Source organism: Oncorhynchus mykiss, chromosome 18 (assembly GCF_013265735.2).
Source record: "Oncorhynchus mykiss isolate Arlee chromosome 18, USDA_OmykA_1.1, whole genome shotgun sequence".
Classification (NCBI taxonomy): Eukaryota; Metazoa; Chordata; class Actinopteri; order Salmoniformes; family Salmonidae; genus Oncorhynchus; species Oncorhynchus mykiss.
The window spans coordinates 13,874,891-14,019,069 of record NC_048582.1 but is presented as its reverse complement, the minus strand read 5'-3'; the positions used below and the strand labels follow the sequence as shown (position 1 = coordinate 14,019,069).

Below are 144,179 nucleotides of genomic sequence, written 5' to 3'. Positions count from 1 at the left end.
CCTTTACTTAGATTTGTGTGTATTAGGTAGTTGTTGTGGAATTGTTAGGTTACATGTTAGATATTGTTGCACTGTCGAAACTAGAAGCACAATCATTTCGCTACCCTCACAATAACATCTGCTAACCATATGTACGTGACCAATTAAATTAGATTTTGATTTGATTTGATTTAGCTACACCGCTACATGGTTAAACAGTAGTGTGTAGTTCCAGCAGTTAGCTACACCACAACATGGTAAATTAGTAGTGTGTAGTTCCAGTAGTTAGTTACACTGCAACATGGTAAAACAGTAGTGTGCAGTTCTAGTAGTTAGCTACACTGCTACATGGTAAAACAGTAGTGTGTAGTTCTAGTAGTTAGCTACACTGCTACATGGTAAAACAGTAGTGTGTAGTTCCAGTAGTTAGCTACACTGCTACATGGTAAATTAGTAGTGTGTAGTTCCAGTAGTTAGTAACACCACTACACATGGCTAAAAGGTTCTTAATTATTGAAAACACTACAAATATTTACATTTAGTTTAACTACCACGAAGCTACTGTAAAATGTGGGACTACATATAGTTCACGACTCCCCAACACTGTTAACGCTAAGTTAGCACTTAATGACTACCAACCATCCATGCTTTTTGTATAGTTTGTTGTTAGCCTTCGAAGCCAAATTCGCTGCAGTATGTATCTACATTGAGTATATGCAGTTCACTATATGCTATGATTATATGGCTGGAAAATCCTTGAAAAGTGGTTGGTCATGCTGGGAGCAGAGTCACAGCCAGGTGTTACCTCTTCACACATGTTTAGTGACAAGCCTCCTGGTGTAACCTGCTGTTTCCCACACTCACCCCCAATCCCTCCCCCCTCGTTTTCTCCCTCTCCCCCCTATCTCTCACACTCTTTCTGAATTATGTGTTGGACAAGAAGCTGTTAGTAAGAGGAGATCTTATAGTGAGTCAGACTCTTAAAGTGGCAATCTGCAGTTGCGACATCCATTTTTGGACTTACACCAATTGATCCTTGAAGAATAACTTAGAAATGCCTCATGAGTTTAGTGCAACTGGCACACCCCTAAAAAATAAGCTTGTTTTGCTCCAATGTTTGTAAACATTCTAAATGTAAACAAACACTGTATAGCCTCAAAACAGGGTTAAAACTATAATGCTGATATTATGGATGGGGAGTCTTTGCATCCATAGGTATGTCTATGAATTTAAGAGTGGTTACATTTCTCTAGCCCCATCCCTATTCTTTTTTTTTTTTTTTACCAAAACAGAGGCGAGGTGCACACTTTGTTATTGTTTCAACTGTGGATTGGCCTTTTAAGTTTCAAATAAAATGTTCTACTGATGGTTTCCAATTACAGTGTAACTCCCGGAGTTTAGGGCCACTTCAATTGTTTCCTTTGATTGTTCTTGAGCTGAAAGGTCAAGTCTAATGCTTCAGCTATTCTTTGACAGATCCTGGAATCCTCAGGGTGGAAAATACGCTGTGGCACACATTAAAGAGAGATGTAGTTGGCAGCTGGGATAGCAACACATTAAAGAGAGATGTAGTTGGCAGCTGGGATAGCAACACATTAAAGAGATGTAGTTGGCAGCTGGGATAGCAACACATTAAAGAGAGATGTAGTTGGCAGCTGGGATAGCAACACATTAAAGAGAGATGTAGTTGGCAGCTGGGATAGCAACACATTAAAGAGAGATGTAGTTGGCAGCTGGGATAGCAACACATTAAAAAGAGATGTAGTAGGCAGCTGGGATAGCAACACATTAAAGAGAGATGTAGTTGTCAGCTGGGATAGCAACACATTAAAGAGAGATGTAGTTGGCAGCTGGGATAGCAACACATTAAAGAGAGATGTAGTTGGCAGCTGGGATAGCAACACATTAAAGAGAGATGTAGTTGGCAGCTGGGATAGCAACACATTAAAGAGAGATGTAGTTGGCAGCTGGGATACTAACACATTAAAGAGAGATGTAGTTGGCAGCTGGGATAGCAACACATTAAAGAGAGATGTAGTTGGCAGCTGGGATAGCAACACATTAAAGAGAGATGTAGTTGGCAGCTGGGATAGCAACACATTAAAGAGAGATGTAGTTGGCAGCTGGGATACTAACACATTAAAGAGAGATGTAGTTGGCAGCTGGGATAGCAACACATTAAAGAGAGATGTAGTTGGCAGCTGGGATAACAACACATTAAAGAGAGATGCAGTTGGCAGCTGGGATAGCAACACATTAAAGAGAGATGTAGTTGGCAGCTGGGATAACAACACATTAAAGAGAGATGCAGTTGGCAGCTGGGATAGCAACACATTAAAGAGAGATGTAGTTGGCAGCTGGGATAGCAACACATTAAAGAGAGATGTAGTTGGCAGCTGGGATAGCAACACATTAAAGAGAGATGTAGTTGGCAGCTGGGATTGCAACACATTAAAGAGAGATGTGATTGGCAGCTGGGATAGCAACACATTAAAGAGAGATGTGATTGTCAGCTGGGATAACAACACATTAAAGAGAGATGTAGTTGGCAGCTGGGATAGCAACACATTAAAGAGAGATGTGATTGGCAGCTGGGATAGCAACACATTAAAGAGAGATGTAGTTGGCAGCTGGGATAGCAACACATTAAAGAGAGATGTGATTGGCAGCTGGGATAACAACACATTAAAGAGAGATGTAGTTGGCAGCTGGGATAGCAACACATTAAAGAGAGATGTAGTTGTCAGCTGGGATAGCAACACATTAAAGAGAGATGTAGTTGGCAGCTGGGATACTAACACATTAAAGAGAGATGTAGTTGGCAGCTGGGATAGCAACACATTAAAGAGAGATGTAGTTGGCAGCTGGGATAGCAACACATTAAAGAGAGATGTGATTGGCAGCTGGGATTGCAACACATTAAAGAGAGATGTAGTTGGCAGCTGGGATACTAACACATTAAAGAGAGATGTAGTTGTCAGCTGGGATAGCAACACATTAAAGAGAGATGTAGTTGGCAGCTGGGATACTAACACAATAAATAGAGATGTAGTTGGCAGCTGGGATAGCAACACATTAAAGAGAGATGTAGTTGGCAGCTGGGATTGCAACACATTAAAGAGAGATGTAGTTGGCAGCTGGGATAGCAACACATTAAATAGAGATGTAGTTGGCAGCTGGGATTGCAACACATTAAAGAGAGATGTAGTTGGCAGCTGGGATAGCAACACATTAAATAGAGATGTAGTTGGCAGCTGGGATTGCAACACATTAAAGAGAGATGTAGTTGGCAGCTGGGATACTAACACATTAAAGAGAGATGTAGTTGGCAGCTGGGATAGCAACACATTAAAGAGATGTAGTTGGCAGCTGGGATAGCAACACATTAAAGAGAGATGTAGTTGGCAGCTGGGATAGCAACACATTAAAGAGAGATGTAGTTGGCAGCTGGGATAGCAACACATTAAAGAGAGATGTAGTTGGCAGCTGGGATAGCAACACATTAAAAAGAGATGTAGTAGGCAGCTGGGATAGCAACACATTAAAGAGAGATGTAGTTGTCAGCTGGGATAGCAACACATTAAAGAGAGATGTAGTTGGCAGCTGGGATAGCAACACATTAAAGAGAGATGTAGTTGGCAGCTGGGATAGCAACACATTAAAGAGAGATGTAGTTGGCAGCTGGGATAGCAACACATTAAAGAGAGATGTAGTTGGCAGCTGGGATAGCAACACATTAAAGAGAGATGCAGTTGGCAGCTGGGATAGCAACACATTAAAGAGAGATGTAGTTGGCAGCTGGGATAGCAACACATTAAAGAGAGGTGTAGTTGGCAGCTGGGATTGCAACACAATAAATAGAGATGTAGTTGGCAGCTGGGATACTAACACATTAAAGAGAGATGTAGTTGGCAGCTGGGATAGCAACACATTAAAGAGAGATGTAGTTGGCAGCTGGGATAGCAACACATTAAAGAGAGATGTAGTTGGCAGCTGGGATAGCAACACATTAAAGAGAGATGTAGTTGGCAGCTGGGATTGCAACACATTAAAGAGAGATGTGATTGGCAGCTGGGATAGCAACACATTAAAGAGAGATGTAGTTGGCAGCTGGGATAGCAACACATTAAAGAGAGATGTAGTTGGCAGCTGGGATAGCAACACATTAAAGAGAGATGTAGTTGGCAGCTGGGATAGCAACACATTAAAGAGAGATGTAGTTGACAGCTGGGATAGCAACACATTAAAGAGAGATGTAGTTGTCAGCTGGGATAGCAACACATTAAATAGAGATGTAGTTGGCAGCTGGGATACTAACACATTAAAGAGAGATGTAGTTGTCAGCTGGGATAGCAACACATTAAATAGAGATGTAGTTGGCAGCTGGGATACTAACACATTAAAGAGAGATGTAGTTGTCAGCTGGGATAGCAACACATTAAAGAGAGATGTAGTTGGCAGCTGGGATAGCAACACATTAAAGAGAGATGTAGTTGGCAGCTGGGATAGCAACACATTAAAGAGAGATGTAGTTGGCAGCTGGGATAGCAACACATTAAAGAGAGATGCAGTTGGCAGCTGGGATAGCAACACATTAAAGAGAGATGTAGTTGTCAGCTGGGATAGAAACACATTAAAGAGAGATGTAGTTGGCAGCTGGGATAGCAACACATTAAAGAGATGTAGTTGGCAGCTGGGATAGCAACACATTAAAGAGAGATGTAGTTGTCAGCTGGGATAGCAACACATTAAAGAGAGATGTAGTTGGCAGCTGGGATACTAACACATTAAAGAGAGATGTAGTTGGCAGCTGGGATAGCAACACATTAAAGAGATGTAGTTGGCAGCTGGGATAGCAACACATTAAAGAGATGTAGTTGGCAGCTGGGATAGCAACACATTAAAGAGAGATGTAGTTGACAGCTGGGATAGCAACACATTAAAGAGAGATGTAGTTGTCAGCTGGGATAGCAACACATTAAAGAGAGATGTAGTTGGCAGCTGGGATAGCAACACATTAAAGAGAGATGTAGTTGGCAGCTGGGATAGCAACACATTAAAGAGAGATGTAGTTGGCAGCTGGGATAGCAACACATTAAAGAGAGATGCAGTTGGCAGCTGGGATAGCAACACATTAAAGAGAGATGTAGTTGGCAGCTGGGATAGAAACACATTAAAGAGAGATGTAGTTGGCAGCTGGGATAGCAACACATTAAAGAGATGTAGTTGGCAGCTGGGATAGCAACACATTAAAGAGAGATGTAGTTGTCAGCTGGGATAGCAACACATTAAAGAGAGATGTAGTTGGCAGCTGGGATACTAACACATTAAAGAGAGATGTAGTTGGCAGCTGGGATAGCAACACATTAAAGAGAGATGTAGTTGGCAGCTGGGATAGCAACACATTAAAGAGAGATGTAGTTGGCAGCTGGGATACTAACACATTAAAGAGAGATGTAGTTGTCAGCTGGGATAGCAACACATTAAATAGAGATGTAGTTGGCAGCTGGGATACTAACACATTAAAGAGAGATGTAGTTGTCAGCTGGGATAGCAACACATTAAATAGAGATGTAGTTGGCAGCTGGGATAGCAACACATTAAAGAGAGATGTGATTGGCAGCTGGGATAACAACACATTAAAGAGAGATGTGATTGGCAGCTGGGATAGCAACAGAGTTCAAGGAGATTTTCAGACTCTCTGCCGCATCAGAGGCTTTCTTTCCGCATTTAATATCTGTCTTAAATAAAGAGGGAATAATCACAAGCCCTCTCAGATGTAATGTGTTTATAAAATGTTTATATTATTAAATAGCTGATGGTACGAGTTGATGGCGCATAGATCATGAGTTAATTCAACATACTTTGATCCCCCACAGCATTGCAGGTAGAGATAGGTACTTCAAAAGGAATTTTGAAATATTCAGCCATATTCATCCTTTTCAAATATCCACTTTAGAACAAGATGGTTCATTTTAAGCTTGATTTCATGTATCATACCTCTATTCACAGATCGCTTTCATCCCAAACAAAAAGCTCCAAATAGAAACATTGATGTATGATCCATAAAAGTGCATTCGAAAAAGATTCACAAACAAATTCACAAACAAAAGACGAAGAGGGGGGCAGGAAACAACATCTATTCTTACCAGCGAGGGGCTCAGGGTAATAGCTTGTTGTCAGTTTCTAATGCCATCCTTCCTCCCGCTTCCAGCTGTGGAGTTTGTCCCCATATCCTGTTCCACATCAATGAGGGTTGTGTAATTAGACCAAAGTTATCCAAACTATTATTACTGTGGCCTCTTCTGTGGGTGGGGGGTAATTACGAGGCCTGAGCGGTACACTGGAGAGCAACAATCAAAGACATGCAAATGAGCCGGAGCGAATGCATTAGCTAGTTTCCTACATCAAGACTGGATGGTTGGATCGGATCTGCTGACATCGACTCAATGGGTAAGAGTGTTGCCATGACACCCGAAATGTTGTTTTATTTTTTGTATCTGTCTAGTGGCGACTCTAAATCTGATAAAATCATGTTCTAATGAGACAAAGCATAAATAACAATAATGCTCACAAGAAAACACTTGTCAAATAGGCTTGTCATCTCAGATCAGATTCACATAGCTATATTTGACACTAGCAACATTCTCATAATCCAATAACATTCTTCCATATTGCGCTCCTCCAACATACTGTACACCCATTGTGTTAATATTCGTTGTATTGGTTCAGTCGGATCAGTCCACAGACTCTACTCTCTATTACTCTAGAGCAGTGTTGTTAGAATGCTCCACTGGTGCTAAATCAACATCAGTCTGGGGTCATCAAACTGTAAAGGATGGCCATTGATTTATTCACTAAGCTTGTGAAATACGGGGCCTTTAATTAAAGTTCCCAACCGGTCCAGAGCAGATACATGGAGGGACAGAGTGGGATGAGGGATGAGGGAGGGGATAGAGAGAGAGGAAGAAGAGAGAGAGCGAGGAAAGAGAGAGGAAGGAGTGAGAGAGATACTAATTTTATTATGAATGCCTTATTGCTGTTGGTCCCACCATTTTTAGTTAGATGTATACCTTGACAATTTAAGTAACTTAACTTGCCATGTTAATAAAGTCTACTGAATTGAATTTTAGAGGGGAGAAGAGAGAGAGAGAGGAAGGAGAGAGAGAGAGAAAGAGAGAGAGAGAGAGAGAGAGAGAGAGAGAGAGAGAGAGAGGTGACTAGCTAGTTAGGGAAAACAGGGAATAGAGGCAGGTTTGGCTAATATTGCGTTAGCAGGATTATAAATGGTTCGACATCCATTATTGAATATTAGAGAGCGATCTTTTCATGAGTCTGCACTGCACAGGAATTAAATGAATACTGTACTGTCTAAACAAATGGTTGAGGGATTGTCCTTCAGAGGAGGATGTTTATGTGGAGAATAAGACAATTACCCACCACTTACTGCAGGCCAATACAGAGTTGACAGTATGTATACTGGTTGCTTCAATAATCAGTTGTGTAAAGCACTTAAGTAAAAATACTTTGAAGTAGAGGTATCTGTACTTTACTTTACAATTTATATTTTTACTTTTACTTATACTTCACTACATTCCTAAAGAAAATAAATGTACTTTTTACTCCATATATTTTCCCTGAAACCCAGAAGTACATTTCGAATGCATAGAAGGACAGGAAAATAGTCCAACTCACACACTTATCAAGGGAACATCCCTGGTCATCCCTACTGCCTCTGATCTGGCGGACTCACTAAACACAAATGCTTTATTTGTAAATGATGTGTTGGAGTACCCTGGCTATCCTTACATTTTTAAAACAAAAAAAATCATGCTGTCTGGTTTGCTAAATATAAGAAACGTGTAATGATTTATACTTTTACTTTTGATACTTAAGTATATTTAAAACGAAATACTTTTAGACTTTTAATCAAGTAGTATTTCACTGGGTGATGACAATTGGGTTCTATTTCCACCACTTTCAATAATACACACTATCACACCAATGTGAAATGGATACTTATCTCAGTAGAAATACTTCCTATTTTGTTTGAAATAGATCAGAATGGTATGCATAGAGGGGCTCAAAGAAAACTAGTTGTGGAAAACTGACATTTACAATACAAATAGCTGAATATAATAAAACAAAAGATGATGTGAGGCAACAAGTTCGGGAGTGCGTACAGAGAGAGATCACAGATGCTGAGGTAATTGGTGAGCATTGATGGCGGTGGTTAACAGTGGCACGGAGATAATGACTGTAATCTATACAGACTGGTGTGTGCCCGGACACAACCCTCATTGGTAGAGCAAGCCATTGCTAAATCACTGTCATTCAAAAATGACACAGAAAAAAAACGGATGTTATCTCACGATGCTCTCAAAATCATACGTAATAGACATTGAAAATGGTCAACTGCTGTCTGACACAGTGTTCAGGTTTAGTTAGTGAGGTAGCCCTTGATTCAGATAACGCTAGGCCTCCTACTTAGTGTATCAAGCAAATACTTGGTTTTATTTTAGTCCCTGACCGCAGAACAGCTCATTGTGACAGTGTTGCAGGACAGAACATTCACTTTACCACCAGAAGAACATGAGTGGGTGGCTCTCTTACAATGAGAAAACTCTTACATTTCCACTTTGTCAAAATGGGTATAATGTAACTGTTGCATTTGACTCGTCACATAACCCGCCTTGGGCACACAGGATTGATTTCAGCGAGGAAGGAAGGGAGTGTGTAGGCAGGGCTGGATTCACCTCCACCAAGGGAAGTTAGCCAGAGCATTGAAATAGAAAGCGAAACACATTCATTTCTCGAGGATGTTTTGGCAGAGCTCACTTGCGTCTGTTTCGTGGGGGATATTAATATATTAGGAGCATGTGGTCCATGGTAACAGACTAGACGTGATGGAATGTGATTGCTGCTGTTTAGGATCTTCTTTACGGCTTACAGTATGTACTCAGTGGAGGCTGCTGAGGGGAGGACAGCTCATAATAATGTCTGGAACGGAGCACATGGAATGGCATCAAACACCTGGAAACCATGGAAACCATGTGTTTAATGTATTTGATACCATTCCACTGATACCACTCCAGCCATTAACATGAGCCTGTGCTCGCCAAATAAGCTGGCATCAACCTCCTGTGATGTACATCTTCCTCATTTAACTGGGACATGTCTTCTGTAGACAGGTACAGGTAACTGCCAAAATAAAGGAAACACCAACATAAAGTGTGTTAATAGGGCGTCGGGCCATTATGAGCCAGAACAGCTTGAATGCACCTTGGCATAGATCCTACAAATCTATTGGAGGAATGCGGCACCATTCTTCCACGAGAAATTCCATCATTTGGTGTTTTGTTGACACACTTATCCAGAGCCACTAACAATATTGAGTGCATACATCAGATACAGGTGTGCACACATGGAGGTGGAGGAAAACGCTGTCTCAGGTGCCACTCCAGAATGTCAGATAAGTGTTTAATTGGGTTGAGATATGGTGACTGAGATGGCCATGGCATACATCACTTTCATGGACATCAAACCATTCAGTGACCTCTCGTGCCCTGTGGATGGGGGCATTGTCATCCTATGGGGGCATAGCCATGGTAACCAAAACAATGGTTTTCTACATGACCCTAAGCATGATGGGATGTTAATTGCTTAATTAACTCAGGAACCACACCTGTGTGGAACACAGTAGGTTGGTGGCACCTTACTTGGGGAGGACTGGCTCGTGGTCATGACTGGATCAGAACGAGTGGAATGGTAGCAAATACATCAAACACGTGGTTTCCATGGTTTCCGTGTGTTTGTCGCCATTCCATTCACTCTGTTCCACCCATTATTATGAGCCGTCCTCCCCTCAGCAGCCTCCACTGGTGTGGAAGCACCTGCTTTCAATATACTTTGCATCCCTCATTTACTCAAGTGTATCCTTTATTTTGGTAGCTACTTGTACGTTTAGTGTCATCCACCTACACTACACTCACACAGGAGCATTATGGATAATGTTGACTCCCCTGACCTAGTGGAAACCTTTTGGCCTGCTTCAAGAATCTATCCAGCTGTGACTCATAATCATTAAACTATACCAGCAGAATCGTTTAGCGCATTAAAGAACAAGATCTGTGCGCAAGTACCTCATGTTGGTCAAATGTCAACACAGAACTACTTGAAAAGCCTACACACCCCCTCACATTGTTTTTCCAGAGCCTTCAGAAAGTATTCATACTCCTGGACTTATTCCACATGTTGTTGTGTTACAGCCTGAATTCAACATGGATTTCTCTCCCATCTACAAACAATACCCCATCATTTCAAAGAGAAAACATGTTGTAGTTTATGTTTGCAAATTTATTGAGAATGAAATACAGAAATATAGTATTCAGACCCCTGAGTGAATGTATGTTAAAATCAACTTTGACAGATTACAGCTGTGAGTTTTTCTGGGTAAGTCTCTAAGAGCTTTGCACACCTGGATTGTACAATATTTGCCCATTATTCTTTAACAATTCTTCAAGCTTTGTCAAATTGGTTGTGGCTCATTGCTAGACAACACTTTTCAAGTCTTGCCATAGATTTTCAAGGAGATTTAAGTCAAAACTGTAACTCGGCCACTCAGGAACATTCAATGTCTTCTTGGTAAGCAACTCCAGTGTAGATTTAACATTGTGTTTTAGATTGTCCTGCTGAAAGGTGAATTCATCTCCCAGTGTCTGATGGAAGGCAGACTGAACCAGGTTTTTCTCTGAGATTTTGCTTATGCTTAGCTCCATTGCCTTTCTTTTTTATCTTGAATAACTCCCCAGTCCTTAATGATTACAAGCATACCCATAACATGATGCAGCCACCACTGTGCTTGAAAATATGGAGTTGACTGTTGTATTTTACTTGCCCCAAACATAGCACAAAAAAATGAATTGCTTTGCCACATTTCTTGTAACATTACTTTAGTGTATTGTTGTGATGCATGTTTTGGAATATTTTTTATTCTTTACAGGCTTTCTTCTTTTCACTCTGGCAATTAGGTTAGTATTGTGGAGTAACTACAATAATGTTTTCTCCTATCACAACCATTAAATTCTGTAACTGTCTTAAAGTCCCCATTGGTTTCATGGTGAAATCCCTGAGCGGTTTCCTCAATCTCTGACAACTGAGTCAGGAAGGACGCCTGTATCTTTGTAATGACTGGGTGTATTGATGCACCATCCTAAGTGTAATTAATAACTTCACCATGCTCAAAGGGATATTCAATGCTTACTTTTTACATTTTTAACAATCTACTACTAGGTGCCCGCCTTTGTGAGATATTGGAAAACCTCCCTTGTCTTCGTGGTTGTTGTATTTTTTTATTTAACCTTTGTTTAACTAGGCAAGTCAGTTAAGAACAAATTCTTATTTACAATGACCAAAAGGCAAAAAGCCTCCTGCGGGGACAGGGGCCTGCGATTACAAATAAAAATAAATACTATATAAATATGTGACAAAACACATATCACAACAAGAGAGACAACACAACACTACATCAAGAGAGACCTAAACGACAACATAGCAAGGCAGCAACACATGACAACACAGCATGTTAGCAACACAACATAACAACAACATGGTAGCAACACAACATGGTAGCAGCACAAAACATGGTACAAACATTATTGGGCACAGACAACAGCACAAAGGGCAAGAAGGTAGAGACAACAATATATCACACAAAGCAGCCAAAACTTTCAGTAAGAATGTCCATGAATGACTGAGGGACTGAGGGACCTTACAGATAATTGTATGTGTGGGGTACAGCGATGAGGTAGTCCTAACTGTCATGACTGAGGGACCTTACAGATAATTGTATGTGTGGGGTACAGTGATGAGGTAGTCCTAACTGTCATGACTGAGGGACCTTACAGATAATTGTATGTGTGGGGTACAGCGACGAGGTAGTCCTAACTGTCATGACTGAGGGACCTTACAGATAATTGTATGTGTGGGGTACAGCGATGAGGTAGTCATAAAACAATCCAGTTAAACACTATTAATGTACACAGAATCCATGCAACTTTTACTCCTGAACTTATTTAGGCTTGCCATAGCAAAGGGGCTGAATACTTATTGACTCAAGACATTTCAGCTTTTCATTTTATATTAATTTGTTAATATTTCTAAAAAGATAATTCCACTTTGACATTATGGGGTGTTGTGTGTAGGCCAGTAACAAACAAAAAACTAAATTTAATACATTTTCAATTCAGGTTGTAACACAACAAAATGTGGAAAAAGTCGAGGGGTGTGAATACTTTCTGCAGGCACTGTATCTACTCATCAGTCAGTAAACCACCAGGCACTAGGGGAGATAGAACTGACCTAGTGTAGATTATAACAGTTCAATGATTTATGACACTCATCAGTCAATGTCTTCCTGAAGGACATAACTAACTACAAATGCTCCAGAGCATGATTGTATATGAACAGAACCCAAAGATGGTGGAATTATCTTTTTAGAAATATTAACAAATTAATAGAAAATGAAAAGGACATTGCAGGTTCTCTTATTTATCAGAGCAGTAACCAACTACAACAGATCTTTATCAATTGAGAACACATTCTCATTTACAGCAACAACCTGGGGAATAGTTACATGGGAGAGGGAGGATGAATAAGCCAATTGGATGCTGGGGATGATTAGGTGGCCATGATGATACGAGGTCCAGATTGGGAATTTAGCCAGGATTTAGCTACTCTGAGTTCTGTATTCTCAAAAACACATATGTACAAAAAGGTTAGCTGTCGGACTGATGTGTTATACAAGACAGATATCTTCTAAATACTGTAATATTGAGAGCCTTGAGGCGTACTATTATTAAGTAGTGTATCTATGTTTGAAGTGACATTGAGGTATTCTCAGTGTTCAACACTCAGATGACATGTCAATCAACATACATAATAATGTCTGTTCATGCATTAAACATTCACATTAACTCACGTATTTGAAACAGTTTCCAACAATCAGCTGTTACAAAGAGCATTGACAGCATGGTGCCTGACTTCGGGTAATGAGGGGAAGAAAGAGAGTGCGTAAAATCACGAATCATTATTTTTTACAAATGTAACCTTTGGAGGAAATTGGGACATGTGAAGCCTAAAAAGGGAATCACACATCAAGACAAATGGTCTCTATCTTAAAGGGACTGTTCGCTCATGTTACAAATGTGTGACTGAGTTGCTCTAATTCCTCAACGGCACAGCTGGCAGAGCTCAAAAAAGCACCGTATAGTTGAAAATTCTTCTTGGAGTCACAAGTGCATTGAAATGACTTAGGAACTCTGCATACTTTGGAGAGGTGTGGACACCTGCAGACACCAGTTAGTCCTTTCATTCAAACCTTTGTCATTTGTGTGTCTTATGTTGCAACTACCCCACATTTTCCAGGAATATTCTTATCATGTTACTGAATGTATCTAGAATATTTTCAGAAGCAGCAAAAAGTACAGAAAATGTCAAATGCACATAAAATCAACAGTGTAACGTTTGGATTCAGTCTTGCAGGTGAACTGTTGTATTCTCACCTTTGGTTTAATAACACTTTCATAACCTCCCAACTGTTCCCTTAAAATTGCTACCATGGTTTTGCATATGCTTTTCATATTTCTTCTGTTAGAAACATTTCAATTTAGCCCTATCCATATGGACCTATTCCCACGAATGTGAGAGGTTAAACATTCACATTAACTCATGTATTTGAAACAGTTTCCTAGAATCAGCTGTTGCAAAGAGCATTGACCGCACGGTGTGTGGCTTTGGGTAATGAGGGGAAGAAAGAGAGTGTGTAAAATTGCTGCTTTATTTCTTATTATTTTAAGCGTTCACGTTAACTAATGTATTTGAAACAGTTTCCTACAATCAGCTGTTGCAAAGAGCATTGACCGCATGGTGTGTGGCTTTGGGTAATGAGGGGAAGAAAGAGAGTGTGTAAAATTGCTGCTTTATTTCATATTCTTTTAACCTTTGGGAAAATGTAGATATTTGAAGCCTTAAAGGGGAATCACACAATACTTATTTTCTCTATCTTAAAGGGGCTGTTCACCCAGATTACAAATGCGCGACTGAGTTGATGTAGGCACACAACTGTACTCGGCACGCTATTTTATTTGTGACATGCTACCACTCCCATTGGTTTGCGCGCAACAATGTTAATACTAACTAGAGTAAGCAAACTATCCTGCATGGAGAGTATAAAACATTAGGAACACCTTCCTAATATTGAGTTGCACCCCCTTTTGCCCTCAGAACAGCCTCAAATCATCGAGACATGGACTCTACAAGGTGTCAAACGTTTCACAGGGATGCTGGCCCATGTTGACTCCAATGCTTCCAATATTTGTGTCAAGTTGGCTGGATGTCCTTTGGGTGGTGGACCATTCTTGATAGACACAGGAAACTGTTGAATGTGACAAACCCACCAGCATTGCAGCTCTTGACACAAACCGATGCACCTAGTACCATACCCCATTCAAATGCACTTTTGTCTTGCCCATTCACCCTCTGAATGGCAAACATACACAATCCATGTCTCAATTGTCTCAAGGCTTAAAAATCATTCTTTAACTGTCTCTTTCCCATCATTTACACGGATTGAAGTGGATTTAACAAGTTACATCAATAAAGGATAATCGCTTTCCCCTGGTTAGATCATGTCATGGAAAGAGCAGGTGTTCCTAATGTTTTGTACACTCAGTGTATATTGTTCGTCACTGACTGACTTACCATAGAGCTACACATTTCTCTGGATACATTTGTAATGTTTCATTCAATCAAAAGCCATACTGCCTATACCCTTCCTCAACTATGACCCACACCTGCTCAACTCCCAAGGAAATCACATCCTGTTCAGACAGAGGGCGAACCAGCCAAAGCAAGTGGACAGGGTGTTGTATGGGTTTGACAAAATGGTCTAGTAGTCCAGAAACACCTTTCCCCCTTCCCTCCAGATGGCCAGAGGAGACTGCCAGGGCAGGGCTGGCCTGCCTGCACAACCATGACCTCCAGCTCTGGATCAATTAGCCCAACATTAATGTTGTTAGTCTGCTATCCATACAGAGATGCCATCTCTCATGAAAATCAGCTGAGAGGAATTCTCCGTACAAGTCTGTAAACATGGTTAAAGTTGGAATCTGCATTAGGGGAAACAGCGCCACAGCGCCACTGTTTGTCCCAGAGCCTTTGTTATTGTTTTGTGGATGAGAATGGAGGAGAGAAGCGTCCGACAGCGTGGTAATAACAATTCTGTTGTTCTATCGCGTGTGTGATGATGTCAGAGGGAAAGTTAAAACAGTGTTTGTTGTTTGCAGTAACTTCTTAGTGGTTGTAATATCCAAATGGACTTGGCAGTTTCACCAATTAAGGATCCTAGCTTTCAATTATGGGGGAAAGCACTAACTATATTTTTGCAACAATATTATCATTCTGGAACAACAGAGGGTCCCTTTAAAGATGGCATCCGCAGTATGGGAAACAGCTCCACTGGCAGCCCCACTACGTTGTTATTGTTGTTAGCTGCAGAGCTGAGGAGCGTCAGGCAGCATGGTAACAAAATCAGCGCAGTACATATTGTGCTCTTCTGTCACACGTGCGATGATGTCAGAGGGGAAAAAACTGTGTTCATTGTTTGCAGTTACCTCTTTGTCGTTGTAAGATCCCAAACGGACATGGCTGTTTCACCAACTAAGGATTACAGCTTTAAGAGATTGTATGTGTCATTTTGACATGAAAATAAATTACAGAAAATACGAGGAATGGGATATTCCTAAAATGACACCATTCCCAAGATCTTGGTTTTCCTTCATTGGGAGTATGTCAGCTCCACACCCCAGATCTATTAACAGATGGGAAAGTGTGCCTTGCTTCCTCCTCTCCTCTTATATGGAGGCAGGAGACCCATGTAGGCTACACTGCTCCGGGGACCATATGTTACTCCTTCCTTCATGGAAGAGATGGAGGCATGGAGACTTGCCAAATCACATTGGCTAGACCCCAGGGTCTTTCTCTATTGTGTCAGGGAGAGCTTTGATGGACTTCCTCCAACAATATGGACCATTTCAATTGACCCTCCAATAAACCACCTCTTCTGGTACACCCCAAAGACCAAGAGACCCAAGCATCCATTGAGACAGTGAGTAACTGAAGTAGTCAGGGTCTGTGTGTCACACCCTGATCTGTTTCACCTGTCCTTGTGCTTGTCTCCACCCCCTCCAGGTGTCGCTCATCATCTCCAGTGTTTTTTTACGTGTGTTTTCTGTCTCTCTGTGTCAGTACGTCTTGTTTGTCAAGTCAACCAGCGTTTATCTCCTAGCTCCTATTTTTCCCAGTCTCTGTTTTTCCTAGTCCTCCTGGTTTTGACCCTTGCCTGTCCTGACACCGAACCCGCCGGCCTGACCATTCTTACTGCCCTGACCTCGAGCATGCCTAATGCCTTGTACTGTTTTGGACTCGGACCTGGTTACTGAACCCCTACCTTTCCTGACCTCGAGCCTGTCTAAAGCCCTGTACTGTTTGGACTCTGACCTGGTTACTGAACCCCTGCCTGTCCTGACCTCGAGCCTGTCTAAAGCCCTGTACTGTTTGGACTCTGACCTGGTTACTGAACCCCTACCTATCCTGACCTCGAGCATCCCTAACACCTTGTAGTCTTTTGGACTCTGACCTGGTTACTTAACCCCTACCTATCCTGACCTCGAGCCTGTCTAAAGCCCTGTACTGTTTGGACTCTGACCTGGTTTATGAACTCTCACCTGTACCCAACCTGCCTTTTGCCTACCCCTTGTGTTATAATAAATATCAGAGCTCAACCATCTGCCTCCTGTCTGCATATGGGTCTCGCCTTGTGCCCTTATACTGTTATTTCAAAACAGAGGTTATATTGTGCTGGGCATGACACAAGCACTATCAGTTTTCTACCCAGAATACCTATGGTGATGTCTGGTTAACACCGTTATCTCCCTGAAGGAGACACATCAACAATCAGCATCATTAGTGTCTACTGGGTCTATATGAATGACCTACTGTATGTTGGGCTATACACTCACAAGAATCAATACGAATAATCCAAATGGAGTTGACATAACAGAGTATGGATAGCAGGCGTTCCCTATCTCCAATCTATTTCCAGCAGTAAATCATTCACCCACCGAGGCTACAAGAAACATTTACCACTTTGTAACAACATGGAAGGATAATGAAATAGAACATATAAATGTAGTTACACTGCATGGATGGGAGGGAGATATCCATATCTCAGACCCTCCTGGTTGGTTTCTGCAGGAACACTCTCCTGTTTTCTATGGCTGGGAGTGAGGAGGTAGGTTCTCTATCTCTGCAATCATAATCAACATTGATTCGACTACAATACATGCACGCCAGCATAGATTCATCTGAAGGGAGACTACCTATGTTTTCATCTTTTCTTATTTGGCATCTACCTGCAAAATGCAGACAGGATACGTGTGATCACAGATTCATATTATTCAGGAATATTTACAGTGTAGTAATCTACAACTTTCTTCAGGCTTGCAGTGACCTGTATCTACTTATTTGTGGTTGGTGGAAAAGGATTAGTGATAAGAAAACACATTAAAATGGTATAGGGTTACATCCTGCAGCTCAGGTGAAGAATAGAAAACTCCACAAAATACCCCAAGACTAATGTAGGTTTCTGAGTTTCCTGGAAGCCATAACTGAGATATACAACATGCCGCCAATGACCGTTCTCAGCTTGTAGTTGTCTCTAACTTACTCGTTTTACACCTCCAGTGTTAATTGTCACCTATTTTAGATTTAGTTTTAGGCTTAGTCTTTATGACTAAAACACTTTCTGATCTTAGTCGCATTTTAGTCATTTCATCCTTCTTAGTTTAAGTTATGATGGGTCGTCAAAAACTCTGGACAATTTTTGTCTAGTTTTAGTCAGTCATTTTAGTACTATTTTAGTCATTGTAGCGTTCTTCTGTTTTGATAAATAGTTCATACAAACCTCTAAGTTAACTTCCACTCCCTTAGTCACAGCCATTTCAGTCACACAATAGTCAGTGCAATATTTTCTATGAAATAATTAGGCTAATATTTAAGCTACCTGTATGTGCACATTCAGGTGGCCTTGTCCAACTAGGCCTACGATCCCCTTGTATACTTTAACTGGCAACATTGATATTGTGGCAGATTGTAACCAATGCCAGCCATAATTAACCATATAACACTCCCCATCGTAACCATCAAGGGGGTAAATAACTGGTTTTCTGAGAAAAGGGGAGAATTGAAGCTTCACAGAAATGGCAGAAATATTACTTGCACTCCTAATATTCAACAAATACCATTTGATTTTCCCAGAGGAAAAAAGCAACGTCAACCCGCATTTACGGACTGCAAGAGACCGCATCAATGAACAACAGCGCACATGGGAAAAGAGAGCTTCTGATGAGATCAAAGCAAAAATAGCCTACATGAAAGTAAGAGGGAGTGTAATCATTATTGTTTCTAGTTCAGGTTAGTTACTCGTGAAGTGTCCTTGCTTTGCATCAGTTCAAAAGATTGACGAGTGACTGAAGAGACCGCCTGGGAGCTGTGTGGGAGAACCGCGTAGATCAGCTCAATCAGACCGCGCAACTGAAAGATCTTAATTAATGAGAGGATTGCATTACATTCTGCATGCTTGCTTATGATTCGACAAAACAGATGAAAAGGAGCATGTCCATTAGGAATTATCGTCTAGTCACATTTTCGACAACTAAAATGAAAAGTAATTTGTATTAGTTATCGTTTTTTTCCAGGGTCTCCTCTCATTATCATAATAGTTTTGGTCAGGAAAAAGAGGTGATTGACAAGTATTTTTTGTCGTAGTTCTTGTCGACGAAATTATATCAAACTGTATCCAACTGACCGACTAAAGGTTACAAATACTTTAATTTACACAACAAACCCCCAGCAAGCTTAGTATTTAAAGCAGTGCAGTTGACAAAGCCCCTATGGTGGAGCTGAGGTAATTCTCACTGAGGTGGGATAGCTGATAAACACCTTAAAAGCCCAAACATAAAGCCTTTATTTATCTACAGCTCTCACCATGAGAGAAGGTACAGACCCATATGCTGTGGCCCAGTGAGTTCTAGGTATGGAACCATAGGGCAGAGCCTTCTCTCTAGCAGATGTACAGAGTGTAATTACTGTTCACAAAGGGGGTTCTAGCAGCACGCTATGGGCCTCAGGTCCTGTCCTACACAGCCTTTCTCTAGGAAGAGCCCTCTGGGAAAGAGCCCTGATGGGGTGGGTTGAGTCCCTGTGCCCCCTGTCACCCCCTGCCTCATGCTGTCAGATATGTAGATGACCTTTGACCCCCAAAACGGTCCCTAGATGGAAACAGGGCATATGTGCCACTACCATCATGTTCAGTAGCAGGGCCATGTTTTGTAACCGTATGCTGGATAACGTGGAAAGGCAGCAGAGGCAGTCAAGAGAGGCGATTTACAAGGTAATTGGGGTGCAATTTTAGGAGAACATGACAGATTTGTGAGTTTAATGAGCATAGAATGTTTAGCATTTTAGTCTGTCATCTGATTTGAAATGGTTAGACATTATGTCCAAATTATTACAAGGCAATTGATTTAATGAGAAGCTGCAGAGCCAAAAGTCTGGTTTCTGACTACCAATGCATGGTGGTTGAAGCTGGTTTCACCATACATTTATTTTTTACTTCAACATAGCCTACGTAACCATGAGTTATAGTCTATGGAACTACACACAACTTGGAGGCAGTTGAAGTAAAGACACATTTTAACTGTATCCTTTCAGTTTCTCTACTAGTATAACTTCCATTTTCATTAGGCACTTTTATGGCCCTGTTCCCAGGTGAAAACCCCAGTAAGGTATGGCTGTTTCCTCCCCTAGTTATTAATCAAACAACAATCCTTCTAAAAGAACCCATAGGGCGGAATGCTCTATTCCCCCGACTACGACACTCCACTGACCAATTTCCCATCAGGCACAGTGACTCACCCCCATGTTCGTAGAAGCTGCAGCGAGACTTTATTACCTCAGCACAGGCAGACAGGGAGTCATAAAGCTGACAGGTGTGATAACTCGTCCCCACATTGTCAGGGTGGAGCGAGGGATAGGACAAAGGTGTGATGGGGAAGGGCAGGAAGTGATCATCTTTGGAGGTGCTGAATGGTGCTGAATGGTCCAGCGACACGCCGCTGCCATGCGCCAGCCAGGGTCTGACAGAGTGAGAGAGCCGTGGACAGTGATGGGTGACTGAAGGGGAAGCGTGACAGATCAGATCCGGCTGCTAACGGGAACGTTCCAAATGGCACCCTATTCATTCTCTATATAGTGCACTACCATGGGCCCTGGACAAAAGTAGTGCACTAAATAGGGAAAAGGGAGCCATTTGGGATGCAAACCTATATCTCCCGTTGTTCCTCCTCCGTAGAGTACAACCGTCCTCTGGGTTGGCACTGGGGAAGCACACTCACAGGCCCTGTGCCAGGTTTTACCCATTCTACCCTCTGCCAAACCCCCATCTACAGTCTCAATGAAACTGTACAGCCACTGTGGGTTTGGCTACAGTTTTAAAAGGTCAAATCAGCCTAACATTTTGTCATCAATCTACTTCAACAATAACAAATGGATTGGTCATGTAGAAGCTTTGTGACTGTCTTCTTATAACTAACTAATGACGACCTTGAAAAGATAATCAACTAAAACCTTAAAGATGCACTATGAAGAAATTGTTCCGCCATTTCCTGGTTTCTACAATTCGAATATTCGCCTAATTTCAGTTTATGTGACAAAACACGCAAGTATAGTGTAGAGAATGATTGTACCATCTAAACCGCTGTGAAATATATTTTCAATAAACAAAAATATTGTATTTTCAGCTGTTTGAAGCTGGTGTACAAAACTGAAAGTAAAAGACGCAAAAACGAAACTAAAGAACGAGAAGCATGGAACTAGTGCACATAGAAAAGATCTACAGCTTCTTAGACTTGCTTTCAATAAGAATGACTGATCTATAACACACTTTTCTATGTGAATTTGGTCAGGTTACATATTGCAGCTTCGACAACAGTCTTGGGGGCCGAGGTGGGTGGAAAAAAAGGGTGGATGACTTTGATAATCTCTTACATCTAGCCTACATACTTAACAAGCTATGCAACAAAGCAAAATGTCAAGTATATATTTTGATCTCTATCAGTTTATATTTATAAAACATTAATAGAAGTGCAAGGATTTACGGCAAGTGAACGTTTTTGATTTAAAGGTCATTCTACTGCCAAATGTCAAAATGGCCAATCGTTCCTGGGAGGCCATCATATCGTATTCATGGATCTCTGTATAACTTTGTGGCTGGGAGGCAGTACTGTCAACCAGAGCACAGACAATAACGTATTGCTGATGTAGATCACAGCCAGCCAGCACACAGCCACTGCCCTCTACATGAATATTTTATCTCATACATACAGTGGGGCAAAAAAGTATTTAGTCAGCCACCAATTGTGCAAGTTCTCCCATTTAAAAAGATGAGAGAGGCCTGTAATTTAAATCATAGGTACACTTCAACTATGACAGACAAAATTAGGAAAAAAAATCCAGAAAATCACATTGTAGGATTTTCAATCAATTTATTTGCAAATTACGGTGGAAAATAAGTATTTGGTCAATAACAAAAGTTTATCTCAATACTTTGTTATATACCCTTTGTTGGCAATGACAGAGGTCAAACTTTTCTGTAAGTCTTCACAAGGTTTTCACACAGGTTTTCACACTGTTACTGGTATTTTGGCCCATTCTTCCATGCATATCTCCTCTAGAGCAGTGATGTTTTGGGGCTGTTGCTGGGCAACACGGACTTTCAACTCCCTCCAAAGATTTTCTATGGGGTTGAGATCTGGAGACTGGCTAGGCCACTCCAGGACCTTGAAATGTTTCTTACGAAGCCACTCCTTCGTTGCCCGGGCAGTGTGTTTGGGATCATCGTCATGCTGAAAGACCCAGCCATGTTTCATCTTCAATGCCCTTGCTGATGGAAGGAGGTTTTCACTCAAAATCTCACGATACATGGCCCCATTCATTCTTTCCTTTACACGGATCAGTCGCCCTGGTCCCTTTTCAGAAAAACAGCCCCAAAGCATGATGTTTCCACCCCCATGCTTCACAGTAGGTATGGTGTTCTTTGGATGCAACTCAGCATTCTTTGTCCTCCAAACACGACGAGTTGAGTTTTACCAAAAAGTTCTATTTTGGTTTCATTTGACCGTATGACATTCTCCCAATCTTCTTCTGGATCATCCAAATGCTCTCTAGCAAACTTCAGACGGGCCTGGACATGTACTGGCTTAAGCAGGGGGACACGTCTGGCACTGCAGGATTTGAGTCCCTGGCGGCGTAGTGTGTTACTGATGGTAGGCTTTGTTACTTTGGTCCCAGCTCTCTGCAGGTCATTCACTAGGTCCCCCCGTGTGGTTCTGGGATTTTTGCTCACCGTTCTTGTGATCATTTTGACCCCACGGGGTGAGATCTTGCGTGGAGCCCCAGATCGAGGAAGATTATCAGTGGTCTTGTATGTCTTCCATTTCCTAATAATTGCTCCCACAGTTGATTTCTTCAAACCAAGCTGGTTACCTATTGCAGATTCTGTCTTCCCAGCCTGGTGCAGGTCTACAATTTTGTTTCTGGTGTCCTTTGACCGCTCTTTGGTCTTGGCGTTGTGGAGTTTGGAGTGTGACTGTTTGAGGTTGTGGACAGGTGTCTTTTATACTGATAACAAGTTCAAACAGGTGCCATTAATACAGGTAACGAGTAGAGGACAGAGGAGCCTCTTAAAGAAGAAGTTACAGGTCTGTGAGAGACAGAAATCTTGCTTGTTTGTAGGTGACCAAATACTTATTTTCCACCATAATTTGTAAATAAATTCATTAAAAATGTGATTTTCTGGATTTTTTTCCCTCATTTTGTCTGTCATAGTTGAAGTGTACCTATGATGAAAATTACAGGCCTCTCTCATCTTTTTAAGTGGGAGAACTTGCACAATTGGTGGCTGACTAAATACTTTTCTGCCCCACTGTATATGCCACAGTGCCCTCAAACACATGATCTTCTTTCCTCTTGCCCTAGCAGTAACATATGAATTATGCCTCTGTCAGGAGATTTGGCTTAAGACCATATTTTTACCCACCAAGCACATACACTTACACGTAATAGCATACTATCATAATATCCAAACGCATGCAGGCTATATAGCCTTTATGTACAGTGTAACTCTCAGGGGGCACAGATAACTGCCTGCTTGTATCAGCACGAACGCCCCTAGCTCCGAGGCAGAGACAGATGACACACCTCCAGACCCACCGTCAGTTCATTTACCTCCAGAATAAAGATTCAGTACTCTATTTTGTTTCTGTGGTGTTTGCCAGAGGTCCTCTGTTTTGCTCAGGGTTAAATGAATTAAATGGGCGTATCGCCAAACCACTGTAGCTCCAAACCATAAGATATTTGCAGCCCCTTCCCTCCCAAGGCCTGGAGAAAGAGAGATATCGGGTTGTGTGAGTGTGTTTATCGCTTTGGCTGTCGGTGGCTCTGTGGGAAAAGTTTATCATGCCAAAAGAAGAGTAGTCTGCAAGGGCTTTCTTTGGATACTAAGAGTGTCAGTCTGCAAGGGCTTTCTTTGGATACTAAGAGGGTCAGTCTGCAAGGGCTTTCTTTGAATACTAAGAGGGTCAGTATGCAAGGGCTTTCTTTGGATACTAAGAGGTTCAGTCTGCAAGGGCTTTCTTTGGATACTAAGAGGGTCAGTCTGCAAGGGCTTTCTTTGGATACTATTCTGTATGAACGGAGAAATAATATTAAGCAAGAAGCTATGTTTTTCTGATGAAACATGAAATAGTCTCTCATTAGAATCGTTCTAGCATAGAATAGTACATGATAGTACTATGCCTTAGTTATCGTTCCTCAGACATTTCCCTAAAGACATCATGGAGTTGAGATCAACATCCATGTAAAGAAGAAAAGCAATGTTAACATCAATGTAAACAAGTCAGTTGACTAAAGTGTGTTCCAAATACACTGAGTCTACAAAACATTCTGAACAGGATGTGATTTCCTTGTGAGTTAAGCAGGTGTGGGTCATAGTTGAGGAAGGGTATAGGCAGTATGGCTTTTGATTGAATGAAACATTACAAATGTATCCAGAGAAATGTGTCAAACAGTGACTAACAATATACACTAGGGACACCTGCTCTTCCCATGACAAAGACTGACCATTTGAATCTTGGTGAAAGTGATGATCCCTTATTGATGTCACTTGTTAATTTCACTTCAATCAGAGTAGATGAAGGGGAGGAGACGGGTTAAATAATGATTTTTAAGCCTTGAGACAATTGAGACATGGATTGTGTCTGTGTGCTATTCAGAGGGTGAATGGGCAAGACAAAACATTTAAGTGCCTTTGAACAGGGTATGGTAGTAGGTGCCAGGAGCACCGGTTAATGTGAAAAAATACAGACCTGCTGTATTTTTCATGCTCAACAGTTTACCGTGTGTATCAAGAATCGTCCACCACCCAAAGGACATCCAGCCAACTTGACACAACTGTGGGAAGCATTGGAGTCAACATGGGCCAGCGTCCCTGTGGAATGCTTTCGACACCTTGTAGAGTCCATGCCCCAATTCAATGTTCGTAATGTTTTGTACACTCAGTGTGTGGTTTTTCTACATTCAGTAACCTAACTACAAACTATTTATTTAATTGAAGAAATTCCATCAGAGCGCCTCATTCATAAATGTAGCAAACGTCCCTGTAAGTCATCAGACAGCAGCCAGTACAGTCAGTACCAGTGTGTCCATGAGCTGCATGACTGCCTCCGTCATGGGTGGCATACGGAGGCACTGCGTCCACCAGGTGGCCCACACATCTGGCTCATTACCTCTCAGCTACCACCATGACTCTCCACCGCTCTGACAGCCTGTTGGAATAATCTCATCAGGACCAGGGAGGCAGGGAGGGAGTCACACACTGTCATCGTAACATGCTGCTGTCTGAAATGTGCTGGAGCAGGACAGCGAAGGCAGCCATGTGCAGACCGTGCAGTGGGAATGAGTTTACATTCTTGTGACGTAAGAACGAGATGGACCTTAATCGTACTTTTTCAGATAAGTGATACAATTAAGAAATAGCCATAATATGACTGATTTAATATGGCTTCCGACAGTCGTGGACTCAGAGCTCTAAAAGACAGGAGAAGAGGACGTTAGGCGTTAATTGCTGTTGTCTGGCTGACTGTCACTGTCAGTACTATCAGGTACTATCTGATGATGATCTTCTGGAACAGGGATGGGCAACTTTGATATGTTTGGGGCCCACAAAAAATCTGAACTTGCGCTGCACACACACACACACACACACACACACACACACACACACACACACACACACACACACACACACACATCTCTGCTCTAGAAGGACTGTTACCAGGACTCCAGTCTATATATAACGTGATGATCCTCTAGAAGGACTGTCACCAGGACTCCAGTCCATATATAACATGATGATCCTCTAGGACTGTCACCAGGACTCCAGTCTATATATAACGTGATGATCCTCTAGAAGGACTGTCACCAGGACTCCAGTCTATATATAACATGATGATCCTCTAGGACTGTCACCAGGACTCCAGTCTATATATAACGTGATGATCCTCTAGAAGGACTGTCACCAGGACTCCAGTCTATATATAACATGATGATCCTCTAGGACTGTCACCAGGACTCCAGTCTATATATAACATGATGATCCTCTAGGACTGTCACCAGGACTCCAGTCTATATATAACATGATGATCCTCTAGGACTGTCACCAGGACTCCAGTCTATATATAACATGATGATCCTCTAGGACTGTCACCAGGACTCCAGTCTATATATAACGTGATGATCCTCTAGAATGACTCCAGTCTATATACAGCATAAGGTGATAATCCTCTAGGACTGTCACCAGGACTCCAGTCTATCTATAACGTGATAATCCTCTAGGACTGTCACCAGGACTCCAGTCTATCTATAACGTGATAATCCTCTAGGACTGTCACCAGGACTCCAGTCTATCTATAACGTGATAATCCTCTAGGACTGTCACCAGGACTCCAGTCTATCTATAACGTGATGATCCTCTAGAAGGACTGTCACCAGGACTCCAGTCTATCTATAACGTGATAATCCTCTAGGACTGTCACCAGGACTCCAGTCTATATATAACGTGATAATCCTCTAGGACTGTCACCAGGACTCCAGTCTATATATACCACGATGTGCTTCTGACCGAGGTCAGCCTTGTTAGCTTATTAGCTTTAAGCACTAACCTCATTAAGGACAGAGTCCTCTGCCTTTACCTTCCAGCACCCTCTGCTGACTCTCCGGTCGCCCTAAGGGGCGATGGCATCTCAAAGGTGTGCCACTTGGCCCCGAGGGCCCCAAGTGCCGCCAATCCAACCTGCGTGTTCTATCCACCATAGTTACAGCGTTGAGGCAAAACTGCTGTCACGGCAGATTTTTCATGCATACAATATTACGTCTACAGCCACTGCCTTTAATCCCAGAGAGAACGAGAGAGGGCAAGAGGAGCTCTGATGATGGATTACCACTTCCTGTCATATACTGTAGTACTAACTAGACCCTGGCTATAAGCACAAGCAACAATTTCAAACAAAGGCACTCAGTGAATACAGAATACAGCATACAAGATGAATGTGACTGGAATATCTGGAATACACTCCTACTACTACTACAGATCCCTGCCGGTTTCCTGAAATAGCCTGGTTTATTTCAATGTCAACAGAGTTATGCCTCCCTATGAAGATTGACACTGTCGACTCCAAAATTTCACACCCCTGATATATTTAACACAACTTCTACATCCTTTGAAATCAATAAAACACTTTAATTAACTGAAAATCTAATATTGACTTCCCATACAAGCCATAATTCAGAAATTATGAGGACCGTATTCCAGCATGCATGCTTTTCCTTCTCTGTAAGCACAGAAAGCTAAACCTGGAACATCAAACATTCAGCATATCAACACGGTATGTGGCGACTGCACCTCATTCCTGTGTATACCCTCATTTAGGGCCGTAATTCGATGTTTAATAAATTGCATAATCCTATCAGAACACAGCAGGACGGGCTAGTACAGCGGGGCGAATGTGACGACAACAATGGTGTCAAGCGCCGGTACAATGACAGATCCTCTATTTATCACAGAGATAGAAAGAGAGAGATGAGGTGAAATGGGAATGTTGTTGTTCCGTCCCTGGCTGTCTCCCCAGCCCCAGCTTCACTCCCCTTGCTTCAGCCTCTGTGTCTGTCCATGCCCTCCTGGCTCCTGTTTAAACTGGACTGCTTTTGTCCTTAAATGACAGGAGCTGCTGATGAAGCTGCTCCTAAATAAAGAACGACTAGTGTAATGAATGCTGGGCCTCCTCCTGCCAAAAACTGCATTACAGGCTCTAATGCGCTCCCTTGTCTGAATCAGTCTATCAGCTAACCTGTTCTCAGAGAGTGAATTAAAGATCCAGAGAAGAATTAAAGATGATATTGGAGGAGAAGGGGTTAGTCGGAATGAGGGAGGGAAGAAAAGCCAATGAGAGAAGCATCGAGACTCACCCAGGGCAGGTACACGACCCACGACCCCGGCCATGACCTTTTAAAGACTTGAGAGGCGAACAGCACTCCCTCTATGTTGAATGGTTCATTTCTCTGTCAGCAGGATAAATCAGCAAGATGGTGATAGTCAGAGAGATCCCTGCTTCCACAGACTCCAAAACAATCTTGAATGTTCTCAACTTATTTATTAATTAATTTATTTGCCAGGGACCATGTACAACATGTCATTGCACCAGATTTAACTTGATAGCTCATTTTCATCTGTAATCCCTGGGCAGAAAACAATCAACATCAATACATCATTACAATGCTACAATACACTGAGTGTACAAAACATTAAGAACACCTGCTCTTTCCATTACATGGACTGAACAGGTGAATCCAGGTGAAATCTATGATCCCTTATTGATGTCACTTGTTAAATCCACTTCAATCAGTGTAGACGAAGGGGAAGAGACAGGTTAAATAAGGATTTTTAAGCCTTGAGACAATTGTGATGGATTGTGTATGTGTGCCATTCACAGAGTGAATGAGCAAGACAAAACTGCAAGTGCCTTTGAATGGAACGGGGTATGCTAGTGGGTGCCAGGCGCACCGGTTTGTGTCAAGAACTGCAACGCTGCAGGGTTTTTCACACTCTGTATCAAGAATGGTCCACCACCCAAAGGACATCCAGCCAATTTGACACAACTGTAAGAAGCATTGGAGTCAACATGGGCCAGCATCCCTGTTGAAAGCTTTCAACAATTTGTAGAGTCCATGCCCTGACGAATTGAGGCTGTTCTGAGGGCAAAATGGGGGGATGCAACTCAATATTAGGAAGGTGTTCCTAATGTTTGATATAGTCAATGTATATATATCTAAATATATAAGAATAGCAATACCTAGGGAAGACAATTTAGTGTGAATGCAATGATACTTTTGTTAAAATATATGATTCATCTCGTCTGAAACCATGCATTTTTTACTCCGACTAGGCCGGAGATATTTTTGTGAAAATAGATTATTCATCTCGCCTGAAAACATGTATTTTGGGTACTCAGACTAGGCTGTAGACATACCATAAATCTTTCACAGACTCCAAAACAATTTCTACACAATGTTCTCAGCTTAGTGACGCCTGATGAAGACAATTGGGACAAAATGTGGACCAGAACTAGTATCTCTTGTTGTTGATATAACTCAAGACAGTTTTATTGGGTCCTTCAGACACCAACTAAAGTACTGTTTTCAAACCAGGTCATCTTGCAATGAGAAAACAGGCCTATAATAGGAAAATGAGCAATGGTGAATTGTTAATTCATTATCCCAATGAATTAGTGATTTAGAGAGGGTGAGATACATGAGGCACATGAAGAAGAGGGGCTGCAGATGCTCCCTAGTGCTCAGGGGGCTCAGAGCAAAACAAACACACGCGGTTCTCACACACACACACAACCCATGTCACAAAACCAACCTCTCCCACTCCATTTCAGAACACTTTTCTTTGTGTAGGGCACCAGGTTACTAGATGTCTTTCACCAACACATGTGTAAGCCCAGTGATATAACTCTGGATGCATCACACAAATAACCATATGCATATTAAATCCCTTCTTCTATCCATATGACGTTTGTACTCTTACCAAGATATTGTCAGTTTCAAGTTTAATCTTTGAATTTCAACTTGAATATATCAACTTCCTTCCATCTCTGCAGGGCAAACATACAAGCAGGAGCCGGGAGAATACTGTACATTTAGAAAATAAAAATGTATTCTGGGAAGTGTGTTTTCTCCCCCTCAAGGAACGAAGCAGAAGTCTTTAAAAAGACATCCCAGGATTATCTGGACAGGCCACAAAGAAATGTCTCTGGAGTGAGAATATTGGGCATCCTGTCTTCTGACACACAATACTGCCAAGGGAAGGAAAGGAGTCTGACAGTGGCAATAAGAGCGCATCTCCTCCTTCTGCTATCAATATGTACAGCTGGTAAAAAAAAAAAAACGTGTTTATGCTTTGACAATAACACTAGGATTGGAAACCGCAGAGCATTTTGTAAAAAAAAAATGTATGGAGTAAAGAGTACATTATTTTCTTTAGGAATGTAGTGGAGTAAAAGTAAAAGCTGTCAAAAATAGAAATAATACAGTACAGATACCCAAAAAACGAATTAAGTAGGACTTTAAAGTATTTTTACTTTATGTACTTTACACCACTGTCAAGCAGTGCATTAGCCAATAACAGCTGTCAATTGGGGCTGCATGATTATGTGGAATTAAGGAGGAATTTTACCTCCGTCGCTAAGCACGTCCATTCACCAGCTGACTCAGGCCTTGTTTGGTTTGCTATTAGTTGAAAATCTTCCTTAACTCAGCACAGGTTGTGTGGAGCATACCGAAGAGACTGCCTCCATCTGTGAATAACAGTACTGGACACACAAAGGCTGGTACGTACGTTCACATAGTACAGTAATAATTGGATATTAAACTGATTATGGCAGAAGGCCGAGTATGGCAATAGTCACCTTACTCTGCTTTTCTTAATCGTCGTATGGTCAAAATCGAAGTAAGCATACGACGACTAAAATACCTGGTTTTCTGATCAATTTTTCAAATTATTAGGACAAATAAACACTAATCGGCGTTCCAGCGGTTTGATCTGCGCATATGCTAGAATCAGACAAGCGCTCTCTAGGGCGAATGAAGTGAGTTCGGAACAACTGAATGTATGAGTCTTAGAAGTAGTTTTCACATACACGCTATATATGTCCGAACTCAGAATCAAATATGCTTCCCAAAAATAGCATGGTCGCTGTGGTAAAACGTTTATTTTGATATGGCGATTTTCTGCATTTATCAGTGCCATCATTTAGCCTGATTTCAGATGTGTCCATTTAAACCAGATTATTAGGGATTTTTTTTCTTGCAAGCATGTAAACGTTTTAATCGAACTATTTATTATATGAATCTGACTATCCACAATAATTGCATTATTGTGTGCATGTTACCGTACTCGGTAAATCCTCCTCGTATATATGTAACAAGTATCCCTTTTGGTAATATCTTGTGGACAGACTACGCAAACATAAATGGTGCCGTAGATATGTCATGATACAACGGGATGCGCGCAATAAAGAGCAGCATTAGTTCCGATCCTTAGATTTTCGTCACTGGTTATTTGGAGAAATCCCGATTTCGCAGGCATTAGCATCTTTTGAATTAAGGAAAGGGTTCCGATTTTCTTTCTCTCTCTTCTCTTAACACGTATGGACCCAGAATTTAATCGAGCATCGGACCAATTACGCAATACTTTCGTTCTAGGTTCATTTAGGCAACATGCACTTCTTCCTCAACTAGATGGGATGGCTGGAGGAGACGCGTGTTATTCTGCGGTAGTTTGGTACCACAGATGGGACCGATCTGTCCTAATCAGATGCCTGAGCTGGATTGACTGTACATCTCTGGTGTTTGTTGTTAACATGCGGCACAGGCCTGCACGAGCACGCTTGCACACAAAACACAGCCTGCAGTACGGGAGGCAGTGCACGTGCACACTCAATGTGACGTTCTCACAAATCTACCAATGTGGATGAGAAGAAAAAATAACGGAAAAAGCATTTCTAAAGGGTATTCTTCTGAATCCAACCAGCCTTTATAGATTAATGATATAAAATGTGCCATACTCTTGACATCAGACAGCAATCTATGTCAAGTCTAATTAATCCCAGTCTATAATTATACTGCATGTTATATTCAGAAAGCCAAAACACAGAAACCAAAGTCTTGAAATAAAATTTAAATCAAGGCGAACAAATACAATCTCATGCAATTCCTTGTAAACTTCTCAATATATCTAAGAGTACCCTCTTATCCACAGCAAATCATCAGTGCATTCAGTACAAGTTCTTCACAGCATTAACAATAGTGCACTAGCAGTGCAGAAGTTCTTCATGTTAAATACCTAAAGTCATAACTTAAATTGTTATTTTATCTTTCTTTTTTGATAGACATTTCCTAATTTCCGCAGTTGACATGAATTAGCATGCTATCTAATATCCTCGTCATCACATTAAGCTGTCTGAGCTTGATTTGTTGAAAAATGACACACTCATGTCAGATCAGTGTCACAGATGAGCAGCTAGCGTTGCCTTACTCCCCACGGTAGAGCAGAGCCAAGTAACAAAACATACTTGTGTGTTAAGAGTAAACCCATGGAAGAAAGACTGACTGCCAGACATCACTGATTGTTTGGCTTGTATTCATGTTATCCTCCTGATGGCACCGACACGGATAGAGAATCAGCTGCCAGCCCCCTCTCTCTCTCTCTCCCTCTTCCTCTCTTCTGAGGAGTAGGCACTGATCTGCCAGAGGACCCTGTACCTCTCTCCGTTTATCTGACAGTTGATCCTCTTCCTCTGGGCACTGCCGCCAGTGCCTTCCATCTGTGGAGGCCACCGTCAGGACAGGACAGACATGTCACTGTGGCATGGCGACTGGGGAGGTCCCGTGCAGAGCTGCTTGTGATTTAGAAACTTGGCCTTGCCAGAAACCCTCCTCCTCACATTAATTTGTCATGCACAAGTTCACCACTCAATGCACACACACATACACCCCCCCCCCCCCCCCGCCAAAAAAAGGAGATCTCAAGAAATGATCAGCAAAATGGAGAAATACAGGAAGCACAAATGATTGCCCAACAGGGAGAGAACGATAATCCTAATCAATATACTACTCTCCTCCACCCACCCAAATCACTAAGCTATAATCGTCACACTTGCCCGTATCATTCAGCCAGCACTGGATGGTGATATGATGTAATATCACCAAGGGATATTCAGATTCTTCCCTGATTCTTTTGTCGGTTCTGATAGGAGGCTACGTCAGGGAGAGAGGACTTCCATGTAGACGGAGAGTAAACAAAACCTTACGACTGAAACACAGTGACTCTGTCTGTCGGTCTGTCTCCAGGGCTTTGGTCACAGTCACTTTTCTCATTTCTAACTTGTCAGACTCGACTTCATCTTTTTTTATCGTCATTGAAATCCCCATTCGCACCACGAGGCGCTGGAGCAACTTGACAGTGCAAATATGACAGTAACACATTTGGACCGAAGAGCAAAGAGAATGTATACAGACACCACCACCAAGGCCTACTGAGACTGTAGACACTGGAGCCTACTACAGCACATCTTTAATAGACACTATATCAGTGTTCTATATCTATGCTGTCTGTTACTACATATAAGCTTCAAGAAGTGAGAAAGTAATCCACCTATGCCATGTTGTATAGAGGCTAAATCACAATCTCCATCTTGGCCCATGGGGCAGTAATATAGAATGAGGGTTTATTTCTGTGTCACTGCGGTCGGGTGAGACTGAGTAAGTACACCTTTCTTTCTTCCGTGCAGGTGAGTGTGTGATAATAGTTTGTGCAATCCAAGGCTGCTGGAGATAATGCCTGCAGGACCCTGGTTAATTTGCTGTTGCCAGTGATGTGTTAAATGGCCATCTGTGAAAAGGTGAGAGCCTCAGTAATGACTTCCTGTATGGAGGAGAAGGAACGGTGGAGTTTGGGGGGGGGGGTATCACACTTGATGTTCCTGGTAAACTGGTATCATACTCACTGTATAGGGCAAGTTGAAACTGCATGCATTTGTGCCACTGGCGCTACACAACCAGAACTGTCAGTCAGACTTACTTCCATTGATATGGCTTCATGGGGAATTTGAGAGTGAGTTTTCTGTGTTTTCTGTGTTTTCTGGTTCACTAGCCACATTCTTTAATGATGGTTAGTTAATACAAATATATGCAGTATATCTATTTATGATTTAGAGCTCAGCAAAATTTCAGCAAGTAATTTAACCATTTCCAAAATCCCAGAACTAGATCAAATGCATAGTGAGGAGTTATTACTGCACATGTTTTACTGGCCTTACCTCACCAAGTATAGTATAGATTGAAAGGGCCACATCAGCCATACTCAGGCACTGCAGTTCAACTCCAGCCCTGTATTTAAGGGTATTATGCTGGTCACCTCTGAAATAGAGTTCTCCCACCTTAGAGAACATTCACCAGTGGATAATTATCCCTAATCATCGCCTCAACAAGCCTACTGTGTAATTTTACAGTAGTTACTTTGGACAGCTACAGCTAGCTAGCCTTCTGCTTTCAGTTTGATCAGCAATTCTCTGTGCAGGTTTGGTCACAGCAAGGTCACACCAGATCAGCTTCAGTATTCGACGTTTGTCCAAGTCCCCAGGACGTTGGGAGATGCCTTTAATGCATCCACTAGGGGCAACGTGAGCGCCTATTACCATCTGGTACAATGGTTGCCAACTCCAGTCCTCATGTACCCCCAACAGTACACATTTCTATTGTAGCTCCGGACAAGCACACCTGATTCAACTAGTCAACAGGCCCTCATTTAATATATATATATATTTTTTAATTAAAACCTATTGTTTTTATTTCATCTTTGGTCATGCTGCTGCTCCCCCTATGATCATTCCACTCCACCTCCTCAACAGTCGTCACTCTGCCTCCACACCACTGGTCAATTCTTTGCCACAGTTATTATTATGTACATAGTGCTATTTCTATTGTGTGTTATGACCATTTCCATGATTTTATTTAACTTACAATCCCTGCATGTTGGAGCTCGACATTTAAGATGTTCACTCTACCCTGCAACCCTGTACATGTGACTATTCAATCATCTGAATCAATGAGTTGTCTGGGGGCTACAACAAAAATGTGTGCAGTTGGAGATACTGGAGTTGGGAACCACTGGTCTAGTAGTCTCAGACGATTGCAGGTTCAATCCCAGGGCTGGAGTTGAGACCCACTGGTCTAGTCGTCTCAGAGGATTGCAGGTTCAATCCCAGGGCTGGAGTTGAGAACCACTGGTCTAGACGTCTGAGGATTGCAGGTTCAATCCCAGGGCTGGAGTTGAGAACCACTGGTCTAGTAGTCTAAGAGGATTGCAGGTTCAATCCCAGGGCTGGAGTTGAGAACCACTGATCTAGTAGTCTCAGAGGATTGCAGGTTCAATCCCAGGGCTGGAGTTGAGAACCACTGATCTAGTAGTCTCAGAGGATTGCAGGTTCAATCCCAGGGCTAGAGTTGAGAACCACTGATCTAGTAGTCTCAGAGGAATGCAGGTTCAATCCCAGGGCTGGAGTTGAGAACCACTGATCTAGTAGTCTCAGGGGATTGCAGGTTCAATCCCAGGACTGGAGTTGAGAACCACTGATCTAGTAGTCTCAGGGGATTGCAGGTTCAATCCCAGGGCTGGAGTTGAGAACCACTGGTCTAGTAGTCTCAGAGGATTGCAGGTTCAATCCCAGGGCTAGAGTTGAGAACCACTGGTCTAGTCGTCTGAGGATTGCAGGTTCAATCCCAGGGCTGGAGTTGAGAACCACTGGTCTAGTAGTCTTAAGAGGATTGCAGGTTCAATCCCAGGGCTGGAGTTGAGAACCACTGATCTAGTAGTCTCAGAGGATTGCAGGTTCAATCCCAGGGCTGGAGTTGAGAACCACTGATCTAGTAGTCTCAGAGGATTGCAGGTTCAATCCCAGGGCTAGAGTTGAGAACCACTGATCTAGTAGTCTCAGAGGATTGCAGGTTCAATCCCAGGGCTGGAGTTGAGAACCACTGATCTAGTAGTCTCAGGGGATTGCAGGTTCAATCCCAGGACTGGAGTTGAGAACCACTGATCTAGTAGTCTCAGGGGATTGCAGGTTCAATCCCAGGGCTGGAGTTGAGAACCACTGGTCTAGTAGTCTCAGAGGATTGCAGGTTCAATCCCAGGGCTAGAGTTGAGAACCACTGGTCTAGTCGTCTGAGGATTGCAGGTTCAATCCCAGGGCTGGAGTTGAGAACCACTGGTCTAGTAGTCTAAGAGGATTGCAGGTTCAATCCCAGGGCTGGAGTTGAGAACCACTGATCTAGTAGTCTCAGAGGATTGCAGGTTCAATCCCAGGGCTGGAGTTGAGAACCACTGATCTAGTAGTCTCAGATGATTGCAGGTTCAATCCCAGGGCTAGAGTTGAGAACCACTGATCTAGTAGTCTCAGAGGATTGCAGGTTCAATCCCAGGGCTGGAGTTGAGAACCACTGGTCTAGTAGTCTCAGAGGATTGCAGGTTCAATCCCAGGGCTAGAGTTGAGAACCACTGATCTAGTAGTCTCAGGGGATTGCAGGTTCAATCCCAGGGCTGGAGTTGAGAACCACTGATCTAGTAGTCTCAGGGGATTGCAGGTTCAATCCCAGGACTGGAGTTGGGAACCACTGGTCTAGTTGTCTGAGGATTGCAGGTTCAATCCCAGGGCTAGAGTTGGGAACCACTGATCTAGTAGTCTCAGGGGATTGCAGGTTCAATCCCAGGACTGGAGTTGGGAACCACTGGTCTAGTTGTCTGAGGATTGCAGGTTCAATCCCAGGGCTAGAGTTGGGAACCACTGGTCTCAGAGAATCACAGGTTCAATCCCAGGGCAGGGCACTCGTTTTCATTTTTTCTGTTTCTACCCTATCCCAAACCTTAATCAGTCGGAATGAATGTCTAAACTTAACCCCCAGACAAACGTTGAATACTGAAGTGAGATCTTATTGATCATTTACCTTCCACTCAACCAAATCCTTCATGTGATGTGCCTGATATAAATTTAAATGGAAAATGGCACTTGCTGATTTATTGAGAATACAAAGTGTGTTTGACTGATTGGGTTTCTACCTTGTTCCGTTTGATGGTGCGATTTCATTGAAACTAAATTGATAATTGAAAAGTTGGACTGTAAGAAGCAAACAAAATATGGTATGGGGATCCTGCTTATCTGCCTCAATTGTTCAATACAGACCATGACCTCTGAATCAGAATCTAGCATGGGAGTGTTTGAGTCAGAGTAATGACATTGTAGTCCCAGGGGGGAAATTCTGGGTTGATGCATGAACTAATTACATGCTTATAACACTATTTTACAAGGGAAATATTTTACTGCACCTGATTGCAAAGTGAATAACGAATAACATTTTTTCAAAACAGTCCAAAAATCTGTGAAAAGGCTTTAACATGCAAGTGTTGATTTCTAGATCATTCTACACAAATCTTTCTAAGGAGCGTTGTCACTCAGCTCTTGAGTGTGTGTGAGAGAGAGAAGGGGACTGCTGCCCGTACTGTGTTTTGTTCGATGGACCACTCTCCTGGAGAGAGGCAAAGTGAGGACACACTTGCCAAAAGCGTTGTCCCCAGTCAGCCATGAAAACAGCATCAGTGTTCCTGCTGCTAAGCTGCCAGCGCTGAAATGAGACTGTCTAATGACACAATGCCCTAGGAAGGCTCAGGTCAGCAGCCCTGCCTAGGCCCTCACAAAGGGCAGCCTGTCGTGTCACTTCAGCTGGCCAGCCCTCCCTCCACACAGGGACAAATGTGAAAGGACTGAGAATGTCCCCATAATCATCTCTACCTCTCAGAGTGGGTGTTATTACTCAACAGGGACCAGTTTCTGTTTCTGAAAAGAACTGCATGGGCAGGTAATGATCAAATGTCTTCATTATTTTTTTACCAATATAAGACAAAGTAACAACATATCATGAAGGCAATGGTCTGAGCTCTAAACCCAACCGTCAAGCTCCAAAACATTCCAAAATAGTTTTTGATGTTTAACATGCAGTCTAACTTTGTTTGCTCCCCAGGTCAAATAAGCCAGGTGCTCATTAATATAGAAGGAATTAAAGATGCGAGAAGTTATTATTTACAAGTTGGAGATTTTTAACAAGGTTATTCTTTCGTTTTGCTTTCCAGTCAGAAACACGGCTGTCAGATCGTCTCCTGTTCTCTCTCCCCAGGTGGCCCTGAGGGCTGGATACTCAGACAGCAACAACAGCCCTCACAATTCATCCAAATGCAACAGTCAGCCATGGTTCTCAAAAAGGAAGGTTGGTACGGGACTGTACATGGTTCATAAACACAGGTCAATGTTGAATGTGAAAAGGGCAGAACGATAATGAAATGGAAACTGCACTTTAAAAAAAATCTACTCATTGTTCCATTTTACTTACTGACAGGAGTAAACAAATGATGTAGCAAGATTACATTTTCCAGTAGATGGCCAGTTAGAATCAAACTCCCAGACAGGAAATGTACATTTTTCTGTATCACCAGTGTGCATTGAAGAGCGCTCTCTCTATCCCCCCATCCCAGCTTCATACAACCAGCGCATGGCTGTCTCATTGGGAACACCAATTAGAGTTAAACTGAAATGTTCTGTTAGGAGGGTATTGTGATCAAGGCTGCAAACAATGGATAAATAGCCATCTCCACATGATTGGCTGTCAAACTGATTTATAAGGAATTCGTAAAGAAAATCCCCCCCATGCTCATCCCGATGTCATTATTTACTTCTTAAACCTTTAATTAATTAATTAACTTATTTCTTGGTTAAAAAAATGCTCCTCTAGACTTTACCACAGAGATATACTATGAGATGGATATAATGGAATTACATTGTGAAGGAATACATAGAAGTGAAATAGCAGCAATGCTGCAGAGTACTTGGGTTGTCTGAAAACACAAGACACCAAATCCTTGCTTCCTCCGTCTTTACCTCAATATACTTCTCAAAGCAAATGAGGGGGCGCTCCTGCTCCTCCCCAGAGCTTGGAGGAAACAAGGATTTAGGACAGCTAGGAACATTTTCAGACACTATTATGGATGCTGAGGAAACGAGTGTTCTGATAATTGAGCAGTTGCCAAGGACACTGATAACACACTGCAGAGATGGCAACACCCTCCTGTGTCCTGCGATGTACACTAATCAGTGTTTGAAAGTGTGAACACAAGACTTCATCTGCTGCAGGATAGAATCATCTTCCTTCAGATTGCGCTTCCAAAAAGCAATGAATGTTACTGCTAGAACTGGATGTACTGCCACACATCTGGTGATGAAGCTTTTCATGTAAGAGTGTAAACGAATTAGCGGGCAAGGCTAGATTTCATTCTCCTCATTTGTTCAGCATTAACCATTGGGTATTTCTGAATGCCAGTGTACTGTGCTGGGTTTAAACAAGAGGTTGGTGCTCAGGATAAATCATGTAACATGGGCTCCACACAGTGGTGGCACAGGGAACAGGAAAATCAGACAGTCACTGAGTAAAGGGCAACCAACTATCTCGCAGTGCTCAGCAGAAAACATTGAGGAACATTCTGATGGAAATATATGAAGTCAATTAGAACAAGGTCCCAGTGGCGTGCAGACTGAGGAATCATGAATAGAACTGACGTGTCGCTGTCCCACTTCTATTGCGAGGAAGTATCGCTAATGTTGATGAGATGTAGCCGTCAGTCAAAACAAGAAGAAAATGTTATTCTCCTCACATGCTTGCACTGAACTTCTGTCCTCTGAATGAGACAAAATGCAAGGGGAGAACCAGCTAATTAATTCAGTGACAAAGCAGGTCTTCAATGTCTCAAAACGGTAAATCAGTGTCATGTGTTTTACAGGAGACAAAACCAGAAATTCACAACAGAATGTTGAAAAAGTAGAATTTTATTAAATTAGATTCTATTATCAAAATGTCAAGTTTCCAGGATGAAGAAAACAGTGCAAAACAGTTACTTTAGACAAATATTTACAAAACAGGTAGCATTCAGCCAAGTTGAAATAAGGCAGCTGTTTCATGTATCTTGCCATTTTTCAACACATCCACAAAAACATCCCCCACATATAAAACATCTTGGTGAAAAGGACAGTTCATAATTTCTCTGACAGCCTTTCACATTTTAAAGGCCATTTCATCATTTCCTTGTGATAACATTCAATATTTCAATGGCAATAAACACATTTTACAAAACAACTTAATACAAAAAGCTTAAATTCATATTTTAAAAAACAGCTTACCAAAATGCATCAAAGCTTTCTTATATCTACTGTAGGGAATACTGTAGGCAAGGCAAGGGGGAATAGCGCAACACAAGGCAAGGATACCAAACATAGATGAATGGCAACCACTGATATACGCTGTTCAATAGTGCAACCCCCTAGACTTGGAAGCCGTGCTGATTGTTGTCAGCTGATCTTAGTGTTGGCCATTTCAGTGGGTGTTCATGGAACAAACCTGTGCTTCGCCGAGGCTTCTCTCCAGCTCCTGAATACAAGGAGAGATCAACTGACTGTGCAGCTGTGCCATTTTAAACCTGAAGGAAAGAGTTATAGAAAAGAAGAGTTGAAAGGAGCAGTATTCCCACTGATCTCTCTTCACAGTTGGCAAGAAAAAGTATACGAACCCTTTGGAATTGGTCATCAAATTTGATTTAATCTTCATCTAAGTCACAACAATAGACAGTGTGCTTAGACAAGAAATACAATGTGTATATTAGTTTATATTGAATACATCATTTAAACATTCACAGTGTAGGTTAGAAACAGTATGTGAACCCCTATGCTAATGACTTCTCCAAAAGCAAATTGTTGTCAGGAGTTGGCTAACCTGGAGTCCGATCAATGAGACGATTGGAGATGTTGGTTAGAGCTGCCTTGCCCTATAAAAACACACAATTTGAGTTTGCTATTCACAAGAAGCATTGCCTGACGTGAACCATGCCTCAAACAAAAGAGATATCAGAATACCTAAGATTAAGGATTGTTGACTTGCATAAAGGTGGAAAGGGTTACAAAAGTATCTCTAAAAGCCTTGATGTTCATCAGTCCACGGGAACACAAATTGTCTATAAATGAAGTGCAGTACTGTTGCTACTCTCACTTGGAGTGGCCGTCCTGCAATTATGACTGCAAGAGCACAGTGCAGAATGCTCAGTGAGGTTAAGAAGAATCAGCTAGACTTACAGAAATCTCTGGAACATGCTAATATCTCATCTGTTGATTTGTCTACAATACGTAAAACAAGAATGGTGTTCATGGGAGGACGAAGCTACCGCTGTCCCAAAAAAAGGTTTGAGGTTTGCAAAAGTGCACCTGGATGTTCCACAGCGCTACTGGCAAAATATTCTGTGGACAGATGAAGCTACAGTTGAGTTGTTTGGAAGGATCACACAACACTATGTGTGGGGGGGGGGGACTCATCCCAACTGTAAAGTATGGTGGAGGGAGCGCCATAGTTTGGGGCTGCATAGCTGCTTCAGGGACTGGAAAACTCCCAAGTTTTATCAAGACATTTTGCAGGAGAATGTTAGGCTCTGTCCACCAATTGAAGCTCAACAGAAGTTGGGTGATGCAATAGGACAATGACCCAAAACACAGAAGTAAATCAACAACAGAATGGCTTCAACAGTAGAAAATACAGCTTTTGGAGAGTCCTCACCTCAACCCGATTGAGATGCTGTGGCATGACCTCAAGAGAGCACTTCACACCAGACATCAAGAATATTGCTGAACTGAAACAGTTTTGTAAAGAGGAATGGTCCAAAATTCCTCCTGACCGTTGTGCAGGTCTGATCCGCAACTACAGAAAACATTTGGTTGAGGTTATTGCTGCCAAAGGGTCAACCAGTTAATAAATTCAAGGGTTCACATACTTTTCCCACCCTGCACTGTGAATGTTTACAAAGTGTGTTAAATACAGACATGAAAACATAATTGTTTGTGTGTGATTAGTTTTAGCAGAGTGTTTGTCTATTGTTGTGACCGAGATGAACATTTTATGACCAATTTATGCAGAAATCCAGGTATTTCCAAAGGGTTCACATACTTTTTCTTGCCACTGTAGGTGTATTTTACTCCCGGTGTTTCCATTAGGAAAAAGTTGTGCTGGTCAAATGTCCAAACATATTTCAATTTGCCAGACTGACACCAATGTGCAGTTTCTCTAGAGAAAAATCCGATCAAGCACAGGCTGGGCGATGTAGTAGGAGGTTGTAATTTCCAACAGGCCAAATTCTACATAGTTCTGCGCAGAAAACGTGGTGATTAACTACAATGAGCATAATCCATTTGTCTGGTCTGCGTTTTTACACGAGGTAATAAAACTAGAATCCACAATGTTTCTAGTTAGAATTCCAGGCCGCACAGCAGAATATTTAGGGGCATATGTGAGTAAAATGGTCACACTGTGGAGCCTTGAGCCAGTATCAGGTAATACAGTGTTGCAAGTTTGCTATAGCAAGAGGTCAAGAGGTAACAGGCAGAGTTGACAGACTAGAGATACGATAAAATAAAAAAAAAACAGAACCAACCTCCATGCATAGCCAAAGTGATTTTATAGAGCATATTTATTTTTCAAAATGTTTTTATTTATCTGGTTTTATGCATTTTTACCATCCAAATGCTGCCAATTCTCAGTCAACAGAAACACCAGTTTAAACTCAATACAGTGTTAACAATTCAAGCATGACCTGTGAAAAGGTTCCAAAGAAAGGAGGACTCTTACCTCCTGTGCAGCTCTATGGCTTTGCTGAGGTCTGGGCAGTAGTGCTGTAGAGCTGTGATGCAGTGGGCTGCCAGCATGCTGTAACACTGTTCCCTCACCAAATTGTGGCTGCTGGTGTCCCACTGTGGCAGCTCACTGGTGTACCTCCACGCCACTAGGGCGTGCTCCAGAGCAGACTCCCACTCCTCGTTCTGCAGCAGCAGCTGACCCCACTCCTGGCAGGAAACCTGGGAGGAAAAATACAAGGTTTGTTAAAACACATAGCAGGTGATGCAGGTAGTACCAATCACCATGACAACCCAGAATTTCTAGCTATTAAACCATCTTAGAAGCACTTTAGTCAAACAATCAGCTTGAATAAGAGTGTAAATCTTAAACAAAGTATATTATTTACTGCAAGGGGATTCAACATCAGGTCAATTAACTGAGTTACATTCACATAAGGGCAACTTAAAGAGCATAAAACAAAAATGTTGATACTCACTTTAAACACCACCAGGTGTGGATATGCCTTTCTGTAACAGTGCGCGTCTCTGTTGGACCCCAGGCGTGAGTAGGGTATAGATCTGTAGACATTGGTCTTTTTCAAGTGCAAGTCCTCCTGTAACGGCTTCAGGTCTGTAGTGAGGGCTCTGGGCTCCTGCCTCTGCCCCTGTTCTACTAGGATGAAAGATCTTATGAGCTGCACAAGCTGCTGGTTGGACAGGGGTGTCTGGTTGTCTTCCATTCTCTCACTTTGGGCCTCACTCCGACTACTCCCTGTTCTGTATATGGCTGGGTCCACTGCAAAACATACACCACCGTATTGGTCACAGGCCAACTAATATAAGACTAGAAACTGAACGACATGATCCATTTAATTTGCTTACTAACATGAATGCCCACGTTTTGAGTTGCTGGTCAGGTTTCTGCCTCTAGAAGTGGTTGAGAATGGAGCTATGCGTGAACTTAGAACCTCCAGGTAGGACCTTCTCATTCGAGCTGCAAAAAAACATTTGGCATTTGTGTCTACTAACGTTACAGGATCATAGTTAACCCAGTTACAATATTATTCTAGTTGTACTAGAAAGGAAGGCAGATTCAATGTTTTGGTACTTGCATAAAACAAAACTGGTAATGTCTTGCTGAATTAATAACTACAAACAGCTCACCCACAATCTTTATTACTTAGCTAAATGTCCAATATCAGCTCGTTAACGAGTTATAACTAGGTAAAGTTGTTGGCAAAGGCTAACAATGGGTACCATGTTGTGTCAATGCAATTGCTAACTCAAAGCTGGCTAACTAGCTAGTTGCCCACACAAGTTAAAATTAACTTATTTCCAATATTAGCAAATTGACACAATTGGTTTGTTCAGACTGTGTTTTATTGGATCTTACTGGCTGACTTCATTGTTATGATTTAACATATTTAGAAAATAAGGTAGCCGCTACTTAGGCACATTTTTTCCTGGCGCGCGCTTACTTTACCAAGGACAGCTGTTGTGATGCTGCAGTGGAGGGAAATGTAGCTGGCTAGCCAGCTAACGCTAAAGTTGTTGAAGTCAGACGTACCTGCAATTTTCGGCTGTGGAGCTGGGATTTCCATCAGGGCACGTCTTGAGTGACACATAGTTGCCATATTAGATACTTTGGGTCAAAACGACAGACCTCTTGCAAAAAGTTTGCCAGTTATGTTGTTAGCTGTCTAGCTAGCTAGGGAACTGTCTAGTAGTGTGCAGCCAACAAACTGTGAAGGTTGTACTAATAACACGCAGCTACCGCATGCCAAGTACCTAAAATAAATGCCATAAAATTAAATAGCTGCTGACAAAACTTTGCAAGGCTGTTCTCCCGCGAATGTATGACAAAATACTGCCGCAAGAATTTAGCGCGCGGACGTGGTTCATTACCCATCAACCTGATTGGTCAATGTAGAAACAGGCGCGTGCATTTTTATTGGCGAATGGGATCTTGAATTGCGCTGTGTTGAAATACCAAAAATAATAACTGCTTGAATACAGTAGGCCGACACATGTACTGTTGTGAAATAGGACTTACGTATCCTTTTGTGAAGTGGTTGAAGTCTGACATTTCGGCAATTTTTGGCTGGAGGATAGTTAGCTAGCTACTTTATAGCAAAAAGACATAGACCTTGCAAACATTTGACCAGTTCTGTTGTGGGCGACCATTGATGCACTTTCTTTTAATAACAAGTAGAAAACAAATGACAAATGTATTACGGTAATAGTCATTGCTATGAATTTAAAACATATTCTGTTGGGTTTATCGGAGGTTGGCATCCAACGTTATGAAGCATTACCGCCACCTACTGTACTGGCCTCTTACGAAAAAAGATTGCAGTAAGAGTGCAGTATAAACTGGGTGGTTCGAGCCCTGAATGCTGATTGGCTGACAGCCATGGTATATCAGACCGTATAACAGGCTTATGAAAAAAACATGTATTCTACTGCTCTAATTAAGTTGGTATCTAGTTTATAATAGCAATAAGGCACCTCGGGGGTTTGTGATATATGGCCAATATACCAGAGGTGTGGACTCGAGTCACATTTATTTATTTTTATTTGACCTTTATTTAACCAGGTAGGCAAGTTGAGAACAAGTTCATAACTTGGACTCGAGTCAGACTCGAGTCACAAATATGATTACTTGCAACTCAACTTTGACTTTAACACATTACTCGTGACTTAACTTGGACTTGATACCCTCCCCAAGCCCAAATATGAAAAATGATGCTATTAAAAAAGGTGTGCAGCGCATCAACTCTTCATTTAACAGATTACAGTTTGAATCAGACAGCAGCCAATTAAGTTGTGCCAGCTGAGAATAAGTTGAGCGTGGCAGTGCAGAGGAACGTCGGCGGGTGAATTCAGACGGAGCCCTTGGAAAGATGATATCCAAAATTATTATTTTCAGATATAAAGACTACGCTGTAGTCATCAAAATGGATTGTAACTTGCAAAACATGCAGGAAGAAAATTACAGACAGAGGCAACAATTTCCAACTTTGTTTGACATTTGAAGCAGCACAAAGAACGGTAAGTCGTGGCTAATATAGCCGACAGCTATATATAACTTTACTAGTGTAGCATGTAGGCTAACGTAACGTTAAATCATTGAGCCTCCACACAGTCAGTCAGTGCGGGGAACGTGATCATTGCACCCACGATTGAGCTAAACTGGCCAGGCAGTTGGTAGCCTAAAGCCTGCCTGATGTTACTGCTCTTCCTAAAACCATTGACATACGTTAGCCTACTGTAACCACACACAGAGAGGGTGTGTGTGTGTGTGTGTTAAGGTTGGGCGATTGAGCCTCCCGGGTGGCGCAGTGGTTAAGGGCGCTGTACTGCAGCGCCAGCTGCGCCACCAGAGACTCTGCGTTCGTGCCCAGGCTCTGTCATAACCGGCCGCGACCGGGAGGTCCGTGGGGCGACACACAATTGGCCTAGTGTCGTCCGGGTTAGGGAGGGTTTGGCCGGTAGAGAAATCCTTGTCTCATCACGCACCAGCGACTCCTGTGGCGGGCCGGGCGCAGTGCGCGCTAACCAAGGTTGCCAGGTGCACGGTGTTTCCTCCGACACATTGGTGCGGCTGGCTTCCTGGTTGGATGGCGCTGTGTTAAGAAGCAGTGCGGCTTGGTTGGGTTGTGTACCGGAGGACGCATGACTTTCAACCTTGGTCTCTCCCGAGCCCGTACGGGAGTTGTAGCGATGAGATTAGAGTGCAGTATAACGGCAGTATGCAGCAAATACTGCATTCAAAAGAACAATATTTTTATACTGCAGTCATTTTGCTGTGGAACTGCAGTTAGAGTGCAGTATAACTGCAGTTCAACTGCAGATCACTGCATTTATTCTGCAATTGCCGCATCCAAAATACCACAGTCGACTGCAGTTACTGCACTTTTACTGCAGTTTCATAAATTCAATCTTTATTTGTAAGGGGCCTGTGGGCCAGAGGAACTAAATCCTACCTGCCAGGCCCTTTTCTCTTAAAAAAGATAACAAAATATTGGAGACTGTATATCTGCCCCGCTGATCCTCAACACGGGGGCCCCTCATGGGTGTATGCTCAGATCCCTCCTGTACTCCCCATTCACCCATGACTGCATGGCCAAGCACGACTCCAACACCATCATTAAGTTTGCAGACGACACAACAGTGGTAGGTCTGATCACCGACAACGATGAGACAGGATCGATGTAAGAGACCTGGCAGTGTGATGCCAGGATAACAAACCCTCCCTCAACGTGATTAAGACAAAGGAGATGATTGTGGACTACAGAAAAAGAAGGACTGAGCACCCCCACCCCCAGAATGGGGGCCCCAACCCCCATTCTCATCAACAGGGCTGTAGTGGAGCAGGTTGAGAGCTTGAAGTTCATTGGTGTCCACATCACGTACAAACAATTTACATTTTTTTTTATTTCACCTTTTTTTAACCAGGTAGGCCAGTTGAGAACAAGTTCTCGTTTACAACTGCGACCTGGCCAAGATAAAGCAAAGCAGTTCGACACATACAACGACACAGAGTTACACATGGAGTAAAACAAACATACAGTCAATAATACAGTAGAACAATTATATTTACAGTGTGTGAAAATGAGGTAAGATAAGGGAGTTAAGGCAATAAATAGGCCAAAGTGGCGAAGTAATTACAATATAGCAATTAAAGTTGGATGGACTATTTACAGATGGGCTATGTACAGGTGAAGTGATCTGTGAGCTGCTCTTACAGCTGGTGCTTAAAGTTAGTGAGAGAGATATGAGTCTCCAGCTTCAGTGATTTTTGCAGTTCGTTACAGTCATTGGCAGCAGAGAAGTGGAAGGAAAGGCGGCTAATGTAGGATTTGGCTTTGGGGGTAACCAGCGAAATATACCTGCTGGAGCGTGTGCTACGGGTGGGTGCTGCTATGGTGACCAGTGAGCTGAGATAAGGCGGTGCTTTACCTAGCAAAGACTTGTAGATGACCTGGAGCCAGTGGGTTTGGCGACGAGTATGAAGCGAGGGCCAGCCAACGAGAGCATACAGGCCGCAGTTTTGGATAGTATATGGGGCTTTGGTGACAAAACGGATGGCACTGTGATAGACTGCATCCAATTTGTTAAGTAGAGTGCTGGAGGCTATTTTGTAAATGACATCGCCGAAGTCGAGGATCGGTAGGGTTTACGGGGGTATGTTTGGCAGCATGAGTGAAGGATGCTTTGTTGCAAAATTGGAAAGCCAATTCTAGATTTAATTTTGGATTGTAGATGCTTGATGTGAGTCTGGAAGGAGAGTTTACAGTCTAACCAGACACCTAGGTATTTGTAGTTGTCCACATATTCTAAGTCAGAATCGTCCAGTAGTGATAGTGATGCTGGACGGGCGGGCAGAGATCGGTTGAAGGGCATGCATTTAGTTTTACTTGCGTTTAAGAGCAGTTGGAGGCCACGGAAGGAGAGTTGTATGGCATTGAAGCTCGTCTGGAGGTTAGTTAACACAGTGTCCAAAGAAGGGCCAGAAGTATACAGAATGGTATCGTCTGCGTAGAGGTGGATCAGAGAATCACCAGCAGCAAGAGCGACATCATTGATGTATACAGAAAAGAGAGTCGGCCCGAGAATTGAACCGGGTTGCACGCCCATAGAGACTGCCAAAGGTCCGGACAATTATAGTTCAAACACACTAAGACAGTCATGAAGAGGGCACGACAACACCTATTCCCCCTTGGGAGACTGAAAAGATTTGGCATGGGTCCTCAGATCCTCAAAAAGTTCTACAGCTGCACCATCGATAGCATCCTGACTGGTTGCATCACCGCCTGGTATGGCAACTGCTCGGCCTCTGACCGCAAGGCTACAGAGGGTAGTGCATACGGACCAGTACATCACTGGGGCCAAGCTTCCTGCCATCCAGGACCTCTATACCAGGCGGTATCAGAGGAAGACCCCATAAATTGCCAAGGACTCCAGCCACCCTAGTCATAGAATGATCTCTTTGCTACCGCATTGCAAGCGGTACCGGAGCGCCAAGTCTAGGTCTAAACGGCTTCTTAACAGCTTCTACCTCCAAGCCATAAGACTCATGAACAGTTAATCAAATGGCTACCCGGACTATTTGCATTGTCCCCACCCCACCCCCCATTTTTACGCTGCTGCTCCCCTGTGTTTATTATCCATGCATAGTCATTTTACCTCTACCGGAAACACCTGTATATAGCCTTGCTACTGTTATTTTATTGTTGCTCCATAATTATTTGTTATATTTCTATATTTCTTTCTTAAAACGGCATTGTTGGTTAAGGGCTTGTAAGTAAGCATTTCACTGTAAGATCTACCTACACCTGTTGTATTCGGCACATGTAATAAATACAATTTGATTTGATTTTGTTTCTAATGATGTTCTACTCAGTATGCTCTTTAAACTCAATTCCTCTACCCCCTTCTCCCTCACACTGGATCTCTATTTCCCTCTCATACTGCCCACACTATCAGTACATGCTCCACTATCTCTGTTTCCTGGCAGTAATCACACCTTCCTGTGGTTGGTGACTAGAGGGAGCAGGTTAGCAGAGCATTTGAGCTAAACCTAACCCTTTTCCTAACCTTAATCTAAGTCTTCCAACCTGCCACGTTAATTATCCTAACCTGCTGCGTAAACTATCCTAACCTGCTACGTTAATTATCCTAACCTCCTGGGTAAATTATCCTAACCTGCTACGTTAATTATCCTAACCTCCTGGGTAAATTATCCTAACCTGCTACGTTAATTATCCTAACCTGCTGGGTAAATTATCCTAACATGCCACATTAATTATCCTAACCTGCTGGGTAAATTATCCTAACCTGCTACGTTAATTATCCTAACCTCCTGGGTAAATTATCCTAACCTGCTACGTTAATTATCCTAACCTGCTGGGTAAATTATCCTAACCTGCTACATTAATTATCCTAACCTCCTGGGTAAATTATCCTAACCTGCTATGTTAATTATCCTAACCTGCTGGGTAAATTATCCTAACCTGCTACGTTAATTGTCCTAACCTGCTGGGTAAATTATCCTAACCTGCTGGGTAAATTGTCCTAACCTGCCGGGTAAATTGTCCTAACTTGCCGGGTAAACCCATTCCCCTTCCTATCACATTTAATGTCTTATTCAACCTGCAGTGTCCCACCCTTAGCCCTGTAAAGATGTCCTCCTCTCTTCTCTCTTCTTGCCGTCCTCCCCTCCCCAACTTTCCTTTGTACTTGGAATAGATGCCTGCCCTTAGTGTTGCTGTTCCACTGCTCCTGCCATCTCTGCACCACGACTGTCCTTATTACTCCCTTAAACCTCTTCCTTGCTAATCGGCATCTCCACATCCACCTCCTCTCTCCTAAGGGCCTGTTTAGCCAGCACATCTACTTCCTCATTCCCTTCCACCACCACACGGGCTGGGAACAAATCCAAACCTATCTGGATACCCATCTGTCTCACCCGGGCATGAATTTGGAGTACCTCATATAACAGGTTGGAGGCTACTTATAAGAAAACTTCACAGATAATATGCATCTCCCGCAAAGAATGAACCATGCAGGTGTGGTTTTCTGATCACCTGACTGACCCATCAAAATGATTTGTCATTGTCGAAACAGGTGTGTGCTTTGCAATTGGAGGATCATTTACACAGTGGTGAAATTCTGTGATGGAATACTGTGAGAATTACCCATTTTTAAAAAACTATTATTAGCTTGCACAATTCATATTCCCACCAGATTGGGAGTTTTTTTTACGTCCCATATTTCAGGCAGAGCAAGCTGGGTTTCTTATAGATAACATAAAATGTAAATGTGTATATATATATATATATATATATATATATATGTAGGTATAAAAACAATATTTATTGATAACCAATTAATAGTCTGATCATTACATTTCAGTCTTCAGCATTCAACATAAAATACCAATAATACACATGTACATTATTGAAACTGTTAATAGCATTCCTTTTTTTTGCCACTCACAGAATTAGACTAATTAAGTAGTGGATGTATATTAGATAGGTCTACCACATTAAAATAGCAATACAGTTCATGTTTCAAGGGGATAATACACATTCATATTTTAATGGTATTAGTAAGAACAGTAGCCTAATATCCCATATATATATATATATATATCATAATTGATAAATTATTGCAATTACTGCTCACCAGGGGTGCAACTTTAGTTTTAGAGGTGGGGGGACATGATATATATATTTTATTTTTTATTTTTCCTACCCAACCACTCCGAGGTGTCCACATGGTCCTAAAGTACACCATTGCCTCGTTTTGTATCACATTCCAATTATAAAACTGGGGATATGTCCCCCCCCCGTCCCCAGGAAAATGTGCGCCCCTGCTGCTTACACAGACAGATCAGTGAATTTTTCTTTGTGAAACACATATGCTAGTTAACCTTGTCCTACTCATCTTCCTATTTTGGTGTTTTCATTATCAATACCGAGGCACACAAAAGCAGAAGTCTTTGTAGCAACAGGACTACATCATAATTGAGATCATAATGTGATGATACATCCAAGTGTGTGATGTTATATTCTAGTGGGGCGGTTGACCACATTTAGGTTGTTGGCTGCACTCTGAGTACCCTGCAGCGTCTTCTCTGAGGAGAGAGCTGTCTGGGGCTGTCCTTTATTGCTCTGCCCTGGATTGACCGCACTGTTTGTTCCTTTTGTACCGTAGGCTTTAGGTTTGGGGATCCTGGTTGGACCTGGGCGTCGGAATGCTTCCAAGGGGATCTGAGAATAGACAGAGAGAAAAAAGGGATCAATATCCTTACGATATATAACTGTAGGTTGTTTATCAAACTGACCACAAGATGGTGCCAAATTATGTTTTTTTGGCATACAGTAGCAAATATCTAGCAATTTTTGACAAAACACATTACAAAATAAATCATGACATGCTTATTAAGACATGTACAGGCTCATGTATGCGTGCAGAATAACAAGTAGACTAATAAAACAGTACTCTTTAAGTAAAGCTTTTTTCAACACAACCGACCTCTGTAAAGAATGGAACTAAAGAAATCCATGATTCCCTTTCTGAAACCATCTTTGGAGTTTATAGAGTTATTCAGACACAAGTAATTGTTTTGCTCCCAAAGAAGGCTTATAAGAGAGAGTGGGGAGGGAAAATGTTTGGAGACAGGTATTGGATGTGTTTTAGCACCAACTGCCAAAACAGTCACAGAAAATGTCTCCCATGGGGTTTGCATCACTGCATTGTTTACTGCACAATCAGCTTAAACTGTCAGCTAATGCTCCTAGCGCTCCGTCTCAGCTCTGCCAGAAGGTGATGTCACCATAGGAGCTCTTCATGTTTGTCATCGCTTTGCGTTTAGTTTAAACACCTCTCTGCTCAGTCTAAACCCCTCTCTGCTCAGTCTAAACCCCAACCTCTCTCTTTGCTCAGTTTAAACCCCAGTTATTGCCCAGTTTAAACCCCTCTCTTTCTGTCCAGTTTAAACTCCTCTCTCTCTCTGCTTAGTTTAACCCCCTCTCTCTCTCTCTCTGCTCAGTTTAACCCCCCCCCCCTCTCTCTCTCTCTCTCTCTCTCTCTCTCTCTCTGCCTAGCTTAAACCCCACTCTCTCTCTGCTCAGTTTAAAAACCACTCTCTCTCGGCTCAGTTTAAGCCCTACTCTCTCTTTCTACTCAGTTTAAATCCCTCTCCCCCCTCTCTCTGCTCAGTTTAAACCCCCTCTCTCTCTGCTCAGTTTAAATCCCTCTCTACCTCTCTCATTCTCTTTCTCTGTGCTCAGTTTAAACCCCCCCTCTCTGCTCAGTTTACCCCCCCCCCTCTCTCTCTGCTCAGTTTAAACCTCTCTCTCTCTCTGCTCAGTTTCTCCTCTGGCTTTAATGTAACTGCATGTGAGACTAGAGGGATGATGATGAGGGCGCCTAGAGCAAAGAAAGACAAGAAGGGGAATAGATGATGATGAATTCGTCCCAAATGGCACCCTATTCCTATGGGCCCTGGTCAAAAGTAGTGTGCTACATAGGGAATAGGGTGTCATTGGGGAGGCGGATCATCATGCACATTAAGGCATTCTCCCAGACCTGTTGCGCAACATAGGTTATTATACTGTAGTTTTAAACGTTGCAGCTTATTTCATCACTCTTTCTTTCTCTGAGGGAGAGCTCTTGTGAGACACTCCAGTTACATGCCGAAAGCTATTGAGTGAATCTACCCAGTCCAAGGAGTGAGTGGTTAAACGCTGTTAAAGGCCAACTGTAAGTGAGTGTTTAAGTGTTTTATGGTTTTGAAAATTAATTCTGAAACGTGCAATGAACCATGTCCTTAAATCCATGCAGGACATAAATTTGAAATGTGTTTTGAAAATGAGGTTAATGGACCAGAAAATCTGTGTGGGTCATGTCAGGGGGCCATGTTGATTTTACACGGAATGACCTTTAATTATAAGCCTCCTCCCTTTTGAGGCATGCAACAGGAGTACTAGAGTAAGCACTTCCTCTGCCACGGACAGACCAGCCTGCAGTTCACTAGCCCGGCCTGCGTTCTGCAATACTGGCAAAGATGCACAGTTGTCTCCATGGCAACAAAACACAGGATTTGTTTGGTGCTTGGATTGTGGTGCGAGACACTATTTCACAGCACACTACTGAGCCTCAGTATCCTCTTTAGTTCACAATATGAGGCCTTTGTTTGAAATGGGCCCTGCCCTGTCCGTTTATTTTCCTCTCCTTGTTCATTGGGCCTATCGGTCAAGGTGTTTGGATACCATTGTGATGATGACCGTTATTGTAAACTACACGTGAATCCCATCAACTCCTAAACTAGCCTGGGATTAGCCAATGCAGGGTCGCCAGAAACCGCTTACATCTGGTTTTCAGGGATACAATATTTTCAACCTAACTTCTGTTTCCCCTGAATAGCGGATGTGGGAACTCCGCTCAGGCGTCTTTTTACGCCTGCTACATTAGATTAGCCTGTGATGTACACTGACGATTAGTCTCACCTCTAATTGGCTACTGTACTTTCTGTATTGAAAAACAGCACAGTGGATGATGGTGCTGTGTGATTGTATAGCTTACATAGACCTTAGATTTATCTGACATGCCAAAGGTCATGCGTCAAGTGAGATATGAAAAGGGAAAGGGTGTGTCAGACTATGAAGCCATCATCCATACTACTTGCACTTTGCTCTCATTCGATATGGACTGTGATGTTATTTTTACATCAGAACATATGATCTGCCTGGCTCAAACAATGACCTCACTAGATGTGAATAAGTACGATCAGATAGATAATGACATGGAGGATATTTAAGGACACAGCTGCTCTGATCCCTTGAATGAATAGCATCTTGTTTAGCCTTCAAATTATTCTTGGGCATTGAGAGATTGGGATCCTGTTTCCAAATGTCAATGCTCCCAGCCTGAATCGATTTAAAGCTTGACATAGACACCTCTTTATAGTGATACAGAGGGTATTTGGATTGGGTGTGCATTTTCACATGTGTGAATGGATCTGACACATTTATGCTTCATTCAGGTGAGCTTTATATGCAGAGAGTTGCAGCAAAGAAACATCCACTTGGAGAAGACCCTCAACAGTTAAAGCACCTCTCGTTCGTCCAAGCTGACTTACATGGACTTTCCATGGTATCATTAAAGAGGAACTTCAAATTCACTCATGCTAGTCTTTACTCTTGGTAACTGGGTTTTTGTGTTTGGGATAGAAGGAGAAGCTATGACATCACCAGCCTATGAATTTAACTCAGCCAAGAAAACACATGTCAGAATTCCCTGGCCTTTTTTTCATTTTCTAATAAATTCTGGACGTTCACACAAGAGTTCTTCTGAGATTCCTGCTAGTAAAAAACATAAATGAAGTGTCTCTAAAATGTCCTATTCATTGTATGTGTGTGTCTTGATGGTTTAAGGACAATGGACTGCTATCAGTAGTTGTATTGACTGAATACTATTTCAAATGGTTAAGGTAGCACTTGAGCAGTGGAAATTAGATCACAATGAACAAATAAAATATAAAAACTAGAAGTTAGAAAACATGCATAAATAAAAAACATTTAAATATATATTTGAACCTTGAAATATATTCCTCATTTTCATCATTCAGCATGCAGGGTTTACCACTTCTGAATGAGTAAATGAAATATGCAAGCATGGATGACAAACTAAAACAGAACTTTTGCACACTTTAATATTTAGAAAATAAATCAGCTTAAACAAAATGCAAGTTGTGTAATATGAAGTTTAAACACAATTGAAACGGTCCATCAGTGAATAGTCTTAGTACATGGTATATTTACCGAATAGCATATACAGTAAAGTTATCCCGTTTCTTACTACAAGTGCCTTCAAAGGGTTATTGTTCTGTTTTGTATTTGAATGACAATTCATGCATGCAAACATCTTTCCAAACAGAACCGAACAAACAAACAAACCCCAAACACAAACAGAGAAGTGGTTAGGTAGGGCATCTCTTCATACAGATCAAGTAAAATGGAGGTGGATGGATCAAGATCGGATGACTAGGGACTGAGGAGGTTGGGTTGGGATAGGTGGTACTAATGGGAGACGGACAAACTAGGGTTTACTAATGGGGTGAGGTCTCTTGGGATGGGGAATCAGTCAATCATAGGCATTACTTACTGTAATTTGTGAAGGCTTTTTGATTGGGGTGGATGTTGGCTTTATAGTGATGCTACTTGTGATTTTGCTGTTGCCTTTGACAGGGGTACCATTGGATAATACAGGAGATCTCTGCTCCTGCCCAGGTGAGTAGCATGGGCTCACAGGCTGGGGTGTAGTGTTTAAGCTCTGAATGAAGGGGCTCCCTAAGTGAATGTGGATTTTGTTGTCCTCCGTGGTGATGACGTTGGGGCCGGAGCTGTTGGACCTTTGAACCTGCCAGCTGCTCTGCCTCTCTGGTGTCACCCTGAAGACTGCATGACCTCCCATGACCTCTACTGGCTCCGTGGACAGGGACCGGTCAGGAGTGCCTGTTGTGACCGACACGATCTGGATGGGTGACATAGCCCTGTCTGGTGTGACCGACCCAGAGGAGTCTGGGGTCATCGCTCTAGAGTAGGTGGTCATGGTGAAGGGAGATATGGCTCGATCAGGAGTGCAGGGGGAACCATCTGACGAGGGGGACCTTTGAGCTTTGTTTCTGGTAGTCGGGGAGATGGATGCGTTCTGAATTATGGTGATTCTTTGTTTGGGTGGACCTCCGCTTGTGGGGATGACTGCAGTGCTGGTGTATGACTGGGTGTTTTCTGCGGTGGGGCTGGTGATTTCTAGCATGGCCATGTTATGCCCGTGGTCTGGGGTTACCTTGATGTGCAGTGGTTGCCCGGGGCTGTGTGTCAGAAACACGTCTCCTTGCTGCACATGGTTCCCATTCTGTCTGGGAACCTGCACTTTCCCATTGACTTGGTTGTGGCTTTCTTTGGTTTTGAGAAAGGGGACTCTCCTGATGTTGTTGTTGAGGTTGTTGACATTGTTGAAGAGGGAGGGGTTACATTGGGCGAGGGGCAGCTCATTGTTGTAGTTTGGATCGTCCTCAGAGTCACTCTCTTCGTACAGTTTTCCGTTCACCACGGCCCGCTCCAGTGGGGCGATGCTCTTGTAGTTGGGTCGAAGGTGGTCTGCTAGATCTGTCTGTACCTCCTTGGTGCACACCTGTAAGTCTGAGAAACGTCTGCCATTCATGCCTGGGCGGAGACTTTTGCTGAAGCGACGGTATCGCTCCAGCTCCCGATTGAGGGTCTCCATCTCTCTGGCCAGTTCTTTATTTTTCACCTCTTGCAGAGTCAGTTTTCTTTGCAAGGTGGAGTGATCGTTTTTCATGCGACAGATGTTTTCCTCTGTGCCCATATATTCATGGATCTTCTCTTTTAGGGCCGCCACCTCTCGGGTCAGATGACTGGACTTGGCCTCTTCCTCTTTCAGACGCCTGTAGAGGATGTGCTCCTGGTTGGACTCTTGCTTCTCTGCCAGTTGGTACTTTAAAAGCTCATTTCTGGATATTTCCAACTCCTCCATCAAGGCCTTTGCTCGCTCTTGTTCCCTGGAGTATCTCTTCTCCATGGACTCAAACTCATCCTCAGTCTTCAACAAGTCGTCTTCGACAACCTTCATATCTTTAAGTTTTCGCCTCAGGCGCTCAACTTCCTGCGTAAGGTCTTTGACTTTGTAGTCCTCTTGTTGGGAGCGGTTGGCGATGGGCTCCTTGATGTTTTCCTCTTTGGCTTTGTTCCTCAGGAATTCCCTCTCTGCAGCTTCCAGTGAATGCAACCTCTTCTTCATCATGGTAACTTTGGACTGCAGGTCGTTGCTCTTTTCCTCCTCGGCTTGGAGCTTGGCCTTGAGTTCATCCCTGTCCTTGGTGGCGCCACACATTTTCTCCTCAAGCTCAGCATTCGACCTTAGGGCTTTCTTGCTCTCCTCGATAAGCTTCTCTGTTACTGTTGTGACTTTGTCCTGCTCAGCATGCAGTTTGCCAGTGCTGTTATGGTCCTTGTCCTCCATCGCTTTCAGTTTCTCCGCCATGGTCTTCCTTTCATCCACCAGCATGACCGTCAGCGTCTTCAGCTTGGTGAGGTCTTCCTTTAGTGTAAGCTCTGTCTTCTCCAGCTGAACCTCCACTGCCTCCAGTTCTTTGACCCTTGCTTTCAGGATGTCCATCTCCCTGGACAGAACATTTGACACTGTCCTCTCTTTGTCCAGATTGCATTTTAGCGCGTTGCACTCCTGTTTGCTCTTGCCGAACGCATCCTCTAGTTTCTCCAGCTCCATGATCCTGTGGTTCAGCTTGTCCACATCAGCCTTCAGGCTACGGCTTTGGCTGGCTTCCTTCTCCAGCTTCTTGTTGAGGTCCCTGCACTGGTCCTCCATTCTGACCAGCTCCTCGTCCTTCCCCTCCATCTCCAGAACCCTTTTCCGTAACTCCTCCACCTCATCCATGAGGCTGGAGTTGCCACATTCCCCGCGGCTGATCTTGTCCCTCAGCTCCTGGAGCTCGTCCTCGGCCCTCCGGAGGGTCTTGTTGGTCTCCTCCAGTTCATCCAGCTGCCGGCTGAGTGTGGACAGTTTCTGCTTGAGCTGCCGGTTCTGGGCATCCTCGCTGGTCAGTTTGGCTGTCATGGTCTCCTGTTCCTGGTGAAAGCGACTGGATTGGTCGCCTAGCTCTGTCTCCAAGCGAAAAACTTTCTCCTCCCCCTCTTGCACCTTTGCATTAGCAGAGCTCAGCTCTTCCTGGGTGTGGGAGGCGTTGGCAGTCAGTTCCTGGACCTTAGCAGTCTGTTGGGTCAATTGCTCTGTGAGGCGCTGCTGCTCGTCCACGACCATCAACGCAAACGACTTCAGCTTGGTCAGCTCCTCCTTTAGGCTGCTGACCTTCTTGTTGTTCTCCTCCTCTTTCCTTTCCTGATAGGCCTTTTCCTGGTCAATGAGCAACTTCAGTCTGAAAGAAAAACACAAGAAGAAGAGAAAAAGTTTGAATAAAAAAGAATGTTGAACTTTTCACTGATACACACATTGGTCAACTGACACATGGGTGGAGAAGGTGATGGATGACACAGGGAGCAACATAACACGACATCAATAATTTAACATAAACAATATACAGTGTATCAGCTTGGTAGAAAATTGTCATTCGTTGTTTGCTTGTGAAGTGTCAAATGTGTCTAATTCTTATTCCCAAAGTGCCATCGGGCCTATTATTAGTAGGAATGCAGACACACCATAAACACTCATGGGTGTCACATTTGTCTGACCATACTGAATGGATTTCTGAAGGGGTTTGACATTTTATGTAATGGAAACTTTAACAAATCATAAATATAACTGTGCTAACTTTCCCAAGTCGGTAGCCTGACATACACTTGCAGTGTGTTCCTTTTAAGGTCCCCCGATAGCAGTTAACTCTCATATGGGTTGGAAACTCTACACGCCATAGTAAAAGTCCAAAATAGTACTTCTTACAGTCCATTTGTATAGGAATGACTATCTAGATTACCCTTATTAGGATTTGCATGACTGATTACTGATGTCCTGTATTGTTTATCTACTGTTACTTGAAAGAAGAAAAATAATAGAGAATGGACTAAATGCAGTGTTTGTACTGTGTGAGGATGTTCCCTCCAAATGCACTCTGATCTTTGGCTGTGGTGGCTAGACTTTTCTAGAATGCTGAATGTTTACCCTGACCCCTATCTGACAAGAATACTCCCATCAGTCCCCATCAAACTGTAGACTAAACCCGTATTCAACCACACTGCTGTTTTTGAAATGTCCCAGTGAATACAGCCCTCTTTCATACCTGTTAGAACCACCAACCCTGCTTAAAGAATCAACTAAGCTTATATTGCAGTTATTTTAACATCTAGAGTGATATTGAGTTCATAGTGTGTACTTGCGAGCATGTGTGTAGGTGTATGCCCAGTGTAAATGTACAGTCTACTGTATATACAGCATATGTAACAGAATCACGGGGGAAGCTGGGGTCACGGTAGCTGGCAGGGCATGCATCACACCGGGCCAGTGTGCCTCCGCTCCAGGCAGCGTCGGAGGGGATGTTATGACTGCTGAATGTGCAGCTGCCAGCGTGCTAGCACAGATGTCGCATTGGCATGGAACAATCCCCTAATTAAGGGGTTCCTCTACTACCCCCTGCCTCCATCTCTCTCTGGTTATATATTTAAAGGAATCCCCCCTGCTTCCAGAGGCAATTACAGCCTGGCTGGATAAACAGAGGGCCTCTCTCAGGGATCACTAATTACACCTAGTCTCCTGTAGAGGAACATGATGTCAGCATGGTCGCTGGTAGAACTGGGGCTAAGGCAGGTCCATGGTAGGGCTGGGGCTGTCCTATGCCCTATGATGTTAATCCCATGATGTTCCACATGCTCCACTGTGCCAGAGATCTGATGATCAAAGCTGATCAGCTTGAAGTTGATGTACAGTAGGAAAGCATCAGATGGGGAGGAGTTTGTAAAGGCCTCTAGTGTCCCACTGAGAAAGTTCACAATGGGAATGTGTGGTAGTCAGTTCTACAATATTCTAAGACATGTCTTTCTGGCAGAAACGATCATTTAGAAAAAATCATCTAAATCATGATATTCTATTAACATTGCTGAGACGTCAGGGCAGAGCAGAGGAGTGGCAGCCATATAAAGGCCTGCAAATGTAGCTAGAATGTAGCTAGAGCTAGACTGCTTTATTTGTATCCTTGTTTACTCTAGCAGTTATCTGCGCTAGCCAGTTATGCTCCGTTTTCCCAGTGATGTAATCAAACCAGAACAGAATGTGAGCCGAGGTCCTGCACTTTAGACTCTGCTAGTTAGCACAAGTCATCCTGGTTTCCCCATTTTTAATCACAGAGGGTTACATTGTGAAGATACATTATGGAAACAGAAGATACATTCAGGGAAACTTCCATGTATTATTAATCAGGTGCTTGAGATCAGCCAAGACATAGTAGGCTATATGATGTCTCTGGAGAGGAATTACATGTGTTCCCTAGGATCCTAATCGCTTGACATGAGAATACTGTGTCCCTCCTAAGGGACAGTCATTGGATTCTGTTTCCCATGGACTCAGAATTCTGCTGGACTAGTGGGACTTGACAATCGAATAACACAACTTGGGAGAGCAGAAGTTGAACTGCCAGTGAGTCAACTGTGACGATATGGTTGAAAGGGGAATACGAGGGGCTTGAAGGCTACCACTTGAAATTCTCACCGATTGCCAATGAATGATGTACTAGTTTACCCAGTTCATCCTTATACGGCTTTACCATCAAACTTGGTTATACAAGATGTCAGCTGCAGAGAACAGCGACTTTTGACTCTGACTTTGATTACAAGGTACGGTAAAGGCCACACTTGATTGGACAATTTATTTTATCACTGCCAATTTTCCAAATAGAGTCAGTCTGTCTAAAACGGTACATTCCCATAAGGAGTTTCTATGTCATGGAAAATAGAGTGATGCCTTCTGCATGGTAAGCAGTTAAGAAATGGGTGTGGGTGCAGATGGCTATTAACCCAAAACCAACCATTCACCTACTGACCTCTTCTGAGCAACATCAGCATGCAGAGGGGAAAACACACACACACAGCCGGCAGCAGGATGTCACCATGCCCACCATTATGGCGAAGGCCACAGAGGGCTTTTCCTCACATTTAAATAAGCAGCTGTGGCCAGTGTCCTCAGAGCTGGAAACTATGGCTCAGACTCTGTAAACAGTGCTGCTGCTGAGATGATACAGGACATGCCAGTATTCTGTGTGTATGTTTTAGAAGTCAATGTCCAAGACAATGCCCTTGTTATAGGTCAATATCCTGCCCTTTCCCTTAAAACACCAGATTTGATTTGACATTTATATTAACAGGGAGTCTCATTGAGACCAAGGTTCTAGGCCTCTTTCACACAGGAGCATACACATAATTTACAAAAGACATTATAAAACAATGATCTGTTCATGTTAGTGTAAATAGATAGAAGCAGTCAGTTTGTTAGGAGGATTATTCCTGGAATGCTTTATGAAAGAGACATAGGAAGCTGGCCAGCATACGTCCAGCAGAGGGCAATCAGTAAGCAGTATGGGCTCATAAAATTATAGGCAATATTTGTATGCCTTCAGTTGAATGACTGTGCTAGTTAAATATTTTATTTTTAATAGTTACATTTTAGGGGTTTAGCTGGCTATGCTGTATGTTACACAATCAATAGCTCATCAAAAAATATATATATATTTTTCAGGTTTTTGAATTCATTATAATATCTGAGTTTATATTCAAACTTAACTTGTTGGATCATAAATGTATCACTCAGAAGTGATTCATTTTTCACAGGAGAGCAGGTTCAAATAACAATGACCATCTTTTTGATTTCACCATGCACATTTCCCCCGGATTCTCACAGACATTAGAGTGTCGTGTGAGTGTTGAGTGGCCCGTTCAACTACACTTAGGAAATGAACCACTGAATTACCCATAGCTTTAACTCACACACGGAATCAGCTTCTATCAATGTCCTCCCTCAATGGTACATTTGAAAATCACAATTAGGGAATAAACGTTGTGCACAAATTGTTACAATATTTAGTTACTGTACTCAGCATCCGTTTAATTGTAATCACAGTTTCCAAAATACATTTTTTTCATGAACTTGTTGAATGAAACCATGATTTCTAATAGATTGCCTATAATTGTATCCCAAAAGACACAACTTTCCCAGAGTCAGAAATCAATTCTTTACACTAACCCAACTGAATGTCAATATCAAAGCTGTACTTTCCCCCTTGCACTCAGTCACAGTGCTCCATAACGAACCAACAGAGCAGCTAAGTCGAGTTAAAATTGCTTTGCCTCCTACCTGTTCCATAGGTCTGTCTGGTGGCAGCCTCAGTGATTGAAGCTCATTATGTTGCCGTACTCTCTCTGTCTCTCAGCTCTCACACAGCGGTCTGTGATGTGGACATTCCAGCAGGGAGACCAAACAATAAGATATGTCTCACTGCATGCTCCCTGCCTATGGAGCATTACATCATCAACATGCCCTTATATGGAACTTTGTGTTGTACAGCCTCCCTGCCTCTCAAAGGGGTGTGTACTCTAGTGTGTGTGTGTGTTGTACAGCCTCCCTGCCTCTCAAAGCGGTGTGTGTGCGTGTGAGAGAGAGAGAGAGATTCTTTGCATGTGGGATTAAGCGTATGTGTGTGTGTGTGTTTGTCCACCTAGGTGTGGCGTGGGCCTTAAAACAAGAACAGAGAGGAAAAGTGTTGAGTGACGTCTGTAATGTGTGAAATATCTGCTCTCTCTGGTCTGTCTATACTCCAGAGGCAGAGGGTGAGGAGAGACAAGCGATTTAGGTTACAACTTTTCCTTCTGACTTTCCTCAGTAAGAGTGATTGATTCAACTGAAGAAAAAAAGACTAAATTAACTTGACCGACAACCGTGTTTAGTAAGGAAATCTGTGTGTGTTTGGAATTTATTCTTGTAATACACTATTAGAGCCGAACCGAATTAGAAACATGCCAAACATTTACATGCAACACTTCACACAATCAACAACACAAACATACCGCAACAGTGTATGACACCACTAATCCATAATGTTGGATTGTCTGTAAGACTGTTATTAGGGACTGCTAATCGAGTGCTGTCTGGACTTTTATGGCCGGGATTTCAACATGACCGTTCATCTAGAAACGATCCTCACATTTACAGTACATCTCACAATTCACATTTACAGTACATCTCACAATTCACATTTACAGCCCTCGGTATTATCACAGACGGCTCATTGCTCAGTCTATTCTACAGTGTGCCTATCTTTCCCTTGATACCAAGACTCCTCTCTCCACACACAAGCAAAAGTATAGATTCACACTAAATAGCTGGCAGCGAACTACACTCAAACTAAGCTAGTACCCAACTGCATTAAGGTCAGCGGGCCAAAATACTGGATATAGCCTGCTAATAGAGATCATTGAGTAAATGATCCTCCCGTATCGGTTCAATGTCCCTATTGTCGTCGGACAGAACATCAGCTGTTCGCTGAAACAATGGAGTTCACAGCATCAGCACGAACGTAACATGGCATCAGTCATCCTCGTTAGGAAGAAACACTGGGACATTTCCTGTCCCAAAATCCTCTAAATCAGATGTCACAGCTTCACAATGGGCGCCAAAGCTTGGTTACCAAGCTGTAGGAAACGAGGAAATACTGCCAAGACAATATAGAATAGAGATGTCCATGGAAGGCCAGAGAGCAAGGAGCCAAACAACCCCCTCCCTCCTTGTTAGTGGTTTGAAAATGGCAGCAACCACAATGAAACAAATACGTCATTTGACACGGTGCGATCCAGTTTCATGAGAACATTTTGTGGTGATAACCCAGATTATACAACGGACCGAAGAACCAAATACTGATTACATTTCACTATGTCATGATCTTTCTAGAATTTTTGTAACAATTTGTTTGTTCTTGACGTAAACACATTCCTTCATTTAGAAAGCCCAATTAGGGTTTGTCTATTTCTGAATCTGTACATTTCCAACACATCCTAGACAGAGTGCTCCCAATCCCAGATGTTCTTCATTGAACATGAAAGTTGGCCACACAAACATTTTCTCTATGTGAAGCATCTGCCAAATTATAAATAGTGGAAAAACAAATCCCTGTTTTATGTAATGTCTTGGTACATGAGTCTTCCTCTGATACTCCGAAATGGAATGTAGAGTATTATGAATCAGCTAGATTGAGAGAAAATGTGTGGTTTCAGAGAACATTTCCCATGAACACACAATCTTAGAGCTACATGTGTATCCACGGCTCCCATAGTGTGTTGTCCTGTGTTGTCTATGACATTTTTGTATATACAGTACATGATTTGTAAAGAATTAATGTAGGTATTTTAAAGGTAAAGGTCTTTATCAGGCCTTTGTAAGACATGATTGGTTCAAGTGACCTTCTCTTGAGACTTGCCAAGTGAATAAAACCAATGTTTCAAGCCACAAGTTCTATACCATATAGGAAGAACCACCATGACCCACCATTTGGGAATCAAACCGTGCCCCGAGATGACAAATGGACTCTCTCCCTTCTGTGAGTGCTGTAGGAGTATGCAGATTGTTAGTGCTGTAGGAGTATGCAGACTGTTAGTGCTGTAGGAGTATGCAGACTGTTAGTGCTGTAGGAGTATGCAGACTGTTAGTGCTGTAGGAGTATGCAGATTGTTAGTGCTGTAGGAGTATGCAGATTGTTAGTGCTGTGGGAGTATGCAGATTGTTAGTGCTGTGGGAGTATGCAGACTGTTAGTGCTGTGGGAGTATGCAGATTGTTAGTGCTGTAGGAGTATGCAGACTGTTAGTGCTGTGGGAGTATGCAGATTGTTAGTGCTGTAGGAGTATGCAGATTGTTAGTGCTGTAGGAGTATGCAGACTGTTAGTGCTGTAGGAGTATGCAGATTGTTAGTGCTGTGGGAGTATGCAGACTGTTAGTGCTGTGGGAGTATGCAGATTGTTAGTGCTGTAGTAGTATGCAGATTGTTAGTGCTGTAGGAGTATGCAGACTGTTCGTGCTGTGGGAGTATGCAGACTGTTAGTGCTGTAGGAGTATGCAGACTGTTAGTGCTGTGGGAGTATGCAGATTGTTAGTGCTGTAGGAGTATGCAGACTGTTAGTGCTGTAGGAGTATGCAGATTGTTAGTGCTGTAGGAGTATGCAGACTGTTAGTGCTGTAGGAGTATGCAGATTGTTAGTGCTGTAGGAGTATGCAGACTGTTAGTGCTGTAGGAGTATGCAGATTGTTAGTGCTGTGGGAGTATGCAGACTGTTAGTGCTGTGGGAGTATGCAGATTGTTAGTGCTGTAGGAGTATGCAGATTGTTAGTGCTGTAGGACTATGCAGACTGTTAGTGCTGTAGGAGTATGCAGATTGTTAGTGCTGTAGGAGTATGCAGACTGTTAGTGCTGTAGGAGTATGCAGATTGTTAGTGCTGTAGGAGTATGCAGACTGTTAGTGCTGTAGGAGTATGCAGATTGTTAGTGCTGTGGGAGTATGCAGACTGTTAGTGCTGTGGGAGTATGCAGATTGTTAGTGCTGTAGGAGTATGCAGATTGTTAGTGCTGTAGGAGTATGCAGACTGTTAGTGCTGTAGGAGTATGCAGACTGTTAGTGCTGTGGGAGTATGCAGACTGTTAGTGCTATGGGAGTATGCAGATTGTTAGTGCTGTAGGAGTATGCAGATTGTTAGTGCTGTGGGAGTATGCAGACTGTTAGTGCTGTGGGAGTATGCAGATTGTTAGTGCTGTGGGAGTATGCAGATTGTTAGTGCTGTGGGAGTATGCAGATTGTTAGTGCTGTGGGAGTATGCAGATTGTTAGTGCTGTGGGAGTATGCAGATTGTTAGTGCTGTAGGAGTATGCAGACTGTTAGTGCTGTGGGAGTATGCAGACTGTTAGTGCTGTAGGAGTATGCAGACTGTTAGTGCTATGGGAGTATGCAGATTGTTAGTGCTGTGGGAGTATGCAGATTGTTAGTGCTGTGGGAGTATGCAGACTGTTAGTGCTGTAGGAGTATGCAGACTGTTAGTGCTGTAGGAGTATGCAGATTGTTACTGCTGTAGGAGTATGCAGATTGTTAGTGCTGTGGGAGTATGCAGATTGTTAGTGCTATGGGAGTATGCAGATTGTTAGTGCTGTAGAAGTATGCAGACTGTTAGTGCTATGGGAGTATGCAGATTGTTAGTGCTGTAGGAGTATGCAGATTGTTAGTGCTATGGGAGTATGCAGATTGTTAGTGCTGTAGGAGTATGCAGACTGTTAGTGCTATGGGAGTATGCAGATTGTTAGTGCTGTGGGAGTATGCAGATTGTTAGTGCTGTGGGAGTATGCAGATTGTTAGTGCTGTAGGAGTATGCAGATTGTTAGTGCTGTGGGAGTATGCAGATTGTTAGTGCTGTGGGAGTATGCAGATTGTTAGTGCTGTAGGAGTATGCAGATTGTTAGTGCTGTGGGAGTATGCAGATTGTTAGTGCTGTAGGAGTATGCAGACTGTTAGTGCTGTAGGAGTATGCAGACTGTTAGTGCTGTGGGAGTATGCAGACTGTTCGTGCTGTGGGAGTATGCAGATTGTTAGTGCTGTGGGAGTATGCAGACTGTTAGTGCTGTAGGAGTATGCAGACTGTTAGTGCTGTAGGAGTATGCAGATTGTTAGTGCTGTGGGAGTATGCAGACTGTTAGTGCTGTGGGAGTATGCAGATTGTTAGTGCTGTGGGAGTATGCAGACTGTTAGTGCTGTAGGAGTATGCAGACTGTTAGTGCTGTAGGAGTATGCAGATTGTTAGTGCTGTGGGAGTATGCAGACTGTTAGTGCTGTAGGAGTATGCAGACTGTTAGTGCTGTAGGAGTATGCAGACTGTTAGTGCTGTAGGAGTATGCAGATTGTTAGTGCTGTGGGAGTATGCAGACTGTTAGTGCTGTGGGAGTATGCAGATTGTTAGTGCTGTGGGAGTATGCAGACTGTTAGTGCTGTAGGAGTATGCAGATTGTTAGTGCTGTGGGAGTATGCAGACTGTTAGTGCTGTAGGAGTATGCAGACTGTTAGTGCTGTGGGAGTATGCAGACTGAGACACATGTTTGCGTAATACTCAATCCATGCCTGGGGCCTGAGTACCTGACACATATGACATCACTAGTCCCTTAATCAAATCCGTATGGCTACTATGTTCTTTCTGTCTGTCTGTCTGTCTGTCTGTCTGTCTGTCTGTCTGTCTGTCTGTCTGTCTGTCTGTCACGGCAGTTGGAATTAAAAAGCTCAAATTTGGACTCATCAGACCAAAGCACAGATTTCCACCGGTCTAATGTCCATTGCTCATGTTTCTTGGCCCAAGCAAGTCTCTTCTTATTGGTGTCCTTTAGTAGTGGCTTCTTTGCAGCAATTCGACCATGAAGGCCTGATTCATGCAGTCTCCTCTGAACAACTGATGTTGAGATGTGTCTGTTACTTGAACTCTGTGAAGCATTTATTTGGGATGCAATTTCTGAGGCTGGTAACTCTGATGAACTTATCCTCTGAAGCAGAGTTAACTCTGTGTCTTCCTTTCCTGTGGCGGTCCTCATGAGAGTCAGTTTCATCATAGCGCTTGATAGTTTTTGCGACTGCACTTGAAGAAACTTTCAAAGTTCTTGAAATTTTCCGGAGTGACTGATTTCAAGTCTTAAAGTTCATGTCTTCTGTATACCACCCTTAACTTGTCACAACACAACTGATTGGCATTAAGACGCATTAAGACGGAAAGAAATTCCACAAATTAACTTTTAAAAAGGCACACCTGTTAATTGAAATGCATTCCAGGTGAATACCTCATGAAGCTGGTTGAGAGAATGCTAAGAGTGTGCAAAGCTGTCATCAAGGCAAAGCGAGGCTACTTTGAAGAATCTCAAATATAAAACACTTTTTTTGGTTACTACATGATTCCATGTGTGTTATTTCATAGTTTTGATGTCTTCACTATTATTCTACAATGTAGAAAATAGTCTGTGTGTGTGTGTGTGTGTGTGTGTGTGTGTGTGTGTGTGTGTGTGTGTGTGCGTGTGAATGTTCGCATCAAATCAAATTTGATTTGTCACATACACATGGTTAGCAGATGTTAATGCGAGTGTAGCGAAATGCTTGTGCTTCTAGTTCCGACAATGCAGTAATAACCAACGAGTAATCTAACTAACAATTCCAAAACTACTACTACCTTATACACACAAGTGTAAAGGGATAAAGAATATGTACATAAAGATATTTGAATGAGTGATGGTACAGAACGGCATAGGCAAGATGCAGTAGATGGTATCGAGTACAGCATATACATATGAGATGAGTATGTAAACAAAGTGGCATAGTTTAAAGTGGCTAGTGATACATGTATTACATAAAGATGCAGTAGATGATATAGAGTACAGTATATACGTAGACATATGAGATGAATAAAGTAGGGTATGTAAACATTATATTAAGTAGCATTGTTTAAAGTGGCTAGTGATATATTTTACACCAATTCCCATTATTAAAGTGGCTGGAGTTGAGTCAGTGTGTTGGCAGCAGCCACTCAATGTTAGTGGTGGCTGTTTAACAGTCTGATGGTTTTGAGATAGAAGCTGTTTTTCAGTCTCTCGGTCCCAGCTTTGATGCACCTGTACTGACCTCGCCTTCTGGATGATAGCGGGGTGAACAGGCAGTGGCTCGGGTGGTTGTTGTCCTTGATGATCTTTATGGCCTTCCTGTGACATCGGGTGGTGTAGGTGTCCTGGAGGGCAGGTAGTTTGCCCCCGGTGATGCGTTGTGCAGACCTCACTACCCTCTGGAGAGCCTTGCGGTTGTGGGCGGAGCAGTTGCCGTACCAGGCGGTGATACAGCCCGACAGGATGCTCTCGATTGTGCATCTGTAGAAGTTTGTGAGTGCTTTTGGTGACAAGCCAAATTTCTTCAGCCTCCTGAGGTTGAGGAGGCACTGCTGCGCCTTCTTCACGATGCTGTCTGTGTGGGTGGACCAATTCAGTTTGTCTGTGATGTGTACGCCGAGGAACTTAAAACTTACTACCCTCTCCACTACTGTTCCATCGATGTGGATAGGGGGTGTTCCCTCTGCTGTTTCCTGAAGTCCACAATCATCTCCTTCGTTTTGTTGACGTTGAGTGTGAGGTTATTTTCCTGACACCACACTCCGAGGGCCCTCACCTCCTCCCTGTAGGCCGTCTCGTCGTTGTTGGTAATCAAGCCTACCACTGTTGTGTCGTCCGCAAACTTGATGATTGAGTTGGAGGCGTGCGTGGCCACGCAGTCGTGGGTGAACAGGGAGTACAGGAGAGGGCTCAGAACGCACCCTTGTGGGGCCCCAGTGTTGAGGATCAGCGGGGTGGAGATGTTGTTACCTACCCTCACCACCTGGGGGCGGCCCGTCAGGAAGTCCAGTATCCAGTTGCACAGGGCGGGGTCGAGACCCAGGGTCTCGAGCTTGATGACGAGTTTGGAGGGTACTATGGTGTTAAATGCTGAGCTGTAGTTGATGAACAGCATTCTCACATAGGTATTCCTCTTGTCCAGATGGGTTAGGGCAGTGTGCAGTGTGGTTGAGATTGCATCGTCTGTGGACCTATTTGGGTGGTAAGCAAATTGGAGTGGGTCTAGGGTGTCAGGTAGGGTGGAGGTGATATGGTCCTTGACTAGTCTCTCAAAGCACTTCATGATAAAAGAAGTGAGTCGTTTAGCTCAGTTACCTTAGCTTTCTTGGGAACAGGAACAATGGTGGCCCTCTTGAAGCATGTGGGAACAGCAGACTGGGATAGGGATTGATTGAATATGTCCGTAAACACACCAGCCAGTTGGTCTGCGCATGCTCTGAGGGCGCGGCTGGGGATGCCGTCTGGGCCTGCAGCCTTGCGAGGGTTAACACGTTTAAATGTTTTACTCACCTCGGCTGCAGTGAAGGAGAGTCCTCAAAGCGGACAATACAGTGCCACTGACACGGCCCGCAACCAAAACATGCGGACTCTCCTTCACTGCAGCCGAGGTGAGTAAAACATTTAAACATTAGAGTGTGTGTGTGTGCATGTGAATGCTCGCATTAGTGTATGTGTGTGTATGTGTGTGTGTGTGTGTGTGTGTGTGTGTGTGTGTGTGTGTGTGTCTGTTGCAATTTCTGGGTGCAGGTAGCTGATAATAATTACCTCTCAAGTGTTTGGACTGATGCTGCTACTCTGGAGTGCTTTGGAGGAGGATGTTTCCAATGGCTGTTTCACAGGAAGCACAGTGGATTTCAAAGCCTGGGTCCTGGGGCCATTACAGACATAGGTCCTGAGACCTGGGGCCATTAAAAGGTCCTGGGGCAGTTACGGACAGAGGTCCTGGGGCCATTACAGACAGAGGGCCTGGGGTCATTACATACAGAGATCCTGGGGCCTGGGTTCATTACAGAAAGAGGTCCTGGGGCCTGGGGCCATTACAAACAGAGGTCCTGGAGTCATTACAGACAGAGGTCCTGGGGTCATTACAGACAGAGGTCCTGGGGTCATTACAGACAGACGTCCTAGGGCCATTACAGACAGACGTCCTAGGTCCTCTACATACAGATTAGTGAGGATCTGGCAGGAATAATAAGCCTTCCCTGCATCCCAAATGTCACCCTATTCCCTATAAAGCACAGTGCCCTTGTCAAAAGTAGTGCACTATATAAGGAATACACACTACAGATGGGCATGCCCCAAGTGTGGTCAGTCGGTTGAAGAGCACTTCAGCCACTAAGCAGCTAGGGCATCCTATGAGAGTACACTGCAGGGGAAAACACACTACTTAGGCTACATAACATGCTATTTTCCTATAGCTCTGGCTGGCCACGGTCTCTACTCCCTATCCTCAGCCAGTGATTAGCGCAGTGTCTGCTTTGCTCTGGCTTCTTAAACTGTATAGGAAGCACGGGAGCGATAAACAGACATTACTAACAGATCTGGGTCTGCCTGGGCGATCCTTAGATCCAGATCAGCTGTGTCTAACTAGTTGCTCGATCGAATCCCCGAGCTGACAAGGTAAAAATCTTTTGTTCTGCCCCTATATATATATATAATATCACCCATCTACACACCCCATTGGCAGTGAAAACATGTTTTTTGACATTTATGCACAATTAATGAAAATGAAATACAGAAATATCTAATTTACATATAGTGCCAGTCAAAAGTTGACACACCTACTCATTCCAGGGTTTTTCTTTATTTTTACTATTTTCTACATTGCAGAATAATAGTGAAGACATCAAAACTATGAAATAACACACATGGAATCATGTAGTAATCAAAACACTGTTAAAGAAATTAAAATATATTTTATATTTGAGATTCTTCAAAGTAGCCACCCTTTACCTTGAGCTTTGCACACTCTTGGCATTCTCTCAACCAGCTTCATGAGGTAGTCACCTGGAATGTGTTTCAATTAACAGGTGATCCTCGTTAAAAGTTCATTTGTGGAATTTCTTTCCTTCTTAATGCGTTTGAGCCAATCAGTTGTGTTGTCATAAGGTAGGGGTGGCATACAGAAGATGGTCCTATTTGGTAAAATACCAAGTCCATATTATGGTAAGAACAGCTCAAATAAGCAAAGAGAAACGACAGTCCATAATTACATTAAGACATGAATGTCAGTCAATGCTGAAAATTTCAAGAACTTTGAAAGTTTCTTCCAATGCAGTCAAAACAACTATAAAGCGCTATGATGAAACTGGCTCTCATGAGGACCGCCACAGGAAAGGAAGACCCAGAGTTAACTCTGCTGTAGAGGATAAGTTCATTAGAGTTACCAGCCTCAGAAATTACAGCCCAAATAAATGCTTCACAGAGTTCCAGTAGCAGACATCTCAACATCAACTGTTCAGAGGAGACTGCGTGAATCAGGCCTTCATGGTCGAATTGCTGCAAAGAAACCACTACTAAAGGACACTACTAAGAGGAAGAGACTTGCTTGGGCCAAGAAACACAAGCAATGACCATTAGACTGGTGGAAATCTGTGCTTTGGTCTGATGAGTCCAAATGTGAGCTTTTTGATTCCAACTGCCGTGTCTTTGTGAGACGCAGAGTAGGTGAATGGATGATCTCCGCATGTGTGGTTCCCACCGTGAAGCATGGAGGAAGAGGTGAGATGGTGCTTTGCTGGTGACACTGGAATTTATTTAGAATTCAAGGCACACTTAACCAGCATGGCTACCACAGCATTCTGCAGCGATACACCATCCCAACTGGTTTGCGCTTAGTGGGACTATCATTTGTTTTTCAACAGGACAATGACCCAACACACCTCCAGGCTGTTTAAAGGCTATTTGACCAAGAAGGACAGTGATGGAGTGCTGCATCAGATGACCTGGCCTCCACAATCACCCGACCTCAACCCAATTGAGTTGGACCGCAGAGTGAAGGAAAAGCAGCCAACAAGTGCTCAGCATATGTGGGAACTCCTTCAAGACCGTTGAAAAAGCATTCCATGTGAAGCTGGTTGAGAGAATGCCAATAGTGTGCAAATCTATCATCAAGGCAAACGGTGGAAGAATCTAAAATATTTAATTTGTATAACACTTTTTTGGTTACTACATAATTCTATGTGTTATTTCATAGTTTTGATGTCTTCACTATTATAGTAAAAATATTGTAAAAAAAATTGTAAAAATAAAGAAAAACCCTTGAATGAGTAGGCGTGTCCAAACTTTTGAATAGTACGGTAAGTGTAATGGTCGTCGGTGGAAGAAGGTGAGGACCAAAGCGCAGCGTGGTAAGTGTTCATATATTTTAATTAAGTAATAGAACACCGAACAAAACAATAAACGACCAACGAACATTCCCGTAAGGTGAATGACAAAAAACACTAAACAGGAAAATAATCACCCACAACTCAAAAGTGAAACCATCCCTCGCTCCTGACTGGCGGGCGGCTCTGGCAGCTCCTGACTGGCGGGCGGCTCTGGCAGCTCAGGACAGACGGGAGACTCTGGCAGCTCCTGACTGGCGGGCGGCTCTGGCAGCTCAGGACAGACGGGAGACTCTGGCAGCTCAGGACAGACGGGAGACTCTGGCAGCTCAGGACAGACGGGAGACTCTGGCAGCTCAGGACAGACGGGAGACTCTGGCAGCTCAGGACAGACGGGAGACTCTGGCAGCTCAGGACAGACGGGAGACTCTGGCAGCTCAGGACAGACGGGAGACTGGCAGCTCAGGACAGACGGGAGACTCTGGCAGCACTGGACAGGCGGGAGCACCTGTAGGGAGGATACGGAGAGACAGCCTGGTGCGGGGGACTGTCACCGGAGGGCTGGTGCTTGGAGGTGGCACCGGATAGACCGGACCGTGGAGGCGCACTGGAGGTCTCGAGCACCGAGCCTGCCCAACCCTACCTGGCTGGATGCTCCCTGTAGCCAGGCCAGTGCGGCGAGGTGGAATAGCCCGCACTGGGCTGTGCTGGCAAACCGGGGACACCATGCGTAGGGCTGGTGCCATGTACCCCGGCCCGAGCAGACGCACTAGAGACCAGATGCGCTGAGCCGGCTTCATGGCACCTGGCTCGATGCCCACTCTAGCCCGGCCGATACGAGGCGCTGCTATATACCGCACCGGGCTATGCCTGCGCACCGGGGACACCGTGCGCCTCACGGCATAACACGGTGCCTGCCCGGTCCCCCTCTCTCCACGGTAAGCACGGGGAGTTGGCTCAGGTCTCCTACCTGACTTAGCCACACTCCCAGTGTGCCCCCCCGATACATTTTTTGGGCTGCGTCTCGGGCTTCCAACCGCGCTGCCGTGCTGCCTCCTCATACCACCGCCTCTCGGCTTTCGCTGCCTCCAGCTCTGCCTTGGGGCGGCGATACTCTCTCGGCTATACCCAGGGTCCCTTGCCATTCAGGATCTCCTCCCATGTCCAGGAGTCTGGAGATCGCTGCTGCTGGCCGTTACCACGCTGCTTGGTCCTTTGGTGGTGGGTGATTCTATAAAGGTCGTCGGTGGAAGAAGGTGAGGACCAAAGCGCAGCGTGGTAAGTGTTCATATCTTTTAATTAAGTAATAGAACACTGAACAAAACAATAAACGACCAACGAACAGTCCCGTAAGATGAATGACAAAAAACACTAAACAGGAAAATAATTACCCACAACTCAAAAGTGAAACCAGGCTACCTAAGTATGGTTCTCAATCAGGGACAACGATTGACAGCTGCCTCTGATTGAGAACCATACCAGGCCAAACACAGAAATCCCAAATCATAGAAAAAAGAACATAGACAACCCACCCAACTCACGCCCTGACCATACTAAAACAAAGACATAACAAAAGAACTAAGGTCAGAACGTGACAGTACTCAATACATGTTAGAATCATCTTTGGCAGCAATTACAGCCATGAGTCTTTCTGGGTAAGTCTCTAAGAGTTTTGCACACCTGGATTGCACAATATTTACACTATTATTTTTTAAATTCTTCAAGCTCTGTCAAGTTGGTTGTTGATCATTGTTAGACAGCCAATTGTAAGTCTTGCCATAGATTTTCAAGTTGATTTAACTCAAAACTAGGCCACTCAGGAACATTCAATGTCGTCTGCATAAGCAACTCCAGTGTATATTTGGCCATTTGTTTTAGGTTATTGTCCTGCTTAAAGGTACATTTCTCTGTCAGTGTCTGATGGAAAGCAGACTAAACCAGGTTTTCCTCTAGGATTTTGCCTTTGCTTAGCTCCATTCTGTTTCTTTTTATCCTAAAAAACGCCTTAGTCCTTGCCGATGACAAAATACCCATAACATGATGCAGCCACCATCATGCTTGAAAATATGAAGAGTGGTACTCAGTGATGTGTTGTGCTGGATTTGCCCCAAACATAAGGCTTTGTATTCAGGACATAAAGTCAATTTCTTTGCCAAAATGTTTGCAGTTTTACTTTAGTGCCTTCTTATTTTGTACAGGCTTCCTTCTTTTCACTCTGTCATTTAGGTTAGTATTGTGGAGTAACTACAATGTTGTTGATCCATCCACAGTTTTCTCCAATCACAGCCATTAAACTGTAACTGTTTTAAAGTCAACATTGGCCTCATGGTAGAATCCCTGAGCGGTTTCCTACTTCTCCGTGAACTGAGGTAGGAAGGTCACATGTATATTTGTAGTGACTGAGTGCATTGATACACCATACAAAGTGTAATTAATAACTTCACCATTCCCAAAAGGGATAATCAATGTCTGTTTTTTTTACCCATCTACCATTAATAACTTCACCATTCCCAAAAGGGATAACCAATGTCTGTTTTTTTTACCCATCTACCAATAAGTGCCTTTATTCATGAAAACCTCCCTGGTCTTTGTGGTTGAATCTGTGTTTGAAATTCACTGCTTCACTGAGGGACCTTACAGATAATTGTATGTGTGGACTACAGAGATGAAGTAATCATTCATAAATCATGTTAAACACTATTATAGCACACAGAGTGAGTCCATGCAACTTATGTTCAAATCCCCGAGCTGACAAGGTACAAATCTGTCGTTCTGCCCCTGAACAGGCAGTTAACCCACTGTTCCTAGGCCGTCATTGAAAATAAGAATTTGTTCTTAATTGACTTGCTTAGTTGAATAAAGGTAAAATTAAAAATAAAAAAATGTGACTTGTTAAGAACATTTTTAGCCCTGAACTTATTTAGGCTTGTCATAACAAAGGGGTTGAATACTTATTGACTCAAGACATTTCAGCTTTTCATGTTTAATTAATTAATCATGTTTAAAAAATGTCTATTGTGTGTACCAAAAAACCTCAATGTAATCCACTTTAAATACAGGCTGTAACACAACAAAATGTTGAAAGAGTCAAGGAGTGTGTGTACTTTCCGAAGGCACTGTAGATCAGACTCTGCACCAGCACCTGCTACCATACACATGGTATAAAGGCTCTGATCATAAACGTATATGTTGTGTATCAACCTGCATTATTTAATAGTAGTCATGTATCACTCCAGAGACTTGTATTCCAGTCATCTTTCATATGCTCCAGATGGAAACTTCTATATGTCTGATATATGGAGATGACCTGCTCCTGAACCTCAATGTCTTTCCCTGGCTGTCCTATCCCCAGGAACATGAACCCAGGACTGATATGCTAGGCCTAGCTACTGTAGGTAGAACGATAATTCAGTAAACCTCAAATATGCTGTTGCTAAGCGTTAAATCACTGGTTGCCTTTGTTATTTACGGTTTGGGAAAAGGTGCTAAGGAGGGGAAGCTACTATTTAACTTGTACAGCCACTCCCTTCCACCCCTACTGCTGTTCTAAATGTCTAGTGTTCCTTCCAGCAAGGTCCCAGCTTGAAACAATACAGGGCTAGGATTAGTGCAATTAACATACCTGCACTTCAAAGTCGAAAAACACCGGAGCTGCGTTAGATTACAGCTAACATAAGCAACACTTGTTAAACGCAAGCGACCGGGGGCTGCAGCTGTAGCCTGACACTAAAGTTGTTCTTAATATAGATATATCCGTCATTTCCCTCTGCACACATCATCTATAAACAGTGTTCAGTGATTATATACAGCGGAAATGGTTTCCTAATCCATGGTTTCATTATTTTGCGATGCAACGGTGGAAGAATCCACAGGCTATGTCCCCACTTAGGAAGTAAATATGCCCCCCGTGACACAACTTCATCGCGTAGCTATTTCAAAACAACCCTGGACCGTGGGGATACTTCTGTCTCTTCTCTGGAAACAATTCTATAATTAGATTTAAACATGACTTGTTCTACAGAAGAAGTAACCAGCATTAGAACAAGACTTTTACTTTAATCAGACACCCAAGAGAGAGCCAGGTCTCAAGAAAACAACCCTATTCTACTGTACATCTGTTATGACCCCGACAAGGTGGGGTCAGATTGTGGGCTGTTTCCCATGAATAGGCCTCTGATGGCACATTAAGGCACATCAATGACAACCAAGGGATCGCTACAGCATCACTTCACATGCTTTATTACAGGACTTGTCCACTCCCTAATCCTCCCTAGACCCTGCCTTATCATTCAGCTGGCTAGTCAGGGTTTCCGTTACAGCAAGCCAACCAACTGCTAGCTGGAGCTCTGGGTTGAACCCACTGGCCTAGACAACAGATAAAGATGTGAGTCTGTGTGTTGACCAGGAATGTAAATTATGGTGATTGGGGCTTTAGGCGTGACACTGGAATTTACTTAGCAGAGACTCTTGACGGCAGATGACAGATTTCTTCTGTGGTGTGTGTGTATATATGTGTGTGTTTAGGTTGAGATTGTGGCTCATTGTGTCTGACTGAGAATGACATCATCCCCCGTCCTGGAGCTTCCATAAGGGATGAGAGGAAGGAGAGATGGGAGGATGGGAGGATAGGAGGGATAGGAGGGATAGGAGGATGGGAGGAGGGCTGTGGTTTGGGATCCTGGTTAGTTGGAGAGAGTTCACTCTATTGTCTAGCTGCTTCCTGTCCAGGCAGCTCAGCTCTCGTTGAGTGTCGGAAACACCCCCATCACCACGGCCATTATCTCTCCCTCATTGAATTGATCAAGCTTTCCTCAGCATGAGGCCTGCAGGCCTGATAAACAAGGCATGGTGGACGTCACTACTACAGGCCCATGTCAGGGACTGGCTGACATAGACTTAGTGTTGACTTTAAATTAAATGAGAGCTTCCCTTGCACTCAACTCACACGGCCCATGTTGATGCCGTCATCGTCTGGGCCAAGAGTGTTCTCACCTCAGCGACAAGACACAACAGATGGTTTGGATCTGTCTGAACCCTTGGGGTCTCTACAGTGGGACATCTTGGAGAGATGAGAGAGAGAATTGTAGAGTGGCCAAACTAGCCCAGCCCAGCCTAGGCCATCTGGCCCCTCCCAAGTGTGAAGGAAGACGTATAGAGGAAGACTTTTAGGTTTGATATAAAGGTCAGCCATTGAGCCTAGAGCAGAGTTACCGTAGTTAAGTTAATGCACGTTGTCTACAAACAGTGATACCCACAATTTCAAATAGGATGTTCAAGTTTGGACACTTCTATGGTGCGGCGGTGCCAAACGGAACCGAGCCAAAACTTTACCGGCAGTCACAGAGCCTAAAAGCTACATCAGATTTGGTCTTTGTTATTTTGGGTAATCATAAAACTGCCAGTAATACATGGGAGCTTGAAACGTGAGATCATTATGTTCTTTGTTTTAACAATGAGTGTGCTTTAAAATATGAGGTCATACTATACTTATATTAAATTAGAGATCCAGGCACAGTGTTTATGCACAGGGTTTTATTATCATGTGCTTGCTTGTCCACATTGTTCCTACCTTCTCTCTAGCTACATACTGAACGTTTATGAGTATTGAAAAAAACCATTCCCTGCTGTCATCCTGAGGATATAGAACAGGGAGGAGCAGGTGGAGGAGGAATGATGTGTAATGTCCTCAGTCTAACCCTACACTTGTAAATATGATGATAATGTCTTGGTATGTGTGGTGCTAACTTGTTGCCGTGGTTAAAACTACATCTGGATCCCAAGTTGCAGAAGTACTGTAGTATCTATGGTACATGGTAACAACAAACGTTACAATAGTGTTCTCTACGTTTCAGTTTACGGGCCTACATTTTGTGTCGATTGGAAGCATTTTCTTATGACTTGAGGGAGGCTGAAAAATTGAATACAAGAAACACAAAAAAGTAACTAAAGACTGTAAACCCCTTGATATAACACCACTTCAACCAGCAGCATCCCTGATAGAGACTAACAGTGTCAGAACCTGACTTGTGTTCAGCCTCCTCACTCTGACATTGATCCTCTCCAGTTCACTCTCTCACTAAGCCAACTCTATGGCCTCTTCAACTCACTAGACTCCCGCATGAACTTCTTTTGAGCCCACCCCCCCCCCTAAAAGGCACCTCTTTTATTACCAGAGGATTACCTGGGGGGTGACCCCCACACATTTATCTCCAGATATTGGCTCCCTTTGCTCTTGCTGCTTGATACAGTCTGCCAATATGTTTTTCTGTGGAGGGAGAGAAAAGTAAAGTAAGGGGGGAGTTAATGGTACTGTAGATATCTGATCCTGTTCACTTCCCCCTGGCCTCATGTGCCGTTGCTGTATCCTTTAATGTTACACAAATTGCCCTCTCAGGTTTCTCTAAACCTGTGGTAAACTGTACCCCTCCGAAACGCTCATAACATCAAGAGAATAATATGAGATCTGCATCAAACACCGACATAATACGATAATCACACACAGTATGTTGCTTATTCGTTCATGTAGAAAGATAGAATGGCTGAGGGTAGAACAGGTACTTGATTATTCACTTGAAATGGTTGCTCAAAAGCAGTTGTGCCAAGGACGGATTTGCTAACCACCATTTTGTAATTAGATTATGTTTCTGGGGGGGATGTTGTTTTTCTATAGTGCTGCAGTTGATGGAAGTAGTCTTTCGAGTTGTGTGGCCTTTAAAACTACTATAATTAGCCGCTCCAGCCATTGGGCCTGCTGTATTCTTGTTCAAATTGACTGAGAACTGGTCAAGTCTCTGGATTCCTGTCGTAAAAAGCCTGGATTTTGTTTTATGTTGAGCCATGGGTATTCACACGATTTGAATTACGTTTCTGTAATGTTCCCCAAGAAGCTTGGTGGGCTTGTAAAATGTTAACGTGTTTTAATTTAGTGCTTTTACACCTTGTCCAAGTGGCTTTTGTGAACAACTTACATTAGTCTGGTTGTCTTGTATTGTGTGTCGTTGTGTTGCCATCGCAAGTGTTGCATTTTTCAGTTTTTGCTACAGAGACGAGTTTTGCCATTTTGAATATGGACGGATTTCACAATCGTCTTCATTCCTATGACCTTTAGAATAAATGGAAAAGGTCTTCATCAGTCTTAACACACACCTGCATTGGGCCAGGCCAGGAGAAAAGGAGGGAGACATTTCAGACAACTACAGAGTTTCTTATTTCCCTGGTTGAAACATCTCATCAAAGCCTCCAAGGTGCATTGTGACAGGGTTGTCCCTGTGACAGTTCTTCATTGTTTCCTGCCAAACACCAAGTCTAGTTTTACAGTTTGGTTTCTATATCATGACTTGACATCCAACCACCTTCAGTCTCGATAAGTTCTCCCAAGGCTTCAGGATATGGCCTTGAATTAATCTCTCCCATTTTAACCACAAACTATTAATCTGTCCCATTGTAACCACAAACTATTAATCTGTCCCATTGTAACCACAAACTATTCATCTGTCCCATTGTAACCACAAACTATTCATCTGTCCCATTGTAACCACAAACTATTCATCTGTCCCATTGTAACCACAAACTATTCATATGTCCCATTGTAACCACAAACTATTCATCTGTCCCATTGTAACCACAAACTATTCATCTGTCCCATTGTAACCACAAACTATTCATCTGTCCCATTGTAACCACAAACTATTCATCTGTCCCATTGTAACCACAAACTATTCATCTGTCCCATTGTAACCACAAACTATTCATCTGTCCCATTGTAACCACAAACTATTCATCTGTCCCATTGTAACCACAAACTATTCATCTGTCCCATTGTAACCACAAACTATTCATCTGTCCCATTGTAACCACAAACTATTCATCTGTCCCATTGTAACCACAAACTATTCATCTGTCCCATTGTAACCACAAACTATTCATCTGTCCCATTGTAACCACAAACTACTCATCTGTCCCATTGTAACCACAAACTATTCATCTGTCCCATTGTAACCACAAACTATTCATCTGTCCCATTGTAACCACAAACTATTCATCTGTCCCATTGTAACCACAAACTATTCATCTGTCCCATTGTAACCACAAACTATTCATCTGTCCCATTGTAACCACAAACTATTCATCTGTCCCATTGTAACCACAAACTATTCATCTGTCCCATTGTAACCACAAACTATTCATCTGTCCCATTGTAACCACAAACTATTCATCTGTCCCATTGTAACCACAAACTATTCATCTGTCCCATTGTAACCACAAACTATTCATCTGTCCCATTGTAACCACAAACTATTCATCTGTCCCATTGTAACCACAAACTATTCATCTGTCCCATTGTAACCACAAACTATTCATCTGTCCCATTGTAACCACAAACTATTCATCTATCCCATTGTAACCACAAACTATTCATCTGTCCCATTGTAACCACAAACTATTCATCTGTCCCATTGTAACCACAAACTATTCATCTGTCCCATTGTAACCACAAACTATTCATCTGTCCCATTGTAACCACAAACTATTCATCTGTCCCATTGTAACCACAAACTATTCATCTGTCCCATTGTAACCACAAACTATTCATCTGTCCCATTGTAACCACAAACTATTCATCTGTCCCATTGTAACCACAAACTATTCATCTGTCCCATTGTAACCACAAACTATTCATCTGTCCCATTGTAACCACAAACTGTTCATCTGTCCCATTGTAACCACAAACTATTCATCTGTCCCATTGTAACCACAAACTCAACCCCTTGTCTCAGTTTCAGCCAGTCTATTCTTCTTGGACTTGCTACATTTGAAAGTCGACACTTGTAAATTCCCTGTGTTAGTGAGGGTGGGTGGGGACATGTTAGATAACAGTTATTAGCAGACTGACCTAGCTTGCCTCTAACAAAGGGCTGCATTCACACCAAACAAGTAAACAAACTTGATGGCGGACCGTGTCGAGTCTGCGTCAGCAGCCGAATTCCCGTCAAGGAAAAGTAAATTGAACCTCCATCCCCATAAATGTTAGTAATGAACAGTTACCACCTCAAAATTAGCCGTTTCCTAACTCTTTGCGCGAGTTACGAGGTCGACTTTAGATTTTACACAAAGTTAATAAAACTGCGTTTACACACAGTGTGTACACCACATTACCTTCCATGTTGATGGGAGAGCCCCATAAATAATAGCAGATACAAATCCAACTCTGACTCATTGAGGACGTAACACAACATGGTCTTGGAACGTTGCTCCTGGTATATGGTGAACGTTGCTCCTGGTATATGGTGAACGTTGCTCCTGGTATATGGTGAACGTTGCTCCTGGTATATGGTGAACGTTGCTCCTGGTATATGGTGAACGTTGCTCCTGGTAAATGGTGAACGTTGCTCCTGGTATATGGTGAACGTTGCTCCTAGTATATGGTGAACGTTGCTCCTGGTATATGGTGAACGTTGCTCCTAGTATATGGTGAACGTTGCTCCTGGTATATGGTGAACGTTGCTCCTAGTATATGGTGAACGTTGCTCCTGGTATATGGTGAATGCTCACGTTTACATCTGTGGAATAGAAGTATGTCCAATGATCTGAAGTAAAACAAATCAAATCACATTTTATTTGTCACACGCGCCGAATACAACAGTGAAATGCTTACTTAAAAGCCCTTACCTCTATTTTCTTAAAACTGCATTGTTGGTTAAGAAAATCTTTACTAAATAAACTAAAGTAAAAAAATGAAATAAAAGTAACACAATAAAATAACAATGATGATATACAGGGTCAATGTGGGGGGGTAGAGGTTAGTCCAGGTAATTTGTACATGTAGGTAGGGGTATGGCTTAGAATTCATTGGTGTTTGTAACAATACAGAGTTGTATTTTTTATTTTTTTTTGTATTTAACTAGGCAAGTTCGTTAAGAACAAATTCTTATTTACAATGATGGCCTACACCGGCCAAACCCGGACGACACTAGGCCAATTGTGCGCGGCCCTATGGGACTCCCAATCACCGTCGGTTGTGTTACAGCCTGGAATCGAACTAGAGTGTCTGTAGTGACGCCTCAAGCAGTGCCTTAGACCGCTGTGCCAATCAAAATTAAGCAACACACAGCACTTGACATAAACCATTAGACCTTACATCAGGGGCAAGTCATGTCACAGAGAAGCCCCTTAACTCTGGTTGTTCTGAGCGATCCAGCCCCCTGGCTTGTACAAAACATGTTCGTGTCTCTTTTGGCATGTGTTGTTACTGACTGCTGAATGTCATTTGACATCACAGAACACAGAATGACACAAGATTGCAAATATAATTCCTCCGAAATGATTTGCATGAAATGCCACTGTGATTACGGTCAGATGCCATCAAAACACAAAGAATGTTTGTTTGCCACATCCCAGTTTGAATGAAACGTTTTCACAATTCAGCCAGACAGAGAGAGAGCCGTCCGGCCCGGAGAATGGAGAATGCATTCACCTCGACAAGAGATTTCAACTGGCAGCTCTGGGCTCCTTTCCCCCCATAATTCACTCACTATCTTGACACCATGTTGGCGGGAGAGAATGAGCAGCTCCAGCACATTGTACAGACAGACACAGCTGCTGCTGCCAGCCTCAGAGACGTCATGTTCAAGTCTACGTCCAAAAGGGCACCCTTTTCCCGTTATAGTGCGGTATACTTGGGACCAGGGTCCATAGGGCTCTGGTCATAATTAGTGCACTATATAGGGAATGGGGTGCCATTTGGGACGCAACAACCTTCAAGCTGTCAGTCGCTTCCTTCCAGCCTGACAATATGAAAAGAACTTCCTTTACCCGTGTCGTGCCAGCCATAATTTAAGAGGTACTGTGTAGGCTATCCACTCAAACAACTGCTACAGAGAGAGAGAAATCAGATCGCTGGTAAAAGTATCCTCAACATGTAATTCCTGGCATTTTTGCTCCTCTGTTGTAAATGAAGACTCGTCTTTACTCATCAGATTCAATGGAGGCAGAACATGGGGAAGACATTTCAGGCTTACTGGTGTGTTAACTGCTAGATTTCCTTCCCAAAGTTCCATTTACTTTTTGGAATACCTCTGGGGGAGTGGAATGAAACCCTAATAGCTGGACACACTTACGCAAGGGAGGAATCCATTTATACAAGGGACAGTGACACAAACCTGGCAAATCATAACTGGGCTTAAATTCCCTGAAAGTTGGAGAGTTTTATACAGTACATCAAAATGCAGGAGGATAGGAGTGGGAGGCATCGTTCATTATGCAAAGCACTGATGTGCTTAATCATCCAAAGTAATACACTCTCTCTCTTTCTCTGTCTCACAGGGGGAAAATAGGAGCTGAGAGTAGAGTATGTACTCTGTGGTCTGCCAGGCTAATCACTGCATTCTGTCAGAGATATGTAATCACACGACGCCATACAATGACGGCTCCCGGACCTAATAGGCCCACACATTTACAGAGGTAACGGAGAAACGTCTGACAGCTCTGCACACTGAGAAAAGCACTTACATGTCGTAAAACGGGCCTTTAATCATTATGTCCAAGGTTTTAGTTATAGTTCACCTCCTAGACACATTACTGGTTGAGGTTCAGCTAGGTACTGTACTGTGGTAAAAATATGGCCATCATTATAGATCTTGTGTATTGAGTACAGTGCACTAAAACTGTCCATTAGTTGTGCAGTGGGTTTTTTAACAGGCGTTCTCATCACACTATGTAACCTGGTGGGATCTGCTTCAGTTCTATTAGAGGCAGACCTTAGTGGATCACACGGATCAAAGCGTTGGTCGTGAATTAGCGTGAATTATTATGTGGATTATAATTAAATTGACATTTTTTGTAGGGGTTGATGCATTTTTCTTAAGGGAAAATCAAGTCTGAAATTTCAAAGTGCAAATTACAAACTTTAGAATCCTTTTTAAACGTCCCCTGGTTTAGGTTTTAGGTTTGATTTATTCACACCAAAGAAAAGAAGTGAAAGACAAAACAGTAGAGATAAAACAAAACGGGTAAAAACGGTGTGCAGGTGAGGTATGAAGCCCAAAAGGGCTTATATGAAAACCACACCATAACTTTAAGTACAGCAAAAAAAGTTTGCAACAGGGTGATCAAATGAACTGTAAAGACAGAAAAGAAGAGAGAGAAGTGGATTTCCCCTTAGGTTCCATATTTAGTTGAGTTTGTAGCTTCAGCCACCTCAAGAGGATACGTTTCTACCTGAATACACACTGTATCATGTGAACTGCCATAAAACATATATACAGGCATTTCAAGTTCACACAAGAAAGTATTCAGAGAGGAAGTCATAAAACAAACCACATTAACTACAATAATCGTCTAACAAGTCTGGTTAGTAGGTATGGTCTTTTCGTACGAAAAAAAGCAGTATTCTTGTGAATGAGAGTTTTCAGAGGATGAATCGTAAGGACACTGACACAACTCTCACACTTGCAGAAATTCTGAATACACTGAATCACTTAAGCCAAAATTTCCTCAGTCCCTATTTCCCAGTAGTGGAAGGTCAAAGATGTACTGACACAACCGGAGCCGAGTTCCAGCCCGTTTTGTTTGGACAAAGCACATCGAGGGGAGTCTGTGTCATCTGTATTTTTATTTATTTTACCTTTATTTAACCAGGCAAGTCAGTTAAGAACAAATTCTTATTTTCAATGACGGCCTGGGAACAGTGGGTTAACTGCCTGTTCAGGGGCAGAACGACAGATTTGTACCTTGTCAGCTCGGGGGTTTGAACTCACAACCTTCCGGTTACTAGTCCAACGCTCTAACCACTAGGCTACCCTGCCGCCCCAATGTATGTTTAGAAGGAGTTGGTGAATATGTCATAGCTGTGTGATGATTCTGGACCTCACCACAGTTCCTGTGGTTGGGCCTTAGAGCACACTACTACACACATTTCAAACAATGTCTCCCCTTCAGACATGGAAAACAAAGTCATTGAGAGTTTGCTTACTGCAAGTGTGTGTGTGTCTCTGCTCTTCTCCTTTCCAAGTCCATGACCTCTATGTTTGCAACTCTTTCCACATCAAAAAGCAGAGATAAACGATCATAACATTTTTTACATTCCAATTAAAGATGGTTTCAAGTTTCTTTTATCTTATTCCTTGCTGGGGATAAACATTTTGCTGGCAAGTCACAACATTCTGTCATGTTTTCTCTATACCTTCAGCCCTACACTGAAATTACAAACAGGAATGTACAGCATGCGTAAGTGTAGCAAAGCATCCTGGGAGCCGTGGCAATACAGGTGTGCTATTCCTTAATTAAAGTCATGACCAACTGTTAAGAGTCTAGGCTGGATGCTCTTTAATCTAATTGGTCAGCAACAGATGATTCATCACTCTGCTGCCTCTAGTAGTTAATGAGAGAGTAATAGCATCTAAAATAGATAGTCAAGATGTGACAGGGGATCCTGCTTGTGCCTGTACCAGTAACAGCTGGATGATAACTTCTTAAAACATAGTCCTGGACATTTGTAGTCGATCCTACCCTGAAGGTGTAGTCATACTGAGAGAGGTATGCTGTTCCTGCTCATACATTATAATGGAAGCAGATCAAAACGCCCCAATGTTCTATCTTCGAGAACTGAGAAGGACATGCGTCCCAAATGTACCCTATTCCCTATATAGTGCACTACTTTTGACCAGAGCCCATTATGGGGTCCTGGTCAAAAGTAGTACCCTACATAGGGAACAGGGTGCCATTTGGGATGCAGGTAATAATAAGCATCACAAGGAATGATGGAATGGCAGTGGAATGTTCCAGATGCACCTGAATGATGTAATCATGACAGGGTCAGTGGACCGGCACACTGAGCCCCTGTGTGTGAGATGGGACTGTAGAGATGTAGAGAGAGAACACCTATCCATCTTACTATGCTGTCAAACCAATGACCAGAGCGCTACTTTTTCATGAGAAACAGCATTTCTGTCTAAAGGTATAGTCACCCACTAACAAGAAAATAAAAACATCCAGATTTGCATATTAACATATTAGTCAACAAAATTAACCTTTCACCTTTTTAAACCCAAAAGAGACAGAGTGAGCTGAAGTGCCTCGGTGCCGTACATTACACACGTGTTGAAGTCATGTTTCAGGCAACATCTGCTGATGGTTAGAGTGCTCAGTGCTACTCTGCTCTCACACCCCACTACTGCCACACACAAACACACTGTACACTGTAGTGAGGTCCTCAGGCCTGGACATGGCTCGATAGCCAATTAATCAGAGGGGGCTGCTTGACCTCTATCAACCACCCCAAACCCTCTCTCCCCCTTAACTCCCAGATTAACATGCTATATGAGCATTCCAGGACCAGGAAGGGTCACCCAACAGTTGGAGGCTCAGTGCCAAAATAAAGAGGGAGAAAGAGACAATGAGAAATGAAATGAGAAAGAGAGGAGGAAATGTAGGGAGAGAGAGCGAGAGAGAGAGGAGAGAGAAGAGAGAAGGGGAGCTCTGGTGTCTCGTCTGTTCTTAAATCCCTACACATAGCCCTCGTAGTATGTAATCACACTCGCTGCTTGCCAGCAGGGTCCAGAAAGGAAATGACTGCATCCAGCGAAAATGCATCATACAACAATGGATTAACGGGCATGAAATGAAAAACTGGTGCTGCGCAGTGCTCTTCAAACGGGTGAGCTATGGCCAAGCTTTAGTGCTGAGATCACAGAGGCTATTGTCGCTCTCTTCAGACCAGTGATAATTGGTTTGTCCATCTACATTCTGTGTGTTCTTGCTGTTTTGTGTTTCTGCCCCCTGTGATTATTTTTGGGAATGGCTGTCTTCAGAACAGAAGCTGCCACACGACGTATCAGGTCCTGAAATGGGACGACTACTACAGTTACAGTATCTATTGAAATTGTTTTTTGCTGTAGACATCCAAGACAGTCGAAGAGAATGTTTCCATTTTGAGCAAAAAGGTTTATGATGGTTCAAAGAAGCCTTTTTACCCCCTGGTTCATGTCCATGTTTGGTCCAAATGGTAAACACAAGACAAGAAAGCAACACACATGACAGTCTGTGTACGTGCTGGTGGGCTGTTGAATGCCAATACCAAGTGACTCTACTGTTTCTTTGTCCAGGTCCAACTTTATTTAGTGATTTTGTTTGGCTTGAATAAACACTGTTCGTCATACATGCTACTTATTAAGTATTAAATGACACAGTCTTAATGGAACATAGCCCTTCAGTAATCTTAAGGGTTGCTGACTCTCTAGACATTTGATAGTTTGTAACAGCATAGGATAATATCAGAATTACCCAGAATTTAGCCATGTAAAAATAATGAGGATAGTCTAGACCAGGTATTCCCAAACGGGGGTTCCGCGCAATGCCCCCGGGTTTACGCCAAATACAAATGTGTTTCACATTTTTATTAAATTAGAATTGAAAACTCTTCACATTTTCAAACAGTCCATTTGTATTTTCCAACGGGGCTATACATTTGATTGAGGTTTTTTTCTCACCTGAGTAGCCTCGTTTCACTGCCAAAAATAAAATTAAACCATCTCGTGTTCAGCGAAATAACAACACAATGTCAAATACAGGTAGCCTAGTCAAATAATGAACATCCAATCACATGAACCGCTAGTCTCTCGCGGGAATTCCACTATTTAGCCAAACGTAGCTGCTGCTCATTCTGTTTGCTCGAAAATGGATAAATGGTTAAAAAAGTAAGGCCTGCGTCCATAGAGACACATACCAGCTCTACTAGTAGTACTGCTACTACCAGCAGAACTACACCTGCACCTGTTGACGACACAAGTTGTTCTGCTTCCACGAGCACATCCAAAGCTAGCATCAGTAATTCTATATTTGTTGTTAGCCCAGCTAGCATGGACACTAACAGTTGTGAATCTGATGCAGCCGAAGAGCTACTGCCTCCTTACCCGGGAAAGCACCGAACAACAGACCGGGACGTTGGACTATCGAAGAGGCGCAAATATGATGAGAAGTACAATGATTTGGGTTTAACGTATGTTGGGAGTAGTGCCTTTCCTCAGCCACAGTGTGTTATATGTGCAAAGGTACTATCTCACAACTCGATGAAACATTAACTCTTGCGCCAACATTTAGAAACAAAACATGCCAATTTGAAAAATAAGCCGCAGGAGTTTTCTGAGCGAGAATTAAGACAACTTTCAAGTAGTAAGACATGTATAAAAGCAACAGATACCATTAATAAGAAGGGGCTAGAAAAGTCTTATATGGTGAGCTACCGAGTGACTAGGACAGGCAAGCCCCATACTATTGTGGACGACTTAATTCTTCCTGCTGCCGCGGGTATGGCTGGGACAATGCTGGGGGAAAAGCCAAAAAAACTATATTGACAATGTCCTCATCAAACAACACTGTTTCATGACACATCAGTGACATGGCAGGAGATGTTTTGAAACAAGCCAGCATACAAGCCAGTGAATTCTATGCGTTAGAGCTGGATGAGTCAACATACGTGGCGGGCCTGGCACAGCTCCTGGTATATGTCCGTTACGTGTATGGGGGGGCAACTAAGGAAGACACCCTCTTCTACAAACCAGTAGAGGATATTTTTAAAGTACTGGACAGCTTTGTGACATCAATTGGACTTTGGTGGTCAAGATGTGTTGGTATCTGTAATGATGGTTCAAAGCCATGACAGGAAGACATAGTGGCGTGGTAATGCAAGCAGTTGCTCCTGACACCACTTGGGTACACTGCAGCATCCACCGAGAGGCTCTTGCTGCCAAAGGAATGCCTGACAGCTTGAAAGACGTTTTGGACCCAGTGAAAATGGTTAACTTTGTTAAAGCAAAGCCCCTGAACTCTCGTGTATTTTCTGCACTATGCAATGATATGGGCAGTGACCATGTAATGCTTTTACAACATACAGAAGTGAGCTGGTTATCAAGGAGCAAAGTATCGACACATTTTTTAAAATTGAGAGACGAGCTTAAAGTTTTCTTTACTGACCATAATTTTCACTTGTCTGACCGCTTGCATGATGATGAGTTTCCCACACGACTGGCCTATCTGGGGGATGTTATTTCTCGCCTCAATATGATCTGAATCTAGGATTACAGGGACTCTCCAAAACTATATTCAATGTGCGAGACAAAATTGAGGCTATGATTAAGAAGTTGGAGCTCTTCTCTGTCTGCATTAACAAGGACAACACACAGGTCTTTCCATCATTGTATGATTTCTTGTGTGCAAATGAACTCAAGCTTACGGACAATGTCAAATGTGATATAGCGAAGCACCTGAGTGTGTTGGGTGAGCAATTACGCAAGTACTTTCCTGAAACGGACGACACAAACAACTGGATTCCTTATCCCTTTCATGCCCTGCCTCCAGTCCACTTACCGATATCTGAAAAAGAGAGCCTCGTCGAAATTTCACCAAGCGGTTATGTGAAAATTTAATTTAATCAGAAGCCACTGCCAGATTTCTGGAGTGGCTGCGCTCAGAGTATCCTGCCTTGGAAAATTGCGCTGTTAAGACATTGCCCTTTGCGTACCTATGTGAGAGTGGATTCTCGGCCCTCACTAACATGAAAACGAAATACAGGGACATACTCTGTGTGGAAAATGATTCCCACGAGCTGGGTTGTGACAAAAACTCACACTCATTCTTATGTTTAATAAATGCATTGTATAGCGTGTGTGTGGCAGGCTTACAATTATGGCAAAAAAACTACATTTGAGAGTGCGCTGACCCTGGTGCTAGATGGGGTACGCAGCTGGAGGTTGAATGTTTGAAGGGTAAGGGACTATAAATGTTTGGGAACCACTGGTCTAGACAAACAACCAGGGCTTAGATGAGGTAAGACAACACCTCAGAGACCCACCTTTACTCTACACTTGTTCCCCAAGCACTTCACTTGTTGCTCTAGTTCTGCTCCAGCCGGTCTCTGAGCGAAGACAGATGACGAAGGCAGACGTAGAAGAAAACTTTCAGCTCTACTTTCTTTACAGTTTACTCACTCAAACCCAAATCTGGATGTCCTCTAGTCTACAAAGCTATGGCCAAACTTTAGTCATTACCATGGCGACCTGACATCTTGTTGAACATGCAGTATGATTAATGCGCTTTTCCTCCTAGGCCATTGTGTTCTTTCTCTCACGTATAAATCTTTCACCTTGTTCTCACAGAGTAATTAACGTGAACCCTGGACGGAGGGATATTTATCATGGCACTTCAACACTTCCTGACACACTCCTCCGAACCGTGACTGAGCCCAGTGCTGCAGGCCCAGGCCGTGGCCGCCAAGCCAAACACACCGACCAACCCAGAGAGGTTCTGATAATGCGGTCATCATAATTAGGGCACCTCCCTCTGGACCGGGCTGATGGCCAAATCTCTCTCTCTCTCTGAAGTGATTTGGTGGACGTGTGAATGAATCTGGCTGAGGCAGCAAGGGTGGCTAGAGGGAGAGATGGATGGAGGGAGAGATGGAGGGAGGAGGTCATACTATACCTGTATGGTACAGCCTAGTCCGTTTTACACAGATTTAAAATGATAGATGTCTCTACAGGAAGGCATAGCCTCAGTCAGAAGGTGAACTCCCTGTTAGGGCTTGACAGTTCTCTGTCAGGGTGGATACACTTAAGCCAGATCTCTCTGACTGACATTGCCATATTACTATTGACACAGAGAATCTGACAGAGTACGTGTTTGCAGAGAGAGGAGAGAGAGAGAGAGAGAGAGAGAGAGAGAGAGAGAGAGAGAGAGAGAGAGAGAGAGAGAGAGAGAGAGAGAGAGAGAGAGAGAGAGAGAGAGAGAGAGAGAGAGAGAGAGAGAGAGAGAGAGAGAGAGATGTTGCTTATAACAAGGGCAAAGGCAGTTTAATTTTGGGCCAAGTCATCGAGTTTGACTTCAACACACCCGATCTGAACACTATGGTCGAGTTTCTAAGTACCAAAATGAGTCTGGGTCATGTTTGAGTTACGACACAATTAATGTCTATAATAGGGGAACTCTGTACTCTGTCAGATGGTCTGTTAATGTGTATAAAGTGTAATGTAGTGTTTGTTTTGGACATCTCCTTGGCATGCCCATTCATTTGCTGTAATATTATCCATAGAGTATATTACAGTTCAATTATCACAGTTGCAGAACCCTGGATGAAAGCTAAACGTGTGTAAAACGGGGAACCTTCAAGAAAGTGTTTCTCTGTATGTAACTACAGTCTGCTATTCATAATGTCCTTCTAAATTCCAGGTAAATACGAGCCAACTGTAAAGAACACGTATTACTCTAATATCTAGCCTACACAAACATCAGTAGGAGTCTGTCTATAGCAGCTATTCAGGGTTGGGTTATTGTTCTTTGGAAGCCAATGAGTAAAGTTTATTCTGGCATTATGCATCACTCTGTCGTCTTACGACAACATGTCTCAACACAACCTGGGTTATAATACAGCCACGTCATTTATAAGGGGATTACCAATCAAAGGCAACCTGATACTGATGTATTGAATTATTTATCAAGCGTTTGGTTTTAAGTCCCTCCTTTCTATGTGAAAACAGTAAATACAAACCATCCATAGTTTTGGCATGTAGGTGTTCATTTCAAGATCATTCATTCAACACCTTGAGGAGCCTTTCTGAGGAGCGTGCTCAGCTCTTGAGAGTGTGTGTGTGTGTGTGTGTGTGCGGGTGTGTGTGCGTGCATCCGTGTGTGTGGATGTGTATATGTGCATACATGCGTGTTTGCCTGCCTTTGCACATGTATGTTTGTTAAGTGTTGAGAAACAGCAACAAACAGACCTTTCTCGTTCCTGCTCCAGCAGGTTGGTGAACTCGTCACTCTTCCTCATGAAGTCTCCATGGTTCCTCTTCTCGTCGTCCAGCTTGTACAGGGCGCGCTTGTGGGACTGCTCAGTCAGCAGCAGCTGCTCCAGCATGCGACGGTGGGTCTCCCTCTGCTTCTCCACCAGCTTGTCCAGCTAGGAGAGACCAGAGCGTTTACTGACCACTCCAAATACACTTCCTGTCACCTCTATGTGAGGTGATATCGGATGTATTAATGTATTTTCAAATGTGATTGTCCAGTCATGAGACAAAAACCCAAAGTTGATCTTTGAACCTACAAAGTACAGTGCCTTGCGAAAGTATTCGGCCCCCTTGAACTTTGCGACCTTTTGCCACATTTCAGGCTTCAAACATAAAGATATAAAACTGTATTTTTTTGTGAAGAATCAACAACAAGTGGGACACAATCATGAAGTGGAACGACATTTATTAGATTTTTCAAACTTTTTTAACAAATCAAAAACTGAAAAATTGGGCGTGCAAAATTATTCAGCCCCTTTACTTTCAGTGCAGCAAACTCTCTCCAGAAGTTCAGTGAGGATCTCTGAATGATCCAATGTTGACCTAAATGACTAATGATGATAAATACAATCCACCTGTGTGTAATCAAGTCTCTGTATAAATGCACCTGCACTGTGATAGTCTCAGAGGTCCGTTAAAAGCGCAGAAAGCATCATGAAGAACAAGGAACACACCAGGCAGGTCCGAGATACTGTTGTGAAGAAGTTTAAAGCAGGATTTGGATACAAAAAGATTTCCCAAGCTTTAAACATCCCAAGGAGCACTGTGCAAGCGATAATATTGAAATGGAAGGAGTCTCAGACCACTGCAAATCTACCAAGACCTGGCCGTCCCTCTAAACTTTCAGCTCATACAAGGAGAAGACTGATCAGAGATGCAGCCAAGAGGCCCATGATCACTCTGGATGAACTGCAGAGATCTACAGCTGAGGTGGGAGACTCTGTCCATAGGACAACAATCAGTCGTATATTGCACAAATCTGGCCTTTATGGAAGAGTGGCAAGAAGAAAGCCATTTCTTAAAGATATCCATAAAAAGTGTTGTTTAAAGTTTGCCACAAGCCACCTGGGAGACACACCAAACATGTGGAAGAAGGTGCTCTGGTCAGATGAAACCAAAATTGAACTTTTTGGCAACAATGCAAAACGTTATGTTTGGCGTAAGAGGCAACACAGCTCATCACACTGAACACACCATCCCCACTGTCAAACATGGTGGTGGCATCATCATGGTTTGGGCCTGCTTTTCTTCAGCAGGGACAGGGAAGATGGTTAAAATTGATGGGAAGATGGATGGAGCCAAATACAGGACCATTCTGGAAGAAAACCTGATGGAGTCTGCAAAAGACCTGAGACTGGGACGGAGATTTGTCTTCCAACAAGACAATGATCCAAAACATAAAGCAAAATCTACAATGGAATGGTTCAAAAATAAACATATCCAGGTGTTAGAATGGCCAAGTCAAAGTCCAGACCTGAATCCAATCGAGAATCTGTGGAAAGAACTGAAAACTGCTGTTCACAAATGCTCTCCATCCAACCTCACTGAGCTCGAGCTGTTTTGCAAGGAGGAATGGGAAAAATTTCAGTCTCTCGATGTGAAAAACTGATAGAGACATACCCCAAGCGACTTACAGCTGTAATCGCAGCAAAAGGTGGCGCTACAAAGTATTAACTTAAGGGGGCTGAATAATTTTGCACGCCCAATTTTTCAGTTTTTGATTTGTTAAAAAAGTTTGAAATATCCAAAAAATGTCGTTCCACTTCATGATTGTGTCTCACTTGTTGTTGATTCTTCACAAAAAAATACAGTTTTATATCTTTATGTTTGAAGCCTGAAGTGTGGCAAAAGGTCGCAAAGTTCAAGGGGGCCGAATATTTTCGCAAGGCACTGTAGCTACTTCATATACATTTTAGCAGACTCTTATCCACAGCGACTTACAGGAGCAATTAGGGTTAAGTGCCTTGCTCAAGGGCACATCAACAGATTTTTCACCTAGTCGGCTTGGGGATTTGAACCAGCGACCTTTCTGTTACTGGCCCAATGCTCTTAACCGCTAGGCTACCTGCCGCCCATTTACTGTAGCTGAAGTCTCAACACTTCCAAGTCGTCTTATCAGGGTGCTACACTTCACTGACCCCAGACATTACTGAGCTGCTGTATTGAATGTTGAGACTGTGCTACCTCAGCCATGGGCCTCTCGTAGATGTCCTCCTGGAAGGTCTCAGCCTTGCTCTGGACGGTGTCTCTCTGCAGGGCCTGGAGGACCTTCTGTGGGGTAACGAACCCATACTGGGCCTCCAAGAGGGACAAGTCAATCTTCTCAGCCTTCAACACCGTGATCACCTCGTCTCTGGCCTGTGGTAGGGGGGAGAGAGAGAGGGAGAGAGAAGAGGACACAGTTCTATGAGCATGACAGCTACACTACCCATGGTTTAGTATTACCAAAAACTAGACTACCCATGGTTTAGTATTACAAAGAAACCTGTCCTATATCTAGACTGCCCATGGTTTAGTATTACAAAGAAGCCTGTCCTATGGCTAGACTACCCATGGTTTAGTATTACAAAGAAGCCTGTCCTATTTCTAGACTGCCCATGCTTTAGTATGACTGTACCAAGAAGCCTGTCCTATATCTAGACTGCCCATGGTTTAGTATTACCAAGAAGCCTGTCCTATAGCTAGACTATCCATGGTTTAGTATTACCAAGAAGCCTGTCCTATAGCTAGACTACCAATGGTTTAGTATTATCAAGAAGCCTGTCCTATAGCTAGACTACCCATGGTTTAGTATTACCAAGAAGCCTGTCCTATAGCTAGACTACCCATGCTTTAGTATTACCAAGAAGACTGTCCTATAGCTAGACTACCCATGGTTTATTATTACCAATAAGTCTGTCCTATAGCTAGACTACCCATGGTTTAGTATGACTGTACCAAGAAGACTGTCCTATAGCTAGACTACCCATGGTTTAGTATTACCAATAAGCCTGTCCTATAGCTAGACTACCCATGGTTTAGTATTACCAATAAGCCTGTCCTATAGCTAGACTACCCATGGTTTAGTATTACCAATAAGCCTGTCCTATAGCTAGACTACCCATGGTTTCGTATTACCAATACGCCTGTCCTATAGCTAGACTACCCATGGTTTAGTATTACCAATAAGCATGTCCTATAGCTAGACTACCCATGGTTTAGTATTACCAAGAAGACTGTCCTATAGCTAGACTACCCATGGTTTATTATTACCAATAAGTCTGTCCTATAGCTAGACTACCCATGGTTTAGTATTACCAATACGCCTGTCCTATAGCTAGACTACCCATGGTTTAGTAATACCAATACGCCTGTCCTATAGCTAGACTACCCATGGTTTAGTATTACCAAGAAGACTGTCCTATAGCTAGACTACCCATGGTTTATTATTACAAAGAAGCCAAGTGACCTGACTCTCCTCACCAGATAACCCAGAACCAGCCAAACCCTTGCCCAGTCTCCTAGTCTCTCCTCATCAAACAACCCAGAACCATCCAAACCCTGGCCAGTCCCACAGTCTCTCCTCACCTGCAGTTCTCCTTCTAGCATGGAGAGAAGGAACAGAAGGTCATCTCGGGAGAGGTCCCTGGTCTTCCCGCCTGCTGCCTTCTCCCTCCGACTGTTACTGCTGGCACTGCCACTCCCACTGCTGCCGCTGCCCTCCTTTTCCTTCCTCTGGACAGTACCTGTGTTTGTGCCTGTGTCATCGGGGGGCTCCCTGTGCCTGGCCCGTCCTGCACCCCTGCCCTGGGGCTCCTCACGTTCTGTGGCCCGCCGCTGCGATCGTGCCTGGTGCTGAGCCAGCTTGGCCTTTGCTGTGTCCTCTAGGCTGTTGCTACGGGAACGCATGTTTTTTTTTACCTGCAGGGGGAGCAGGAAGGAACATAGTGGAAGGAGATTGATAGGTGGGTTGGGGTGGGGTTGGGTGTAGCCGTGGGGTAAAGGGTTGGTGAGTTGAAGGGAGTGATCTGTTCTATTCAGCCCCAAAGCTCAGTCGTCCAGGCTCTGTTACATTGTATAAGACTGTGGTTTGGTTAAATCACTGACTCATGACAATGATGAAGCCATGAATGGTCTGACAGTCTTAAGCTCCATTCACGGTGTCATTTATCGTTTTCTGCGTTATATAGTACCGGGAAAGGTAGACGTGCACCTTGATGAAAAAGTGATTGTGAATACAAATCCTTAATAGGCATAGGCCAATCTCTGTTCTGTGTGTTTGATCTGAGGATGAAAAGAAAAACGCCTTGAATCATTCATTACATCACCAGTTGTATTAGTGGCCTGGCTGACAGTTTATGAGTAAGAGGGATAGCTGTTTGACTGCATATGTACACATGCAAGGCACGGAATGATTCGGGGATGATGTCATCGCCGCAAGCAGCAGTCTGCTTGAACAGATCTAAACTCAGAGATCTGGGCTCCAGACGAGAGCAGAGAGCAGCCATATCCGTTAAGTGAGGGTTTGCTTACACCATCACAATGCACTCGTCCCAGGAGGATAGCGTGTAATTCCGTAAACCTTCATCAGGGTTCTGTTGATGAGTAAACTGTGCCACAGTAGACACTAAAGCAATCAGGCCCTGTTTGGCCCTAATGGATTGCAGCTATTACTCACAGTTAGTCTTGCAACATTTGAGCTGTTCAAGCAGACAAAGGGCACAGCTGGGATCCAGGTCAACAAGGAGTTGGTTACGCAACACCTCTAAAGAGTTCAACCCGGGTCACTGTCTTTGGCTGTCCCCATAGGAGAACCCTTTGAAGAACCCTTTTTGGTTCCATGAAGAACCTTTTCCACAGAGAGTTCTACATGGAACCAAAAAGGGTTCTCCTATGGGGACAGCCAAAGAACCCTTTTTTCTAAGTGTGTAGTGAGTGTGTAATAATATCTAACAATCTCTTTGATTGACTGTCATGAGAGCTCAGATATGCCCCAGTGTTCTCTGCTGTGCTGTGGTGTGAGACTGAAATAGAGCTGGCTGGAGTGGAGCGTCTGGCATGTCTCCATATCAACTCTGGCTGTTGTTCGCTCACTTCCCTGACAAAGCTGTGTGTTTTGAGAGTAAACATTGCCGAGGGCCAACGCTACTGGTCAGTGTTGGGTTTGACAGTCACACAGGCTGTCCTGTTCCATGACTGTAATGGTTGGACGTAGGAGTGCTGGGAAACCTATACTGTGAGAGAACTATACTTCTGTTTAGAACCTCTCACTGGGAGAATCTAGGGTTCCAATCCTAGGCTGGATCACTCCCTTTGGCACATCTATACTGGCTGTGTACACTACTTTCAGAGGAATGTTGGTAACACTTTATTTTTAGAGCCTACCTTCCTTTGGAAGCTCTCACCCATTTCACTCCCTCCAGATCATGTAATAGTCCAACAATAAAGTAAACAAAAATGAACAAGAATGTGCAAAGAGAGACCTTTGCTGGAAAGTACCAGTTATTCAAGCAAGCCAAATGAAAGCACGGTTTGAGATGATGATGTTTTTGGAATTATCTCTGAACTTCTCAGAAGAGCACAAAACAAAAACACCAGTTATGGAACTGCTGATGTCGTCTATGTATGAACTATGAACATGGTTTTACTGTTGTGATGTAGTCTATGTATGAACTGTGAACATGGTTTTATTGTTGTGATGTAGTCTATGTATGAACTGTGAACATGGTTTTACTGTTGTGATGTAGTCTATGTATGAACTGTGAACATGGTTTTACTGTTGTGATGTAGTCTATGTATGAACTGTGAACATGGTTTTACTGTTGTGATGTAGTCTATGTATGAACTGTGAACATGGTTTTACTGTTGTGATGTAGTCTATGTATGAACTGTGAACATGGTTTTACTGTTGTGATGTAGTCTATGTATGAACTGTGAACATGGTTTTACTGTTGTGATGTAGTCTATGTATGAACTATGAACATGGTTTTACTGTTGTGATGTAGTCTATGTATGAACTGTGAACATGGTTTTTACTGTTGCTGCGTACGCTAGGTACGAAACCACAAACATAGTTTGTCGATGAGCATGCTTTGTTTTGCTGCCTGTCAGCTTGGCCAAGGTGAGAAGAGGAATCTGCCAGAACACAATTAGTTAGTCACCATGAGGTAAGAGCCCTTGCATGGCCTCTTCTACTGCTAATGATGATGAGGTGCACCACAATGGTATTATTTTACCAGAACATTCCCTCCTCTATAGTGTTCTGAACAGCAAACAACAATCTTCACGTCAAGTATAATACTGGGGAGAGTTCATAACGATACATTCTGTAACATTGAAATGACCACTGAACAGATTCCAATCCCCAGAATGTACCTTTAAAGTCAACTCACCTACAATTGTATAAAGAAGGGGATTGTTATGAAATACTGATACACTACAGTAAACCCAATGGGCAAAAGTGGTTGAATCAATGTTATTTCCACGTCGTTTCAACCAAAAACGTCTATGCAATGACGTTGAATCAACGTGGAAAACTGATTGGATTTGCAAAAAGTCATCAACGTCAGGGAATTTCGTTGTTTTTTGTTTACCCACCTTTCAACCTAAATCCAATGATATGGTGAAACGTTTTGTTTAAACTCAACCCAATGTAAATCAAATCTCGATGTTGAACTGACGTCTGTGGCCAGTGGGAGCACTGAAGAAAGCACAATGCCATGACAGTCTTCTCCCCTCCATGTAGTAAACTGACCAGACTAGTTTGACATTCATACTCTGTGACACTATGAATGAAAGAGTTTGTAACGTGTGTGAATCTGCCCAGAGAGATTACATTTAATCATGATTTGTTCTCCTACTAATCTGGCCAGCTGAACATCACACAGGGTGAGTCCCAAATGGCCCCGTACTAGCAATGTAGTGCACTACCTTTGACCAGAGCCTAATAGGCCCCGGTCAAAAGTAGTGCAACGCATAGGGAATAGGTTACAATTTGGGAAGCAAACACAGTCATTGTGTCAAACCAGCTCAGGCCCTTTCACATGTCATTGTCTCAGTTTTCTACAGGTCCACAATAGGAGCAGGATCACAGCCAAAAGGTGATGTAATGATAAACAGCACTTCATACTGTTTGCAGAGGATTAGCTATTGCTTTGGCAGAGAGGACATTACCATATGCACGCAACATGGATTCATGCTTGTGCATGTCTATAGGCCTATTCCTTTTAAGTAATATCAGTACACACACACACACACACACGATACTACCTAGTACAGGTAGGTACTGTAGATACTGCCTCTATAGCCAGTACACAAAGCTTGCCTGAAAGACCTGTAGCATATCTGTAACATATCTGTAACACAGTCATCATTCCTCAACACAGACAACACAGACAAGTATCCTGACATGCTGATGTGATTATTACTAGAGTAATGACCTAGGAAAGAGTCCTGTGAGTTTGGGGGGGATGTGAGGTTGGGTTTATAAGGCCGCACTGTGCCCTCGGCTTGATGAGGTCACAGACCTGGCAGAACTAGACTCAGGCTCTCTCTTACTGAATGGAAACAAAGTTTGTCAAAGGCGCCTGACCTTTACATTGATGACTTGCCTGCCTCTCACTCTCTCTCTGACGTGCTTAATCATCCAAAGTATTCTCTCTCTCTCTCTCTCTCTCTCTCTCTCTCTCTCTCTCTCGACAGGAGCTGCTGCTTGTAATTCAGACTGTAGTCTGCTCTTACATACAGTTGAAGTCAGATGTTTACATACACTTTACACAGGTTGGAGTCTCGTTTTTCAACCACTCCACAAATTTCTTGTGAAACTATAGCTTTGGCAAGTCGGTTAGGACATCTACTTTGTGCATGACACAAGTCATTTTCCCAACAATAGTTTACAGACAGATTATTTCACTTATAATTCACTGTATCATAATTCCAGTGGGTCAGAAGTTTACATACACTAAGTTGACTGTGCCTTTAAAGAGCTTGGAAAATTCCAGGAAATTATGTCATGGCTTTAGGAGCTTCTGATAGGTTAATTGACATAATTTGAGTCAATTGGAGGTATACCCATGGATGTGTTTCAAGGCCTACCTTCAAACTCAGTGCCTCTTTGCTTGACATCATAGGAAAATCAAAAGAAATCAGCCAAGACCTCAGAAAATTGTAGACCTCCACAAGTCTGGTTCATCCTTGGGAGCAATTTCCAAATGCCTGAAGGTATCACGTTCATCTGTACAAACAATAGTACGTAAGTATAAACACCATGGGACCACGTAGCTGTCATACCGCTCAGGAAGGAGACAAGTAACTTCAGTTAGTGCTAAACACGGCTGCTAGAATCCTGACTAGAACCAAAAAATGTCATCATATTACTCCAGTGCTAGCCTCCCTACACTGGCTTCCTGTCAAGGCAAGGGCTGATTTTTTTTTAGGTTTTACTGCTAACCTACAAAGCATTACATATACATTGTCCCTAGAATTTCTAAGCAAACAGCTGGAGGCAAGGCTTTCTCCTATAGAGCTCAATTTTTATGGAATGGTCTGCCTACCCATGTGAGAGACGCAAACTCGGTCTCAACCTTTAAGTCTTTACTGAAGACTCATCTCTTCAGTGGGTCATATGATTGAGTGTAGTCTGGCCCAGGAGTGTGAAGGTGAACGGAAAGGCTCTGGAGCAACGAACCGTCCTTGCTGTCTCTGCCTGGCCGGTTCCCCTCTCTCCACTGGGATTCTCTGCCGCGGAGATCTTTGTGGGCTATACACGGCCTTGTCTCAGGATGGTAAGTTGGTGGTTGAAGATATCCCTCTAGTGGTGTGGGGGCTGTGCTTTGGCAAAGTGGGTGGGGTTATAGCCTTCCTGTTTGGCCCTGTCCGGAGATGTCATCGGATGGGGCCACAGTGTCTCCTGACCCCTCCTGTCTCAGCCTCCAGTATTTATGCTGCAGTAGTTTATGTGTCGGGGGGCTGGGGTCAGTTTGTTATATCTGGTGTACTTCTCCTGTCCTATCCAGTGTCCTGTGTGAATTTAAGTATGCTCTCTCTAATTCTCTCTTTCTTTCTCTCTCTCTCGGAGGACCTGAGCCCTAGGACCATGCCTCAGGACTACCTGACATGATGACTCCTTGCTGTCCCCAGTCCACCTGGCCGTGCTGCTGCTCCAGTTTCAACTGTTCTGCCTGTGATTATTATTATTTTACCATGCTGGTCATTTATGAACATTTGAACATCTTGGCCATGTTCTGTTATAATCTCCACCCGGCACAGCCAGAAGAGGACTGGCCACCCCACATAGCCTGGTTCCTCTCTAGGTTTCTTCCTTGGTTTTGGCCTTTCTAGGGAGTTTTTCCTAGCCACCGTGCTTCTGTTTGGGGTTTTAGGCTGGGTTTCTGTACAGCACTTTGAGATATCAGCTGATGTACGAAGGGCTACATAAATACATTTGATTTGAAGTTCTGTCTCCTAAAGATGAACGTACTTTGGTGCAAAACGTGCAAATCAATCCCAGAACAACAGCAAAGGACCTTGTGAAGATGCTGGAGGAAACAGGTACAACAGTATTTATATCCACAGTAAAACAAGTCCTATATTGACATAACCTGAAAGGACGCTCAGCAAGGAAGAAGCCACTGCTCCAAAACCGCCATAAAAAAGCCAGACTACGGTTTGCAACTGCACATGGGGACAAAGATTGTACTTTTTGGAGAAATGTCCTCTGGTCTGATGAAACAAAAATATAACTATTTGGCCATAATGACCATCATTATGTTTGGAGGTAAAAGGGGGAGGCTTGCAAGGCAAAGAACACCATCCCAACCGTGAAGCACGGGATGGCAGCATCATGTTGTGGGGGTACTTTGCTCCAGGAGGGACTGGTGCACTTCACAAAACACATGGCATCATGAGGTAGGAAAATGATGTAGATATATTGAAGCAACATCTCAAGACATCAGTCAGGAAGTTAAAGCTTGGTGGGTCTTCCAAATGGACAATGACCGCAAGCATACTTCCAAAGTTGTGGCAAAATGGCTTAAGGACAACAAAGTCAAGGTATTGGAGTGGCCATCACAAATCCCTGACCTCAAGCTTATTGAAAATATGTGGGCAGAACTGAAAAAGCGGTGTGCTAGCAAGGAGGCCTACAAACCTGACTCTACACCAGCACTGTCAGGAGAAATGGGCCCAAATTCACCCAACTTATGGTGGGAAGCTTGTGGAAGGCTACCCGAAATGTTTGACCCAAGTGAAACAATTTAAAGGCAATGCTACCAAATACTAATTGAGTATATGTAAACTTCTGACCCACTGGGAATGTGATGAAAGAAATAAAATCTTAAATAAATCATTCTCTCTACTATTATTCTGACATTTCATATTCTTAAAATTGAGTTTAAATGTATTTGGTTAAGGTGTATGTAAACTTCCGACTTCAACTGTACATATCACTTGGTGACGATTAAATCTTGCCGATTATACGCGACACTCATAATGGCAGACAAAACCCATCCTCCCATGAAACTTCTCTGCTCTCCGGACCCTGACTGTGGGACCTGTCCCACATGGACCCTTGTTTGAGTAACACAGACAAATATTGTATTTCAAGCCCACTCTACACATTCCATAGACTGCAATGTATTTACCATTAACTTATTTCTTACCAGAAGTCAGTCCATGGTCTTTAAAATGAGTATTTTCTGTCCCGGTATACAGATAGGGTTATGGTGATGACTTCACTTTACGTTCGTGGGGAGGAGGGTTGGCGGGACAGGGGAATGAAGGAGTGGGGAGGCTGTTAAACAGAGAGGTCGAAAGGTGAGGATGCAGGTGTGGTTTTAACACACTCCTCTTTTTCCCTTGCACACACATACAAACACACACGCACATATAATATGCACACACACGTATGCAATGCACATACCCAGGTGCACACAGACAATTAGACAATTTCCTCTTAGATCACTGAGATTCTCCTGATCTGTATTTATCTCTTTCATAATAATTATTTGTGTTTTTTGGATCAGACATGATGTATTTTAGCACAATTTCCACAAAACTCTCATTACCGCAACAGTTTTCAAAGTCCAAAAAATATATAAACAAAGGGCTGTTGGAAAATAAGAACCTCATCCTGAAGGCATATAAGCATAACACATTTTCTTAACTAAGGACTACTCCTCTAGATGACGCATCGTGGGGGAATAAAACTTTATTGAAAACTGACTTGAGATTTTACAGGAATTTGAAAAAGTGTTACGGTAATGAGACATGTTCACAAAACGCTGTGTTTGTACGTAATAAATATTATAGTTTTATGTACACTTCAGCTAGTATACAGTACCTTTATGATTTATAAACAAACTACAGCAACATATTTTGTGTTTTATTGATATAAATTACATTGTAGCTATAGGCTAGACTCTAATCCCTCTGTTTAGTATCCGGTGCTATAGGTTACCCTCTAATCCCTCTGTTTAGATACCTAGCTAGAGGTTACACTCCAATCCATCTGTTGAGATATCTGGAGGTGTAGGTTACCCTCTAATCCACCTGTTTAGGTATCTAGCTATAGGTTGCCCTCCAATCCCTCTGTTTAGATATCTAGCTATAGGTTACCCTCTAATCTCTCTGTTTAGATATCTGATCATATAGGTTACCCTCTAATCCCTCTGTTTAGATATCTAGCTATAGGTAAACCTCTAATCCCTCTGTTTAGATATCTAGCTATAGGTAAACCTCTAATCCCTCTGTTTAGATATCCATTGCTATAGGTGTCACGACTTCCGCCGAAGTCGGTCCCTCTCCTTGTTCGGGCGGTGTTCGGCGGTCAACGTCACCGACCTTCGAGCCATCACTGATCCATTTTTCATTTTCCATGGGTTTTGTCTCGTCTTCCTTCACACCTGGTTCCAATCCCATCAATTACATGTGTATTTAACCCTCTGTTTCCCCTCATGTCCTTGTCGGAGATTGTTTGATTGTATTATGTGTTGGTGCGCTTTTTTTGTACCCACTTTTTATTATTTTGTCATTTTGATTTTGGAGTTTTGTGAAGCACTGATTAAACAACTCCGTTTATACCAAGTTAGATTATCCTGCGCCTGACTTCCCTGCCACCAACACGCACCCAATTACAATAGGTTACCCTCTAATCCCTCTATTTAGATATCCATTGCTATAGGTTACCCTCTAATCCCTCTGTTTAGATATTTGATCAAATAGGCTACCCTCTAATCCATCTGTTTAGATATCTAACTATAGGTTACCCTCTAATCCATCTGTTTAGATATCCATTGCTATAGGTTACCCTCTAATCCATCTGTTTAGATATCCATTACAATAGGTTACCCTCTAATCCATCTGTTTAGATAGCTGATCATATAGGTTACCCTCTAATCCATCTGTTTAGATATCTAACTATAGGTTACCCTCTAATCCATCTGTTTAGATATCTGGTGCTATAGGTTACCCTCTAATCCCTCTGTTTAGAGATCTGATCATATAGGCTACCCTCTAATCCATCTGTTTAGATATCCATTGCTATAGGCTACCCTCTAATCCCCCTGTTTAGATATCTGATCATATAGGTTACCCTCTAATCCATCTGTTTAGATATCTAACTATAGGTTACCCTCTAATCCCTCTGTTTAGATATCTGATCATATAGGCTACCCTCTAATCCATCTGTTTAGATATCCATTGCTATAGGCTACCCTCTAATCCCCCTGTTTAGATATCTGATCATAGAGGCTACCTTCTAATCCCTCTGTTTAGATAACACACCACAGTCAACTGATCCTGAAATCTCTAAAACACAGTTGTCAAACTCATTCCACAGAGGACTGAGTGTGTGTGTTTTCGCTCCTCCCTTGTACATGATTGATGAATTAAGGTCACTAATTAATAAGGAACTCCCCACACCTTGTTGTCTAGGTCTTAATTGAAAGGGAAAACCAAAAAACAGCAGACACTAGGCCCTCCATGGAATGAATTTGACACCCCTGATATAGGGGTGTCAGCTGATGGACACCATGATACATCCAACACACAGAGTTACCTTTATCAGCCATTTCAGCACTTGCATTTGTACGCATTCCCATTGCACATTCCAGTGTTCCATTTCCATAGTGTAGCCTATAGCATTTTTCTCAGGAGACATGATCAGGAACTAGAGAGGTCAAAGAATAGGACAGACAGTATGGTACGCTACAACACAATGTACTGTAAGTCTAGGAAAGAGAGCACTAGAAAGTCACTGCGATGTAAAACCAGATCAGATTACTCTTCTCCCTCTCTTTCAGACTCAGAGCATTGTGTAAGAAGCCTGAATGCAGGCAGGGGTGGATAAATGATCATTCACGTCAGTTGTTCAACTATGTAATCGTAGATGACCTTTTTGTGCAATGATTTACGAGAGCTCTCTCTTCTTTGTTACTGGATGTTATCCCTCCAGTCTAAATGCCGGAGGTAACAGATTCCCATCCCCAGTTTGTTAAGACTATTAGTATTCTCTGCTTCACATAGTATTGTTGTTTATCACAATGGGACAATGGGAGATTCATCCCTGCCTATCCTCTCTGACTTGACCTATGCACTGACACAGACAAACACAGACACCGGTGATACAGTACAGTTAGCAGCCAAGGCATAACCTAGTGATACAGGACAGTTAGCAGCCAAGGCATAACCTAGTGATACAGTACAGTTAGCAGCCGATGTGTAACCTAGTGATACAGTACAGTTAGCAGCCGATGTGTAACCTAGTGATACAGGACAGTTAACAGCCGATGTGTATCTTAGTGATACAGGAAAGTTAGCAGCCGATGTGTAACTTAGTGATACAGGACAGTTAGCAGCCGATGTGTAACTTAGTGATACAGGACAGTTAACAGCCGATGTGTAACTTAGTGATACAGGACAGTTAACAGCCGATGTGTAACTTAGTGATACAGGACAGTTAGCAGCCGATGTGTAACTTAGTGATACAGGACAGTTAGCAGCCGATGTGTAACTTAGTTATACAGGACAGTTAACAGCCGATGTGTAACTTAGTTATACAGGACAGTTAGCAGCCGATGTGTAACTTAGTTAAACATGACAGTTAACAGCCGATGTGTAACTTAGTGATACAGGACAGTTAGCAGCCGATGTGTAACTTAGTGATACAGGACAGTTAACAGCCGATGTGTAACTTAGTGATACAGGACAGTTAACAGCCGATGTGTAACTTAGTGATACAGGACAGTTAGCAGCCGATGTGTAACTTAGTGATACAGGACAGTTAGCAGCCGATGTGTAACTTAGTGATACAGGACAGTTAACAGCCGATGTGTAACTTAGTGATACAGGACAGTTATCAGCCGATGTGTAACTTAGTGATACAGGACAGTTAGCAGCCGATGTGTAACTTAGTGATACAGGACAGTTAACAGCCGATGTGTAACTTAGTGATACAGGACAGTTAGCAGCCGATGTGTAACTTAGTGATACAGGACAGTTAACAGCCGATGTGTAACTTAGTGATACAGGACAGTTAGCAGCCGATGTGTAACTTAGTTAAACATGACAGTTAGCAGCCGATGTGTAACTTAGTGATACAGGACAGTTAGCAGCCGATGTGTAACTTAGTGATACAGGACAGTTAGCAGCCGATGTGTAACTTAGTGATACAGGACAGTTAGCAGCCGATGTGTAGCTTAGTGATACAGGACAGTTAACAGCCGATGTGTAACTTAGTGATACAGGACAGTTAGCAGCCGATGTGTAACTTAGTGATACAGGACAGTTAACAGCCGATGTGTAACTTAGTGATACAGGACAGTTAACAGCCGATGTGTAACTTAGTGATACAGGACAGTTAGCAGCCGATGTGTAACTTAGTGATACAGGACAGTTAACAGCCGATGTGTATCTTAGTGATACAGGACAGTTAGCAGCCGATGTGTAACTTAGTGATACAGGACAGTTAGCAGCCGATGTGTAACTTAGTTAAACATGACAGTTAACAGCCGATGTGTAACTTAGTGATACAGGACAGTTAACAGCCGATGTGTAACTTAGTGATACAGGACAGTTAACAGCCGATGTGTATCTTAGTGATACAGGACAGTTAGCAGCCGATGTGTAACTTAGTGATACAGGACAGTTAGCAGCCGATGTGTAACTTAGTTAAACATGACAGTTAACAGCCGATGTGTAACTTAGTGATACAGGACAGTTAACAGCCGATGTGTAACTTAGTGATACAGGACAGTTAGCAGCCGATGTGTAACTTAGTGATACAGGACAGTTAGCAGCCGATGTGTAACTTAGTTAAACATGACAGTTAGCAGCCGATGTGTAACTTAGTGATACAGGACAGTTAGCAGCTGATGTGTAACTTAGTGATACAGGACAGTTAGCAGCCGATGTGTAACTTAGTGATACAGGAAAGTTAGCAGCCGATGTGTAACTTAGTGATACAGGAAAGTTAGCAGCCGATGAGTAACTTAGTGATACAGGAAAGTTAGCAGCCGATGTGTAACTTAGTGATACAGGAAAGTTAGCAGCCGATGTGTAACTTAGTGATACAGGACAGTTAACAGCCGATGTGTAACTTAGTGATACAGGACAGTTAGCAGCCGATGTGTAACTTAGTGATACAGGAAAGTTAGCAGCCGATGTGTAACTTAGTGATACAGGACAGTTAGCAGCCGATGTGTAACTTAGTTATACAGGACAGTTAACAGCCGATGTGTAACTTAGTTATACAGGACAGTTAGCAGCCGATGTGTAACTTAGTTAAACATGACAGTTAACAGCCGATGTGTATCTTAGTGATACAGGACAGTTAGCAGCCGATGTGTAACTTAGTGATACAGGAAAGTTAGCAGCCGATGTGTAACTTAGTGATACAGGACAGTTAACAGCCGATGTGTAACTTAGTGATACAGGACAGTTAACAGCCGATGTGTAACTTAGTGATACAGGACAGTTAACAGCCGATGTGTAATTTAGTAAAACAGGACAGTTAGCAGCCAATGTGTAATTTAGTGATACAGGACAGTTAGCAGCCGCGGCGTAACCTTGATGCCACCTTACTGTCCTTCTGTATTTGACCATCATCAATCATCCATAATGCTTTATACTCTACTCTATGACTCAGCTTTATCACTCTCCTAAAGTATTTCACACCAGCTCCTTGGCCCGGGACACTGTGCATACCACAGTCATGCACAGAGTACTACCTCCTAACTGTTTATAGCTGTGCCTATGGAGTTTCTTAATCATCTGGATTTTCCCATCCTGAATTCCAACATGCCTACTATCTACACTTGTTATTATGTTAAAGTTAGTGTTAATATCAGTTAGTGTTTGTGCTTGTGTGGTTATTAGCGTGTTAGTAGCGAATAAGGGCTACTTTTCTCTCCAAATACTGTGAACTTGAAAGTGGGAAAGGCCTACAGGCTTTTCCATCCAGCGCCAGCCCCTAGAAAATGAATTGTTTACAAACAGCAGGGTGATCTCCTTGGTTACGGGCAGCGATCACAGTTCAGACTCTGAGGTGGATGGGGCACCAGGCAATAAAACCGTTCCCCGAGTTTCCTGCTACAACAGAGAACTCATTTGGGAATTCCACAACTCTGAGATAAAGCAATTGCTGGGGACACACGGCTGTAATTCCTCCATGCTGACCAGAGAGATGTTCAGGAGCGGGTCAGGCAAACAGGATGTTTTAGTACGGCCATAAAGTATGCTATTTTAAAACCCCTCTATATATGACGTTGTTGTAGACCTACATTTCCGTTGCTGTCGTGTGGGCCTATAGCAGGGAGTGTAAATACTAAGCCACAGTGCTTTGCAGTGCTCCAAGTGATGCAATAAAATCAACGTTAGTTATCTAGAGATAACCAAGTGTTGACTTTTAAATGTTGTAATTTGCAGGAGTGCCTCTTGAGATTGTCATGAGTGAACTTTAACTTTAAGTATATTGCGTCATTACATGATCATTTCTGTCAACACACCTAGAGTATAGCTCATTGAATTAAAACATAACCTTCAAGCCAGCATGGCTACAACTCATACCAAGAATGATCCCAACTTCATGAGCCCCAGAGTACAGAGTAGACACACAGTGACATATGACATGACACGTACTTTAGAGCAACACAGTCCCAAGGGTCCCCAGAAAGAGAGAGGACGAGGGGTGAAACCTGATGATGAATTACAAGACACGTGAAAATACAACACAACCCTGTGCTGGATGCAAACATCCAAACCTCCTCCTCCTCGTCGAACTCCCACGCAGCGGCCAAAACAAATAGAGGAATCTGTTTAGAGTCTCAGGCCTCGCTCAAGTAGCATGACACAAGCTGTTGACAGAGGGACGAAGGGCTACGTTCCCCTGGGAGAAGAGGAAAGACAGATCCTGTCTCTACACAGAGGTCCTGCCGGGTTTGGCTTGAGGGGCCTGTCTGGGAAGATGTCCATGCGTGCGTGTGTCAGTCTGTCTGCTTATGTTGAGGTGTAGTGGTTGCCATGGGGATTATATCACATGATCTCATGGTCTGGGCCAGATGCCAAACTCCAATCCCACTTTTTATGACCAACCAGGAATGCAGAAGGACCTAGGGTTGGTGTGTGTGTGTCTGTCTGTATGTTTGTTGGTATGTTTATTTATGTACTGCTCTGCTCTGTAATTTTCAGTTGAAAAAGTATAAACGTATTGCCTTGTACTGTACTTTTGAGCTTTGGTATTCATGAATCTGTCTCTTTCTATCTCTGTGAGTGTGCTCTTCCATACAGTATATTTGATACTGACTCTCGTGTTTCATTAGTTGGCAATGGGGGCAAACCACAATATCATCTTTAGCAACACACTGTACCTTTTAATTTATGCAGGTGATTAAGATGAGAGGTGTCAGTTAGTGACACCCACCACCCCCTGGTTTCACACCCTGCAGGCAGCTGACACCAGAGCCCAGGGATGAAGCTGCCAAACCCTCAGGAGTACTGACATAGACATATGTTCCTGGATTTTCCATGGATGTGTTTTTGTAGAGAGATGGGGAGACAGACACAGTATGTTTTCAGGTCATGGCCATTAATGTTGGGTCTCTTCTTACGGAATACGGTACAAAGAGCCTGGTCCCAGATCTGTATAGATCCTCTCTGTTATGTTCGTTCATGGTGATGCCAAACATGACAACAGTAGTCAGAGCAGAGGACTTGGCTGAAGCACACTGTATATATCTGGGACAGATCTTGGACCAGGCTATATTACAATATTTGGCTGAAGCACATACAGTATTATCTGGGACCAGCAGGCTATGAAAGCGTGGTGCATTCTCAGGGAAATATCCACTTCCACCGGCCCGGAGCACTGGCATATCAACACAGCGGGTGGCGGTCGCAGACAAGACTCACCGGGTTGGGTGTGAATATCTGGGATGTTCGATCACCACATGGGCCACCCATCCCAAGGTAGAAGACACATCATGATGAACTTTACTGGTGCAGACAGCCTGGTACTCTCCATTCCTTCCTCCATAGATAGTATGGTGCACTTACACTGCACTTGTTGCTGCCCTGTACATGAAACCTCACCTGGGACATGTTCTATGCTATCAAATCTAATTTTATTGGTCACATACACATTTTTAGAAAATGTTATTACAGGTGTAGAGAAATGCTTGTGTCCCTAGCTCCAGCAGTAGAGTAATATCTAACAATGAACAACAATACACACAGATCTAAAAGAATAGTGCATTCGGAAAGTATTCAGACTCCTCGACTTTTACCACATTTTGTTACGTTACAGCCTTATTTTAAAGATTTAAATATATTGTAACGGTTTTGACTTGAGGTTATTATTTATAGGGGTGCCAGATAGGTTGTGCCTACCAGAGAAAACATTGTTTTCTCCTTTTGGTATGGGAGGGAATGAGTCCCATCTGGTCTGTCAAGTCTACACCAATACAAAGGACTTATGTAAAAGTCAGGATGGAAATACACTTTTCATAAACCCTTAAAACATTGGAAAGAACTTTAAAAACAACTGTATTATTTTGCGTGGGTTGCATTACCAACATAAATGATTACACACACATATAACACAATGAGTTCTGGTTCCTCCAGAAATGACCTGTACCTCGGGCCTAAAAAGAGCCCAGCCCGTAAAGAAGTTCAGGGAACTCAAGTGACCTTTGTCACGCAATGTTTGTCCATTCATTCAAGTGGAGTAAACCCAGTATTAATCATGCAAGCAATATAACAATTATTTTACCACACAACTTTAAAGCGTATCAATTCTTACTAAATCCTCAACTACAACTAACTGCACAAATCATCACAGTATACATCACATCAAAACAAATGAAATACCATATACAAAAAAGGTTGTAGTCAGTCGGTCAGTCAGACAATCCAATCTGCCAACAGATCTCCAGCGGAGAAAGGCCACGAAGAACGGAGAGGTGTAGTCCACGGAAGCAAAGACTGGATCCGATCCTGGGTAAACTCTATTAGGCTACAAAACACACGTTTAAAGGCAACAAAACAAACGGAATAGAGAAGCTTCGGAACTGAGGGTTGAACACATCCTCATTCACGTCTCCATCACAACCCCACTTTTGCGCAGCTGATGCTGGCTATTTAATTGGGAATTAAAGGGAAATCGCCCTATTGGAAGGAGAAGCACTGAGACGGTTCAGAAAAATTCAGGGCCGTCACACCCCCTCCCCTGGAAAGAGCCGACCATTGCACTGGAAGGCACATCTTGGTCAGGGAAACCGAGAAAGGTCTCATCACTTTCCTCTACAAAAATATTAATTACTTTTTGGCGCTCATGCTCCTCAGCTGAGGGGTCACAGGCCTCAAGGTGTGAGACTTCTGGGTCTGGGAATCCGAGAAAAGTCTCCTCCCTTTCCTCTTCAAAGATATCCAGGACCTTGCGGCGCTCAATCACCTCCAATTCCTCAGCCGAGGGGTAACAGGCTTTAAGGCATGAGACATGGACAACGCGCATATCTTCACCTGTGTCCTCTTTCACCACTCGGTAGTTCAAAAGGCCCATCTGCTCCACAATCCTATATGGTCCTTGCCATTTAGGAGCGAGCTTGGCCGAGAAGAATTGTTCAGCTTTCGAGTAAGGATGAGAGCGAAGCTTGAGTCGAGCCTGGATCATGTTCTTTGAGACAAGAGCTCTCAAGTCGTGGAGATGGACTACCTGGAGTAAGCTGCTGGGGTTGTAGCACCATATCCAAGGGTCCTTGGAGGGGACCACTTAGGTTCAGCTCTGCAGGTATGACTCCAGTGGACTCTTGCACAGCAGAATTCAGGGCAAATAGAAACTCATGAAGGTGCTTGTCCCAGTGTTTGTGCTGGGTCCCTACATAGGAAGCAATCATTGTCTTCAAGGTTCAATTTACCCTCTCAGTGAGGTTGGTCTGTGGGTGATAGGCTGTGGTCAACTTCTGTCTCAGGTTCCAACTTTGGCATGTCTCCTCAAAGAGATCAGAGACAAATTGGGAACCTCGATCAGACAGGATGTAATCAGGCACTCCCCAGCGAGTCAGGATCTCTTTCGTAAGGATGTTAGAGACGGTCCTCGCTGTGGCCTGACGCAGGGAAAAGAGCTCCACCCACTTTGAATAGTAATCAACAAAAACAAGCATGTACACATTCTGATTGGAGTTTCTAGGAAATGGACCCATAAAATCCACTCCTAACATTTCCCAAGGTCGGGTAACCACCGTTTGCTGCAAGTTGCCAGCAGGCTTTCTACCTTCTGGTTTGTACATTTGACAAACCTGACAGTTTTGGATGTGTGACTTCACATCCATGCTCAGATGTGGCCAGTACAGTCATGCTTGCAACCGCATGTAGGTTTTGAACCTGCCCAAATGACCAGCTAATGGGTCTTCATGGAAATGTTGAAGCAGTTGAAGGCATAGAGTTTCAAGTATGTACATTTTTGTAGAGGGTTCTGTGAGGTAGTTGTTCAACATGGTAGACTTTGTCTTCAATGATGGTCAGCTTTGTGTTAGGATTGACCATCTTTTCTCCATCTTCCAGGACAGTCTGGTACAAAGCCTGTACTTCTGGATCATCCTGTTGGGCTTTCCATATGGCCTCATCAGAGATGGGAAAGTCAGTTTTGGGCGAGTCTCGACTGCTTGATAGGACAGTAGCACATGTAAGAGGAGGGCCACCGTTACCACAAGCAGGGGCTCTGGATAAGGCATCTGGAACAGTGTTGTATTTTCCTTTCCTGTATTCTACTGCACAGGTGAACTCTTGCAACCGTAGAGCCCATCTGATGAGTCTGGTACTTGGTTTGTTGGTCTTGAACACCCACACAAGGGAGGAATGGTCAGTGACCACAGTGAAGTGTCTTCCCTCCAGGTAATACCTCCACTTCTCCAAAGCCCAGACAACTGCAAGGCACTCTTGCTCGGTTGTGGAGTAGTTCCGTTCTGCTCCATTCAATGTCCGACTGGCGAACGCTAGCACTTCTTCAGTGCCAAGTCCAGTCTGTTGGACTAGGACAGCACCAAGTCCAACATCACTTGCATCAGTGTAAACAACAGAAGGGCAATCAAAGTTGGGATGACCTAAAATGAGAGGTGTGACAAGGTGTCGTTTCAGGGTTTGAAAGGAGGTCTGGCACTCTGCCGTCCATAGGAATTTTGCTCCTTTTCACTTCAACGGGTTGAGGGGTTCTGCTACCTGGGAGAAGTTCGACACAATCTGATGGTACCATCCAGCCATACCAAGGAACCGTTGAAGGGCCTTGAGTGTGGTTGGCACAGGGAAGTCTTGTACAGCCTTTGTCTTTTCAGAATCCACATGAATGACGTCATAAGACACAATATGGCCAAGGAACTTCAGAGAGGTTTGGCAGCAGTTGCTCTTCTTCATATTCAAGGTCAGCCCAGCTTCTCTTAGCTTGTCCAACACTGCTTGAAGATCTTGAAAGTGTTGTTCTCTGTTCTGGGAGTAGATAATTATATCGTCCAGGTAGACGAAACAGATCTTCCCTTTGAGCTCACCTAATGCAATCTCCATGAGTCTTTGGAAAGTGGCAGGTGCATTCTTTAATCCACAAGGCATCACCTTAAAGGAAAACAAGCCCTCAGCACAGACAAAAGCAGTCTTGTCCTTGCTTTCCTGGTCCATCTCAACCTGCCAATAGCCACTATTGAGGTCAAGGGTAGTGAACACAACAGCGCCAGACAATGACTCCAGGATCTCGTGGATGGTGGGAAGAGGATAGGCATCAGTTTGGGAAACATTGTTGGTCTTCCTATAGTCCACACAAAATCTAAGACCGCCAGTGTTTTTTGGGATGAGGACAACAGGAGCAGCCCAGGGAGAGAAGGAACGTTCTATTATATCTTGTGTTAACATATCATTAATGAGTCCCTTTTGGATGATTAGCTTCGCTGGGGACAAACGATATGGCTTTTGCTTGATCGGCATTTCCCGTGTAAGGAATATTTTGTGCTTCAGGAGCCCGGTGCGTCCTAGCTTTGAAGTACATACATCAGCATTATTCTGCAGCTGTTCCAGCCTTAACTCCTCTGGCTGTTCCAGCTGAGCTCTTCTCACAGCCTGTAAAGACTGCCACACAGAGAAGACTGCCACATTTGAACCCCAATCATGTAACGTTGTAGCTTCTGATTGGAAGAAATGCTCCTTGCTCGGATTGTATGGAAACCAGTAGCAATTGTGTGCGATATCAATCTGGACACCACTGAAGTACATGAAATCAAGTACAGGAAAAGCAAGGTTCTTGGTTTGTAGGATAACAGAAGGAATCATATAGGAGCGGTTACACAGGCGGAACTCTACCTCACTCCATCCAAGGGGTTGTTTAGCCTCACCATCAGCCAGATAGAGTGGACCTTCTGTCCACTGCTTCAAGTTGTATTGTGGACCTTTAACTTCCTTCCACAGTTTCTCATTGAGCAGTGTGTAGGATGACCCGGTATCCAAGATGGCTCTTCCTGTCCATGGGCCTATGGACAGGGGTAACACCAGTTGGTCCGGTATTAACTGAAAGGAAGGGGATGTCAATGGGCAGTGACTCTTGGGGTTTCAGCTCTGGTTAAAGCACCCAGTGTAGGATGGTCATTCCTGCGAAGAGAGTTAGGTGTGTTGGCCTGTTGTGATTTGTGGTTTCTGGAAGGGTTTACTTGATACAGTCTTGGACATGTGGCTGAAGAATGTCCCTTTTGGCTACATCTCCAACAGAACATGAGAGGGGTCATGGCTGGAGACTCTGGCTGTTGTTGACGGTCTGTCTTGGGTAACTATTTGGGTGTCTTTCTTTCTTTGGTCATATTGCTGTTGGCATTCTCTGTCCTTCTCAAACTGCTGTCCCAAACGAACCAGTCCATCGACAGTGGTGACTCTTTCTCGGAGTTGACTGGCTAGTAGTGGGTTAATGTTCTTCAAGATCAATTTAATGACCTCTTCCTCCTCAATGCCAGGTTTCCACCTTCTGCACAGGGAGTGGTAACCGTATGCAAATTCACAGATACTCTCTTTCTCTCTTTGCACTCGATTCCTGACTCTGTCTGCCAGCTCATCTGTGTAGTCCTCAGACAGAAATGCAGAGGAAAACTTGGCCTCAAAGTCAGCCCAGGAGGTAGTGGTGAGACGTGCCACATCCCACCAGTCTCGAGCTGTCCCATTTAACACATTCCTCAGGGTGGCAAGGAGTTCCTTGTCAGCCAGGGGATTGAGGGCAAGAAAGTCACGACATCTTTCCAGATACATTAGCGGATCAGGAGTGTCATCCTTTTCCCCAAATGTGGGAAATTGCAATTTAATGGGCATCGCCCCCACATGACGTCTACTCAAATCACCATGAACAAACGAGCTAGGAGGGATTGAGGAAGTAGAGGGGGAGGGAGTTATTGGACCATTGAAATGAACACCAGGCTGCATGGTGGATTGCATCCTGTAAGGGGTGGCTGCAGCATGGCCTTGTCTTGGCTGTTCAGAGGTGCCAGCTTGGCCCTCCGTGGTCTGAACAGAAGTGGACACTAGAGAAACTCTGTGCAAGGAGTTGTGCCTAATGGAGGCCATGTCCACAGGCACGTCATCCAACATTTAAACACAATTAGAGAGTTCTGTCTGCAAGTGGTCTACAGTATTAACCATGGGAGAAAAAAACAGAATTAACGTCCTTGAGGACCTCAGTGTGATGATGTTGCAGGCGCCATTGGAGAGTGGCAGTGAGTTGGTTTCGTTGGTAGTCAAACTGCCTGTCCATGGCACCAGTAATTTCCCGTCTTCCACTCTGAGCTCTGTCAGCGTGGGGTTTAGAGTGCTCAGTGAGTTTCTGAATTCCATGGCACTCTTGTTGCTCTTCACTCAGACATTTGAATTTATGGTGGATAAGAGTTTGGAGATGTTGTTGAGTCTGACGAATATCAAGGATGTCACCTTGAAGTTGTAAGACTACAACCTCTGGAGATAAACCAGACATTGGAGGAAGGTTGGGTATCAGAGGGAGGGCTAGATCAGTACTTCCACACAGATCCATGTCAATAAGTGAATAACTGGTTAGACCTGTGGCCTGTGGTCCAGACCGAGCATTCAGATTCCCAGGGCTCTGGCCCAAATCAACTCCATTATCTCCATTCCCATTATGATTTGTATTGTCAGCTTGATAGTCGGAATGTCCCTGTGTATTCCCATTGACAGGTATGACAAGGATGAGCACATTATCTTGGGGTGAATCCATTGTTTTAATTCTACACAAAATATTTACTTTGGTTAGTTCTCAATGTTGAGCTGTCCCATCTGGGGTGCCATTTTTTATGTAACGGTTTTGACTTGAGGTTATTATTTATAGGGGTGCCAGGTAGGTTGTGCCTACCAGAGAAAACATTGGTTTCTCCTTTTGATTTGGGAGGGAATGAGTCCCATCTGGTCTGTCAAGTCTACACCAATACAAAGGACTTATGTAAAAGTCAGGATGGAAATACACTTTTCATAAACCCTTAAAACATTGGAAAGAACTTCAAAAACAACTGTATTCTTTTGCGTGGGTTGCATTACCAACATAAATGATTACACACACATATAATAATATAACACAATGAGTTCTGGTTCCTCCAGAAATGTCCTGTACCTCGGGCCTAAAAAGAGTCCAGCCCGTTAAGAAGTTCAGGGAACTCAAGTGACCTTTGTCACGCAATGTTTGTCCATTCATTCAAGTGTAGCGTAAACCCAGTATCAAATCATACAATCAATATAACAATTATTTTACCACACAACTTTAAAGCGTATCAACGCTTACTAAGTCCTCAACTACAACTAACTACACTATTAGGCTACAAAACACACATTTAAAGGCAACAAAACAAACGGAATAGAGAAGCTTCGGGAACTGAGGGTTGAACACATCCTCATTCACGTCTCCATCACAACCCCACTCTTGCGCAGTTGATGCTGGCTATTTAATTAGGAATTAAAGGGAAATTGCCCTATTGGAAGGAGAAGCACTGAGACGGTTCAGAAAATTCAGGGCCGTCACAATATATTTTTCCTAATCAATCTACACACAATACCCCATAATGATGAAACAAAAACTGTCAGATTTTTTTCCAATTTTTTTCCAAATAAAAAACTATTACATAAGTATTCAGACCTTTTACTCAGTTCTTTGTTGAAGCACCTTTGGCAGAGATTACAGCCTCGAGTCTTCTTGGGTATGACGCTACGAGCTTGACACACCTGTATTTGGGGAGTTCTCCCATTCTTCTCTGAACAGCTTCTCAGCTATTTTCATGTCTCTCCAGAGATCGATTGGGTTCAAGTCTGGGTTCTGGCCACTCAAGGACATTCAGAGACTTGTCCCAAAGCCACTCCTGCGTTGTCTTGGCTGTGTGCTTAGGGTCGATGTCTTGTTGGAAGGTTAACCTTGGTATTCAGGCCAAAGAGTTCAAGCCTATGGGTTTGTAGCTTCAACCCTGCAGCACACACACACACCAATTGATTAATGGACTGCAGAATGCATCTTTTTTTCTCTTGCTTTGTTTGCTTTTTTCCATATAATGTCTATCTCTGATAAGCTACCCAGGAATGAGCTGAAAATAGCCCATATGAATATATGTATTAGAATTAATATTAGAAATATGGTTAATGAAATAAATAACTTGCTAACATCAGATAACATTCATATATTAGCCATTTCTGATACTCACTTAGATAATTCATTTGATGATACAGCAGTAGCAATACAAGGATATAACATCTATAGAAGAGACAGAAATGCTTATGGGGGAGGTGTTGCTGTATATATTCAGAGTCATATCCCTGTATTGCTTTGAGAAGATCTTATGTAGAGTGTTATTGAAGTGTTGTGGTTGCAGGTTCACTTGGCACACCTAAGGCCTTTTCTTTTGGGGTGTTGCTATAGGCCACCAAGTGCTAACAGTCAGTATCTAAATAATATGTGTGAAAAGCTTGATAGTTTATGTGATGTAAACAGAGATGTCTACTTTCTTGGGGACCTGAATATTGACTAGTTTTCATCAAGCTGTCTGCTCAAGAGGAAGCTTCTCACTGTAACCAGTGCCTGTAATCTGGTTATTAATCAACCTACCAGAGTGTTTACCAACACTACAGTACCAAGATTATCCACATAATGTACTCATTGGATACAATAATCACAATATAGTGGCTATATACAGGAAAGCCAAAGTTCCAAAAGCTGGGCCTAAAATAGCATATAAGAGATTATGTGGACTCTTATGTGGATGATGTTAAAAATATTTGTTGGTCTGATGTGATTAATAAGGAGCATCCAGATGCTGCATTTGATTAATTTATGAAATTGCTTCTTCCAATTATTGATAAACATGCACCTGTTAAGAAACTAACTGTTAGAACTGTTAAGGTTCCATGGATTGGAGGAATGAGGAATTGAAAAAATGTATGGTTGAAAGAGATGGGGCAAATGAGTGGCTAATAAGTCTGGCTGCACATCTGACTGTCTGACTTGCTTCAAATTGAGAAATGATGTGACTAAACTCAACAAAAAGAAGCCAAGATCAATGATATAAAGTATGATGGAAAAAACTTGAGTACTTTAAATTACATTATGGGCAGAAAGTCAAATTCAACTCCATCTTTCATTGAATCAGATGGCTTATTCATTATAAACCCATTTGATGTTGCCAATTATTTTAATGATTACTTCATTAGCAAAGTGGGAAAATTTAGGCAGGAAATGCCAACAACGAACAGTGAGCCATTGTACTCATGCATAAAAAAACTAATAATGAAAGAAAAGCATTGGAAGTTAGAATTTTTTGAAGTTAGAGTGCGAGAGGTGTAAAAATGATTGTTTTCGATCAATAATGAATGATAAACCTCTTGGCATTGAAAACTTAGATGGAAAGCTACTGAGGATGGTAGCTGACTATATAGCCACTTCTATTTGTCATATCTTTAATCTGAGCCTAGAGTAAAGTCTTTCTCTGGAGGGAAGCCAAAGTAATTTCGCTACCCAAGAGTGGTAAAGCGGCCTTTATTGGTTCTAACAGCAGACCTATAAGCTTGCTGCCAGCTCTTAGCAAACTGTTGGAAAAATTTGTGTTTGACCAAATACAATGCTATTTCTCTGTAAACAAATTAACAACAGACTTTCAGCATGCTTATGGAGAAGGGCACTCAACATGTACTGCACTGACACAAATGACTGATGATTGGTTGAAAGAAATTGATAATAAGAAGATTGTGGGAGCTATACTGTTAGATTTCAGTGCAGCCGTTGATATTATTGACCATAACCTGCTGTTGAAAAACGTATGTGTCATGGCTTTTCAACCTCTGCCATATCATGGATTCTGAGCTATCTATCTAACAGAACTCAAAGTGTTTTCTTTAATGGAAGCTTCTCTAATGTCAAACATGTAAAATGTGGTGTACCGCAGGGCAGCTCCCTAGACCCTCTACTCTTTTCTATTTTTACCAATGACCTGCCACTGGCATAAAACAAAGAATGTGTATCCATGTATACTGATGATTCAACCATATATACATCAGCAACCACAGCTAATGAAGTCACTGAAACCATTAACAAAGAGTTGCAGTCTGTTTTGGAATGGGTGGCCAGTAACAAACCGGTCCTGAACATCTCTAAATCTAAAAGCATTGTATTTGGTACTAATCATTCCCTCAACTGAACCTGGTAATGAATGGTGTGGCTGTTGAACAAGTTGAGGGAGACTAAATTACTTGGCGTTACCTTAGATTGTAAACTGTCATGGTCAAAACATATAGATTCAATGGTTGTAAAGATGGGGAGAGGTCTGTAATAAAGAGATACTCTGCTTTTTTGACACCACACTCCAAAAAGTAAGTTCTGCAGGCTCTAGTTTAGTCATCTTGATTATTGTCCAGTTGTGTGGTCGAGTGCTGCAAGGAAATACCTAATTAATCTGCAGCTGGCCCAAAACAGAGCATCACGTCTTGCTCTTCATTATAATCAGAGGGCTGATATAAATACTATGTATGCTAGTCACTCTTGGCTAAGAGTTGAGTAGAGACACTGCATCACTTCTTCTTTTAATAAGAAACATTAATGTGTTGAAAATCCCTAATTGTTTGCATAGTCAACTTACACACAGCTCTGAGACACACACTTACCCCACCAGACATGGCACCAGGGGTATTTTCACAGTCCCCAAATCCAGAACAAATTAAAGAAAGTGTACAGTATTATATAGAGCCCTTATTGCATGGAACTCTGTTCCATCTCATATTGCTAAAATAAACAGCAAACCTGTTTACAGATAAACAGATAAAGCAACACCTCATGGCACAACGCCTCTCCCCTATTTGACCTAGATAGTTTGTGTGTAGTTCTGTCATTGAGCTGTTGTCTATTAATGTTCTGTATTATGTAATGTTTCATGTTTTGTGTGGGCCCCAGGAGGAGTAGCTGCTGCTTTTGAAACACCTAATGGGGATCCTAATAAAATACTAAAATACCAATCTTGGTTTCATCAGACCAGAGAATCTTGTTTCTCATGGTCTGAGAGTCTTTATGTACTTTTTGGCAAACACCAAGTGGGCTGTCATGTGTCTTTTACTGAGGAGTGGCTTCCGTCAGGCCACTCTACCACAAAGGCCTGATTGGTGGAGTGTTGCAGAGATGGTTGTCCTTCTGGAAGATTCTCCCATCTCCACAGAGGAACTCTAGAACTCTGTCAAAGTGACCATCGGGTCACCCTGACCAAGGCCCTTCTCCCCCGATTTCTCAGTTTGGCCGGCGGCCAGCTCTAGGAAGAGTCTTGGTGGTTCCAAACTTCTTCCATTTAAGGCCACTGTGTTCTTGGGGACCTTCAATGCTGCATAAATGTTTTGGTACTCTTCCCCAGATCTGTGCCTCAACACAATCCTGTCTCAGCTCTATGGACAATTCCTTCGACCTCATGGCTTGGTTTTTGCTCTGATATGCACTGTCAACTGTGGGACCTTTATATAGACAAGTGTGTGCCTTTCCAAATCATGTCCAATTAATTGACTTTACCACAGGTGGACTCCAATAAAGTTGTAGAAACATCTCAAGGATGCTCAATGGAAACAGGATGCACTTGAGCTCAGTTTCGAGTCTCATAGCAAAGGGTCTGAATACTTATGTAAATAAGGTAGTTATGTTTTTTGTTATAAATTAGCAAAAAAAATCTAAAAACCTGTTTCGCTTTGTGATTATGGGGTATTGTGTGTAGATTGATAAGGGAAAAATACATTTTAGAATACGGCTGTAAAGTAACAAAATGTTGAAAAAAGTAAAGGGGTCTGAATACTGTGTGAATGCACTGTAAAATAATGGAATTAGAAATCTAACACAAAAAACTTTCTGAGCTAATAATGTAAGAGATAACACAACATTTGTTTTATAATACTGCAAAGTTTCTTAGGAGCTAGAAGCAGAGCTGCCATGTCTGTTGGCGCCATCTCATATAGCTATAGAGATGTCACTAGGCTATGTTGAGCCAGCAATGGTTATGATCGCCTATCATAAATCGCCATGGTAAATGTTACTCTCAAATGTCTGACATACTGTAGGGCAACCTACAGGATAAACTTGAGTTGTAGCGTTCTCTATACTGTTTTCCCATGCAGGAAGAAGAGTGCTCACTCCATAGGGTCCCCTGTGGAACAGTGGGTAGAGGATGCCGTTTGCAACTTTAGGGTTGTGGGTTCGACTCCCACGGGGGACCAGTACAAAAATGCCCCACTACAGTAAGTTGCTCTGGATAAGAGCCTCTGCTAAATTACTGAAACGTTTTTAAAAAATGCATTGGCATAAAGCTCTACATTCTGGTGATGCTTTTTACAGGATAACCTGCAGAGGGCAGCAATTTGTAACTTTTGGGACTTTGTTCTTTATCCTGCACACAAGCGCAACAGCAGCACTGAGTAAGATAACATCATTCTTAAAGGCACTATGCAGGTATCATGACCCTCCTCCCAATGAGCCCATCCTCTTTGGCAGTTCTGGGCAAAAGGCACCTGTAAACACTGATTTAGGATTAGTGACTTTTCCCAAATTCTTACCTTCACCATAAGGGAAAGAAATGCAAAGCTGACCTTAGATCAGTGTCTCTGACAAAGGACTGACAAGAACGCAGAAATGGGTAATAGGGTCCATTAGGCTGGTCATCAGATTGCCAGTGTGTCTGATACAGCCTAGATCCCTCTGAATGGTGATTCCTCCTTTCACCACATCCTGTAACTGTTCATGTCTAGGCCTGACTCACCCTGACCTGTTGCCGAGTACAACAGGTGTAGACCTAACAGTGAAATTCTTACTTATGAGCCCTAACCGACAGTGCAGTTTAAATTATAAAAAAAAACTAAAATACGAAATTAAAAGATACCTACCACTACGACCTTGTGACCTCACAACAAGTCAGTTGATTCCTTCTCATCGTCACACCAACTGAAGTATACACAACAATCCGTTTGCGGAGGTTGAAAATCCCTCTTTGTAGGGTTTTCTAATCTCTCAGTGTTTCTGGTTGACTCTTTCTGACTGTTCATCTATTGGAGAGGAGTGACACCACCTTGTAACCCTTCACAGTCTTGTCTGTTGTCTCCCCTTGAAAGATCCCATGTCCGTTTCTCTGGTCTATTTCTCTCATAAAAGCAGGTTATGCCTCTCTCCGCCCACGTTCAATCTTACAATGATAGCCTATCTATATATATCGTCAGGATTTTGGTGCTTCCGGCATCGTACGATATGGGACAATGAATGTAATGGCACTGTGTGCTAACCAATGTACTTAGAATACCAGGCCCTTTCTAAGAATCTAAGAGTACTAGAATAAGTTAAGCATACTATGATCCAATTAGTCCACTTGATGTCAAAAACTTCAAGTTCCATTTTTCAGACTTTAGCTTGCAGCTTTATGCCCCCTACTGGGGAAAGGGGAAGGAAACATGTAAAACAAGAAGTGGAGCTCCAGTATGGAAGAGGAGAGAAGTAATGGTGGAAATTCAGCTAGTACCATACACCCTGCATCCCATACACCCTGCATCCATCCCACTGCTGGCATGCCTCTGAAGCTAAGCAGGGTTGGTCCTAGTCGGTCCCTGGATGGGAGACCAGGTGGTGTTGGAGGGGCAGTAGGAGGCACACTTTCCTCTGGTCTAAAAGAATATCCTCGTGCCCCAGAGCAGTGATTGGGGACATTGCCCTATATAGGGTGCTGTCTTTCGGATGGGATGTTAAATGGGTGTCCTGTCTCTCTGTGGTTACTGAAGATCCCATGACACTTATTGTAAGAGTAGGGGTGGTAACCCTGGTGTCCTGGCTAAATTCCCAAACTGAGCCTCATACCATCATGACTATCTAATCATCCCCAGCTTCCAATTGGCTCATTCATCCTGCCTCCTTTCCCTTGTAACTATTCCCCAGGTCATTGCTGTAATTGAGAATGTGTTCACAGTCAACATAACTGGTAAAATAAAGGTTTAAAAAAACACAGAACACATTGATGCTAGGAATGTAGACCAGTTATGTTATCAGGCAATCTTCACAGTTGAAAGGCTCATATGTGAAGAGGCCAACTAGGTTAAATTGCAAAGGTCACTTCCTTCTCAGTAAACACCAGGCGTATACAAAATACCCACAAGGGATTATAAAATATCACTGGATTCATTCTGCTCAGTAGGAGTCATGAAAGCCCCAAAAAAGAGAACTGTGAACCATCTCTATGCTTCGTCCTTAACATGTCCCACAGTTTATAGTCTGTTGAGCAAGACGCGGCTATGGCTATTAGCCATGCAGCTAATTCGGCCCTGCTAGCTGTTGGAGTGGGGCTAGCCTAGCCTGTGATGGCTGCTGCAGTGGGGCTAGCCTAGCCTGTGCTAGATGTTGGAGTGGGGCTAGCTGTTGCAGTGCTCGTGTTGCCGTTATTAAGCCTCTGTGCTTGCTGCTTTTCGTGATGTATTGTTGTCTCTACCTTCTTTCCCTTTGTGCTACTGTCTGTGCCCTATAATGTTTGTACCATATTTTGTGCTGCTACCATGTTGTGTTGCTACCGTGTTGTTGTCATGTTGTGTTGCTGTCTTGCTATGTTCTGTCTTAGGTCTCTCTTTATGTAGTGTTGTGTTGTCTCGTCGTGATGTGTGTTCTGTCCTATATTTATATGTAAATATATCTATATATGTATATGTATATATATCTATATCTATATATCTATATATATGCGTTTATTTATATACACTGTATATATATTTTTTTAAATCCCAGCCCCCGTCCCCGCAGGAGGCCTTTTGGTAGGCCGGCATTGTAAATAAGATTTTGTTCTTACTGACTTGCCTAGTTAAATAAAGGTGTGTTTATGTGCCCAGACTTGAGGTGGGATGATCTCTCTGTAATCCACGCTTGCCCAACGGCCCGCTGCCTGCTATAATTAGGGTCACTCGATCCGCCCCACTACGGGGGAGGGGGTTAAATATATATATATAATATTTTTAAATATATTAGGAAAATGTATTTATCATATATATAAATAAATAAAATATATGTACATTATTTGTAAATTGCATGTGTAAAATAAACACCTCACAGAATATTCTACCCCGATGATAATGTCGAGTCTCATTGACCTCTGGTACCTTAGCATTAGGTTTCCAAAGTTGCGTTTTCACTGATTGAAGTGGATTTAGCAAGTGACATCAATAACCGACCATAGCTTTCACTTGGATTCACCTGGTCATGGAAAAAGCAGGTGTTATTAATGTTTTGTATACTCAGTGTATAAACCTCTATGTAGAAGTATATGAAAATGGCCAATTTTGAAATATGTCCATATATTTTTGTACATATATTTAAATATGTACATATCAGGTTTAAACATATATTTCGATATCTGTAATTTACATATATGTAAATACATGTAAATACATGTACATATACCAGCCTGACACTGTGATTGTAATCTTTTCTGTTTAATCCATGTGGTGTTTTTAATCAAACTAAATGGTTAGCCACACAGTGAAAACATGCATAGTTGATTTATAACCAGTTTATGTCACGAATCCCGCTTCCTGAGTCTGTGTTTGCCTGTGTTTCTGTCCTGGAGTGTGTTTCCGGTGTCCTGGAACGCACCCTGTCTGGTTGCCGGGCGAATTAGCTTGTTGGGAGATCATGTTCACCCGCACCTGTATCCCATCAGTAATCTGCACACCTGTCCTGATCATCACCTCTCCCCTTCAAAAGCTCTGACCTGACATCCATTCCCTGCTGGATCGTTAGCCATGAACAGTATGTTGTGCCAGAGTATCAGCATCAAGTTGGATAGAATTTGTTTTGTTGTTTGTTACGTATTGCTTGCCTTGAACTTACCTCTGTTTGTTCTGTCTTCAGTTACTCACCCGGATCATTTACCCCATTCCCGCCTGGTCGTCAGAGGATTCCGCTTCCCCATTGGATCCACCTATTTACTCCCATCAACTCATCACCGCTACTCGCTACACCACCTGGATATATCTACCCATTCACTTGTAAATAAATACTCACCTTTTTCCTACTCTCCTTGTCCTGGTCTGCTTCTGGGTTCGATTTTGAAGAATTGTGACAGTTTAGCTCACTGTTGCTCACGGCAACAGACCCTCAAGGGTAGTTGTCTGTTTGTCAGACTGAAATCTCATGTATCTAAAAATTTGGACAGCTACAATATCAGTTCAATAAGCTTTGAACTCTTCACTAAGAATAACACATATTGTTATTTGCTAGCGCAGCAGGCTGAGGTAACCAATTAGGCCATTGACCAGCTGTCGAGGTCACAATTGATGTCACTCTTCCCCCTTGATGGTGATTAGTTAAGCATTAAGCATCTCCTCATTGATTGACTCGCTGGGAAAGAGGGAATTGATCGGCTATTTAAAACCACTCACTTGTATTGACCGTAATGTATTGACTAACACTGGCTGGAGTCTCCTGTTTGGAGATTTGAACCTTTACGCTAACAAATCTAAGATGGAAAACATCAGGGCCCGGTTTCCCAAAAGTATCGAAGGAGCATCGTTAAATCGCCGAGCTGTTTCCCAAAAACATTGTTATTAAAGTTGCACTTGAAAACGCTCTTAATCTAACGACCCCCTTAGACCACTCGTAGAACAGTTAAGTCAAATCAAATGTATATATATAGCCCTTCTTACATCAGCTGATATCTCAAAGTGCTGTACAGAAACCCAGCCTAAAACCCCAAACAGCAAGCAATGCAGGTGTAGAAGCATGGTGGCTAGGAAAAACTCCCTAGAAAGGCCAGAACCTAGGAAGAAACCTAGAGAGGAAACAGGCTATGAGGGGTGGCCAGTCCTCTTCTGGCTGTGCCGGTTGGAGATTGCGTCTCCCAAGTCACTTTATACACAGAAGATCTCCGCTAAACATAGAATCCCGTGTTTTATCTGTCTCTCTGTGACTGCTGATAACTTCACAACAAAGTTGACTACAAATACAAAGTTGCCTACGGTAGGCTATAGGCCTATGTAAATCATATTGCAATACATTTAACGTTCAATTTAGTTCTATTTTGATACTTGTATGCTACTGTCTATAATTTGTCTCAATATATTACATGATGTGTAACATGTGCGCAATGATGTGCCATATCTTGATTTAGTGCATTATTAAAGAGTAAGCATTATAATAAGCTGCCTAATATTTGCAGCGATAGGTGATAATATCTTTCTAGTAGCTGATCCATCGTCAGTACTGTGGAATAATTAGAATGTTAAGGTAAGATTTGAATAGAGAAAGCTGATCCGAGAGCAGCGTTGCCTTTCGATCCTATCAGTATCAACCCATGCCTCAATGACGCACTTAGCGAACGTTCTCTCTGCGTGGTGTTTTGGGAAACCTATTTAACATCTTCAGCCGTTGTAGGAAAGATGCATCGTTAAAACGCTCGTAAGCCTAAATGCCAACACTTTTGGGAAACCGGGCCCAGGTTAATTATTCCTGGCAATGATTAGCTAGCGAAGCATGGCTGTAGATCTAAGTGATCTGTTGTAGTATTGATATAGCTGTGGACCCCAGGAAGAGTAGATGCTGCTTCTGCAAAGGCTAATGAGGATCCAAATAAACAAAACAGCTACCAACAGCGAGCCCCTAACTACCAAAACTACCTAGCAGGTCATTTGGAACACATTCAGGTAGACATGTCATAAAAAGAACTGACAAGATTCCTTACTCTACATGTAATAGAGCCATGTCTGTTCTGTTCTACTAAATATATTTCTATCTGAGTGTTCCACACCACTGTGCCCTACTTCCTTTACTGGTATCCTGAGGGAAAGACGATGTGGAGAAAAGCTGCAGTCTAAGAGAGATTGGACCATAGCTTAAGCCAGGCCTGTTATAAGGTCTAACTGGACTATATGGCAGACAGAAGGTGTACTGTACCCTCCTCACACCTCATGGGTAGCTCAGTACTGGGCCCCATGCCAGCCTGACACTGCACCATGCTGTATCCTGGAGGCCAGAGCTCATATCCAGTGCTGTGTGTGTAACATGCCTCAGTCAATCAGTAGCCTTAAATAAGAAGGGAACGGTTGAGGGGAACATGTTCTATGGGGAGAAAATAGCCTGATAATTGCTCCTGACATTTGATGAGTTCCAGAGTGGCATAAGGTGTGGCTGTGACAAGATACGCTCTCTGTCATTTTTAGTATGACCGTCCCTAGCGACGTGATGTCATAGACGGGACAACAACAAGGGCCACTGCAACCAGTGGGGCCGTTTTTAACCAATTGGAACTCAATGACCTTTTATTCTTTCACTAGCTCGCATTTAGCAGGGAACCCAGTACTTGTGCCGTCTTATCCAATCCTTCGACCTCATGGCTTGGTTTTTGCTCTGACGTGCTCTGTCAACTGTAGGACCTTATATAGACAGGTGTGTGCCTTTCCAAACCATGTCAAATCAATTGAATTTACCCCATGTGGACTCCAATCAAGTTGTAGAAACATCTCAAGGATGATCAATGGAAACAGGATGCACCTGAGCTCAGTTTTGAATCTTATAGCAAAGGGTCTGAATACTTATGTAAATAACATATTTCTGTGTTTTTATTTTTTATAAATGAGCAAAAATGTCTAAAAATCAATTTTTGCTTTGTCATTATGGGGTATTGTGTGTAGATTGATGAAGGGGGGAAAAACAATTTCATCAATTTTAGAATAAGGCTGTAATGTAACAAAATGTAGAAAAAGTGAAGGGGTCTGAATAGTTTCAGAATGCCCTGTATATGTTCAATCCAGAAATGGTTCATCCAATCAGCCTAAAACCTAATCCCTTCTTTATTCACTAGCTCACCAGCAATATGTCTCACACCAGGCTTAGTCTGGACCTCAGGCTGAGCAGGTCCAGCCTTCTCTGACAAGTTTAGAAGCTGGGGATTCACCCTGTAACACCCCAGCTATAGGATTCCACAGGCACGGCTCTTTCAGACATTAAAATGAGGCCTTTTCATCTGCTGCTGAGTGTCTAATGCAGCACGGACGCTCATCCATCACTCCAGGCCTAATGTACTGTGTATAGACGCAGCGAGTGGCCAATGCTCCCCGCCTGCTCTGTGGCTTTAGGAGTCTGAGCAAGATACAAACAGACCAACCATTTAATGTGTATATTTGTTTACTTAAGCCCGATCACTACCACTACACCTACATACACCTGTCTCATCCTGAAATCTGTACAATCTTAGAAAAAAGGGTTCCAAAAGGGTTCTTCGGCTGTCCCCTTAGAAGAACCCTTTTTGGTTCCAGGTAAAACCCTATGCGGTTCCATGTAGAACCCTTTCCACAGAACGTTCTACATGGAACCGCATAGGGTTTTACCTGGAACCAAAAAGAGTCCTTTCAAAGGGTTCCCCTATGGGGACAGTCGAAGAACCCTTTTAGGTTCTAGATAGCACACTTTTTTCTAAGAGTGTACCTATTTCTACCTGTCTGTGAGAGGAGTCTATCAGCTGTTTTTACAACGCACTACCCAAAGACCATTGTGTGATTTGACTTGATTGTAGGGAAAAAGGAATGTTGAACTGTGTAAATACTACAGTGCAGACTTGTTTTGACAGAGCTCATGGTCACTCTGGTAGCTAGGCCAGAAGGTCTCAAGAGGGACTAGTAAACAACTCACTTCTCTGCCTCCCTACATATTCTCTAACTGGGGAGAGAAACGTCCCTACAGCTCTGAATTCTCCTTCAACCCACAGATTCAACAACTGCAGTGCAGCTTGAAGCTATGCTGTGATTCTAAATGACAAATAGAAGGTTAAAAATAAACATGCTGATATTTAGCCACGTACAACATTAGAATTTCTCTTCAGATATATATATATATATATATATGAGAGCGAGAGCTCTTTTCTCAGAGACTACACCAGTGGCATTCTGTGAGGAAACAGGATACCTGGTCTAAAAAGGAAGCAACCTCGCTGCTCTTTGGGGAGCTACATGTGCTTGGCTCGAGTCCCACTGGCACTGGTCAACCCCGCTACAGCCCCCATCTCAACCCCCTCTCTAGCCACTGTCTCTCTGACCATCCCCCATCTCAACCCCCTCTCTAGCCACTGTCTCTTTGACCAGCCCCCATCTCAACCCCCTCTCTAGACACTGTCTCTTTGACCATCCCCCATCTCAACCCCCTCTCTAGCCACTGTCTCTTTGACCATCCCCCATCTCAGCCCCCTCTCTAGACACTGTCTCTTTGACCATCCCCCATCTCAACCCCCTCTCTAGACACTGTTTCTCTGACCATCCCCCATCTCAACCCTGGCCCCTCTCTAGCCACTGTCTCTTTGACCATCCCCCATCTCAACCCCCTCTCTAGCCACTGTTTCTCTGACCATCCCCCATCTCAACCCTGGCCCCTCTCTAGCCACTGTCTCTTTGACCAGCCCCCATCTCAACCCCAGCCCCTCTCTAGCCCCCATCTCTCTGACCATCCCCCATCTCCAGCCTGGCCCCTCTCTAGCCCCCATCTCTCTGACCAGCCCCTGTCTCAACCCTGGCCCCTCTCTAGCCCCCGTCTCTCTGACCAGCCCCCATCTCAATCTTGGCCCCTTTCTAGCCCCTGTCTCTCTGACCAGCCCCCTCCATGGCCTCCCTCAGACCACATGATGGACAAACCACAAGACCTGGTCCAGCACTAACACACTGGGTTCAGTGAGTCCAGGGCTTGGTGCTATTGGATTTATTGAATTACAGTAACAGTCAAAAGTTTGGACACACCTACTCGTTCAAAGATTATTATTATTATTATTTTTTTACTATTTTCTACATTGTATAATATTAGTGAAGACATCAAAATTATGAAATAACACATGGAATCATGTAGAAAATAGTAAAAATAAAGAAAAACCCTTGAATGAGTAGGTCCAAACTTTTGACTGGTACTGTAGGTGTGGTTGTGGTTGTGCTGGGCTGGAACAAAAGCCTGCATGCACAGTATCAATGTCCACAGCAGTAGCAGGGGCAGCTTGTGGGGTATGTCGGTTTTAATGCAGTCAACACCTGTGTCAACTTTCTGAAGAAACTCCCTGTGTGGTTTTAGTTCATCTGCAATTGAGGCCAAAGAAGTATTACTGCAGAATCCAACTACTGTCATGAGGAGACAGATGAAGTGTTGATGAAGCCTGGCAAACACCCCGGCCAGCCCCCCTTAAACCCTTAGTGAAGGGATTTGGCTGAGGGGAAGAAGGGAGGAGTCTACAGCCATGGTTGGTATTAGGGGCCACGGCCTCACAGTACGTTAATGAGACAGAATGATGGTGGCAGTAACGTGAAGATCTCACTGCCTGCAGACATGGCTTCATATCTGGCCTCACAGCAGCATCAGCTGTACCTGTTCATGTATTTATTTGATACCTGCACGGATGCACAGGTATCAGCTTCAGTCAGCTGCCACACACACACACACACACACACACACACACACACACACACACACACACACACACACACACACACACACACACACACACACACACACACACACACACACAAGGTAAACAGATCACTAACCCAATTCCCCTCTAGTTCTAGACAGCAGGAGGTGTGACTAATGCTTGTCAGTCTGATGTACTGATTACTGCCCCACTTCCCCCAAACTGTCAATCACACTGAAGGAACCAGACAGCAGAGCATGTTGGTGCCAAACCAAGGTAACAATCTCTACGGTAACCATGGGGTCAACACTGCATCAGTACCCCATCCAATCCATCACTCTGCACAAATGGCCCAATGGAATTTATAAGCCCAAATCCCTGGGCTCTGCTGATTCAGCTGTTCCTTGATCCCTCTCTCCTCACCCCCCTGTCTCCCTTGTTCATCCCACACATACTGTACACTCCTACTGGGACTTCACATGTAACCTGGGCATACACCAGTGGAGGCTGGTGAGGGGAGGGCAGCTCATATTAATGACGGTTTGATACTGTTCCATTACTATGAGCCCGATCTTTGATTTAAAGTTTTACCAGCCACTGTCATACACAGACTGTCAGACCCTCCCTAGGCCCTAGCTGTCTCACCACATCCACACACCCTCAGACCCTCCCTAGGCCCTAGCTGTCTCACCACATCCACACACCCTCAGACCCTCCCTAGGCCCTAGCTGTCTCACCACATCCACACACTCTCAGACCCTCCCTAGGCCCTAGCTGTCTCACCACATCCACACACCCTCAGAGCCTCCCTAGGCCCTAGCTGTCTCACCACATCCCAGGCTTACAGTCAGATTACAACGCCTGAGGAGGCAGGCACCACGGACAGGCCACGCCATGCCAGAAATACTTTAAGAAATGAGGAGATGGGAAACTCATTGGCCAATGAATAGAGGAAAGTACTATGCTGCCCCACCCAGCAGACTGTCAACCAATCAGGTTCATGTTGTCATGCAGTTGTTAAGCTAATCGTCAAGCATTCCCTTCTAAAAGGTGGTATGAAGGTATGAGTCGAGAAACCTGCCTATTGTCCTCAAAAGTATGACATGTCATGATTTCAAAGCTATATGATATTACAGAGAACAAGTTAATTATCTCACATCTCAGAAAATATTTGTAATGTTGTGCTTCTTGTTTACGTAATTCATGCTAATGTTGGATTTTGGAGCTGGTGCCCAATTGACTCCCATTGACTCCTTGAAGGAGGGCACTCCTTATGGGATTGTACCCAGAATGCACCGCACAGTCCATTGACAACATACGGGCAACATACACAATGGTCGTTAATATGAATCCAATGATGTTTCCCATCTCTTCATTTCTTAAAGTATTTCAGGTCAGGCCTGGTTGTATGTGTTAGCCTGTCGCTTGGACTCACAAACCACTCTGTTGGGTCTCAGGCCTTTTAAAAGTTCATATGGAGCATTGCTGGGTGTCCTTCTGTCAGGACAAATATTTGCTTACAGCACAGATTAGTGTTGGGTTTAGGTTTAGTGTTAGGCTTATCAGGGGCATGTCTAGAGAAGAGCATGGAGCTTCCTCAGGTTATAGATGAAGGAAGACAGACACAGACCATTCCTGTTTTATGCATGGTTTGATGACCTCTAATGTTCAGACTCAACGCTGGAGGGATTGACATAATGATCTGAACTACAGTTAGCAGGTTAGACGAGGGGAGAGGCAGTCACTGACTAACGCTATAGCTGTTTGTTTCCTGAATGCCTTGGTGACACTAAATGTTCAGACTTTAACACTAGAGGGATTGACATAAAGATCTGAACTACAGTTAGCAGGTTAGACGAGGGGAGAGGCAGTCACTGACTAACGCTATAGCTGTTTGTTTCCTGAATGCCTTGGTGACACTAAATGTTCAGACTTTAACACTAGAGGGATTGACATAATGTTCTGAACTACAGTTAGCAGGTTAGACGAGGGGAGAGGCAGTCACTGACTAACGCTATAGCTGTTTGTTTCCTGAATGCCTTGGTGACACTAAATGTTCAGACTTTAACACTAGAGGGATTGACATAAAGATCTGAACTACAGTTAGCAGGTTAGACGAGGGGAGAGGCAGTCACTGACTAACGCTATAGCTGTTTGTTTCCTGAATGCCTTGGTGACACTAAATGTTCAGACTTTAACACTAGAGGGATTGACATATAGATCTGAACTATAGAAAGTATGTCCACGAGGAGAAAGGTAGGCGTTGACGCTGAATGAGGGATCAACCTAAAAGGTCTGTACTGTCACCGAAGATGATGTGGTCCTTTTCATGTTACACAAACATCCAATGTGCTTTACCACTGTAGGGTTGCCATGCCAAACCCTGGAGCCTCCTGGGAATTGATAACATAAATGTAAACAATGTTGAAGGAGTTCTAATGGTCTTTAGGTTAGGAACCCTGAACGACCGACTCCTCTTGGGTCACATATTGACCATACTGTACCCACTAAATGAGCTACTCTAAACGTGGGAATGATCTGCTCTAGCTTGAGAAATGACGACCAAACACAGAGGGGCTTGCTTTGTGCGCCATGTTTGCGCCAGTCTGATCCACAGCCAGAAGAATCTGGTCCCTGCTAAAATGTATTGATGACGGCCAGGCATTCGCCTCCACCTCCCTGCTCTGGGGCGACACGTTCAAAACGGATCTGCTAGGTGAAGGCCTGATAACCCCATCTGGCTCGGCCCCTCCATATCCCCCACAGCCCCCTGGGGATCTGAGACGCACAGGGCCCTGAGCCTGGACCCGCTGCCCTTAGGAAATACCCTGCTGCTGTCACTGTACCACTTCAATGTAGAACATCCATAGGCCAGCTTTGTTGATCTTTGTCTTTGATGTGTGGTAAGGAAATTGACTAGAAGGTAATCAGAACTTAACGTAACTATTGCCCAGTGGACTAGGTGGTAAATACTTCCTGCACTTCTCAGTTGACAATCGATAAATATGTTCATATTAGCTGCAGTCAATCACATGGGATTATGTTTGACTAGAAACTGATCTACACTCTTAGAAAAAAGGGTTCCAAAAGGGTTTTCCAGCTGTCCCCATTGGATAACCATTTTTGGTTCCAGGTAGAACCCTTTTGGGTTCCATGTAGAACCATCTGTGGAAAGGGTTCTAGATGAAACCCAAAAGGGTTACACCTGGAACCAAAAGGGTTCTTCATGCTATGGGGACAGCCAAAGAACCCTTTCGGTTCTAGACAGCACCTTTTTTTCAGTACAATATTTTATCCAGATACACAAACACAACATCAATACTCATGCAGATATGCACCCAAAACACAGTAATGATGCAAAGATGTCAAATCAACAGGAGTCATTAGGATTGATAGTGGATCTGTAAACCAACTCCCTCAGCTGACCTCACTGAGAATACAACAGTGAGCAGAGTGGTCTATGTGGTCACTACATGTTCCCTTCATGCAGTCTACCTGCCCTGTCTGATTAGCCACAACATCGTCACAGCAACACCCACTCAACACCAGCCTGTCTCCATACACTGCAGAATGCACATGATAAACTGAATGAAATACTGTAGACAAAGAGGGTTGTCATGGGTACAGAGAGAGAAGTCCATGTAGTTTGACCTCCCTCTCTGGGTTTAGCTGCAGCGTGTAGCTGACAACCAGTCTTACCTCAGTGAGCGGTGAGTCAAAGCTGTAGTCCAGACCGCTGCTTGCTGCTACTGCTGCAGTGTCACTGTGTTGCTCTGTAGCCCCCTGCTAGCAGAGAGGAAATGTTATCCAGTGTGTAGTGTTTCCACGTCTTCCTTCCCTGATCGAGCCCTTTTTCTCCTCTCCTGTGTCCTCAGCTTGCCTCTGTCTGTACAATCCAGTTAGAGCGATGGGGGAGGAGGAGGGGGGTGAATCACTCTCCCGCCAATGCTGACGGAGAGAGGGAGCGTGCCTGGGAGAGAGAGAGACAGAAAGAGGGGGAATGAGACGCTGCTGTGATAGAGGACTGGATAGAAGGACAGTGTGGTGCAGTAGAGAGAAATGACTAGGGAGGGAGAGAAGGAGAGAGAGAGAGAGGGAGGGAAGGAGAGAGAGAGGGAGGGAGGGAAGGAGAGAGGGAGGGAGGGGGTAAAGGGACAGATAGGACCTGGCATGCAGATATCTGCCTCGCTGCTAAATTTAACCTACCCCTAATGACACACACACACACACACACACGCACACACGCACACACACACACACACACACACTTGGCCAGATGGTCCTGTCAGGGAACTGATCCCTAAGGAGTCTGGGACTGTCCCCGTGGAGATAGAGAGAGAGGAAGGAAAGAGGAAGAAGAGAGGGGGGGGGGGGTGTAACTTGTTTCAAGTGCCCAGGGGTAGGTTAGTCAGTTTGGGATTGGTTGATTGTTGTTTTATGAAGAGAGGGACAGTTCCCAAGTTGAAAGAGATTGGCCAGTAAGACCCTAATAGCATCTACCATACACATCCTATAGTTCTATATGTCATTCTATGGAATCTACCTTCATCAGGACAGCTTTGGAAAGCTGATCCCTACATGAAGTCAGGAACTTAGTTTTACTGAGGACACTGGTACCCACATCACCCACAGCTTAAACAATAGGTGACACAAGGTGACAGAGTAAAATGCATTCTAGGTTTTATTTGACTCAGGTGGTCTATTCTGGATGACAATAGAGTCCGGGTGACCATGTCACCTGCTCTGGTACCTTAGGACAAGGCATTTGATTTGCATGTGGGGAATCAAAATGGTGGTCTGATAGGAGCATAGCAGTATTCAAAACAATGTCAAGATTCTATGATCTTTGCCAGTCAACTCTGAAAATAATTGAAAACTGTATTTTGCAAAGAATCACTGAATTTCACAGCATGTTTTTCCCCTTTAAAACCCAGCGTTCTATTCCAGAAGTATACTGTTCTACGCTTGGACATTCACTGAGGCATGCTCTCCTGTGGGACTGTTTTCTGTCCGACCACGGCAACCACGGAACTACATCTCAGACTCCTTTCAATGTGTCCTTGGCTCCGTGCGGGTCTGTGTTTTCCATCAGCTAGCAGTGCTGCGGTGGGTGTGTGGGTGGGAAGGCTTTACCTCTGGCCTTCTGCTGAGTAGCAGTGGTGTCAATGTTTCAGTGTCTGGAAGTGTGTCTGGACTGACACAAACTGCGTGTGTGGTGAGGTAAAGGCACATTCGAGGCTTCCATTGTGTCAGTCCCCAGCTGTCATCGGAACCTCTCCTTGACACATACACATACATCTTGCCAGAAACAGACTAAAAGGTGGGCCTCACAGTGCCTGCTAGGGGAGGTAGAAAATATCCCCTTATAGATTTAGATCTCAATGGGCTACCATCAACTCTGACCTTATCTACAATGTGCTGGGGGTTGTCATGGAGACGCGGCGTGGCCTGTACTATCAGAGCCACCTGTTGTCCTACTCAGGAGAACAATAACGCAGGACAGCATGACAATACACACTCAGTCCCCACTGTAAAATAAACTGTTGGAATACAGGAAAATAGATTATATAGCCAGGCCAACTTTTTCCAGAGAGTTGAGAGGAGTCTCTTTATAGTGTGTGCAATTCAAAAACACATTGAGTTGCCAACTACACACATCATTCATCAACTCACTATGAACTCTGAGGGACGTTCCTGTCTAGCCTGACTCACAACTCTGTTTGTGCTGTCTTGTGCAACTTTGGCGTGACGTTGACATAGCGGTTGTCAAGACAGCACAAACAGATGAGGGACTCAGGCTAGTTCCTGTGCCCTCAGATATACAGTGCCTTGCGAAAGTATTCGGCCCCCTTGAACTTTGCGACCTTTTGCCACATTTCAGGCTTCAAACATAAAGATTTAAAACTGTATTTTTTTGTGAAGAATCAACAACAAGTGGGACACAATCATGAAGTGGAATGACATTTATTGGATATTTCAAAACTTTTTTAACAAATCCAAAAATTGAAAAATTGGGCGTGCAAAATTATTCAGCTCCTTTACTTTCAGTGCAGCAAACTCTCTCCAGAAGTTCAGTGAGGATCTCTGAATGATCCAATGTTGACCTAAATGACTAATGATGATAAATACAATCCACCTGTGTGTAATCAAGTCTCCGTATAAATGCACCTGCACTGTGATAGTCTCAGAGGTCCGTTAAAAGCGCAGAGAGCATCATGAAGAACAAGAAACACACCAGGCAGGTCCGAGATACTGTTGTGAAGAAGTTTAAAGCCGGATTTGGATACAAAAAGATTTCCCAAGCTTTAAACATCCCAAGGAGCACTGTGCAAGCGATAATATTGAAATGGAAGGAGTATCAGACCACTGCAAATCTACCAAGACCTGGCCGTCCCTCTAAACTTTCAGCTCATACAAGGAGAAGACTGATCAGAGATGCAGCCAAGAGGCCCATGATCACTCTGGATGAACTGCAGAGATCTACAGCTGAGGTGGGAGACTCTGTCCATAGGACAACAATCAGTCGTATATTGCACAAATCTGGCCATTATGGAAGAGTGGCAAGAAAGCAATTTCTTAAAGATATCCATAAAAAGTGTTGTTTAAAGTTTGCCACAAGCCACCTGGGAGACACACCAAACATGTGGAAGAAGGTGCTCTGGTCAGATGAAACCAAAATTGAACTTTTTGGCAACAATGCAAAACGTTATGTTTGGCGTAAAAGCAACACAGCTCATCACCCTGAACACACCATCTCCACTGTCAAACATGGTGTTGGCAGCATCATGGTTTGGGCCTGCTTTTCTTCAGCAGGGACAGGGAAGATGGTTAAATTGATGGGAAGATGGATGGAGCCAAATACAGGACCATTCTGGAAGAAAACCAGATGGAGTCTGCAAAAGACCTGAGACTGGGACTGAGATTTGTCTTCCAACAAGACAATGATCCAAAACATAAAGCAAAATCTACAATGGAATGGTTCAAAAATAAACATATCCAGGTGTTAGAATGGCCAAGTCAAAGTCCAGACCTGAATCCAATCGAGAATCTGTGGAAAGAACTGAAAACTGCTGTTCACAAATGCTCTCCATCCAACCTCACTGAGCTCGAGCTGTTTGGAATGGAATGGGAAAAAGGAATGGGAAAAAATGTCAGTCTCTCGATGTGCAAAACTGATAGAGGCATACCCCAAGCGACTTACAGCTGTAATCGCAGCAAAAGGTGGCGCTACAAAGTATTAACTTAAGGGGGCTGAATAATTTTGCACGCCCAATTTTTCAGTTTTTGATATGTTAAAAAAGTTTGAAATATCCAATAAATGTCGTTCCACTTCATGATTGTGTCCCACTTGTTGTTGATTCTTCACAAAAAATACAGTTTTATATCTTTATGTTTGAAGCCTGAAATGTGGCAAAAGGTCGCAAAGTTCAAGGGGGCCAAATACTTTCGCAAGGCACTGTAAGTAGTTCATCGTTGGCCTTGCAGTCAGTCACTGAGGCATGATGGATGTGATCTGCCTCTTGGGGAGGCTGTGCTGAATGCCTGCACTGATGTTTTTCATTGACAGCTATGTCAGCCATTTTGAGAGTGACGTACTATCATTATATCTCAGCTAGGTTTATTTACGATACTTATCCTAGCAATTTAACATCCTCTCTAATTGACAACGTGAAGTAAGAAAGTTAATATAGTCATCAGTGACTTTCAGTAAGAAATCAGTAAGAAATAGTCAACTGGAGAAAAATGGCTATTAAATATCTTAACTTCTATAAAAGGGAGCCGGATAGAATATTGACATTAAAGCATCTCAGACCTGGGACGATAAACTGAAAATGATCGACACCACCAAACTGACCACTTATTGTGGACATTTTGCTGATATTGTTCATTATGATAAATAACCCATAGGGCCGTACTAGAGAAATGTGTAGTTTGAAATTAAATAAGTTTGCTAATATGAGTGATTGTTGAGGCTTAACTTAACCCTGCCCACAAATCACAAGCATCACAAAATGAACCTCACTGACAGCTCCCAGCGTGGTCCAGCTGAATGTGCAGGGCTAGAAGTTTCCACCTGCCCATCATCTTTCATGGTCACCCGGCCCGCCGGGAGCCTTGCAGGAGGGGGAAGGCTATTCCCATCAAACATTGCAGGAGGGGGAAGGCTATTCCCATCACACCTTGCAGGAGGGGGAAGGCTATTCCCATCAAACATTGCAGGAGGGGGAAGGCTATTCCCATCACACCTTGCAGGAGGGGGAAGGCTATTCCCGTCACACCTTGCAGGAGGGGGAAGGCTATTCCCGTCACACCTTGCAGGAGGGGGAAGGCTATTCCCGTCACACCTTGCAGGAGGGGGAAGGCTATTCCCGTCACACCTTGCAGGAGGGGGAAGGCTATTCCCGTCACACCTTGCAGGAGGGGGAAGGCTATTCCCATCACACCTTGCAGGAGGGGGAAGGCTATTCCCGTCACACCTTGCAGGAGGGGGAAGGCTATTCCCGTCGCATCCCTGATCTGAGCCGTGATCCATCCCACTGAGTATATGTATATATAACACCTCCACCTGGAGAGGAAGGGAGAGAGAGCGAGAGAGAGAGGGAGAGAGAGGGAGGGAGGAAGGAGCGAGGGGGAGAGAGAGAGGGAGGAGAGAGCGAGGGGGAGAGAGAGAGGGAGAGAGAGGAAGGGAGGAGGGAGCGAGGGGGAGAGAGAGACGGAGAGAGAGAGGGAGAGCGGGAGAGGATTCCAGAAATAGACCCCAATACCAAAGACTGGTAACCAGAGAGGGGCCTGCTCCTCAAGTGTACCATGGGTCAGTCCGGATAGAGCATACTTATGATGAAAGCTGAAGGATGTATGGGTCATTCAACCCCACACAGGTCTAGACCACTGACCTATAGACTAGGGTACTCTGGGTAATGAGGCACAACCTCTAGCTCCTATCCCCTATAGGCTAGATCTTTAAGGACTCATCCTCTCTCCATCTCTCCCATTTTGTTGTCCATCACTTAATGGTTGCTGAGCTGCACAATGCTATGCCTTTGACCTCCGCCAAAGTTAAGTGCTTTTCATCGTACCTGCCAGACATGACGTTGCCTAGTGCTCCATCCCAAAATGACTCAAACAGTACACACACACACACGCACACCTACACGCAGACACACACACACACACACACACACACACACACACACACACACACACACACACACACACACACACACACAATAACAAATGGGCCATTATCGCTAATAAAAGGCTCTCTGGTGCAAAGATGCTTCCCAGAAAGACCCTTCACAGCTGCTCTCTCCAGCCAGCGTTAGCTTAATGTGAGACAGTTGAAGGAAACAGGTGGTGCAGTGGTAAAATAACCCTATGGAGACTACCTTTTTACCATACTGTCTATTCCCAATGTGATGACTGTTTAATGCACTTTTTAGGACATCACTTTTTATTTATTTATTATTATGTTTTTATTTCACCTTTATTTAACCAGGTAGGCAAGTTGAGAACAAGTTCTCATTTACAATTGCGACCTGGCCAAGATAAAGCAAAGCAGTACAACACATACAACAACACAGAGTTACACATGGAGTAAAACAAACATACAGTCAATAATACAGTAGAAACAAGTCTATATACGATGTGAGCAAATGAGGTGAGATAAGGGAGGTAAAGGCAAAAAAAGGCCATGTTGGCAAAGTAAATACAATATAGCAAGTAAAACACTGGAATGGTAGATTTGCAGTGGAAGAATGTGCAAAGTAGAAATAAAAATAATGGGGTGCAAAGGAGCAAAATAAATAAATAAAATAAATACAGTAGGGAAAGAGGTAGTTGTTTGGGCTAAATTATAGGTGGGCTATGTACATGTGCAGTAATCTGTGAGCTGCTCTGACAGTTGGTGCTTAAAGCTAGTGAGGGAGATAAGTGTTTCCAGTTTCAGAGATTTTTGTAGTTTGTTCCAGTCATTGGCAGCAGAGAACTGGAAGGAGAGGCGGCCAAAGAAAGAATTGGTTTTGGGGGTGACCAGAGAGATATACCTGCTGGAGCGCGTGCTACAGGTGGGTGATGCTATGGTGACCAGCGAGCTGAGATAAAGGGGGACTTTACCTAGCAGGGTCTTGTAGATGACATGGAGCCAGTGGGTTTGGCGACGAGTATGAAGCGAGGGCCAGCCAACGAGAGCGTACAGGTCGCAATGGTGGGTAGTATATGGGGCTTTGGTGACAAAACGGATTGCACTGAGATAGACTGCATCCAATTTGTTGAGTAGGGTATTGGAGGCTATTTTGTAAATTACATCGCCGAAGTCGAGGATTGGTAGGATGGTCAGTTTTACAAGGGTATGTTCGGCAGCATGAGTGAAGGATGCTTTGTTGCGAAATAGGAAGCCAATTCTAGATTTAACTTTGGATTGGAGATGTTTGATGTGGGTCTGGAAGGAGAGTTTACAGTCTAACCAGACACCTAGGTAATTGTAGTTGTCCACGTATTCTAAGTCAGAGCCGTCCAGAGTAGTGATGTTGGACAGGCGGGCAGGTGTAGGCAGCGATCGGTTGAAGAGCATGCATTTAGTTTTACTTGTATTTAAGAGCAATTGGAGGCCACGGAAGGAGAGTTGTATGGCATTGAAGCCTGGAGGGTTGTTAACACAGTGTCCAAAGAAGGGCCAGAAGTATACAGAATGGTGTCGTCTGCGTAGAGGTGGATCAGAGACTCACCAGCAGCAAGAGTGACATCATTGATGTATACAGAGAAGAGAGTCGGTCCAAGAATTGAACCCTGCGGCACCCCCATAGAGACTGCCAGAGGTCCGGACAGCAGACCCTCCGATTTTACACACTGAACTCTATCAGAGAAGTAGTTGGTGAACCAGGCGAGGCAATCATTTGAGAATCAAAGGCGGTAGAGTCTGCCGATGAGGATGTGGTGATTGACAGAGTCGAAAGCCTTGGCCAGATCAATGAATACGGCTGCACAGTAATGTTTCTTATCGATGGTGGTTAAGATATCGTTTAGGACCTTGAGCGGTCCAATCTGGTTTCAAGGACCTTGAGGTGCACCCATGACCAGCTCTGAAACCAGATTGCATAGCAGAGAAGGTATGGTGAGATTCGAAATGGTCGGTAATCTGTTTGTTGACTTGGCTTTCGAAGACCTTAGAAAGGCAGGGTAGGATAGATATAGGTCTGTAGCAGTTTGGGTCAAGAGTGTCCCCCCCTTTGAAGAGACTTTGACTGCCTGGGTCTCAGAAGCATTGCTGATAGTGGAATCAGCCACTGTGTGCTATTGACAGAATGAGCTATAGACGCTTGGTGAGGAAAAAATAAAAAACACATTGACAGTTTATTTGTTAAGCTATTGATCATCCTGCAAACATGCAATACCATCTGGAATTTCCAACTTCCCAACTAGTGCTAGAATGTATATTTTGTTTCTTTGCCTATATAAAACAACATTTCTGCTTCACAGAATTTTTGAAACACAAACTTCTCAGTGTCTAGAGGAAGAACTAAAGGACTTTAGAGGGAGAACTAAGGGGCTTGTTCACAGAGGGAGAACTACAGGGCTTGTTCCCAGGTGTAGAACTAATGGGCTAGTTCCCAGGGGGAGAACTACAGGGCTTGTTCCCAGGGGGAGAACTACAGGGCTTGTTCCCAGGGGGAGAACTACAGGGCTTGTTCACAGGTGTAGAACTAATGGGCTAGTTCCCAGGGGGAGAACTACAGGGCTTGTTCCCAGGGGGAGAACTACAGGGCTTGTTCCCAGGTGTAGAACTAATGGGCTAGTTCCCAGGGGGAGAACTACAGGGCTTGTTCCCAGGGGAAGAACTAAGGGGCTTGTTCCCAGGGGAAGAACTAAGGGGCTTGTTCCCAGGGGAAGAACTAAATGGGCTTGTTCCCAGGGGAAAAACTAAGGGGCTTGTTCCCACGGGAAGAATTAACGGGCTTGTTTCCAGGGAAGAACTAAGGGGCTTGTTCCCAGGGGAATAACTAAGGGGCTTGCTCCCAGGGGAAGAACTAAGGGGCTTGTTCCCAGGGAAGAACTAAGGGGCTTGTTCCCAGGGAAGAACTAAGGGGCTTGTTCCCAGGGGAGAACTAAGGGGCTTGTCCCCACGGGAAGAACTAAGGGGCTTGCTCCCAGGGGAAGAGTAGATGGGTGTAAAGCCATAGGACTCTCCTTCTCCTCCCTTGGCCCTAACCTCCTGGGAAGCAAGTGTTGTAAAGCTCAGATTTACACCCCCCGTTCCCTTCCTAGGTGTGATAGACCCGGTCGGACAGTTTAAAAACAGAAGTATTTATGACTCAGCATTCACTCTCATCTTCCATTCCTGGAGCTCTCTTGAGCATGTGCCTCAGACTCAGCCTGGCCGGACGGAGCAGGTTTAAACTTAGATGTCAGTTCTGCTTGGCTATACAGAGCTTTCGGAAAGTATTCAGACCCCTTGACTTTGTCCACATTTTGTTACGTTACAGCCTTATTCTAAAATTGAATTAAATTAAATACATTTGTCATCAATCTACACCAAATACCCCATAATGACAAAGTGAAAAGAGGTTTTTAGAAATTTTAGCATATGTATTACTTATTTACATAGGTATTAAGACCCTTTGCTATGAGACTTGAAATTGATCTCAGATGCATCCTGTTTCTATGGATCATCCTTGACTGTGGTTTATCATTATGGGAAATTGTGTGTAGATGGATGAGCAAAATTTTTTTTTTTAAATATATTTTAGAATAACACTGTAACATAACAAAATGTGGAAAAAGTGGTCTGAATACTTCCCAAATGCACTGTATATGTTCCCTTACAGCTTGTGTTTCGGTGGAAGCACGCGGTGTGTGTGTTCTCAGTTCAAAAACATGTATTTTTTTGTTCATAAACATAGTATGAAATGCACTTTTATTTAGAATTGTATATAAAGGTCTCCTCATAGTGTTTGATATTGCTGCTTCAGGTCATAAGCAGATTGTGGCTGTCTGCTACTGATGGTGTCTGAGCACTAAGGCCAGGTACACATCACTGTCCCATTGTTGTGGCACAGGGCTCTGATGTGGACAAGGAGGAGAGGGCAGATCTGGCTTCAAAGGACAACTCCTGTAGAAACTGTTG

At 43.3% G+C, this 144,179-nt stretch overlaps 2 protein-coding genes across 4 annotated transcripts; both read right to left on the bottom strand.

Annotated features, from left to right (window-relative positions):
- Positions 1–39,182: 39,182 nt before the first annotated feature.
- On the bottom strand, positions 39,183–43,960 carry LOC110495485. 2 transcript variants are annotated; one of them, XM_021570759.2, is made up of 5 exons: positions 43,591–43,960; positions 42,922–43,017; positions 42,521–42,819; positions 42,037–42,263; positions 39,183–39,847 (listed from the first exon to the last, which is right to left on the bottom strand). In XM_021570759.2, exons 1-5 carry the CDS (start codon positions 43,655–43,657, stop codon positions 39,745–39,747), a joined length of 792 nt encoding a protein of 263 aa, XP_021426434.1. In that variant the 5' UTR covers positions 43,658–43,960; the 3' UTR covers positions 39,183–39,744. The 2 variants fall into 2 exon arrangements, with proteins under 2 accessions (XP_021426434.1, XP_021426433.2); XM_021570758.2 differs by having other exon boundaries at positions 42,910–43,017; positions 43,591–43,956.
- Positions 43,961–49,880: 5,920 nt separating this feature from the next.
- Positions 49,881–135,114, bottom strand: LOC110495487 (filamin A-interacting protein 1-like). 2 transcript variants are annotated; one of them, XM_021570760.2, is made up of 6 exons: positions 134,759–135,114; positions 95,241–95,573; positions 93,858–94,031; positions 91,608–91,786; positions 54,699–57,513; positions 49,881–50,800 (listed from the first exon to the last, which is right to left on the bottom strand). In XM_021570760.2, exons 2-6 carry the CDS (start codon positions 95,559–95,561, stop codon positions 50,594–50,596), a joined length of 3,696 nt encoding a protein of 1,231 aa, XP_021426435.2. In that variant the 5' UTR covers positions 95,562–95,573; positions 134,759–135,114; the 3' UTR covers positions 49,881–50,593. The 2 variants fall into 2 exon arrangements, with proteins under 2 accessions (XP_021426435.2, XP_021426436.2); XM_021570761.2 differs by lacking the exons at positions 91,608–91,786; positions 93,858–94,031; positions 95,241–95,573; positions 134,759–135,114 and adding an exon at positions 61,431–61,612.
- Positions 135,115–144,179: the final 9,065 nt, after the last annotated feature.

Bases quoted from the DNA above. Each gene is read 5' to 3' on its own strand.
- LOC110495487 (XM_021570760.2), bottom strand. From the start codon at position 95,561: ATGCGTTCCCGTAGCAACAGCCTAGAGGACACAGCAAAGGCCAAGCTG. The intron at 91,787-93,857 runs GTAGCACAGTCT...GGTCTCTCCTAG, and splicing joins ACGAGAGGCCCATGGCTGAG to CTGGACAAGCTGGTGGAGAA. The intron at 57,514-91,607 runs GTCTGTTTGTTG...TTTTTCTTTCAG, and splicing joins CTGGAGCAGGAACGAGAAAG to ACTGAAGTTGCTCATTGACC.
- LOC110495485 (XM_021570758.2), bottom strand. From the start codon at position 43,657: ATGGCAACTATGTGTCACTCAAGACGTGCCCTGATGGAAATCCCAGCT. The intron at 43,018-43,590 runs GTACGTCTGACT...GTTTTTTTGCAG, and splicing joins TCCACAGCCGAAAATTGCAG to CTCGAATGAGAAGGTCCTAC. The intron at 42,264-42,520 runs GTGAGTATCAAC...TTTTCCTCCCAG, and splicing joins CACACCTGGTGGTGTTTAAA to GTTTCCTGCCAGGAGTGGGG.